At 42.2% G+C, this 141,381-nt stretch overlaps 8 protein-coding genes, 1 long non-coding RNA gene and 1 pseudogene across 11 annotated transcripts; 6 read left to right on the top strand and 4 right to left on the bottom strand.

Moving 5' to 3' along the window:
- Positions 1–8,289: 8,289 nt before the first annotated feature.
- Positions 8,290–13,309, bottom strand: LOC116147668 (uncharacterized). 2 transcript variants are annotated; one of them, XR_004131232.2, is made up of 4 exons: positions 13,059–13,309; positions 11,047–11,117; positions 9,251–9,530; positions 8,290–8,830 (listed from the first exon to the last, which is right to left on the bottom strand). It is a non-coding gene; the product is annotated as an uncharacterized LOC116147668 (long non-coding RNA). The 2 variants fall into 2 exon arrangements; XR_004131231.2 differs by having other exon boundaries at positions 8,290–9,530.
- Positions 13,310–30,506: 17,197 nt separating this feature from the next.
- Positions 30,507–35,501, bottom strand: PSMB9 (proteasome 20S subunit beta 9). Its single transcript, XM_010994583.2, has 6 exons — positions 35,198–35,501; positions 33,285–33,352; positions 32,413–32,544; positions 31,636–31,765; positions 31,249–31,390; positions 30,507–30,687 (listed from the first exon to the last, which is right to left on the bottom strand). The coding sequence occupies exons 1-6, from the start codon at positions 35,255–35,257 to the stop codon at positions 30,560–30,562; spliced, it is 660 nt and encodes a 219-aa protein (XP_010992885.1). The 5' UTR covers positions 35,258–35,501; the 3' UTR covers positions 30,507–30,559.
- Positions 35,502–35,753: 252 nt separating this feature from the next.
- TAP1 (transporter 1, ATP binding cassette subfamily B member) lies at positions 35,754–43,315 on the top strand. The gene is made up of 11 exons (XM_010994582.3): positions 35,754–36,489; positions 36,972–37,086; positions 37,212–37,342; positions 38,228–38,433; positions 38,798–38,995; positions 39,806–39,934; positions 40,084–40,272; positions 40,841–41,014; positions 41,317–41,479; positions 41,777–41,913; positions 42,678–43,315. The coding sequence occupies exons 1-11, from the start codon at positions 35,904–35,906 to the stop codon at positions 42,888–42,890; spliced, it is 2,241 nt and encodes a 746-aa protein (XP_010992884.3). The 5' UTR covers positions 35,754–35,903; the 3' UTR covers positions 42,891–43,315.
- A 1,198-nt stretch (positions 43,316–44,513) lies between these two features.
- PSMB8 (proteasome 20S subunit beta 8) lies at positions 44,514–47,752 on the top strand. The gene is made up of 6 exons (XM_010994584.3): positions 44,514–44,701; positions 45,449–45,596; positions 45,764–45,875; positions 46,322–46,451; positions 46,980–47,184; positions 47,422–47,752. The coding sequence occupies exons 1-6, from the start codon at positions 44,555–44,557 to the stop codon at positions 47,508–47,510; spliced, it is 831 nt and encodes a 276-aa protein (XP_010992886.2). The 5' UTR covers positions 44,514–44,554; the 3' UTR covers positions 47,511–47,752.
- Positions 47,753–49,344: 1,592 nt separating this feature from the next.
- Positions 49,345–59,638, top strand: TAP2 (transporter 2, ATP binding cassette subfamily B member). Its single transcript, XM_010994587.3, has 12 exons — positions 49,345–49,496; positions 49,924–50,424; positions 50,514–50,628; positions 52,661–52,791; positions 53,034–53,239; positions 54,649–54,846; positions 55,001–55,129; positions 56,249–56,437; positions 56,587–56,760; positions 56,944–57,103; positions 57,464–57,600; positions 57,961–59,638. The coding sequence occupies exons 2-12, from the start codon at positions 49,932–49,934 to the stop codon at positions 58,186–58,188; spliced, it is 2,160 nt and encodes a 719-aa protein (XP_010992889.3). The 5' UTR covers positions 49,345–49,496; positions 49,924–49,931; the 3' UTR covers positions 58,189–59,638.
- Positions 59,639–65,670: 6,032 nt separating this feature from the next.
- LOC105101408 (HLA class II histocompatibility antigen, DO beta chain) lies at positions 65,671–72,180 on the top strand. Its single transcript, XM_010994588.3, has 6 exons — positions 65,671–65,835; positions 69,628–69,897; positions 70,355–70,636; positions 71,098–71,208; positions 71,453–71,484; positions 71,656–72,180. The coding sequence occupies exons 1-6, from the start codon at positions 65,745–65,747 to the stop codon at positions 71,689–71,691; spliced, it is 822 nt and encodes a 273-aa protein (XP_010992890.2). The 5' UTR covers positions 65,671–65,744; the 3' UTR covers positions 71,692–72,180.
- Positions 72,181–76,041: 3,861 nt separating this feature from the next.
- Positions 76,042–81,654, top strand: LOC105101436 (HLA class II histocompatibility antigen, DQ beta 1 chain-like; annotated as a pseudogene).
- Positions 81,655–91,798: 10,144 nt separating this feature from the next.
- Positions 91,799–96,059, bottom strand: LOC105101409 (SLA class II histocompatibility antigen, DQ haplotype D alpha chain-like). The gene is made up of 4 exons (XM_010994589.3): positions 95,643–96,059; positions 93,659–93,907; positions 92,662–92,943; positions 91,799–92,415 (listed from the first exon to the last, which is right to left on the bottom strand). Exons 1-4 carry the CDS (start codon positions 95,722–95,724, stop codon positions 92,270–92,272), a joined length of 759 nt encoding a protein of 252 aa, XP_010992891.3. The 5' UTR covers positions 95,725–96,059; the 3' UTR covers positions 91,799–92,269.
- A 3,861-nt stretch (positions 96,060–99,920) lies between these two features.
- LOC105101410 (DLA class II histocompatibility antigen, DR-1 beta chain-like) lies at positions 99,921–113,084 on the bottom strand. 2 transcript variants are annotated; one of them, XM_031434978.2, is made up of 6 exons: positions 112,888–113,084; positions 107,297–107,566; positions 104,797–105,078; positions 103,967–104,077; positions 103,456–103,479; positions 99,921–103,155 (listed from the first exon to the last, which is right to left on the bottom strand). In XM_031434978.2, the coding sequence occupies exons 1-6, from the start codon at positions 112,985–112,987 to the stop codon at positions 103,142–103,144; spliced, it is 801 nt and encodes a 266-aa protein (XP_031290838.2). In that variant the 5' UTR covers positions 112,988–113,084; the 3' UTR covers positions 99,921–103,141. The 2 variants fall into 2 exon arrangements, with proteins under 2 accessions (XP_031290838.2, XP_064332434.1); XM_064476364.1 differs by having other exon boundaries at positions 107,297–107,601; positions 112,888–113,041.
- An 18,713-nt stretch (positions 113,085–131,797) lies between these two features.
- LOC116147669 (boLa class II histocompatibility antigen, DQB*0101 beta chain-like) lies at positions 131,798–139,151 on the top strand. Its single transcript, XM_064476363.1, has 5 exons — positions 131,798–131,981; positions 133,464–133,745; positions 136,811–137,092; positions 137,587–137,697; positions 138,784–139,151. Exons 1-5 carry the CDS (start codon positions 131,876–131,878, stop codon positions 138,795–138,797), a joined length of 795 nt encoding a protein of 264 aa, XP_064332433.1. The 5' UTR covers positions 131,798–131,875; the 3' UTR covers positions 138,798–139,151.
- The last annotated feature ends 2,230 nt before the right edge of the window (positions 139,152–141,381 follow it).

Here is a 141,381-nt window from a genome sequence, read left to right as displayed (position 1 = left end):
TGCTTTTTATCTTTACCCTTCAGAGTCTTCTTATGTTTGTTTTATACATAGTGCCTGGGGTTTTTAGTTGTATTTAGTGGGAAGAATAGGGAAATGTAGGTCTATTTCATCTTCCCAGATAGGTCCATTCCTATCTTCCTTCCTTCCTACAGAAATGTAGGTTTATTCCCACTTCGCAGAAGTCTTTGCTGTAGGTTTTTGAGTACAACTTCCACTAAATTAAGTAGGTTTCCTTTTATTCCTAGTTTTCTGAGTTTTTAAAATAAAAAAATTGTAAACAGATGTTGAAATTTAAAAACAAGTTTTCCAGTATTGATTTATTTCATTATATGTATTCTCCCTCTTAATCTCTTAATACAGTGAATTGTACTGAGAGAGTTTTTTGACGTGAAATATCTTTGCATTCTTGGGATAAATCTTATTTGATCATCCTGTAGTTACATATTAACTGTTGGTTCTATTTAGTTAGTATTTTACTTAAGGTGTTATATTTACTTTTATAAAGCATGGACATAAAATTTGCTTTTCATATATTTCCTTATTTATTTTTGCAGTAAAAATTCTTCTATACACTGAGCTGGGCAGATTTTGTTCTTCATTCTTTTTTTCTGGAACAACATATATATGCTCTTTCCAAAGGCCAGTTTTTGTCTTCATTAATTCTTTTACTGGTTTTAGTTCCCTATTTCATTGTTCTCTTTCCTTATGTTTATCATTTCCTTCCTTCTTTCTTTGGGTTTGTTCTGTTCCTCTTTACCTAACTTTTGAGTTGAATTCTTAGTTCATTTTATTTATTTTTTAAAAAAATTTAGTTTCCTGATAAGTATAGTTAAAGGTAAAAAATGTCCAGAACTAGGACATTTACCTCAAAGTTACATCACAGATGACCAGCATTAGAGTCTTTTGGGGTACTTGATGAAAATGCAGATCTCTGGACACCCCTACACTTGCTAAATCAGAATCCCTGGGGTTGGAGCCTGAGGATTTGCATTGAAGCTCACTTTCTAGGAATTCTTAAGTACACTGAGGTTTAAAAAGCATGAATAAGCTGGTGGGGTTAATTACAAATTAATCTTATGAATGAAAAATTACACCAATGTGAATTAATTGGGGCAACTGGTCATTTCTTTAGTGTGAGGACACTGATGATGACTTTATCTAATACTTTCTAGTTGCCCTATCTTTTTTTTTCCTACTGTCTTTTAGTATTACTTCTACATTTACTTTTTTTGAGGTATAATTGACACATAACATCATATAGATTCAGGTGTACAACATAATGATTCGATATACACTGCAAAGTGATCACCACAATAAGTCAACATCCATCACCATAAATAGTTATGGATTATTTTTTCTATGTTGAGAACTTATAAATTTCACTCTCAGCAACTTTTAAATATGCAATACAATACCTAACTATAGTTATAACAATAGTTGCCATACTGTGCCTTACACCTCCACGACTAATTTATTTTCCAGCTGGAAATTTGTACCTTCTACATTGGACTATCAAAGTTTATTTTCACTAAGTCTTCTTTCTGCTGGTGCAAAGGAAAATGTCTTTGTTTGCCCTTTTAGTAATTAATTAAAGTTATAAATTAGAAGTTTAATTAAAAACTTTTAAGACATCCTTAGCTTTAATAAAAATATTTCCAAGGCATGTTCAAAGAGTGGCCACTAGATTGATGGTTTGAAGAACTAAATTGTATGTCAGTTGAGTTCAATAAATATTTATGAGCACTTATACATACAAGGCCCTTTGAACAAGAGTAAAAGAAGTGAGACACCATCAGTCCCTGGAGGAGCATATACTCTAAATATGCAGACAAAGCTAAACACATATTTGAACTGCAGTGTTCAAACCTAAAAAAAAAAAAAAAGCATAAAGCCCTTTCTATGGTCTAAATGTTTGTGTCCCTCTCTCCCTAAAATTCATAAAGTTGAAGCCCTAATGTGTAATGTGCTGATATTAGGAGATGGAGCCTTCGGGAGGTGCTTAGGTCATGAGGGTGGGGCCCTCGGAAATGTGATTAGTGTTCGTATAAAAGAGACCTTACTGTGCTCCCTCGCCCCTTCGGCCATTCAGGACACAGTAAGGAGGCACCAGCGCTGAACCAGGAAGAGGGCCGTCACCAGACCGAGATCATGCTGGCACCTTGATCTTGGACCTCCCAGCCTCCGGAACAGTGAGAAACAAATTTCTGTTGTTTATAAGCCACCCAGGCTCTGGCATTCTGTTATGGCAGCCCTAATGGACTAAGACAGCTCTCAGGAAAAAACATTTGAGCACTTACATTTGAATGTTTATTTATTTATAAATTACCATAAATTATCCACATGATTATACTCGCTATAACACACATAACTAGAAAAATTTAAAGTTGCCAAACCAATAGAAATAGAAATTCTAATATTTCCTTCCCATACCTCGAAGGATCTTTTGTGCATTTCCTGCAGTGTGCCCACTTCATTTTGGAAACCAGTGCTTTTGAAAACAGTTCATGCCTGTATACAATCAAGCAACAAGTTTTCTGTTACAGACAAAAATTACTTTAGAGAGAAATAAGAGCAAACCTAGAATGCCAGAACTGGGAAATGAACTGAATAAAATTCAGAACAAAATATATTTTAAAAATAGATCAAATAATAAGAAACATGTACTTCGGGATACACTATAGGCTATTATGAGGAAGACACAGAGAACCCAGAACACAAATGAGTAACAGAGGGGGAAGAAAAACAAGACAGAAACTTAAACACTTTCTTTTGGGAAAATGACTTCCTGCCTCCTGTTGAGTCTGTGCTGACACCTACAGGTTACAATTCACCAGTGATTTTACTTCAGGATTGTTTAGCGTATGCTCTTCTATGTCTACTGAAAAAAAATCAAAATAGTTTTTTTTTTTAGCACGTTTTAGCAATAAAGTATTTTTATTTTATTTATTTCTTAAGTATTTTTTTAAAGTATAGTCAGTTACAATGTGTCAATTTCTGGTGTACAACATAATGTCCTAGTCATACATACATATACATATATTTGTTTTCATATTCTTTTTCAAAAATTAATAGTTTATAAATTTAGTTATTTATATATTCACTTATTTCTGTTTGTCAGGGACTCTTGATATTGGAAACATTTCTCTTTATGGCTGTGTAGATTGGCTGTGTTCCTGAAAGTCTTGAATCACATTTTATATATTAATCATTTTTTTAAATGAAAAAATACATGCAAACAATTTAAAATAAGACAGAGAATTCTAGGAAGAATTGTAAACCACTGAATAGAAAATCTTTGCTTAAATAATGACTGTTGAATACAGATTTGCTGCCCACACACAAATGCACGTGTTCAACAAGCTGTCCATGCATGGGCTGCTGGTTAGCACCTCTAAAAATGATGCTGAGGATACAAGAGGGAGAAGAAGACAGAATTCAAGGTCTAGCAACAGCGACAACAAAAATAACAACAATTCGAAAAGCGGTATTTTAAACTGTTCTGTATGAGGAGTGGGTGGCCTCAGTTGAAGGCAGAGAGGAGCTAGAGGCGGCAGCGGAAGGATAATTTAAGTTCCGTCTGTCTCTTCTCACGCCATCCTCCCACTTCCCTTCCCTTCCTGTTCCTTCCTTAAACCACGGTTGTAGGTTTCCATGCAGGGAAGAATCTTAGCGCATGAGGTGAGAGACAGTGTGGCTGGCACGCTTTGGGCATTTAATCCTTTACTTCTCCGGATCCAATCCCCAGGGTTGGTGGATTACAACAACAAAAGGTAAAGGAAATAACCACCTTGAATTCCTCCACTCAGAGATAAGTATTATCAAATTATTTTATTATTATTATTTTAAAAGGTGAGTATTATTCCAGGCCTCTCTCTACATCTAAGTATAATGGGGACTAGATATACAGATAGAAGTAAATAGGATGAAAGATTTTTATTTGAAGTTAATAGAAAAGAATGAAATGACACTAAAAAATTGCTTAAGTTCAAACAAATGTTTCTTCATGCTGATACTAGTTTCTAAGTTATTCTTGAAATTTGAGAAAAATTTATGACAAAAATTAACCTAAATGAAACTCTCATAAATATGTCTCAGCTGATATGTACATAAATAAATGTTCACTGCAGTAGAAACAAATGAAACTAAACTAAAGCAAGAGAAACACAAAAAAGAAAACACAATCTAGAAACCAACCTGAAGTCCACCAGTACTGGAGTAGATTAATTGTAATAAATCGTGATATAGTTATTCAATAGTACACAATGCAGCACTTTTAATGGATGACCTAGAATTACATCTATCAACATGAATAAAACAAACAAAAAAAAAGTTGAACAAATACACATAGATAACATTTCATAAAAATTAAAACTCTATGAAATAATACTTTATAACATTTAAGGAGTCACAAATTTTAGTAAAAGTATTAAAAACAGGCACAATGATAATAAAACTGACTTCATGCTTGGTGACTACATCTGGGAAAGAAGGAAAAATGAAACTGTTCAGGGGCAGTAGAATTATAGTCATGGATTTCTTAAAAGATGTTTGTTATTGTTTTGCAGAGGTGTGGTCAGAGGACCCCTGGGAAAGGGAGATCCCTGAGATTCTTTTAGCAGATCCACAAGGTCAAAGCTATTCATAATACTAAGATGTTACTAGTCTATTTCCCTTTCGTTCCCATGTGGACAGTAGAGTTCACCAAAGGCTACAACAGTATGTGATGACATCATTGCTCTAATAGTTAATGGATTGTGTGCTGCGTATAGTATTTTCTAAGGTAGTGAGTTTAGGATATTAACATCTATATTTTCAGAAATTAACTCAGTTTGTTCTCAGTACTTTTGTTGTGCTCCAACCAGCTCTCTTCAGTTATATCTGCTTTAGTCTCTGTAATTTCATTCTCTTCCAAGAAGTCATTATTTTTAAATCCCAAAGTTTTTCCTGCTTCTATACAGAAACACATCAAGAATTAAGTTTATCTTGTTTGGCAACAATATTAAAATATTTTTCAAAAACATTTTTAATTTTCAAAATTTTATATGAAATGTATTATTTTAGAATGGAATAATGTTTTATTCTAAAATAAAATGTATTTATAATACATTTTCTTGTATTTAAGAATGGATTGTTGGCTTAAAATAGGGAGATGAGAAGATACATCTTTCTCATCTCTTGTCAACGTTGCCTGTGTCTGAAAAAGATGAAACTGACATGTCAGCAAGTTCTCTAATTCATGGAAAGGAAGAATATGTTTCAAAGAAACTGGGCAAAATTGTAAATATAAAAAAATATCAAAAGGTATTTCCTTCAGCTTTATAGATGTTAATAATTTACCTTGTATCTTATGCAATAGAACATTTTCAAAAACTAATATGGTTCCAATTAAGTTGCAGCATCATTTTGGGTCCAATAATTTGGTGTTCAAAAAAAAGGGATTAAGTATTTTCAATGTAGATGTGACAAACTCTTTAAAAACCTTTTACAGGACATTATCATATTGCATTGGCTGGAGTTGCTCATACCATAGCAGACAGACTGGTAAAGCCTTATACAGTTGCATTGCCAGATGCCTGCTAGATGAAAAGTCAGTATAAGAAAAAATGGTACTGCCACCTTCCAATGATACATTAACTTGTCAAATGAAAGATTTAACTGCAAACATAAGGACTGAATCAATACCTTATGTGAAAAATTGTACCTTTGCCTTACAGATGGACTGATGTATAGATAAGTATGGACGTACTGTTTTGCTTGCATTCATTTGGCATCAGCACAAACCAAACACTGAAGATCTTTTATGTGAGTGTTTGAGGACAAACACAGGGTGCTGAAAACATTAACAGTGTTGTATAAACTTTTTTGAATCTCATGGCTTCTCCTGTAAGAACTGTGTTGACATTTATACTGATGGTGGAAAAACAACGGTGGGTTATACAAGTGGTGCTTCAGCATGAATCAAGCTAATGATATCAAACTCTATTAGAAGTCCTTGTATTCTTTTTTTTGTGTGGGGGGAGTGGGTGGGAGGTAATTAGGTTTATTTATTTACTTACTTTTAGAAGGATACTGGGGATTGGACCTAGGATCTTGTGCATGCTAATCAAGCGCTCTACCACTTGGGCTATACCCTCCCCACTGAAGTCATTGTGTTCTTTACTACACACAGTCACTGTTTTTAAACAAGTCTGTTTCACTAGAGAATGTCCTTGATGAAGCAGTAAAAATTATTTTTATTAAATCTCAATTCTTGAGTACATTTTAAGAAATATTCTATGTGATGAAAAGTACCCATAAAGCACTTTTGCTGCATTTTGGAACATGGTGGTTGTCTCCATACTTAAAAAAAATTAAACAAAATTTTTATTACTTTTTTTTTTTTTCTATTATTGTTTGTGGCGGTGGAGGGGTAATTAGGTTTCTTTATTTATTTAAATGGAGGTACTGGGGATTGAACATAAGACCTCACGCATGCTAAGCACACACTTTACCACTGAGCTACACCTTCCGCCCTGCTACTTTCTTCATAGAATAAAAAATTTTTTCACTTGGAAAACCGATAGAAAACTGGTTATTCAGACTTGGGTTTGGCAGACATTTTCTTGAAAAGGAACAAGGTGAGATGGTCACTTCAAGGAAAACAACTGATTGAAACTGTTGCCAATGATAACATTTAGCCTTTCAAGTGAAAATTAGAATTTTGGGAAGCTACTGCGGGATAGTTAAAATTTTTTCTGATGGGATCAACAATACTAATGGTGATTTCTTGATGTTGTATAAAGTGTGTTAACATTTAAAATATCTGCATAATTCAGTGAACTGACATTTTCTAATGACCAATGCATGATGTTACAGAATCATGCATGAGTTTAAAAGATCCTTTCAAAGTGCAAGATAGGCCAGTAGATTTCAATGACTGCCTGTCATTTATTCCTGAACCAGAAACCTTAGACTCACCCTATATTCTTTCTTCTCCTTTGACCCTCTTCATTTTATTTCTCAATAGTTAGTGTAAATTCCACCTCCCAGACAGCCTTCAGCAGATTCACTCATCTTCATTACTACTCCTAATGCTTCCATTTAGAACTTGGGGTAATTTTACTTGTTTCTTAACATTTCTTGATCTTGCTACTGCCCCCTTCCCCTGCTTCTCTGTTTCACTTTATTCTCCAGTAAGCTGATCTGATTATAGCTCTTTATAAAAAACATGCTGATTCATGACTCCATCCTTTACATTCATGTGGTTTCCTTTGTCTAGAATGTCCGCCTCCTTCTGCCTACTTGGAAAACTCCAAGTTCTATCAACATTCCATCCAGGGGTCTCTTTCTCCAGGCAGCTTTTCTGACTTGTATCAATAAGAGTTAATCACTTTATTGCTCTGAGTTACCTTCTCCCCAACCATTGTAGTACTTATTATTCTGTAAAATGTTGGCTTTCTGCAGAATTCTTGTTACAGAATTATATTTTGGTTTGGTGATGTTTACCTATACTGAGCAATGCCATTAGAAACAAGTCTGTGAAACTCTACTGGGTTTCCTAAAGCAATATTGTTGGGAGGTGATTCTTCCAATTACAAGTTTCCTTTTTATAGGGACTTGAGAAAGATATTTCCACTCTTATCATCATATTAGTTATTCTCTGGATATATTTTATTATACAGTACTATTAACACTTTTTTTTGGAGTTGGTTGTCAGACAATTTTAAGCCACAATTGTGGCTCACCTCTAGCAAACCTAAGATTTTGGGATCTATGATAAGCCTCATTTTAGACTCTAGTGTGGTGTCTTGCTTCCTGAGAACTGAAGTCAGGCGTAGTCAGTTTTCCTGTATTGATAGAGAACTGGGAAGGAGTATGAGAACCACTAAGGTGCAGAGCCTGCAGCCTGAGATGGCTGCTGCGTCTGATTTACAGGGCAGTTGTTGCCCTTGGCAGGACAGATAGGTAGGTGGGTGACTCTTGGTGTTTGAGAAGCTTACAGATGTCACATGGTAGTATTTTCTCTTCTACTATATGCTTTATTTTCCCCTTGGAAAGGGGTTGTTGGATAATTTTTAACTTTCCTAAGAGACTGATTACTTCTTCCTCATTGTTTGATACGATGAAAAGTGATGTGCTAATCCCTGCTCTTACAGTATGCTTTTCCCATCTCCCCTTTCATAATCATTTTTCTCCCGCTTTACACAAGAAAGGCATACAGCTTACCTATCCCAAACATAATCCTCGTGCTTTAACCTGGGAATGAAATATTTCTGAGTACTAAAGAAAAGGACCATTCAAAAACCAGTGTCCACGAAGCCTCCTTTAATCACAGTGTTATGTCCTTCTTTGTCATCTATGTATATTTTCGATTAAGGGCAATGACCCTCAGCCATTCTGCCCCACAGAAGACATCTGGCAATATCTGCCAACATTTCTGGTTGTCACAACAGAAGGGCTGGGATTGAGGATCAGTGCTACTGGCATCCAGTGGGGAGAGGTGGGGGGTGCTACAGTGTACATCATACATTGCACAGGACAGTCCCCTACAATGAAGAATTATTCAACTCCAGATGTCAATAATGCCGCAGGTTGAGTAACCTCAAGTTAAGGGAGACACGTGGCTTAAGAAATGAAGGAGTTTTGGCCTATGCTGCAGTATTTCAGATTCAGATGATTCCTTGGTGGAGAAACTGGGACGCTGACAAATTTTCATCTGATGACTTTGATGCTTCCTCTCCTGATAACTGTTAAGACTGAATATTTCTCCTTGGCATTGGCAAGAAATACTGATGGTGGTGGTTTTTTCTTTCATTCAGTGACAAACTCACGGCAAGGTTCTGATCCTTGTCTGTTTCAGGATTAGAATATTTCAATTTTTAAAAATTCTGTAAAGAAATACTAACTCGCTACAAAGCACTAAGTACTAACAAAGACCCACTCACTTGTGTCTCATCTGTACTTCACTTTCTTGTTTTGCATGATTTTGAGGCAGTGAAGGCAAAAATCTCAACATTTATTTCTGACAGATCAACACTACATTTTGGAGTAAAATAAACACACATTGGGAGTACTTTAATAGATTTTTTGTCAAACTTATTCAGACTCATAAGAGAAATATTTTCGTTACCTTTTACCAAATATTATTGGATCGTATAAATACATTTTTCTACTTGGGTTCCAGTTTAGGATGTACTGTTATTTCTCTGCTCACTTATTTACTTTTATCATATACCCACTAGCTTAATTCAGATTAATCTGATGAAAATACCTTGTGGATTCTGCTGTAAGTAATGCACATAGCGATCAGTAATAGAATTTCTGTAAATTTCCACTTATTGGTGATCTAATATCTTCTCTTCATTTTTGTTGTTGATTTCCACCAAGTAGATTAAATTGTGGTCTTTAAAGCAGAAATCCATTTATGAATTAATACAAAACAAAACGTTCCCAAATGCAATCTTGGAGGTAACGCCTTAAACTTTAGAAACCTAGGTTCATTTATTTTGGATTAATTTCTCCCTCTTGGATGTTGGCACATTGTTCTACATCTGTGAAATACAGAATTAGAAAATAAATCATTTTCTACAATGAAATGAAATTATACAAGCACATTAAAGTGTCTCTTTGCCGTATTTTTAAAAAACACTTCCAAATGACATAAAAAATGGAAAAAGGTCTTTATTCAGAACTTACTGAATTTTCATTTTCAATTTTGTGGGTTTGTTTGTTTCTTTCTAACCTCATTGCCACCTAGTTCAAGTTTCACAAACAAGATGCCTCTAAGTGAAAGGCTAACAGGTATAATTTTTAGTTATTTCATAAGAATTTGTAAAGCCTTTTTGGTATTGAGAAAGTGATAGAACCTAAGGTATGTGTAAAAACAGTTTTGAAGAAAACAAAATTGAAAGAAACTCTACATTTGTGTTGTGGGACTATTAAAAATGGTACTTAGTAATAGCTCACTATGTGAGTTTTTGGCATATAACTAAGAAGAAATATTTTTAAATTGAGTGAAGTTGCTATAACAAAATTCTTTCCATTCCCATACTTATTCTGTTCCCACACTTATGTATGTGAACAAAATTCTTTAGTTATTTCATATTAAAATTTATTTTAAGGGAATTCATATAACCGGAATCTGTCCTCACAATAAATAACTTTTATCAACATAAAGTTAGCAAAATAAAGCTCCCATCCATCTCAGTAAGAGACACATTTCCACTTAAATTTTACTTTTTAAAAATTTGTACTTCTTATATTTTTATTTACTAAAATCTGTATTATTCACATTGTTTTGATCAACCATGTAATTGTAATATTATCTTAATCCACCTGACTTTTTAAACCTTTACAAGAAATAAAAAATTCATTTTAAGAAGAAATTTTTTTTGCAAAGAAACATAATAGATGGATTAAGAAAATATTTCCAAGAAGAAAAATACATTCTATTAGGACAAAGCCAGGGTGGGGAACTCAAAAACATTTCTATAGGGGGAGTAAAATGAAGATATGAATTCAAAGGAAAAAGAAGTTATAAAGTAAAAATTCCAACTGTTAAGGAAGGCGTTGTTTGTACATTTTATTTTTTATTTATTTTTATTTAAAAATTAAAAAAATATTTATTCAGGTTTTTTGGGGGAGGAGGTAATTAGACTATTTATTTATTTAAATTTGTTTTTGTAATGGAGGTACTGGGGAATGAACCTAAGTAGTGCTAAGCATGCACTATACCACTGAGCTATATCCTTCCTTACGTCTGTGCATTTTAAAAATTAATGATGGGTGTCAAAACATGGCATTTGGATTTCATTGGACACATGATGGAGTGATTAACAGTTTTATACAAATGTGTTAATATATATAATATTTCAAAATTTATATTATTTGCAATTATTTGAATCCATGCTGAGAATTTCAGGTCAACTTAAACCCTGTGGGAAGAGGCATATGCTATTTCACAATTCTTTTAGGAGAGATGTGAAGGGGAGACCACTGAGTAATTCTTCTCCCTTCCTGTGTTACCCTCATAGGAACATAGACATACAACTGAAGAAGAGAACCTACCTAGGTGTCAGCAGAGGCAGGAAGGAGTGGTCAGTTTTTTTTCCAGTTCTATGCCAGGAAGCCCAGTGAAACTGCGGAAGGAAACAATAAGGCAGAGATGCGCTAGTCTGGAAGCCCCTGGTATTCTGGAAGGCCTGCCCACATCCCGAATTACTAAACCCCAAATCTCCCTTCAGCTCAGTAGACTGTCCTATAACTTTCAGCAACTCTGCCCCACAGCAAAGACCCAGTTTTTCCGTTCCCTTGTACTTTGAACCCCTCTCCCTTAGTTACTTGATGATGAGGATACTGCGCTCTTTCACTACCTGGGAAGAGAACATGACCCGTGTGAAATGTGGGTGGAGGTGGAGGTCATGAGGTCCTGGGGCAAACCAATAATCTTGTATTTGAAGTCATATAAACATGTAAACGCCAGACCCAAGTATAAACATGTAAATGCCCGACCCAAGGTAGAATCTGGAAGCAATGGGTGAAAAGAGGAGTAAGGGCCAGGCATAGGACAATTGCACTCCTGAAGTCTGTCCTTCTGGCGGAAAGAAGTGGCTTTCCTCCAAGGAACCCTACATCTGGGGACCACACCAAGTTTCTTTGACACCAAATTTTCTCCCCATATACATTTGGGGTAGAGACCCCCTTTGACTATTCAATACACCATTTGTAGCACCATTTACACACATACATGCTTACCTAGAGGGGTTTTTTTTTGTTTGTTTTTGATCAAGTCTGGGACCTGTCCCTCACTAGGGACAAACTTGAGAAATGCAAGAAAATTCTTGGTGTGGATCTCTTGGAGGTAAGGAAATCATTGCTCGGGTGCCTGGGTGCCCTTCTGGTCACTCTCCAGGCTTCTGGCTCAGCTTCTCCAGCTCTTACAAACAAGCAGGGGAGATCTGAATGCAGCCCAGGCACTTGGAGTTCAGCCCACAGACTGACCATCCCTTGTAGATACTGGGTACTGCTGAGTTTGCAGTTCTCCATCTCGACTGCTTCTCAGATTGACCACGAGATGTTTCCACCAGCCTCTTGCCTCAGCGCCTCTGACCCAAGCAGCACATGCAAGGAGCTCACTTGTGCTGCCCCCTTCAGTGGTGGCTTCTTGATCACACCTTTTGCCAACCAGGCTGAGACTTGCCTGCCTGAGGTCATACTCCTCTCCATCCTCTACAGCACATTTGCGAGTCACTGTCTCTGCCCTGAGTATGAGTCATGGGGATATCCTGCACCTGCTTAACCATGGGAAGCCCAGAAGTTAAGATGAAGAGGCCACTCCCTTTCTACTCACTCCCTTTCTACTCAAGTTTTTCATCTATATTATCCAACCTCCACTCTAATAACAGGAACATCAAGAAAGACTAGGCCAGCAATTATGTCCATGATGACTATAAGGAGGTAGGAAGATGGCTTTTGAGAAAGGGGAAAAAGATGGCTCATGATTCTCTCTTGGCTGGAAGCCTGGTCCTGCTTAAGGCACTCTGGATGGCTCCTGATTTCCTTGGTCTAAGAATAGATTTCCTTGGTCTGACAAGAGATTTCCTTCCCCGTATACCCCTTCATACCCACTCCCAGGCTGAGAGATGTGATGTGAGGCCAAGAGGATGGTGTCTGAGAGAGAAAACGGCTGTTGCCCAAACTAAGGCCACCTCAGGTTAAACGGAAAGAGTTACACACCCAGACAAACCCGTGAGAACTGAAGGGATAAATGTGCCACCTGCAGTATTCTCCCGGGATCGTCCCCAAAGACCTGGATTCCTTTAATGATTCCGCCAGGACAGAAGCACTCAGAGTACACCTCCCAGAAGTAAAGGGTCTAAAGGTCTGGGCAGATCCCCTCCATCCCTCCCTCGTCAGGGACGAGACTAATTCTCACTGCCTTCCCCCACCTCACTCCAGGACCCCAGGGCCCCACGGAAAGAACACGAGTGGAATCTGGAGGTTCGTATTTCTTCCTCACCACGTCAGCAGGGTAATCCCTGGAGGGGGAGGCGGGGCACAATCACCGTCCCAAATCTCACCCTACGATAGTGTCTCCTGCGCGTTCTTCAGGTATTTGCAGAGCCACCGGATACCCTCTTCCTCCAGGTAGGCGCTCCAGGCCTTTGCACTAGGCATCTCCCATAGAGCCTGGGGTTTCAAACCTCAGCGTCCGTTTCCGTCCAGGCCTTTAAGGCCGGGGTGCAGGCATTTTAACGAGGACTGTCTGAGGCGCGGAGAAGCAGGACTCCCCAGGAGCCCGGCTGACGTACCCAAAACACTGAGTCCAAGGTACACGCCTCCGCGAGTGAGCGGGGAGCGCTCCGGCCCCACCCACCTCAGGGCCTGAAGCTATGATTGGCTCACTGGAACGCCAATCAGAGCTCGGCGGTCTGGGGCGGGAGGAACACAGCCCAACCCTCCTGCTTTCACTGTGCTGGGTTATTATCGGCTCTCCCCTGAGGAAGCCTGGTCCTTGAGGCCCCTTCGTGCGGTCCCGCGGTGACCTGAGATGTCCAGCCCTCAGTCGCCAACCCAGAGGTTCTCCAGGCTTGTCTGCGCTGTTTCTGCTCCCAGGGCTGTGATCCTGGGACTCCGCTTCGCCCTCCTCCAGTCTCAGCTCCCAGGCTCCGTCCTCCCGCCCGCACGGCGCCCCGGCGTTCGGGTCGCGACGCGGCCACCAAGAAATACCCGGACCGAGCGTCCCGGAGCGGCTGCTGTGCCCCGCCACCTGCACCCACTTCTTGGAACTCTGGACCAGGCTTCTTGTAAACTTCTCGCTCCTCACAGCCCCTGAGCGGCTGCTACGCGGCGAATTATTCACCTTCAGGGAGGAAAGGTGTGTAAGGTGCGGGAAGGAGAGAGGTGGACGAGAGAAGGCAGAAAGGGGCAGAGATGGAAGAGGGCGGCCGGCAGAAGGGGGAGGGGGAGCGTTAACTGCGTAAGTTTTTCCTCTCAAGGGTAGTTTCTTTTCTCTGGGTCCACCTCCTTTCTCACCTCAGTTCTCCACTCACCTGCTCACCTCTGCAGCAGGGCCCGTGAAAGGAGCAGGAGGGGGATTTCATTATCAGGTTTTCCAGATGCCACAGCATGAAACAGGAACGTAGAACGTTAAATCCACTCCGGCCGACTTGATAAATGCGAGTCTTAACTAACCCTGGGATCTTCTCCATTGGCAGGTGGAAGAGAGCGACGTTATCTGTCCCTGAACAGAATAATGTGAAATCGCAGGTACCATGGATGTGGCAATATGAGGTCCTGAGAATCCCCAGCACTGGTCTCACTCCTAAGTCCACTTCCAAACCTCATCCACAACCCTGAAAGACTGTATGTGTATGTAAGTATAAATACATAAGTATATATGTTAGTGGAATGGAATAAATAATACCTAAATATATAATATAAATGTATATAATATATATATCTCATATAATTTATAGTAATATATTAAAATGTATTATGTGTGTGTGTGTGTGTATATATATATACACACACACACACCCAAATCTCACCCTGTGTGTGTATGTATATATATACACATATATATGGAATGAAATAGAATACATATATACATACATATATATATGGAATGAAATATATATATATATATATATACATATATATATATGGAATGAAATAGAATACAGTGGAATAGAAAATACCAGCCTGCACTACGGTGGTGAGGGTAACTATAGTTTCATGAACTGTCTCAGTGAAGTATATTTGTGTTTCTGTGTATTAGTAGGTATATATGTATATATAATTAAAAAAAATTTTTGAAAAGCACTGATCCCTCTCCCTGAACTGAACTCCTGGTGCACTTGCTCCCAAAGTAACCCAGACGTTTTCTCCTTTTGAGCTCCCCCGCCAACCTTAGACTCATCTAGAAGGAGGCCCGAGCCAAACAGTGGCCTTCCTTTAGGAAATGGCAAGTGATGGAAAGGGGCCTTGCTTTTTCTTCCTGAAAATAACTGCTGGTTGGGGATTCCATACTGTGATCAACTCATCATTTTTCAGTTACATCAAATCCTTTATTTTAATAATCATGTGCAGAAAAAATTGAATTGATTGTTGATATCCTCCCACAAAAGAAACTTAAGCCTTAGTTAAGTTTACACCAGCAAGTGATTACACCAGCAAGTTGTACCAAACACTTAAGGAAAAAACAATTCTAATCCTACAGAAGTTCTTAGAGAATGTAAAAAAAAAGGATATATCCCCTACTCATTTTAGGAGGCTTGTGTAACCTTTATACTAATAACTTGACAAAGATAGTATAAGAAAGGAAAATTATAAGTCAGTCTCATCCTTGATGCAAAAATCCTAAACACTGTTCAGATGGACTTTCACACAGGGAAGATAAATCTCACACTCAAATAAAAAGAGAAATCATTAACTTCTTGGGAAAGCAGGAGACTGTATAGTACCACTTTCCTTCTAAGGAAAAGAAAGGAGAAAATGTATATATCTGGAAGAGAAAAAAAATCACACAGCTTCCCTGTTTCTTTTTTTAAAAAATTAAAAAAAATTTTTATTGAAGTGTAGTTAATTTACAATGTTAGTTTTAGCAAAGCAATTCAGTTACACATATACATATGTTTATTTTTTCAGATTCTTTTCCATTATAGCTTATTATAAGAAATTGAATATAGTTCCCTGTGCTATACAGTGGGTCCTTGTTGTTTATCTATTTTATATATAGTCATGTGTATCTGTTAATCCCAAACTCATAATTAAAAAAAAAACAAAACCCCTTGGGGTGATGGGTTGTGGATCTCTTACTGAGGATGAGCAACCTATTGAAACCTGTGTTCTGCACCGTGCACTTAAATCTGGGCCAGGTTATTCTCAACTCTCTTCATGGAGATTCTCTCCTTCTCAGCCTCATTTCTCACAAAGAATCACTCACTTTGAATCAGGTGAAATTATAATGCAACCACCTTAGAAAAATGAATGATAGAATGTGTGCTGGAATTAGTTGTTTTTCTTCTACTCCAGTGGTTCTCAAAATGTGGTCTCTGGACCAGCAGCTTCAACATCACCTAGAAATGCATTAAAAATGCAGATTCTTAGGTCTGAACCCAGACCTTCTGAATCAGAAACTCTGGCCATGGGACCCAGGAATCTGCATTTTTAACATGCCCTCCAAGGGATTCTGATGCACTCAAGTTTGGGACTGCCTGCTTGGATTCAACTATTGTACACTCACAGATAAGACTCCATCTGGACCCATACCAGTGACAACTGGAAAAAACCTTTAGAAAAAAATCAACAGCAAAATAAAATCCCATAGTTTTCTTCCTTTCTAATAGCTCTGGGTTTTCAGTACAAATAATTCTTTAATGACAAAGTTTTGAGGTAGCTGGGAAAGATCAGAGGCAGGCAGGCTCCCATTGATGTCCAAATAAAGACTTGTCTTACCTGGTTTTTTAGGATTAAAAACATTTAAAAAATTGTGGGCTCATTTTTAGGCTCAGCACGGAATCACCCTCCTTATGGTTCCATTCTCTCCTTGGTTCAGTCGTTTAACAGTCTCTCACTGTTTGCCTAGTTAAAAGCCCAGTAGAGCCATTTTATTCTCTGAGTATGAGAAGAGAGAAATGCCAATGATTCTTTTTCTGGTTTGACAGAAAAAATTCACAAGTAATTTTGGCTTCCTGCAGATGGAGATGTTAACAATATTATCACTAGAGCACTACATTATTAAGAAAGATGAGTGGTCAGAATTACAAATGTTTTACAGGTTAAGGGGTATTTTATCCAGTCTTGTCCAGAGTCTTTGAGGTCTCGGGATTTGACAAGTTATCCTTGTTAGATATATCATTTACAAAGACAGATTTTTGTTAAAAGATTTGTTCATTGTTCTCCCCAGGTCATGGACAGAAAAGAACGTCTTTTTTTTTTCTTTCTTATATTAGAATTTTGTCACCTGCCTCTCAAGGCTAAGAATTGAAATACCATCATTGGCATTGAGTTAAAAAGTGGGCTGACCCCTTGAGAGAGTCAAATTTATTTGTGCCGTCTTCAATTTGTTTGCTCAATGTCTTGTAGTTTTCAGTGCATTGTTTTCTTTCACCTCCTTGGTTAGATTTATTCCTAGGTACTTTTTTGTTTTTGATGCAATTGTAAATATGACTGTTTTTTAAAATTTTGCTTTCTGATTGTTTGTTATTAGTGTTTAGAAATGTAACAGATTTCTATATACTAATTTTGTATCTTCACTGAATTCATTTATCGGTTCTAATGGTCTTTAGGTGAAGTCTTTCGGGTGTTCTATACGTAGTATAATGTCATCTGCAAATAGTGACAGTTTTACTTCCTCCTTTTCAGTTTGGAAGCCTTTTATTTCCTTTTCTTGACTAATAGCTCTAGCTAGAACTTCCAGCTAGATTGAATAAAAGTGGTGAGAGTAGGCATCCTTGTCTTGTTCTTGATCTCAGAGGAAATGCTTTCAGCTTTTCACCGTATGAGCTATGGGTTTGTCATTTGTGGCCTTTATCATGTCGAGTTATGTTCTATCTATACACACTTTGTTGAAAGCTTTTGTCATAAATGGATGTTGAGTTTTGTCAGATGCTTTTCCTGCATCTATTGAGATGATCATATGACTTTTATCCCTCTTTTGGTCAATGTGGTGTATCACATTGTTTGATTTACAGATGTTAAACCATCCTTGCATCCTGGAACAAATCCCACTTGATTCATCCCTAAACACATCCCTTTAATGTATTTTTGAATTCAGTTTGCTAATATTTTGTTGAAGATTTTTGCATCCATGTTCATCAGGGATATTGCCCTGTAATTTTATTTTCTTTGTGGTGTCTTTGTCTGGTTTTGGTACCATGATGATGCTGGCCTCATAACATGATTTTGGGAGTGTTCCTTCCTCTTCAGTTTTTTTAGGAATAATTTGAGAAAGATACGTAATAACTCTTCTTTAAATGTTTCATAGAATTTACCAGTAAAGCCATCTGGACCTGAACTTTTTTTTTTTTTAACTCCATAAACAATTTCATTGCTAGTAACTGATCTATTCAGATTTTCTATTTCTTCATGATTCAGTCTTGGAAGATTGTATGTTTCTAGGAGTTTATCCATTTCTTCCATGTTGTCTAATTTATTGGCATATAAATGTTCATAATGTTCTCTTGGGTACCTTTATATTTCTGTGGTGCCAGTTGTAATTTCTCCACCTTTCTTATTTATTTGGGCCCTCTCTGATTTTTTCTCTTGAGTCTGGCTAAGTGTTTGTTGATTTTGTTTATCTTTTCAAAGAACCAATTCTTAGTTTCATTAATCTTTTCTATTGTTTTTAAAATCTCTATTTCATTTATTTCTGCTCTGAACTTTATTATTTCCCTTCCTATACTAACTTTGGGCTTTACTTGTTCTTCTTTTTCTGATTCCTTTAGGTGTAACAGTAGGTTGCTTATTTGTGATTTTTCTTGTTTTTTTGGGTTAGACCTGTATCACTATGAACATCCCCCTTAGAACTACTTTTTCTGTGTCCCACAGATTTTGGATAGTTGTGTTTCTGTTCTCATTTGTCTCAAGGTATTTTTGACTTCTTTGATTTCTTCATTGACCCATTGGTTGTTTAGTAGCATGTTGTCTCTGTGTGTGTGTGTGTGTGTTTTGCAGTTTTTCCCTTGTAATTGATTACTAGTTTTATACTGTTGTCCAAAATGATTTCAACCTTCTTAAATTTATTGAGATTTGTTTTGTCACCTAACATGTGATCTATTCTGGAGAATGTTCCATGTGCACTTGAAAAGAATGTGTGTTTAGCTGCTTTTGGAGGGAATGGGCAAAGCAACTGGGCAGACATAAGGGTCATTGACGCAGACGGGTCAGGCATGTTGGTGATTAGGTAAGGATGCTGCAGCCCACTTGCAGTTGTTCCTCCTTCAGAATACACATCCTCTTTTTATCCAGGGAGACTTTAGGAGAGGAATGTGTGCAGATCCAGTGTATATTACTGCAATTTTACTTCACCTAAGGAACAGGAATGTATGTCTTTATTACCGGTGTGTGTATCTCTTCTCAAGGTTCCATCATTCCAACCATAATGCACCCCAATCATTCAATCCCGGTAGAAGTACATTTCAGGCCAGTTTTCAGAAAAGCAGGTTATAGGAGAACATAACCAGAAAAGCATTGTTCAAAAGAGCATATACCTATTTTCTGGTGTTCATGAAGCAGTTAAACCTTAGACTGAACTAGTTAATAAATATTTGTAGCTACAGCTTTTGGTTCTCAGCTTAAGGAATATTTCCTTTTGCCCCTCAGTCTTAGACTAATATTGATTGTGATTCTCTACAACCACCTGAAATTCATTCATTAAAAAGTCTTTTTTCTTATTGTTACAAAATTCCACAGCACATACCTGATATCTTGTTATAAAATATCTTGTAGAAGAGTGGAGGGTAAAAGGTCTCCCTTGTCACTTCCTCCTTCCCATTTAACTGCTTCCCAAAGGTGCACCGTGGCATCTATCCTGCTAGGACATTTCCTGTGCGTTTACATATTCAGGTGTAAGGCAGCAAAAATTCTCAGACAACTAGGATTGTTTTGTCTTTCTGCTCTAAAGACAGATAAGGCATTTCCCCTTCATGCCTTGGGTGAACACAGCAAAGCTATGAAGATCAAAAGGTTAAGCTCTTGAATTTAAAATTTACCTTTGGAAACCATGGTAGAAGCAAGATGAACAAAAGGCCTCGATTAGTAAATATCTGAAGTCAATGCTTGTGCTGTAAGTGACAGATTTGGGAAGGACTCTGGATGACGTTAGACCCAGTTTTCTTGCCTGGAGTTGATAAAGAATCCATGGGTGGAGGAGACAGAGTGTCAGGGACTGCTCTGGAGGCCTTGATCCCTGTAATCCTTTTAAACTATGTCCCAGATGTTTTTGTTTTAGTTTAAATAACTTGAATTTAAAAAACTGATCTACTAAGTTAGGGGACAAAAAAGGACACAGTGTATTTGGTTGTGCTATCCTTGATATAGGACCCATTTGGTTTCTGTTGCTGAAGCCCACAAACTCCACAGCTGAAACTTTTGATCTCATTTTATGGTTTGAAATCAACTTTATTGAGATGTGATTTACATAAAACCAATGGAAACATTTAAAATATTCAGTTTGATGAGTTTTGGCAAAGGTATATATACACTGTGTAACCACCACCCCAATTGATACATAGAACATTTTTCTTATCTCAAAGGGTCTCCTTTTGCCCTTTTTTCAGTCAGTCCTCCTACCTTTTTGCATTCCCCTCTCTAAACACTTGCTAATTTGATGTCTAACACCGTAAATTGATTTTGAAAAAAAAAAAAGAATATTTTCCTCATCCTCAGACTCATTTTCTGGGAAGCAAACCTAAATGTAAATGTATACATTTAATCTAATTAAATAATCATAGGACATGCTTTTATTTTTTTTAAAGTATTGGCTCTTGTAAACTTTAGACAATGCTGTAAATCATTTAACTTGGTTACTCCACTTACTCTCTTGGTAAAAATTTAAAATTTCTCCTCTGGAAAGCTAAGATCAATAGTGATTATGTTCAACTATGAAGTTTCAACCTAAATGATTTTATAACTTTGGACTAATTTAAATTGAGTGAATTAGTAGGTGAATTTTGAATACCGGCAAAATTCTTAAAAGAAAAAAATAATTCATAGAAACAAAGAAAAAAATTCTGAACTACCAAGCAGTTTTATGTATATACTTTTGTCCATACTTATTTTTTACAAAACTCAATTTAAGTGGTAAACTTAATGTGGTACACTCATTAGTGTATTGAACGAATAAGATTAAATATATTTTTAAAGCTGAAGTTGAACTTTTAAAACAATATTGTCATCTAACTATACATTTCTGTATATTTTAGACATATATAATGATTAATTAAAATTAATAAGCAAAAAAAGGAGAAGACTTGTTCAAAATTGGTCTTGGAATATTCATTGTGCTCTTGAAGAGAGGTAGAAAAGGGTTTTTTTCCCCTTGAGTGTAATCAGCTCAGCCAGCAGCAATTTCTTATCAGAATACTCTTACTTAATATCTGGATAAATTTGAGTGCTTTCTGCTGACATTGTCATGTTCTTAAATCATTTTAAAAGCAAATAACCAAAACTGTTTGAATTATGAGAGACCAAAAGCTTCTTGTAATTATTATGGTACCTTCTTCATATGTATTTAAAAATGGTTTATTGTCACTCTGGTTATTGGGACGGCGAAAGCTGTAACAATTGCTCACTCTCAAGTACCTGTCCACTTATATTAATTAAGTGGTCAGTTTCCTCTGGAAATTCTTTTTTGTTGCCTTTGTGAAGCCTAAACTCTGAATTGAAAATATGAAAGCTGTCAAGCTATCTTTTACTTAAAAAAGAAAAAAACCAAAAAAACCCCAAAACCTTTTCCCATTAGGTAGCAACAACTACCCATTTGACCACTAGGTAGCGCCAAAGGCTTAATCTTTCATCATAAAATTAAGGTGGCCAGAAGTAATTAGGTACATTTGGCATGCTTTGTATACTTTAAATTAATTCTGTGCTATCAAAAGAGTTACTCTATGTATCGAATCCACAATGCGGAGAAAGCTGACAAAAAAAAAAAAAAAACAGGAGCTCAACCTTTCCTTAATGAATCTTGTCCAAGTAAAAATATTGTTAATGTGTGTTTTAATGACTATGTTTCAGAAAGGGTAAAAGCATATTCTTGTTCATATTCCAAGCCTGGCATGGTGATTTGAATTTATTTATTTTAGAGGAGATTTTGTTTCTGGGTTTAAAATACCCTTGTCAAATGGCAGGAATTCTAATCTGCACTTTTCAGACTGGATTAGAAGTCCTGGAGAGTTGCCAGTGCTCCTCACCGTCTAGAGTGTGTACTTACCTTCAGAGTAAGGGGTAGTCAGTCTTAGTGAAATTGTGAGCTCTCTAGATTCTAATCCTTCTATTCTGATATTGTCGGTTACTGTGATAAATTAAACAGTGCCATCGGTCTTGTTACAAACCGATGTTTTCTCATGCTTGCCTGAAACTCTCTGCTATAAGCTGTCATCGAAAATTAGATCTTCTGAGAGAAATAACAGAAAAGGACAATTTCAGAGGCCCCGTGGAAATGACTATCAGGTTTTCTTGATTCTTGGATTGCAGAGAGTAGAGTTATGAGAACAAACTTACCAGTTTAAGCTGACATTGCCACCTCTTGACACTTGTCAAACTGTACCAGGGGACTTAAAAATTGGCATTTATAGGGCTGTTTCAGTACAGGAGCAGATGAAATCATTAATGTAGTCTACCGGCCGCAGATGAATGGAACAAGTAATAAGACTGAATCAAACTCTTAACCAATATGTAATTATAGTGATTTAATTATAGTTGTTTTAGGATATTATTTTAAATGTTCCATTTTCTGATGAGCATATGAGCAAACCAGTTTACTTTCTTATCTAGCTATAATCCTCAACTTTAGCCTATGCTTGTGGAAACTGAAACCAAATGTTTTTTTGAATGGTGTCTTGTTCCAATAGAACCTCAGAATTCAGGAAAAAATATCCTATGGTAATTCTTAATACAGACTACAGAGTATAAAAACTCAAGAAAAATTAAATGTGGTGACCCTATTAATTGGAATTTTGACCCGGGCTTTTATAATTTTTAAGTTTAGAAAAATCTCAGCTATCCTTTGTTAAAGGACATGGAGTCAAATCTTGTGAGTACCACACCTCTATAGACGATGACATATTTTTGTAGACAGCATCACTGGTGGAATATATGATTCTATAGAAATATATATATATATATATATATATATATATATATATATAAATATATATATAAATAATATGGATTCCATAGGAATATATGATTCTAATGAATACCTGGTGTGTAGTTCTTCCCTGCAAACACTATGTGGAGTACTTTTATGGGTTGCTTTATGTTTTTATGACAACGTAGTGATATGCAGTGGTTCATATCCCCAAATTTGGAATCCTGAGCATGCCAGAGATGTCACATTTAAAGGAACATCTCATTTAATTGGGTATGACAAGTCACTAATAAGAGGAAAGACTGCAGTTTGTATTCGGAAACAAAGTCTGCAAAACCCTCTTAGCACACCGGCTCTAGTTTACTAAGTCCCCATCTGACAGGTGGGAAGGGATGTTAACTTCTGACAAGCCAGGATCACTGTGAACTTCAGGTATCTCAGAGAAAATGGGATTTCATCCACAGTTAAAAGCTCTATAAGCAGAGCTTTGAGAACATGGGTTGGGGAAGGGTTCTTGGAATCAGTGAACTGATGAGTGGTAATAAAATTATTTTTGGTTATCACAGGAGTAATTAAAACTATGACCTTATGGGCTAAAGCATTTCAGAAGATGTGAACTCTCTAGTCTTAATATCATAAGATATTTGTTTTGTTAACTACACAAGGAGCTTCACGTCTTTATCCTAAAACAGGCCAAACAAAAGAGCTTGTCAAATGAAAGATACTGAGTTAGAATGTTTCTGGAAAATCTTATTTGGTTAATCCTGTACCTTGGGGGTAGAAATTGTGCAGGAAAAATGTTCCAAAAGTTGGGAATAAGGAAAAACTTTGCTTTCTTGATTATTTAACATCATACTTGAACATTTTCTCATAATCCTGCCTGATCAAAATTCGAGTGTTTTAGGAGTTGTAACTTGATTAAAAAGAACTCTGCTGGCCCTGTACTATTAGAGGTTAATCTGTAGAAAGCTGATAAGGAATGTTGGCTTTGCTTTTACTCTGGTAAAGAAGATAACTCCAAGGTTATGGTTTTATTGCTTTGTAGTGCATTAACCATTCTGTATCTCTAACACCGCAATTTTTTCTGACTATGTAAATCTTTGTTTTGCAAATACTCTTTGAATCCAGTCTCTGGTAGTCTTCCTGATTCCTCATTCATGAGTTTGGTAACACTTGGAAAAGTCTAACAAATACATTTCTCTCAGAATTAGGCTTTTGGAGTGGAAATGCTGGAACAACATATGAGAGGCTCATTATAAACAGATAAAACACACTCCCCAGAACAAGTCTGATAAGCCACTTCACTGTTGCTTCTAGGTGTTGCTCTTTGCTCTGTCGTTGGGGGCGGGACTTCACTGCACTCATCACTGAAGACACTTCTAAGCCACTTCCGTTGCAGGAACTTCACCTTTTTTTTTTTTTTTAAACCACTGCTTCTTCTAAAGCCAATTGCTTTTTCTGTCACCTTTGCCAGTGAAATGAACACAGGGTGGATCCCCATTACCTTCCGTTGCTCAGTTTTGAAGTCTCAGGTGCATGAATTTGATTGGTGGGACTTAGGTCCCGTACTGGTGCCCTAGTGTCAAAGCGGGCTGGGGGGAGCGGGTTTTCTAAATTGTATTGTGGGGAGGCAGGACTAATAAGGTAGGGAAAATTTTTTACAGTATTCTTAAGGTTCGAATCTGATGGGACACATAACCAGACTCCTTACATGAAATGTGAGGTGCTGTGTGGAGTGGCTGCCGTGAGTAAGGGCTTTGGTTCATGGGCTACACCAGTGGCTGTATTTTTTAAAACTGAAATATAGTCAGTTACAATGTGTCAGTTTCTGGTGTACAGCATAATGTTTCAGTACATATGCATACACATATTTGTTTTCACATTCTTATATCAGTGGTTCTTAAAGTCCTGTTAACCCATGGACTCACAAGAAATAATAACATGACTGTTTTTGTTTTAAGCCACAAAGTTTAGGGGTGGTTTGCTCCACAACAATAGAAAACTAAAACAAATATTGTGTATTTTTGCATGTGTCTGGCTTCTTCCCTCAGTATTATTTCTATGAGATTTATCCATGTTGTTGCATCAGTAATTCATTAATATGTTTTACTTATACAGTATTCTAATGTATCAATATACTACATTTTATTTATCTCTTTACTGTTGAGGGACTGTTTTGGTAAGCCATTTGAGAAAATTTTTGGACATTATGACACTTTACCTTGAAATAGATTGGCCTGTGTATTTTAAGAACGAGGACATTTCTCAACATGACCATCGTAACATCATCACCTCCAAGATACTTAACATTGACATACTATTATCAAATATACCATCTGTATTCAAATTTCCCCTATTGTCCCAATAATTCCCAATAGTAAATGTTTGTATTTTAAGCTGTTACGTTACAGTGTCATTTGTTACACAGCAATAGGTAACTAATGCAGGGGTATGACACAACAATAGATAACTAATCCAGTTATCTTCTTCCAGCAAAGATGTTTTGGGGGATACGGTGATTTTCGCTTCTCAGATTTCTCTATGTCTGCTCATATGTCCCCATTTCATATCTCAGGGCTCAAATCCATCCCAACCAGTGGCCTTACCTTAGTGGGGTTAAGCAATTAATTGCTCTACAACTTCACAACCTTTATCATCAAACCCTAGGTTTGGCTCCCATCTGTATCTGTGCTGGGTTACAGAAGAAAAGGTATCCTTTAAAACTGCCTAGGATGTTTTTCACTTGATTAGGTGTCACAGAATTCTGTCTACAATGCCACACCAGTTTATATTTCCACAAGCAGAGCAGGAGGCTTCCTTCACCCCTGTTTCCTCACTAACATTTGTCATTATCTAACTGTCTAATGTTTTTCAGTCTATTAGTTATGAATTAATGTATACATTTGTTTTCCTGTGATTATTGTTGACCTTATCTCTTCAAATGCTTGTTACCTTTTTGTTTTTCTCTTCTGTAAAGTCCACGTCTGTGTCCTTGGTGCATTTTTCTTTAGGAGTTGCCACATTTTTGTTGTTGATTTGCAGCAGTTCATTGTATATTCTCAATAATATCCCTGGTTGGTTTTAGACAATGTAAATATCCTCTCTTATTCTGTTACTTGTTTATTAGAGTTGTCCTTTATCTCTGTTTATTAAAAAAAACCTTCAGTTTTGACATAATGAAATAATAAAATATTTCTCAGTATGATTTTGGGGGTTTTATATAAAGAAATCCTTCCCTGTCCCTGGTCACAAAGATAATTTTTATGTTTTGTTTTATTACAGTTAAAGTTTCACATTTTTCTTTTGTGGCTTCACCTCACCTTAGTCTATTGTATGTGCCATTAGATCAGGATCTAGCTTTGTTTTTCTTTTTATATTGAGAGCCATTTTTTTTCTAATAATACGTATTAAATATTCCATAATGTCCCCATTATTTTATAGCAGAAATTTTATTCTATATTAGGTTCCTGTATATGTATGAGTTTGTCTCTCAGTGATTTCCATACCTCAGTTTGGAATTCTGCTCCCTTATTAACTTATTAAAAGAAAAACAAAACTGCTGGATTCTTAGCATGTCTTTTTAATAATTATAGTTCCCTAGACTGTCTTAATGTTTCCAAAGACAAGTTTCCCCTTTATATTGTTCTTTCTTAAAGGCTTACTTAGCTATCTAAGGGCCTTTATTCTGTCATATATATTTTAGAGTAAATTTATAAATTTCCTTGAAAAGATCAAATGGAGCTTCAATTAGGATTATATTCAATTTAAAGATTAAATTGGGGGCAACTGGATATCTTTAAAAGATTGTGATCCTAGCTGAGAATGCAAAATGACTCTGCATTATTTCAAATCATATTCAATGACTTTTTTAGAATTTTACATTTTCTACAATTTCTTAATTAAGTTAATCAGTAGATACTTTATCGTTTTTTGGCTTTTGTACATGATTTCTGATTTTTTATTGGTTTTTCTGGTGTAGGGAAATGCTATGCATTTTTGTAAGTTGTTCTTATGGCTAAAAATCTTGAAAAAGTCTTTTGTTATTTTAGTAATTTGCTGCTTCTGTTGTTTATCATTTCTAAGTAAATGATCCTATGATCTGAAAATAATAGTTTTATCCAGTCCTCTCATTCCTCTTTCTTCCTTACGCATTAGCCTGGATTCAGAGCTAGCAATTATAGTGAGCTTTCTTGTCTTGGACACCTAAAACTTTTCCTTATGTATACTGCTTGTTATAGATTTTTAAGAATATAACCTTTACCAAGATAAGAAAAGTCTTATTTGATTCCTGGTTCCTTAACTGTTTTTCAAAAATCATAAATGTATATTTAACTATATAAAATGCCTCTTCTTAATTGATTGAGAAAAGCAGATGATTTTTCCTCTTTAGTCTATGAGTATGGTGAATTATAATAGTGTATTTTGTTATATTGAAGCATCCTTGCTTCTAAGAATTTCCCATATGCTCTTGGTGAATTATTATTTTAATACCATGAAATTCAATTCATAAAATAATAATTTATTTTTTCCCACTATGTTCAAGGTGAAATGGGCCTATTATTTTCTTTCCTTGAATTTCCTATACATCAGTTTGGAATCAAGATTATGCTGTCCTGATAAAATTAGCTGAGCAGCTTTTAATCTTTTAATCTATTCTGGAATAAAATACCTACCATAAGAGTTGCATGTCCCTTGAATGTTTGCTGGAACTCACCTGCAGAACTATCTGGGCAGTTAAAAAAATTAATTTTACCAGAAGCCATTGGCAACTTTTTCCATTTCTTCATATTTACTGGTATAGTCAAGTTTTCTATTTCTCCTTGTGCTACTTTTGGTAGATTAAATTTTTCTACGAATTTGCCTATCTCTACCTAGGTTTTCAAATCCATTAGCGTATACTTACTCATAATACCCTTTATTATGTCTCATATCTCTGTTGTATCTGTAGCTATCCCCCTTTTTTTCATTCTGTATCTTGTTTATTCACTTTTCCTTCCCTTTATTCATGATCAGTCTTGCTTTAAGTCTGAACATCTTACAAAATTTTTTTTTAAGAAGCAGCTTTTGGTTTTGTGAATCGTCACTACGTAAGTTTCTGTTCTCTATTAAATTGCTTTCTCTTCTTATCTTTGTAATTTCCTAACTTCTTGTTTCTTTAGGTTTGCTCAAATGCTCTTTTTTACAAATTTTTAGGAGAATTTTAGAGTCATTTATTTTTAACTTCTTTGCCCTAATAAATGTATTTGAAGCTGTAAAATTCTGAATAGTATTCTGCCCTACAAAATTTGCTGTTTATCACTTTTATTACCTAGTTCTAAATGAGTAAATTTCCTTTATGACTACCTTTTAAATCCATGTTATTTATCAACATTTTCTTAGTTTGCAAGCCATGAGAATTTTAGGTGTCCTTTTGTTTTCAAGTTCTAATCTAATACAGTATGGCTGCAAAATGTAGTTTCAAAGATATTACATTTTTGGAGTTTGATAGAGCATTCTTTATGGCATAATGCATATTCCATTTCAGTAAATGTCCTGTGTGACTTGAAAAATTATATATATATACACACACGTTTGTATATTGTTGTTTTTGAACGATTCATTTTTAAATGAATCTTTTGCATCTTGTACCTGATTTCATCTCCTGTTTTGCTTTTACTACCCTGTAGCTCAGAGCCAGTTGTTCTTTTATCCATCTATAGCTGGCTGATAAACACGTGTCCTGTTAAACTGGCTCTCCAGGGGGAAAAAACCAAAAAGTTCTGACATTGCTGGTTTCTGTAGTATAAATACTCCCACAATGGTCAATGTCAAGCGACCCCTGCCGTTCACAATTCCTGACTATTTTACAATCTGTTCTTGTTAGGCTGTTCAGGACAGGTCCAGTGCATCACTTTTCTTTTTTAAAAAAAGATATTCATGTTGTATATTAGTTTTACCCCTTGGCTTCACTTATTTCTTAACTTCATTTTGTCTTTGCTCTAATTTCTTCTTCCCCTCCTATTCCTCCTCCTTCTTTTTAAATTGTGTCTGTCCCATACACTGCTACAACCTTTTTTGGAACGAGGGGCATAAGGACACAATTGTTTGGCCAATAAAGAAAAAGATGGCCACCTACTTTCAAAAGGTTTAAATCTTAATTCGGTCCTCACAGCCTTTGCTGCGCGGTTTTGGGTGAGCCGCGCAACTGTGCGGCTCAGGGGTGTTCACACCTAGAGTTAGGGGGGCCCCTTCTCCAGGGCTCTCGTCTGGGAGAGTCCCCTTCACGCTCCTGCCCACAAGGGCTCCTTCTCTCAGTGCCTCTGGCCAGAATGATGGTGTTTTCCTGGGAGACTCAGCTCGGCAGTGCAGCTCTGCCACCGAGGCCTGACTTCAGGGCAGAACCACAAGAGGAAAAAAAATTGAACCCACCCTCCCCCCAGAGCATTGCCTTTCCAAGTTTTGACTCCCTGCACTCTCTACCTGCTTTTGTTTATTTTTCAGAGTCATTTAGTACTTTCTTTTGTCTACTTTGCAGAGTTTCTAGTTGTGATCAGCAGGAGAGATAAGCTCTTAATCTATTACATATAACTTCAAAGTAAATTAAATAGCATGTCTAGAAAGAACTGAAGGTGCTAGTAATTGTAGGTTATTTTTCTCCAAACCAAATACACACTCCCAAGGACATGGGAGTGTTTTAAGGTACTTTGAATTTGTATGTTTGGCCTGAAATCTAGAAAGAAAAGCAGACAGAAACTTCCTGGGTAGCCTACTAGTATTTCTGTTAAATATACCTCTAACTGCTCACTTGTGAGCAAAATGGCATTGAATGTCAAAGCTGTAAACCACCGTAGAAGTCACTCAGCCCTTTTTTTGACAGAAGAGAAAATGAGGGCTCTGAGAAGGGGAATGTGTCCTGTCACTCAGGAAGAGCACGGCAGAGACAGGACTGGAGCTCGCGTGTTTGATACAATTACTCAGGCATCTAGCAACAACTTCCTACGTGCCAAATAATGGACTGGACTAATTACTGCAGATTTCAAAGAGCAGCAGATATATGAAGCTTGAGGAAATGGAGAGTTTTATGTAGCGGTAGAGGAAGGGCATATGGTAAACAAAATCCTGCATCTCAGCTTTTGAACTTGCCTTGACTTAATCCTTCTAAGCCTCCATCTCTCCTTACATGGAAGAAATAGTCGTACCTACATAAGGTTTTTGGTTTGGGTTCTAAGAGGTAAAGTTTGAAAGCATTTAGCTAATGCCTCGTTCAGTAAATGTAGCTTTTTTGGTTATCGCTATTATTCTTTGAAAGTCACAAGTGCCCCCCGCCCCAATATTTAGTATTTATCATGTATTGGTCTCTAATGTGAGTGAATGCATTATGAAAGGAATTTTTGCATGTGACTTTGCTGGTGCTCTAAGCTGATTCTCATGTGTGTAGCTGTCTTAGCTACCTATCAGTCTTAGCCTTGAAGGAATGAATCCCAGCTTTTCACTTGCAGCTTCATCCCTTGGGCACCAGAATGGGAATTTGTATTGTTTCTAATGTTTCAGAATCCCTCAGAACATGATGTACAGGGCTCTTCCTGTTCTAGTATACTCCCTCCCATCCTCACTCTTACCTGTGGGAAAGATGTTTAGATCGGGGGACAAAAGAATAAAAAGGGTGTGCTAACATCTGGGAGGGAAGCCCCCTTCCCCAGCGTCATCTCCCTGAGCACCCATGGACCATACCAGGTTCTGGCCCCAGAAAGTTTATTACAAAGTAAACAAGGGAAGTCTGAGGAAGATTCACTCGTCATAGAATTTCGGCAGCTCATTGCCCAAGATCACTCGATGGTCCACACCAGCAGCTGTAATGGTGACCAGGTAGATGACACCCCCACTAGAGCCATCCCGGTTCATGGCCAGAGCAATAGCTGCAGAGGGTTTCAAGTTGGAGAGAGGAAGAGAGAATAGCTTAGCTTCAAACATCTTTTCTTTCCCTCCTGTTCATACGCTTACTACCACTTTCAGACTTCAAAACCCATCTCCCAGAGACGCACATTTGGTGGTGTACTGGTAAACAACTCAAAAAAAAAAAAAGGTCTTCATATGTAGCATCTCCTGATGTCCATGGTCTCAATCATCCCACCATCATTGATTTCAAGTTATAAATAGATAAACACACAGCTCACAAATCCTTGAATCTTTAACAATTGGCTCTTATGAGCTGGTCCAAGCCAGCTCCCGCACACCACTGGTTCTTGGGGTCACCATATATCTTAGTTTGGTGTGCTCATAACAATCCTGGTTTATGCCGTTTGTCCTGAAGTCCCATCTAGTTTAGCATTTGTCCTGCCCCCTTTCACTCTCCAAAGTGTCCCGGTTTAGACATTTAATTAAATGGTCACCTGTGTGTTCCTCTTCCTGTTCCTCGTGCTCTACTCCCTTCCCATGTTAACCACCGCCGCAGGGACCCTTCCTCTTGCTTTAGTTACCGTTCGTGGTGAAGCGTCTGCACTCCTCAGGGGACATGCCTGGTTTATACGCTGCATCCACATAACCGTAGATATAGGTGCTGCCCGAGCCACCAATGGCAAAGGGCTGTCGAATCAGCATTCCTCCCATGGTTCCGTATACCTGGGGGAGGCATCCTCAGGTCAGACCACAGAAGCATCAGTCCTCTACTTGCCACTGAGACAAGCAGGTGGTCTCCACACTCTGCAGCTGAGCCCCAGCACCTCATACACTTATCCACTGAGGCTGTACTATGATTTTGGAGGCCGTGTCTTTGGAACTCATTGCTGGAATGACATATGACCTCCATGTCCCTCTACAGGGAAGTGGGGAACCGCAAGGGAGGGAGGACATTGGGAGACACCCACCTGGCCCCCTTCACGTTGGTCCCAGCCAGCTACCATGAGATGTGCGGACAGGTCCTCCCGGTATTTATAGGTGATATTCCTTACCACGTTTGCAGCAGCCAGAACAAGTGGAGGTTCTTCCAGTTCCATCCTAAAGGAAGTGTCAGGAAGAGGTGTCAGCATAATTTCCTGCAGTTCCACTCTCTTGCGCCATTACCATGATCCCTGCCAAGTGACACCTGAAACCTAGAGCTGCAATAATTCAAACTCCAGCTCCACTCTCACGTGTACAGGGGAACCAGAGTCTCACGTCACCAGCTGGTAAGAAGATTTCAGTTGTTTGCCTCCTTTACTCTGTCCACCACCACTGCCACCCACCCCCACCATGACATAAGTCTCCTGGCCGCAGGCATCTTGCCCATGTGGGTAAAAGCAGATGACCTTGATTTCTCACATCATCACTGCCTGATATTATCGTGGGCCACACTGTCATTTTCTTCCTCATGATTTAGACTCAGATAGTGATTTGCAGTTTTCAAACTGCTTTCACGTATACCATTTGATTCTCAAAAGAACCATCTGGCAAGGTGGGCGGGTACTATTAATTATTGCCACTTTCTAGGTGCAGAAACCAGCTTCGAGAGATTCAAGTGCCAGCTCAAAGCTAATAAAAGCAGGAGCCAAAACAAGAATTTTTCATTTTCCAACTGTAGGGCTCCTGGGATGTGACACTATATAGGGGTTCACCGGTTGGGGGAACTCTAGCCAGGGTGGACTGAGGACCCCAAAGCTTCGTACCCATGGAGCTCCAGCTGGTAGGCGGCCGTGTCAGCTATGGCCTGGGCATCAGCAGCTGAGCCAGAGAGAGCACAGTAGATACGCTGGTGCAGGGGCGACAGCTTGTCAAACACTCGGTTTACCACCGCCTGTCTGTCAAGGAGTCAACAGTCATCAACATTAGATTCGCCAAATTTTTTGATGTTACTCTTTCAGTGTGTCTCAGATTTATTGGACATAAGAACAGCTTCGGAGCACATGAAATTTAATGCCTGGATTAAAGCAGGAAGCAATCATCTCAAACAAATGAAACACTGCAAATAATTATCAAAATTAGACTTATTTTTTGGGCTTAGATTTTTATAGTAAAATAAAAAATACTCAGTGAAGACCAATCTTCCACTTAATAATTTTTCTTTGCTATTAGCAATCTTAAGGAATTTATGTGATCTATGGAACATAAAATGAGTAATATTGATCTAATCCTATGTATTTATTTTGTATGTAAGGAAACTGGCTGGGAGGGAGAAAGACAAAATTAGTTCAGTACTCTATGGATGAGAAACCAGAAATCTACTTGGCAGAACCAACTTTTCTACCTCTAAACATAGATGGAAGGAGGGGCCCTGAAATCTTTATCTCCTAAGCCCTTTTCAGACCCTATTCCCTTATTCCCTGGGACCGGCCACATTCACATTCAGGCCTCAGATTCTCCTCCATGAATTCAGAGATCCAAACACCCACCCAGCATCTTAATAGAGAGGCCTTACTGAAAGTTTAACTCAGTTTCTCCAAAGCTCCAGTTTACCAGTCTCTTCATGAGTGGTTAAGGAAAATGTGCATTTGGGGCCATTAGTTTCCTTCCAAAGGTACACACCGTCACTGGTACTTACCCTGCCGACACCCGGGAATCAGATCCCACCACCACGCCCCCGTCAAACTCTACTGCCATGATGGTTGTCTGCAGAGACACAGAGGACAGAGAGTCAGAGCTGGAAGAGCCTTGATCCTTTCATGTTACAGATGAGGAAACATTCTCAGAGAGAAGTGACTGACTCAAGGTTTTATGGTAATTTAGGCCAGAGCTGACTCCCAGAATTGTCCCCCCCCCCTTTATCTTTCCACTTTCTCTATTGTCTCTCCCGGCTGCAAGGGAATGTCAGAGCCTGGCCATGGTATCAGGCAGAAAGAATGGCATCTCTAAGCCCCAACCTGACTAAGTGGTATCCTTTCCACTGTAAAGAGAGAGGTGGGATGAGGCTCTTGGACGTATAAGTGCTCCCTCTGAGTGAAGGGTTCAAGGGGGCACTTCCAAGCACCAGTGAGGCAGCTGCACAGTGAGTTACCTCTGCATGTGCTTGTTGTATGTACAGATGTGCTGCAGACCCTCCAGCGGCAAGTTACTGTGGCCTTGGGAAACAAGCTCAAGCTTTCTTTCTTTTTTTTTTTTTAGCCCAGAATCATCCACCCCCACCTCCTTACTCAGAAGTGAGCTCTTTCAGTTTACTGAACAATGGAAAACATCTTGGGGGTCAGCAGTTAGCAGGACCACGTGTCAAGGAAGGAGGGAAGCAGCAAGAATCATGAGAGATGGCTTAAAATAAAGGTTTCATTTAAGGATTTCTGATCAAGAGGTAAAGAGCTATCTCAGTAGCCAGGGAAAGAGATCTGTACTGAGAGGATTTGAGGAGCTTGAGCTGACTTTTCCAGATCAATAAAAGGAATTAGGGAAAAGAATTAAGGAAGAGTGAAGGAGAAAAAAGCTACACTTTTTACTTCTGTTGAGCTGGAAAGAACCTTAAAGATCCTTGGTTCCAATGAAGAAACTGAGTCATAGAGAAAGCAAGTGACTTGTCCAAGGCCACACAGGACTAAAACCCAGGTCTAACTCCCAGGCTTTGTTTGGACTTCCACTTCTTCCTTCCCACTACTTGTTCGGTGGTGAGGGGAGATTTGGCTTCACTGCTGTACTTCTCACCACTCCCTAAGTTACCCTGGCCTCCAGGGATCTTGGTCTGACTGTTCATTTTGACATACTGATTTGTCATGAACAGCCAGCTAGAGAACAGGGGACACCCCATCCTAGAGGGTGTTCATTTATAACAAAGCTGCCCTGGAGCTATGAGTGGTGGCACTAGTTTGAGAGCGGAAGCCAGCCAGCCTTGGGCTGCTATCTGCCCCAGGTGCCCAACCTGAGCAAAAGTCCCCCGGCAGGCACGTGGAGGTGGGCAGGGAAGACACGGGGAAGGGAGCCTGGCAGCACCTGGGCCAAGCCTTCCTGGGCCGAGCTGGGGAAGGGCACCACCAGCTCACATGGAACCCCCATAATCAGTGCTGAGGCTCTGAGTTACCTAGGGGGTAGTTCATCAGAGGTCTGTGTGATTTGTCCCTCCTCAATCAGTGTCCACAGTTCCCCTCTGTCTAGTGCTGTCCTACTTCACCCAGGGTACCTGTTCCTTCTCTCCGTGCACCTTCTCCAACCCCCTCCCTTGGTTTAACCAGCCCCTCTCTCTAGTCCAGAGTGAAAGCGAAAGCGCCTTAGAGCAGCTTCCCTTTAAGGCTTCTAGCTAAGAGCCAGAGCACCCCTTTCTCCACCAGCCTTGCGGGCCCAGTCCCTTCGTGGACCCCTAGACGATCCCCTTCAGAATAGAGACACCCGTATTCATTTCGGGGTGCACTCACTGGCTGCTACGAGCTATCTCCTCAATCTTGTTAGTCTCCAAATTCACTCCGTGGCGCTTTCAGGGTCCCCCTGTCGCTCCACCTCCTCCACCCCTCTGCTAACCCTCATGCCCAGACTCATTACCCCAGTGTGGACTTCTCCGGCCCGAGGTAAATCCCCGGTACGTGCTCCGGCCAGCAGCATCCCGGCGCCACGCTCCTCGCTGCCTGGGGCGCTGGTTTCCGACCTGGGACAGCGCGCTGTGCTCTGCCTGCAGCCCCGCCCCTTCGTTACGCCCGCCAGGGGGCGCCTGGGTCCTCTCTGTGAGCCTTGGCACCCGGGCGCTAACCTGTACGGGGCAGATCTGCCCGGAGACAAATGACGGAAGAGCCCCGCCCAGAGGCTGGGGTAAGAAAGTCCTGACAGGGAGATCCGCTAGAGGAGGCGAGGAAAGGAGGAGATGGAGCATTGGGGCTACTCCTCCAAACCTCAGATCTAATGGCGGAGATGGAGCACCGGGGCTGCTGCCCCAAACCTCAGATCTGACTTCAACGCCCTCTCCCAAAATAGCTCGGGCCGGCCGCCTTCAGAAATGGGCGGATCGAGTGAGCCAGCAGCCGCTTTCGCTTTCCCTTTCCCCTAAACCGCTCTCTTCTAGGAGCTCCAGCAGGCTCAGCCGGTTCCCGGGACTTTCCGAGAGCCCGCCCCGGCCCGCCCCTTCTCCCTTCCCGCGCCGCCGGCCCGGGCGCCCGCTCTGCACGGACTCCAACAGCATCCGAAGACTTCGGCCCAGCGGGGACAGCGGAGAGTCCCAGGCCCAGGGCCGACCTCGAACTGCGCCAGCGAGCCAATGGCCGGCTCGGGGTCCCCCGCACTCTGCGGGTGTCTCTGCCTCTCCCGAGCTTCCCTCGCCTGGCTTGGGACCACGCTGCTGCTTCTCGTCGACTGGGTGCTGCTCCGGCCGGCCCTGCCCCAGTTGTCCTCCCTGCTGGTGCCTCCTGAGTTGCCGCTGCTCCGGGTCTGGGTGGTGGGCCTGAGCCGCTGGGCTGTGCTGTGGCTCGGGGCCCGCGGGGTCCTCAGGACAGCGATTGGCTTTCAGGAAGAAAAAGCAACAGTCCAAGGATGGCTGGCTGCTTTGGAGCCACTGGCGGCGGCGCTGGCCTTGGCCCTGCCGGGACTTGCCTCGTTCCGTCAGCTGAGATCAGGGGACGCAGACAGCACCCAGCTCCTGCACTGGGGAAGTCGCCTCAACGCCTTCGCCCTCAGCTACACAGCAGCACTGCCCGCGGCTGCCCTGTGGCATAAACCCAGGAACCTTTCGGAACAAAAAGGTCACGGGGGTTCTGGAGTGGCGGTGAGGCGGCTTCTGGGCTGCCTGGGCTCAGAGATACGCTGCCTCCCGCTCATTCTAATCCTGGTGCTCCTCTCCAGTCTTGGTAAGGGGGCTTTCGGGGGAGAGGGACGGGGGCTAGAGGACTGGGTAGGAACCGAGAAATGGTCAGTGAGGTAGACTGGTGTGAATTCTCAGAAATGTGGATCAGGGGAAGGCGACCCAGCTCAGATCTTATGAAGACCACTCCAGCAGAGAGGAAAGAGCTCTGGACTGGGTGGGGCTCAGGCGTCCTGGACTCCAGTGCTGCCCTAGGCGTAGCATCACTGGCCATCTGGGGCAATGCCTTTCCCTTGGGGCAGCTCGTCCTGTTACCTTCTGAATTAAGCTTCTAAGGTCTGATGGGTGGGGCCACAGGGCTGTGAGTTCTGAGGTGGCCCATTCAGGTGCAGAGTGTGTCCTTGGTGTCCTCTTTCTGCCACTGCCCTCCAGGATGACGGGGAAGGGTGGGCTGGGGTGAGCTTGGATAGAGCTCACCTGCTTAGACTTGATATTTCTGACTGATCCATCTCTCCTCTCCCTCCCCAGGGGAGATGGCTGTGCCATTCTTCACGGGCCGTCTCACTGACTGGATTCTAGAAGACCAGGCAGGCGCTGCCTTCATTCAAAACATAACTCTCATGTCCATCCTCACCATAGCCAGGTCTGGGGGCTGAAGTTGTAAGGCTGGGAATGGGGCAACTCCGAAAAAGAGGGAGTTGGAAGTTGGGGCTGCCATCCAAAGGGGGTCCCCTGAATGCCTGACCCTCCTTCTCTGTCTCTCTCTAGTGCAGTGCTAGAGTTTGTGGGCGATGCACTCTACAACAGCACCATGGGCCGCGTGCACAGCCACTTACAGGGAGAGGTGTTTCGGGCCGTCCTGCGCCAGGAAACTGAGTTTTTTCAAAAGAACCAAACAGGTTTCTCATGAAACGCCTTTCATTATCCACCCACTTACTGATTATATCCTCACATATCCTCTTTTACTTATAACCTTGATCTCTCTCTCACATAAACATTGTTTCTTATTCTTGACATACCTCAAGAGCAAAATATACTCTTTATCTTCAGAAAAGCCTGGTGCTGCCATCCGAGATTTTTCCATAAACGTATCCCTAAATGTGCATTTAGAGAGACATGGCAGAATTTCATACCTGGAGATTTTGAGATCACAGAGTCCAACTGCCTCATTTGACAGAGAAGAAAACTGAGGCCTAGACCCTAAATGCCAACACTTGCATGGACACATACGTGTGGATAGAGATGAACCTGGGGACAGAACCCATCTCGTGATTCCCAATCCAGTGCTCGCTATAGATTCCTGCACTGCTGTCTTGCAGCGCCTCCATGCTTCTCCAGCTGTGTGACTTGAGCAGCTTAAGTTCTTTCTGCCTATATGCGTGGGATATACAAGTTCTTCAGAGAACAGAAATCTGTCAGAGAAATGGAAATTCATATGACATCAATAACTTTAATTAGGTTTATGTATTTATTTATTTAATGGAGGCACTGGGGATTGAACCCAGGATCTTGTGCATACTAAGCACGCACTCTACTACTGAGCTATACCCTTCCCACCCATCAATTTCTTTTACGGTTAAAATGAAGGTCTTGGCCATGCTTTTCCTCTCCGACACTTACTCTCCTTGCGTTGAGATTGCAAACCTCCCTCTATACCATTGACCTTGTTTTCCTAACCTTCTTAGAGCACTATGTTGACCCCTAGCACCCTGGCTCATTGCTGGTCTCTCCCATCACTCTGAGCTTCCTATTCACTCCACTCTCTTCCCTCCAACCCTTGGCAGGTGCCATCACATCTCGGGTGACAGAGGACACGTCCACCGTGAGTGAGTCTCTGAGTTCAGACCTGAGCCTCGTGCTGTGGTACTTCGTGAGGGGATTGTGTCTCTTGGGGCTTATGCTCTGGGCGTCACCATTCCTCACCATAGTCACCCTGGCCATCCTGCCACTGCTTTTCATTCTGCCTAAGAAGCTGGGAAAATGGCACAAGGTATGCCCAGGGAGTTGCCTCAACCTAACTGACCCTTATCTTCCCACTGATTCTCCATCTTTATGGGACTCCTTGTCTCGGGAAGTCCACGTTTCCAGATTGCTTAGTGTTGACCTTCACATTCTCTGTCTTTTCTTCTTCATCTGCCTACAATCAGTCTTTGAGAATATGATCACCAGTCTCAAGAATATGACCCCCAATGACCCTTCTGAGTCATTTTCCTTTTCTGTGTATCTCTTTAGTATCCAGGAGATATAGCCTTGTCCCTCTCTGTTCTCTCCTGTCCCTCTGCTGGGGGTACAGGTACTAGTGTCCCTTATGGTTTGGCAACCCTGTGTGACACCTCTTGCCCATGTCTTCACAGGAGCTGGCAGTGCAGGTGCAGGAAGCTCTGGCAAAGTCCAGCGAGGTGGCCATTGAGGTTCTGTCAGCAATGTTTACAGTCCGGAGCTTTGCCAACGAAGAGGGTGAGGCCCAGAAGTTCAGGCAAAAGCTGCAGGAAATGAAGACACTCAACCAGAAGGAGGCCCTGGCCTATGCGGTCGATCTCTGGATCACCAGTGTGAGCACCTGGAGATGAATGCCTGTTACCTTGTTCCCGAGATGCCTCAACGCCATTCCCTTATCCATGATTCTGCTCCACATTCTTCCAACTGAGCAGCGACTGGTTCAGTGTATACAGCCTAGCGACTGGAGGCTCAATTACCCTACTCAGTGTTCCTAACCCCCTCCCTCTTTTTAGGCATGCTCGATGGCTTCCTTCAAAATCTGTCCAACCTGCATTTTAGGGAAATCCATGTCTCCCAGTCCTAGGGCCTCTGTCTCACAGGGAAAGCTCAGGGACCTAGAAATTCCTGCACCTGGCCCGCTTCATGCCGGGACTGTGTGGATGGTGCTAGTGAGAGCCATTCGAATAGCAGGAACGAAGGATGAGGAGCACCCGTGATGTAACTGAAAGAGAACTAGAGCAGCAGTCAGAGTTCCTGGCTTGATGCTGCCGTCTGCTAGCTCTGTGACCATGGGCTAGTAACTTATCTTCTCTGAGAACGTTCTCTCATTTTAAAAACTAGGAGTTATACAACCTTACTTACAGTGTTCTGATGTGAATATTAGATGACCTTACGGTCATGAAAGCCTTTTATGAAGAGCCAAACACTCCCCAAACAAGGCGATAAGGGTGATGGTGATGATGATGACTACGACTTCCATCCCGTGTAATTGAGTGAGGTGCCGCGGGATCGCTGTGGTTCATTCCTCCTGCGGTTCCTGGGGGAAAGGGACTGTATATCTCCTTCATGTGAGTGATTCTGGCTCTCAGCAGCCCCTCCAGATTTTTCTACCACAGTCCCTTTCCTCTGTGGTCTCTCCATAGATCTCAGGGATGCTGCTGAAGGTGGGAATCCTGTATTTCGGCGGGCAGCTGGTGACAAGTGGGGCTGTGAGCAGTGGGCACCTTGTCACATTTGTTCTCTACCAGATCCAGTTTACCATAGCTGTTCAGGTGAGGTCCTTCCACTCTCACTCCCCAGGGCTTTTCTTTCTGCTGTCCCATTGCCATCCGAGTCACTTTCCTTCTACTCTTTGCCCTTCTCACATGGCAAGCAGATTAGATCCCATCCCCCGCCTCACTGTTCATAACATCTCCTCCAGGTACTGCTGTCCACCTACCCCAGGGTACAGAAGGCTGTGGGCTCCTCAGAGGAAATATTTGAATACCTGGACCGGATCCCTCGCTGCCCAACAAGTGGTGTATTGACTTCCTTAAACCTCGGGGGCGTTGTCCAGTTCCAGGATGTCTCCTTCGCCTACCCTAACCGTCCGGATGTCCCGGTGCTGCAGGTACAACCTGCCAATCCCCGCTTTCCACCAGCCTCACTCTCAGCTCTCCGGTCTTAAACTTTCCTCCTGCCTGCAGCCTACTTAACACCAGGTGTAGATAGAGCCTTCCTCACCTTCCGAGGCAGAGATGAGCATCATCTGTTCCATGAAACTGCATGAACTGAAGAGACAGTTTAGATTTCCAAGGAGAATAGGAGAGGAGGCTCTCATGGCTTAAGGAATTGCTGAAGCAAAATCTGCACCTCCAGTCTTCCATCTTTTCTTCTTCTTTCCCTTTGCGGTTTGGAATGTGATTTTTTCTCATGGTATCTTATGTCAAGTGGGTGGCAGAGTAGGGCTTAGCCTAGGCCTTTGTCTTTGTCTCATCTTCCATCTCTACTCCGTGGGGAGGTGTCATCTCTGAGGAACCGAAGTCTGTACATGTGGGAGGGTGGGAGTTGCTGTTTTCCCGTTTTCCTCCTTTCTTCTCTGGGCTAAGACATCGACAAGACAATGTAACATGACGACGGTCTCCAGGTTAGGGGCCTCACTTGGTCTGCCTCTTATTGTATGATTCTCTGGCCTCCAGGGGCTGACATTCACCCTACGTCCTGGTGAGGTGATGGCACTGGTGGGGCCCAATGGGTCTGGGAAGAGCACGGTGGCTGCCCTGCTGCAGAATCTGTACCAGCCCACCAGGGGGCAGGTGCTGCTGGACGGGAAGCCCCTTCCCCAATATGAGCACTGCTACCTGCACAGACAGGTGAGCAAGAAGGTGGCATGCGGGAGGGCAGGGAGCCTCAAGTAAGAAGAGCCTTCTCATTGAGGGTTCTGAAAGGGGCGTTCGGGAGCCATAGGAGACCTTGGGTGGAGGTAGGGGTGTGGTCAGGAGAGAAGCTGTATAATTTTGTGGTGTGCTCACAATAAAGATTTTCAACCTTCAATCTCTAGATGACCACACACCTGTGTTCCTTGTTCTATGACTTTTTTTTATTGAAGTGGAGTCAATTTACAATGTTGTGTTAATTTCCATTGTACTGTGACTCTTCATCACATTTGTCCCAGGTGGCTGCAGTGGGACAGGAGCCCCAGCTATTTGGAAGAAGTTTTCAAGAAAATATTGCCTATGGCCTGATCCAGAAGCCAACTATGGAGGAAATCACAGCTGTTGCAAAGGAGTCTGGAGCCCACAGTTTCATCTCTGAACTCCCTCACGGCTACAACACAGGTGCCCTCTTCACTCATAATATCACCCAGACATCTTCACCTTTGCTGAAACCCCAGTAGTCATGCCTTTATTCATCAGTCCCTGCCACCCCACTGACATCAGTTTGAAATTATAAGATCTTGTTCCTATGGCTTTTCCATCCTCATATCCTTAGAATTCCTTCACCTTCCCAGAACCTTCCCTATCCTGCTGCATCCCTCAGTCCTTGATGTGTGTGCATGTGTGTGTGCACGTGTGTGCGAGCACGTGGGTGCACATGTGGTTATCCAGCTCTGACCTTGGCATTTGTCCCTGCAGAGGTAGGTGAGGCTGGGAGCCAGCTATCAGGGGGTCAGCAGCAGGCAGTGGCCTTGGCTCGAGCACTGATCCGGAAACCACACGTACTCATCCTGGATGATGCGACCAGTGCCCTAGATGCAAGCAGCCAGGCACGGGTGAGAGAGTCATCTTCTTAACGCCTGTAACTCAACCAATCCTTCTTCCTTCACTCATCCTTCATTATTATACTAACATCATAATCATCCTAACCAGTCCTTGCAATTCTCAGTTCCCACCAGCTTATCCCCAAGATGCCTAGAATTAGTTAAAGAGTCTACAGACTCCAAATCTGTGAAGCCAAACATGAGGAAAAGACAGTCCTAATAATGCTAATATTAATTGCACTTTGACTAGGTGCCAGACATGCTAGTAGGCCCTCTACATGTGCTCTCTCACTCGTTTATTCATCACCAATGCTTGTGAGCTGGGTGATGTTATCCGCATTCAGCAGATGATAAAATGGAGGCTAAGAGGGGTTGAATAATCTGCTCAGTGTCATTCAGCTGCTGAATAGCAGAGCCTGAACTCCCATTCAAGTCTGCCTGATTTGAATGCTCATGCTTTTTACTACTAGGTTATATTTCCTTAAAAGAGAATATCAAAATTAGGGAAGAGCCTATTCAATACTCTTCACTCATTTCTCACGGGTTTCACCATAGGATGGTGACTTTTATTCCACTGTTGTCACTTCATGTAAACAGTGCCTAACAAATCAAAGGTTTGGCAGGGAAGCACTCAGAATGAGCATCTTCAGTCTCCTTGGGGTTTTTGACACAGGGGGCAGTCAGCCTGGCGAGGTCTGTCCCTGCTCTGGAAACACAGGTGTCTCCCTGAGCTGGGAGTGGTCCCCAGCTCTGAAAGAGTCTCTGTATTTTCTCAGGTGGAGCAGCTCCTGTATGAAAGCCCTGAGCGGTACTCTCGGTCTGTGCTTTTCATCACCCAGCGCCTCAGCTCTGTGCAGAAGGCTGACCACATCCTCTTTCTTGAAGGAGGCACCATCATTGAGGCGGGAACCCACCAGCAGCTCATGGAGAATAAGGGACGCTATTGTACCATGGTGCAGGCTCCTGGTGGGTCTGGTGCTCCGGAATGAAAGACTTCTCAGACCTGCACACTCCATCTCCCTCCCTTTTTACCTTCTCTCTATAGTGGAGAGTTTGAGAACAAAGCAAGGTCTTACTAGAGCTGCAGAGGAGGCAGCTGCTTCTAGGAGGGGTGAGGTTCTAAAACGTAACCCCCAGGTGATGCCTGAAATTTTGCTCTGAGTGTTACGCTCCTCCAAAATCCTCTTGATAATGCAGATTTCCTGGAAGAGACTAAGGTTTATAATAATGCCTTCGTGTAATTAGGGTTTGGAGCCAGGGTTGGTGTGACTAGCACCCTTAGAATGAGGATAATATTTAGAATACACAGAAAGGGAAGATCGGCTGCTTTCCAGTCTGACCGGAGGCATATGCTGGCCAATAAATACCCTGTGGATTCTTGATATTTATAATAAAATTGGTGTTTTCTACTGTGGTTTCTTGTGTTTTCGGTAGACCAAATGGCTCACCGACTTTTGCGGTGCACTTTTTATAAGCCAGGTCTCTCCCACTTTCAGCATCCTCACAGCCCTGAGTGTGCCATCTTCTCCCTCAAGTTTTCAATTTCCTTTGGTTGCCCTCTCCACTTCCCCATCCCCCTACACCCGCCCCCAGGAATGAGCCAGACTGGGGGCTACCTCGCCCTCCAAGGTACCGGCAGCTGCCGGGCCTCACAGCCCCCAGGTGGAAGACCGAGGGCGAGAGCGGCTAGAGGAGGTGCCAGTGCGCCAGCGGGGGAGCTCACACGTCACCCCTCCCCACCCCGGTCCTTTCCAGCCGGGCCTACTCGGCTCTGAAGTGGCACCTGCGAGGGTGATCTCAGTGAAGTGGCGGCGATGGTGGTAGGTGGGTGGGAGGGGGTGTGGCGGGAGTGATCTAGTAAAACCTCTATCATTCAGACAGGGCCATGGTAGTGTGACGTCAACAGTTGCTGGGCAGATTAGACCAACACAGGTTGCAAGGAGAGGTGGGGTTTCGAGGAGTTGAACTCCGAAGTGCTCGTTCAAGCAAGAATTACGCGAGGAGGTGCGGGCAGAAAGGGCAGTACGTGTGGGAGGCTACCAGTTAGGGAGACCATTGAACCGGGAGCGGCCCTAAGGAGGACCAGGTCGAAAGATTCAGAGGCCGCACCCTCTCTTTCGTGCTCCCTTCCCCCACGCTGCGGGTGTATTCTGTTTCCCGGCGCCCCAGGACCCGTCCTCAAGATTACTTACCCGCATGTACTCCTATCCCTCCCCTGCTTTTATAAAATGATGCTCCTATGAACACCCCTCCCCCATTCCCGATTTGAAACTGCTCCCGGGTTCTTGCTGACTTCCACCTTTCTGGTTGATGATAGGACCCCTACCCACCGGGTAACTGTTCCCGGAGGATGCCCCAGCCTGTCGGTGTCTCTTACTGAAATCTCATCGCCCAAGGGGCTTTCGAAGCCGCTCGCGCTCTTTCTTCCTTTCTTCTGACAGTTTATCACCCATTGTTTCTCTAAATTTCATGAAGGCGGAGCAGAGAAACCTGTCCCCAACATAATATTCCTGATCCCCAGACTCCCACTGTTCGCTTCTCGGAAAGGGCAGGGGGATGTGGAAAAAAATTCTGGTTCCCTCCCCTTGAGGCTTCGGGCTTTCGCTTTCACTTCCCCCTGTGAGCACCGACCGATCTCCGGTGCTAGGCGATCATGGCGCTGCTGGATGTGTGCGGAGCCACCCGAGGGCAGCTGGAGGACTGGGCTGTCCCCGCCGCGGGGAGCCGGCATCGCTCGGACCCTGGTCACTACAGTTTCTCTATGCGATCTCCAGAGCTCGCCCTCCCACGGGGAATGCAGGTCAGGGCTGTAAGAAAATCCTGTGGGACGCGGACAGGAGGGCGCAGAGCAATGGAGGGTCTGTCTTGGGACCGTCCAGAGGCTGCGAAATGCGAGGGGATGGGCGAGGGGGATCCGTTAGCCTAAGAGCCATGTCCAGGGTCCAGGGCCCAGAGCCAGCGAAGAGGCCACGTGGGACCGGCCGCCTGAGGGTAGGAAGTACAGATTAGGGCAAAGAGTTAGAGGTGAGATGGGGACTCCCATCGAGAGACAAGCGCTTTCCTGCCCATTCTCCATCACACACAAATCATGTTTTTCTCCTGGGGCTGTGTCTTGGAAAACCTGTGGACTTTAGCGGTTAGCCTGGCTTCGGCCACTCACTGTTGTGTGCCTTGGATCGAGTCTCTTTGTCTAGGTCTTGGGCTTCTTTTCTGTAAAATGGGGATACTATTAATAAAAAGTGTTTCCTGAGGGTTAAATGACCTATGCATGGAAAAACATTACAGTCACCCTGAAAATTGTTAGTTATGGTAACATTTATTTCCTTTCATTTCTATTGTGCTGGAAAATGGAAAAAGCTGGTGTCACGGCCTCTTCTTTTCCTTCTCCCAAGCCATTTCCTTGTAGAGCGGGCTTACTGTTTCATGTATTGAGGGTCGGAGAATGTCTGTGTATCTCCTCACTCCCACACTCTCTAAACTACTTTCCTGAAGCCACTAAGTTCAGAAGTTTTCATTGGTCCTTTCTCTGCTTTTTCTGTCTCATTAGCCCACTGAGTTCTTCCAGTCCCTGGGTGGGAACGGAGGAAGGAACGTTCAGATTGAGATGGCTCATGGCACCACCACCCTCGCCTTCAAGTTCCAGCATGGGGTGATTGTGGCCGTGGATTCTCGGGCCTCGGCTGGGAATTACATAAGTGAGTGTGTGTTTCAGCAGGTGCAGTCTGGGGAGGGCTGGGGAGCTGAGTCCTCCTTTCAGCAGTAGACCAATATCTGCATCTAAGTGGGAGTGGATATTGATCTAGGATGCACAGGGAGAGCTGTGGGGTCATTCCTCCTCTCCCCAAACTCTGTCTTCTTCTAGGCGACTTTATGGTGAACAAGGTGATTGAGATTAACCCTTACCTGCTTGGCACCATGTCTGGCTGTGCAGCGGACTGTCAGTACTGGGAGCGTCTGCTAGCCAAGGAGTGCAGGTAGGCAAGGCCTCTTATCTCCCTTCTAAGCCTAGTGATCAATCCTGGATCCTGGATCGTCCAGATCACTGCTCCTCACCCTTTCCCTCCGTGCTAACAGAGCATCTTAGTGCTAACATAGTGTTTCACAAAACAGCCTTTTGGTGATTCAAAACCTTCTCCCAAATCTCAGCTTGTGCTCCTGTCAGTAAGCCAGATAACCTGTCAGTTATTTAGCACTGACATCATCGACTCTGGTGGGATCATATCACTTACAAGGATTTCTTTATGTAGTTTGGATCCTTTAAATTCCAGATCTTTCCCTGATCCTTAGATCCTACAAAACCATTCCTTTCAAATGCTTATCTCTGCAATCATTTTTTTGCCCATCAAATGGGCTGCTCAGAGGGCTAGCCCTCTCCTGTCACCTCTAAGTCCTCTCCCCCACCCGCCCTGTCCTCACCCAGGCTGTACTATCTGCGGAATGGGGAGCGGATCTCAGTGTCAGCAGCCTCCAAACTGCTCTCCAACATGATGTGCCAGTACCGGGGCATGGGCCTCTCCATGGGCAGTATGATCTGTGGCTGGGACAAGAAGGTGAGTCCTCTCCATCCTCTGTATCATCCCCCACCCTCCACCCCCCACCCCACGTGGATGAGAGAGCAGTTTCCCCACTAGACACGCCCACTCCCTCACCTACAAGGTATGCAGTACATAGAACACTGGGTTATAGAGTTGCTCCATTGAGGTAGGGTACGGCTCAGTGGTAGAGCACGTGCTTAGTGTATATGAAGCCCTGGATTCAATCCCCAGTATCTCCATTAAAAAAAAGAAAGGAAGAAAGAAAAAGAAATAAAGGAAAATTGTTCCAGCACATCCACTGGCAATTTCTATGTCCAGATGTGGACCATTAGTTTCATAAGCTTGTCTCTGTGGATAAAATAGCTAATTCCAAGTTTGTTTTTCCTGTTTCCCCCCCTAAACTTCTACGATTGCTATTCCAGTTCAAAAGCCCCTGTGGTCATTCTTATTGTTTTATCTACTTCTCATGGCTCATACTTGAACCTGTGCGTTACCAACAACTTCCTCTCCAATTCCAACCTGGAACCTTCTTGCTCCCTTTAGGGACCTGGACTCTACTATGTGAATGAAAATGGGACACGGCTCTCAGGAAGTATATTCTCCACTGGTAGCGGGAACACCTATGCCTATGGGGTCATGGACAGCGGCTATCTGCCCAATCTCAGCATCGAAGAGGCCTATGACCTGGGCCGAAGGGCTATCGTTCATGCCACCCACCGCGACAGCTATTCTGGAGGTGTTGTCAACAGTAAGAGACCAATGGCCCCCTACCATGCCTCTGGGTGGGGAAGGGAGATTTGAGACCGGGAGACCTAGGGGAGGCAGAGTGGCAGGGGATGGGTTTTCAGAGCCAGAGGAAGGGCACTGAAGTCCCAGTAATAAAGGCTTTGAGAGTCGGTGTTGCTGTTGTGGCCTTCAACACAACATCATTAACAGGAATTCTGAAGGGAAAGCTGACGCTAGGTTCTTTCTCGTTTGCCCGCAGTGTACCACATGAAGGAAGATGGCTGGGTGAAAGCGGAAAGTACGGATGTCAGTGACCTGATGCATCAGTACCGGGAGGCCAGTCAGTGATGGTGGCGGCAGCTGGGCAAGCCTCTGGAGAAGCCTGGTCAACTTAGGGACCTGGGCCAGTTTCCACCCCAGGAGAAAGAGGGGCCTACTCTGACTGAGCCCAGAGATAGAGAACCAACGAGGGCCACTGGGAGGTGCAAGGCAGAGTTTACCTTTTGTGTGTTCTCTGTCTCAACTAGCATTCCCCCACCCCAACCTCCTGGGTGCCCCACTAAGCACAATAAAGAGGTAACGGTTATAAATGCCTCTGTGTTGTGGCTGAGTGGCGTTGGGGCTGTGGTTGTTGGAAGGAGTGGGCTGGAAATAAAGACAGACTTTTTCTGAGAAGAGAGACTCAAACCCCTGCCTAAGAAATGGGGCCTCACCCAAAATCTCTCCTGGGTTTTCCTTCCACGCTCACCTCTCCAGGACCTCAGGAAGGCTCAACACGGTCTGTGAACAGTTCTGTGCAGTTTAATTTAGGTTAGAGCCCTTTCTATGGGAACACAGCCTGGAGACGCCTGTATAATCAGTTGTTAATGGTTATTTGGGAGTAGGGCACTTAGAAACACTGTTTTTGACTTTGTAGAGTAGGATGGAAAAGCTTCTGGTTCCCATGTGTGCAGTAATTGTAAACACGGTCCCATTTACCTCAAATAACACTGGGGAGAGATTGGATATTAAAGGTAAAGACAGACACTAGGGCTTCAATTTCATGATGTGTCACACTCAATTGAAAGATGACAAGACCAGGATTGAAGTGGAAGAGGAGATAAGGAGGGCCCGCTGAAGTGGTAATGTGAGGAAAAAGTGACCCGGATAGAAAGGTGAGAGACGTAATGAGATTTTCCGAATCACGCTGGGACCGCTGGAGGGAGCAGGGTGCTACACCCTCTCTAAGGAGAGGCAGTCAAAAGAAGAGCTTGTGAGTAGGAAGCCGCTGAGTGTGGAGCTTTTCTCCTTAGAGATCCTTAAGGTTCCAGAGTGGACAGGGTTGGAGAAATTTTAGTAAGCCCCTAACTTCTAATCTCCCACTTCCCACTTTCAATTTGAAGTGACTCATTGGTAGTCATACCGGTAACATTTCAAAAGGGTGGACTGGAATCCAAGCAGTCCTCCCTCGAGGGGTATTCTGAGTCTGGGAGGTAGTTTCAACCTGAAGAGTTGTTTCTGGAGGAAACCAATCTGCACGGTCCACGGAGAGACTCTGGGTTAGGCAGGACCCATGCAAACCTGATTACCTCACTAATCAGTGTTAAAATAGGCCAAGAAACAAAATTCACTCCCCTCATACGAGGAAGGTGCTCCCAACGTAATTTGGACCACAAATTTAGAGTTACCTGAATACATTTTCTGCTCAAGGAGCTGTGTTGAGAAAGACAAATGCAGACATGGGGTGAGGGCCTTCTCAGCTCATAATCTATTAAGAGGAAACGCATGTAGGTCCTGGTGAGAGCGACTGGGCCTTCCACTTAGAAGTCCTGAGTACTTCTCACTCGGAATATGGCTCCCTCTCCGCGCTCCCCACAAGATGCTACAACTGGAGCTTGGATGGGGGAAGAGGGCCAATTCCAAAATAGGTTCAGAGCTGAGGCAGTAAGAATTTGAGGTAAGAAAATCCATTGGTTCTCCAATTACAGAGCATCCTAAACTGTGAAACAGCTTCACTTTACTTAGAGGCAATTTAAAAAATCGCAATAGTTTCCTATGACAGAGTAGCTATTGCTGATGGTGGGAGACCAACCTCGCCCTGGCCAGGGGAGCAGGAGTCGGGCGTCTGTCGGGAGGTCTGCGGGGGTCGCGCGCCCCCTGCTGGCCGCCGGGCCCAGAACAAGGCCCCGGGTAGGGAAGCGAAAGCGAAAGCGAAAGCGGAGGGAGGCGCTGCCTGGGAGAGCCTCGCCAGCCCGCAGAGGGGAAACCAAGCTGAGACCGCGCGCGGCATTTCAGAGCTCAGCCCCAGCGCTTAGAGGAAAGACCCCCCAGAGCTGCAGCCCAGGAGCGCCGCTGGTGAGTTCGTGCGGGTGGAAACCTGGAGCGCTGACACGGACGCAGCCCAGCCACCGCCCACTCTGCGCCCCCCCCGCTTCCTGTCCCTCTGGACCTCGGGAAGCAGAGGAGCAGGGCACCGACCGCCCGGCCCTTTGGAACTCGGGGCGGCTGGTGGGAGCGGGGTGTGGGGGAGGGGGCCCTGGCAACTTTTTTTAAAGGATGAGGCTGCAGATGTGTCAGGCTTCCCAGCTCCCTCCGTCAGGCCGAATGCCTTGGGTCCTAGGAGGGAGGTACTGGTGAGCACGGGGTACTCAGGGCATCTTTCGGGGCGGCATTGGGTAAACAAACTGAGAAGCCGGTGGATGCGTTGGGCAGAGTGGGAGTGGGGAGGACAGAGACAAGGGCTGGGACCCCAACTCTGTAATTTCTCACTTTCTACCCACAGATTTCGCCATGCGGCTCTCTGACCTGAGACCCTGGGCTTCCCTGCTGCTGGCGGACTCGGCCTTACTCTGGCTACTGCGGGGGCCTCTGGGGGCCCTGCTTCCCCCAGGGCTTCTAGGCCTGTGGCTGGAGGGCGCCTTGCGACTTGGAGGGCTTTGGTGGCTGCTAAGGCTGGGGGGGCTGCTGGGATTTGTGGGAGCACTGCTGCCCCCCTTCTGCCTGGTGACCCCCCTGTTTCTCTCCCTGAGGGCCCTCGTCCCAGGGGCCTTGAGTGCTCCCCCGGCCAGAGTGGCTTCGGCCTCTTGGAGCTGGCTGCTGCTGGGCTCCGGGGCTGCAGGACTGAGCTGGGCGGTGTGGGCTGTGTTGGGTGCCCCAGGACCCCAGGAGAGGGAGCGGGACCAGGAGAACAACAGAGCCTTTATGTGGAGGTTGCTGCAGCTCTCCAGGCCAGACCTGCCTCTCCTGGCTGCCGCCTTCTTCTTCCTGGTCCTTGCCGTGTTGGGTGAGTCAGGAGAGGGCGCTGTGAGCTGGAGGTGGGAAAAGGCCCTTGGCACCAGCACTTTCATCTGCTGTCCTTCCTGCCTCTTGCAGGTGAGACATTAATCCCTTACTATTCTGGTCGTGTGATTGACATCCTGGGAGGTGATTTTGACCCGGATGCCTTTGTCAGTGCCATCTTTTTCATGTGTCTCTTCTCTGTTGGCAGGTAGGTGATGGGCGGTTTGTGGGGCCTCAGTTTTTATGGAGGCCCTCACTTTCCCAACTCTGTTTTCAGACCCTTTGGTGCACAAAACACAAAATACTTAAACTAAAATCTGCATATATTTATTTATTCACTGTTTTATTTCTTACATCCACTCATTTATTCCTTCATTCACCACGTAGCTCCAACACCCTCAAAGTTTATATTACGTTATTAAAGTTACAGGTATGAGTGAATATAGTACAAAAGGTGTTTATGTGTCAAATGGAATGTCTCTGAGTTGCCTCTCAACGTGTTTATCTCCATGAAACTCCATTTCTCTTTTCTGTCTCCTACCTCTCACTGTGTTTGTTTCCACAGTTATCCTGTTGTCAGGGTGGACATGTTTCTTCTTCCTGATTCTTCTTCCCTAACTCATCTTGTCAGCCCTGGAAGGTCTTACTCTGCGGCTTGTCACCTTTCTTTCCAATGTCTTTACACTTTTCCACTTGGTTTACTTTCCCCTCCTTTTTCAGACGTACCCAGGAGTCCGCTGTCTACAAACAAACAAATGAACTAATTGCTTGATAGGGCAGGGACTAGGATAAGGTGAGCGAGGCACCTAGGGTGCAAAATGTAAGGAGGTGCCCATTCTCAGGCTAGCAAGAACCTCACTGCCTTACCCCAACCCCAGCGGGCTGCTTGATACTGCTCCTTTGTTATGGTCATCCTTCATTTGGAATCCCTCAAAAACCAATTCTCCATTATTCCATACTTGCTACTCTTTGCTGACACTAATCACTTAAAAGTGAACTTCTTACTGATCAAGCTACTGCTTAAAAAAAAAAAAATCAGCACTCAGTTCTCTTTGTGTCTCTGTAGCATTTGGCATCTGAACAATCTCTTACAATTGATCTATTTCTTCCATTAGCTTTTATGAACTCCCTTCCTGCTTCCCAGTGGTGAACTGTCCTCTTCTGGATCCTTAATTATGGACTTTCCTCATGACTCAGTTCTTTGATCATTAAGAGCATTTGCCCTGTTGAGCTAACCCAGCTCATCTCTGCAGGTGATTCCCAGATCCAAGTTTCCATGCCCAGCTCCAGCCTTGTCATCTACTGGCCTCCATGACATTCCCATTGGATAACCCATTGTTATCTCAGACTCCATCTTCCCAGAGCTCTACCTGCACCCCACTCCCTTGTGATCTCCTTGAAAGTGGCTCCCCTTTCTTATTCCCATCATGAACCCATTAGTATCCAAGGCTCCAAGCACCAGCATGGTCCATGCCTTTCTCATGTTCAGACACTAGCCCTGTGTTGTCCACAATCAAAATGTTTTCCTGTGGCTCCTTTCTCTCCATTCTCACTGTGGTCACCAAAGGCCAAACTCTCTTCATTCTAGGTCTGACTATCCCAACAGCCTTCTAAATGCAGTCACTAGATTTGTGTTAGAAGCCCATGTTTTGTAAAATTCCTGTTTCTCTGTTTTCACATTTTCCGCTTAAGTTTTACTGTAAATATTTGCTTGGTCTAATGGGAATTCTCCAGCCCCAAGGACAATAAAGAGGGGGAATAAGATGATCGCAGGGCTTTGGAGAGTGGGAGGGCAGAGGGTTCATTGCTGCTGTTCCCACAAGGAAGTATGTGGGAGGAGGGAGAAGGACACTAGGGGCAGGCAGGAAAGGGACCAAGACGGAGGGGGAGGCTGGAGGGATAGATAACACTGAGGGAGGTCTGGTCAGAAGCAAGTCATAGTCTATTCCTCTTCACAACATCTTTCCATTTCTGTCGTACTGTTCCCTTGTGTCTAATGCAGAGTGAGCTCCATAAATACTGGTGAATCTGTTCATGCTATGATTTTGTTCCCATAACTAACTCACCATGTCCTCCCTTTATTCCTGCCTGGTGTCTCTCCCTCTCTCTTATTTGTTTTCTCTTCTGCTCTCATGGTATACTTCCTGCAACTTTGTATTTCTTTTCATTCTGTGCTTTCTCCTTGCTTCTCCCCTTCCTCTCTCTTCTGCATCTCTCTCTCCTTCATCCTCTCCCCGCAGCTCACTGTCTGCTGGCTGCCGAGGAAGCGCCTTCACCCTCACCATGTCCAGAATCAACCTGCGGATCCGGGAGCAGCTTTTCTCCTCCCTCTTGCGCCAGGACCTCACTTTCTTCCAGGAGACTAAGACAGGTGGGGCCTGGAGTCCAGATCTGGGGTTCTCCTTGGCGTTCCTTGCCCCTCAGCTGCCCTCCACCTGCACCCAGCCTGTCCGGCCTGCATCGCTGGCAGGGCACTTGCATTTTCTCTCTTTGGGGACGATGTAGTGAGGCAGCCTCCATCTGACTCTCTGCAAGTGAGGAGGGGACTGTGCGACCCACGAGGGGGTTCTACATTACAACACACAGTTTCCTCACCTGCTCTGTCCTTCCCAGGGGAGCTGAATTCGCGGCTGAGCTCGGATACCAAACTGATGAGTTGCTGGCTTCCTCTTAATGCCAATGTGTTTCTGCGAAGCCTGGTGAAAGTTCTGGGACTGTACGGCTTCATGCTCAGCCTGTCTCCTCGACTCACCCTCCTCTCTCTGCTCGAGCTGCCTCTCACAATAGCGGCTGAGAAGGTGTACAATGCCCGCCGTCAGGTGGGTGTGGATGTTAGGGGGCCCCTGGGGAAGAATAAAGCTCCCCTACAGGCCTTCTCTTCACAGCCCTTAAGTAGCAGCTCTGATTTTAGAAGGTCCACCTGCCCCTGGGACTTTATGCAGATATGTGTCTGTGTGTGTGTGAGTATGAGAGAGAGATAGAGAGAGAGAGAGTACCGTTTTACATTCCTACCAGCAGTACACAAGGGTTTCAGTTTCTCCACATCCTTGTCAATAGAAGATTTGTTATCTTCTGTTCCTTTTTATAGTTTTTAAATTATATCCCCAGTGCTTATTTATCTTATAAGTGGAAGTTTGTACCTTTTGACCACCTTCTTCCAATTCTCCCAACTCCTACCCTTGCCTCTGGCAAATGCAAATTTGATTTCTTCTTTGAGTTTTATGTTTTTTGCTTTGTTTTGTTTGTTTAGATTTCCACATATAAATGAATCATACAGTTTTTGTCTTTTCCTGTCTGACATATTTCACTTAGCATAATGGTCTCAAGGTCCATGTTGTTGCAAGTGGCAAGATTTCCTTCTTTTATGGCTGAATAATATTCCATCATATATTCATACCACTTTAAAAAATAATAGCCATCCTAATGATTGAGCTGATCTCTCATATGGTTTTGATTTGCTTTTCCTGATTGATTAGTGATGTTGAGCATCTTTTCATGTGTTTGTTGACAAGTTTAGTATCTTTTTTGGAGAAATATCTATTCAAGTCCTTTGCTCATTTTTAAATCGGGTTGTTTTTAATTGTTGAGTTGTAGGAATTCTTTATATATTCTGGGTATTAACCTTTTAACTCATACATGATTCGCAGATGTTTTCTCCTGTTCTGTGATTTTCCTTCTCACTCTGTTGATAGAATCCTTTGATGCACAAAAGTTTTTAATTTTGATGAGGTCCAATTTATCTGTTTTTTTTTTTTTCTTTTGTTGTATGTGCTTTTGGTGTCACATCCAGGAAATCATTTCTGGTCTAGTCTCATGAATCTTTCCCCCCATGTTTTCTTCTCAGAGTTTGATGGTTTTAGCTCTCGTGTTTAGGCATTTGATCCATTTTGAGTTACATCTCCACCGTCTGTTAACTAGCTGTGTCTCCTTGGGAAAACCACCTCTATTTCTTCATTCAGACACTGGGGGTGGTGTGAGTCACCTCAAATGATGGTTAAAAAAAATAGCACATATCCTACACTACCTCATACTGAGAGCTCAGTCGTGTTTTGTTCGCTGCCTCCTTGACTTTCATGATCCCTTCTGGAAAGAAGTGTAGGAAAGAGGGAAAGAGGAGAGTTTGACATTTCCCGGTGGTTTGGGGGAGCATCCCAAGGGCTAGAGTGAGACATGGGTCTGCTGTCTTCTGCCGAGTCAACCCCTTCCGTCCCCTGCTCCACTTCTGCAGGCAGTGCTTCAGGAGATCCAGGATGCAGTGGCGAAAGCAGGGCAGGTGGTGCGGGAGGCAGTTGGAGGGCTTCAGACCGTGCGCAGTTTTGGGGCCGAGGAGCAAGAAGTCTGTCGCTATAAGGAGGCCCTTGAACGATGCAAGCATCTGTGGTGGCGACGAGACCTGGAACGGGCCCTCTACCTGCTCTTAAGGAGGGTGAGAAGGCTGAGTGGCTGGGGGAAGGGGCCAGGGAGGGGGCAGGTTGGTCCTGATCCTACAGCTGGTCCTGGGGTCCCTGCTGCTCTGTGTTGTAGGAACAGGGAGGACAAAGAATGAAAGTTCTCAGGTTCCCCTTTCTTCTCCCTTCCAGACGCTGCACTTGGCAATGCAGGTGCTCTTGCTGAACTGTGGGCTGCAGCAGATCCTGGCCGGGGACCTCACCCGGGGCGGGCTGCTCTCCTTTCTGCTCTACCAGGAGGACGTGGGCTCCTATATGCATGTGAGTCAGGACCTGTGCATGCTCTCTTTCCCCTTTGGCTTCTGTTTATTTCCCTTAAAAAAAAAAACCAAGCCAAAATAACCCCAATTCATTTGTTGTGGAGAATCTGAAACATAGCCATATATAATATATAATGAACCCGCAGGTACCCAGCATCTGTTTTAACAATTATAACTGATGGCCAGCCTTGTTTCATCTGTATCCTCACCCACTTAACCCCCAACCCATATTATTTTGAAGCAAATCCAGATATGGTTTCATCTGTAAATATATATCTCTAAATATAAACATTAAAAAATATGTAACTGCAAAGCCATTATCACACCTGAAAAATTAATAATAATTTCTAAAGTTCATCAAATGCAGTCAGCAGTCAAATTTTCACGTCTCATATAAGTAATAAGAGTGCATATATTACATCTGTCTCTTCCTGTCTCTCATCTACATCTGTGGTGGCTTCATCCAATAATGCTCAGAGCCAAGATCCATTCAGTGACTGGGGGTAGCAAACGGTGACAGCCGTCGTTCCTTCATTTATTAGCTGGGAGACTTCTCTCAAGGGAGGTGCCTCCTCCTCCTCTGCTGTTTGGTTACTCAGTGGGACAGTTTGATTAGGAAAGGCAGAATGAGCATTTAGTTCTTTCCCTGTATTTACCAGTTTTCAAAAATAGTTTCTGCATCTTGGGCTTTATTTTAGAGTTTTCGTAGAGATTTGTTAAGTGTCTTTTGTGGGGAGAGTGCGTGAGGCACTCTGGGGGCCACAAAGATGAGGTGGGCACAGCACCGACTTTAAGGGGTTCCCTGTCTAATCAGGCCAGACCAGCTGTGTGCGTAACACAGAGCAGTAACTGGAAAGGTCTGGGGTGCAAGTCACGGTGTTGAGGGGAGTATGGACGTCTCGGTCCTTTATATCCTTTGTGTTACAAGTTGGAATAATAGGATATTGGTGCTGCTTTTAAATTCCATCAGATCACACATTTAAAGGTAGAGAATCTTTTTTTGGATAAGGGGAGAGGCATGGCTGGAGTGCAGAGTGGCAGAGGGCGCATGAGGAGTTGAGAAATTGCTTTCTGGTGGAGCTATGTATGATTAGCTGACCCCTGCCCTCCTGTTTTGCAGACCGTGGTATACATGTTTGGGGATATGCTGAGCAACGTGGGGGCTGCAGAGAAGGTTTTCTACTACCTGGACAGAAAGCCAAACCTGCCTCCCCCTGGGACACTGGCCCCGCCCACTCTGCAGGGGCTGGTGGAATTCCAAGACGTCTCCTTTGCATATCCCAGTCACCCCAACCAACCAGTGCTCAAGGTGCCTGACAGGCCCCAGGGAGGGAACCTGGGCCCCTGGCTCCTGTGTGACCAGGCATCATGGCTTGTAGATGATTTGCCTCTGATAGAAAGAATGGGGTGAGGGGACAGAGAAGAGGCAGGCTCCTAACTCTTTTCTGGCTTTTCTAGGGTCTGACGTTCACCCTACGTCCTGGTCAGATGACCGCACTGGTGGGGCCCAATGGGTCTGGGAAGAGCACGGTGGCTGCCCTGCTGCAGAACCTGTACCAGCCCACTGGGGGGCAGGTGCTGCTGGACGGGGTGCCCATCTCCCAGTATGAACACCACTACCTGCACCAGCAGGTGGGTGGGGAGGAAGACGAGGGATAGGAGATTGGAGAGGAAGGATGTGCAGAGAGGGCACGGGAGAGGGGTCAGGCGGAGACACGCAAGGACTCGGTTCTGGGGCAGGTAGGCGGGGAGGAAAGGAGGGCCCCTGCTGTGGGGGTTTCCACACAGTCCTCTGCTCCCATCCCCTCGGCACAGGTGGTTTTGGTTGGGCAGGAGCCTGTGCTGTTCTCGGGTTCCGTGAGGGACAACATTGCTTACGGGCTGAAGAGCTGCAGTGATGATAAGGTGATGGCTGCTGCCCAGGCTGCCAGAGCAGATGAGTTCATAAAAGAAATGGAGCATGGACTCTCTACAGGTACCTCAGTCAAAGGACAGACGAGCTTATTCTTGGGGCCGGGGCTGTGTCACTGTAACTCAGTGTTTGCTGTTGCCTCTTCTCACCTCCCATCTCCCTTTCCTTCCCCAACCTCCTGAGTCCTTTAGCCATCTGTCCTGATCCGGAGTCTTTGTTCCCGGAGAGCAGGGCAGAAGTGATGCTCCCTGGACATGGCCAGCCCCAGAGGTCTCCCCGCTGGCCACCTCCCTCCCTCCACCAGGCACTCATCCTCCTAACTGGTTTCTGTGGAAACACCAGTTGTGCCCTGGTCCCTGCCTATGGGGAGGACATTGTCATGGTCACCAGTGTTTGAGGAAAGGCATTTCTCATTTTCTTCAGATGTTGGGGAGAAAGGGAGCCAGTTGGCTGTGGGACAGAAGCAACGTCTGGCCATTGCCCGGGCCCTCGTGCGGGACCCACAGGTCCTTATCCTGGATGAAGCCACCAGTGCCTTGGACGTGGAGTGTGAGCAGGCCGTGAGTACTGGCTGGGAGGGGCGGGGACGGCGGGACCTGAGGGTCAGCCTGTGCAGAACTGGGCAGTGGAGGATGAACGGGCCACTAGTGGGAAGAGTATCTGTGCCTTCTTAGGGTGGGGATGGAATGGAGACTCCCGTGGTGTGGGGACGCCCTGATTCCTCCACAGCCCTCTCCTCATCCTCCAGCTGTGGCAGCCCAGCTGAGAGAGCAGAGCAGCGCAGAGCTTCCTCTCCTGCTCTTTCCTGTCGTCTCTCATTTCCTGCCATCTTGACCCTCAGCCACCAGAGATGGTGCCCAGCGGGGATGCGGTGCCCATCCCTTTCTTATCTTTCTGAGGTTGTGATCCTCCCCGTTCAGCTGCAGGACTGGAGGTCCCGCGGGGACCGCACGGTGCTGGTGATCGCTCACCGGCTGCAGACGGTTCAGAGCGCCGACCAGATCCTGGTGCTGAGGCAGGGGGAGCTGCAGGAGCACGGCCGGCTCCCGGAGGGGCAGGACCTCTGCTCCCTGGTGCAGCAGAGCTGGAGGACTGAGAGCCCGGAGACACTGGACCCTTCTCGTGACCATCTGAGTGACCCCGAGTAGCTCCTGCTTTGAGTTTCCCTGGGGGAGCTCCCCTGGGGAGCTGTTTTTGGAGCTGGGGTCACAATGGAGATTTAGGCCACGGGTACTTTTGCCAGGAATCTTGTTTCCTTGATGAACAGTTTTGCCTGGTGCTGAGTAGTGTATTGTGGCGTAATAAATATATTTTACGTATTTTCCCTTATTATACAGATAGCACACATTTATATAGAAAATGAAGACAATACAGAAAAGTAGGAAGGAGAAAAGTAAAACTGCCCACTGTTTCATTTCCCAGAGAAAACCACGGTTACTATTTTGCTGTCTGTCTTATCAGTCTTTTAATTGTTGTTTGAGATACATATTAACCAGTATGACATAAATATTCATGAAGTTGCCTTTCTGTATCTTTCCCCATTCGCATCAGGGTCTGATATTTTGAGGGGAGCTAAGGTGTGGAGGGGCAGAGCGCAGTTCCCTAATTAACAGTATTAATAAAACATTGATAATAGCTACTACTTACAGTTTTAATATGAGCAGGAGCTACGCTAAGCGTTTTTCATGTATTCTCATTTAATCCTTATCGTCAACCCTTTGAGACTGGTTATTGTTATCCCCATTTTATGGATGAGAGAACTTGAGTCTCAAAGAGATGAAATAACTCTCCCAAGGTTACACAGTGGTGGAGTTGGAATCTGAATCCAGTGCTGACCCCAGAGTCCACACCCTTGACCCATAAATTACATTGCATCTTGTGTCATGATCTACCTTGTAATCAGGTCAAGTAAAACTCTTTTACCTGAAGCTCTGAATAGCTCTGAATCCATCACCTTCTCCCGAGGCCCAGTGTTATCACTTTCATTTGGAGCCTTTGATGATCTCATCTCCAAAGGGGTTTCCCGATTCTTGGTTCCCCTGTTCCAGCCAGTCTTCACAAAGTCGTTCTTCTTTCTGGAAGACACATTGGATGATGTCACTTCTATAAAATCCTTCCAGCGTCTTCACCCCTTTCTGCTCAGATCTTCCTCAGAGACACGTTTTCTAGCCCATTTGTCTTCCCGTTTCTTGCTGGATTAAGCTCCATCCACAGCAAACCTCCTGCCCTGCTGAGGCCTTTGTCCTCTGCATGTCGTGTTTCCTGGGACTCCCTGAACCACACTCTTGGATTTACCCTGGTTCTTTAAGATTCACCTCAGGATGTAGGTCTTCCAGGAAGCCTTCCCTTATCTTCTCAGTCTGGAAAAAGTGCCTTTTCCATGTGCTCCTGTCGCTCTGCTCCTGGGATTTCCCTCTTTCACAGTCCTTGTTCCTCTCTCCACCCGCCACCGTGGACCTCGGTCCTTCCACCAGGCCGGGAGCTCCGGGACTGAGGGGAGGCTATGTATCTCATTAAGCTTTATATCTACACCTGGCACAGGACTCGATTCATAATGGACAATAAATACATGTTTGTTGAATAAACGAATAAATCTCCTTCCTCCGCAGTCCTCATTCTCAATCCTCCCTACACGTGTAATTCACTGAAAATCCAAAGCTGTACATATTACTGGTTGCTGGAAGGGTTTTACATTTGAAGTTTCCTATTCTAGGAAACTGAAACTTTCTCTTTCCTGGAAGTAGCAGGTACTTTCCAGGCTGGCAATGAACTAGCCAGGACTTTTGTTGGATTTTTTTTTTTTTCTGCCTGGCAACTGTTGGGAGCAGGGTGAGGCCAGAAAAGGGAGTTTCCTATGCAAATAAATCTTTGCCTCATTCATCCTGCTGCTGCCCTATGGCTCCACACCTGTTTATCTCTCAAATTTCACTGAGGGTGAAATGCATTGGAAGAGGGAGAAGCCTGGCCTGACTCCTTCCCCTCCCCACCAAATGTCCCTCCTTTACTTGTAAATTAGGAATAATAATCTCTGTATCTCCCAACCTTACGGAAACTATAGTCCTCATGGGAGAAGACCTGTTAAAATTCTATGATAGCCTCAGTACAATTACACCCACAGACTCATAATACTCTAAACTTGGAAGATATCTTAAACATAGTGTAGCTGGCAAATCTTATTTTACAGAGAGGGAAAGTGGCCTGAAATCACACAGCTAATCAGTGACAGCTGGGATGGGCAGTGTAGGGAGATGCGGCAGACCTTAGGATTTTAAGAGGCCATCAAAGTTTGTTGTATCATGGGAACTCCTGGGTAAGCCTTATTTCAGGAATGAAGAAAAATGTTCCCTGACAGAGTCGTCTACAAATCCCACAGGTGTGGTCTGCCCTGTAACCACAGATGAGTGACTCTGGTTGGTCCAGAGTTCTAGTTCTTTTCACTCTCCTCTCCTGCTGCCCACCGCCATTTGTCTTCTGCCCATTAATTTCCCCCTCTCCTTGTCACTTACCTTCAGTGTCTTTCCCACTCAGTCCTGTGCTACTCTTTCCAAAGGAGATATGAATGGAGAGGAAGAACCTTAGGAAACTCTCATAGATTACTTTGGAGCCACAAACAGCTTCCCACCCCATCTGCCCTGCCCAGTGTGGGAATGGCATTGAACTTCAAGTCCTTTATGCCCCAGCCGCGTGGGCCAGCCACATGCCTTCCACGCGGCAGTCGGGACTCAAGAGGAGGAAATGTGGAAGTGCCAGAATTTGGGAGGAAAAGGACTGGGGAATGAGGAAGATTCCGTTTTGGGTGCTCAGTGAAAGGAGCATCCATTTACTTGAGTCTGATGCCATCTGCTGGTCCTAAGAAATGCTGAGAATAAGAACGTTTATGAGTTGTAATAATTCAGTATCAGCAAACATCGTTCACTGAGTGCTGTCTGTGTGCTACCGCTGTGCTAAGGGCCAGCCAGATATTGTCTTACTTTATCCTTAAGATAATCCAACGTAATGAGTATTACTATCCCAGTTCTAAGAATGAGAAAACGGAGATTAGAAACACTAACTTGCCTGGGTCTCAGAGCTAGGTACAGGTGGACTTGGCCCAACTTTACAACAAATCTCCTCAAAAGAGTCCCCTATACTCCCTGTATCCACTTACCCTTGCACTATTCTCTTTTTTAAAGATAGAATTCATGTGGATAGGCAATACGTCAATGTGGTTTAAAATTCAAAAGGCACAAAATGGTATACAGAGGAAAGTCTCACTCCCGCTCTTCCCCATGGTTTGTCAATAGCCCTTGCGTTATCTTTATCCTTCCAGAGAAACTTATATATATGCTTAAGCGTATGCATGGGTATATATTCTCACTCCCTATTTTCACAAATAGCAGCTCCCTAAGTTCCCTGTTCTGAACTTTACTTTTTAAACTTTAGAAATATATGATCATAGTGTATTCTGTTTTACAGAAGTACCATATTTCATTTAGCTTGTCTCCTTTTATTGACGGGTAGTTAGGTGATTGGAAGTCTTTTGCTATTATAAGCAATCTTGTATAGACATTTTATACACATATATGAGATATTTGGCATATAACTAAAGCAGTGTTCAGAGGAGAATTCAAGATCTTAATTACTTATATCAATGAAAGGAAGGAATGAAACCAAGTGAATTAAGTGAAAAGGAAACAAAATTAAGCAAATGAAAGCAGGGGTAGAAAGTAAGGATAAAAGTAGAAATTAAAGAGTTAGAAAACTGAAAAACAGTAGAATGCATAAATTCAGAACCTTTAAAATTTTTCAGGAAAATAAATAAACTACTGGCAAACCTTATCAAAAAAATAGAAAAGTTGCAAATAAAGAAAATAAAAAATGACAAAGACAAACTAATATAGGAACAGAGGCAAAGTCAGAAGAGACTGTTTCATTCAATTTTATGAAAATAAATTAGAAAATTTGGATTAATAGAATAATTCTCTTGAAAAATATGACATACCCAGAACAACCATTATAGAGTTAGAGTATCTACATAGAATTATTTACAAAGGAGGAAATAGAGAAATTTATCAACGAAAAGCTCCAGGTCCAGATATTTAAGGGAATGTAATAAAATTTTTAAAGAAAATAAAAGATAATTCCAATCCTAATTAAATGGCTAAAACAGATTTGTATGGAAACACAGGACTCCAAATAGCCAGAACAATCTTGAAAAAGAAGAGCAAAAGGCAAAAAGACAACAAATAACAAGTGAAGGTGAGGATGTGGAGAAAGGGGAAACCCTCATGCCCTGTTGGTGGGGATGTAAGTTAGTGCAGCCACCATGGAAAACAATATGAAGATTCCTCAAAAATTTAAACATAGAATATTATATGATCCAGCAATTTCACTTTTGGGTATTTTTCCAAAGAAAACAAAAATTGAAAAGCTATATGGACCCCTATGTTTATTGCAGTGTTTACAGTAGCCAAATATGGAAACAACATAAGTATCTACTGATAGGTGAATGAATAAAGAAGATGTGGTGTATGTATATACACAATGGAATAATACTCAGCTATGAAAAAGAAATAAAATCGTACCATTAGCGACAACATGGATGGACCTAGTGGGTATCATGCCAAGAGAAATAAGATAGAGAAAGACAACACTGTATGATTTCACATATATGTGGAATCTAAAAAACAAATGAGCAAGCAGTCACAAAGCAGAAAGACTCATAGATACAAAGAACAAACAGGTGGTTGCCAAAGGGGATGGGGGTAGGGGGAATGAGTGAAGTAGATGAGGGGGATTCAGAGGTACAAATCTCCAGTTACAAAATAAATGAGTCACAGGAATGAAATGTACAGTGTGGGGAATATAGTCGATAATAATGTAGTAATTTTGTGTGGTGACAGATGGTAAAGACTTACCACGGTGATTTATTTGTATGTACAGAAATATTGAATCATTATGTTGTACACTTGAAACTAACATAGTGTTGTAGGTTATTATATTTCAATAAAAAATAATAAAGTCACCAAAATAACAATTGAAGAGCTGTTTTAATTGTCAGGTAAATTGGGGAATGATTTTTTTTTAACACCGTCAATAAACGACCATGTACACCACATCCAACGCCTCTTACTTCCTTGAGAATGGGGAGGGAAAGAGGAAGAGGGATGCAAAATATGAGTTTGAGGGAAAAAATCACAGAAAACCCTGTATCTATATTAGGTGGGCTCTTGGTTGAAAGTCAGACAGGAGGAGAAAAATTCAAATGCCCCACCTTATTTTTTGAAATGCATACAAGTAGAACACAGAAGCAAAAACGTGGGAGAAAGGAACCAGGGCACAACCTCTCCCTTTATTAGTTGTCTCCCCAGAAATGTGTAGTTTCTCTGACAAGCCCGAGAAGCCCAGATCCTTCCACCACAGACATTGGCACTAAGCCCAGAAAATGACTCAGCAAAGCTTCTAACTGGACCAATCAGATGCTTCAATTTATTTACGATGTATCAGAGGCCATTGACAAGGGAGATTCACAGGTTGTGGGTTATTTATTTCCCTTCTTGGTTGATCCTGCTGTCTCTTCCTACAGGTAGTCTGTATGCCATTCCTTGCTTGTGACATATGAGACCACTAATTTCTTTTTAAGAGACAGGGAAGGAGGTATGTCCTGGCACCAAAGTTATAGTAAAATTCTTAAGCTATTTTGACGTTTTGTGCATCTTATCATTACAGGGATGTTAAAGGTGTAGAAATAAAGTTTTCTGGGTACCTGAATAAGGAATGTAGTGCAATGGAAATAGCACAGCCTATGGACTTAGTAGTAAGAATGACCTCTGGCTCGTTCTTACCTTGCTTGGGTTCTCAGGCTTCATAGCAGCTCACCATAAACTCTCTACTGGAGTATCAGGGGTTTGACCAGCTAATAATAGATTGAGCCTTTGATTTACAATTTACTATTACATTTATGGGTAGAGCTGCCCTGAGGGCATTTCAGCATATTTGGTAATGCATAACTCAAATAATTCTGCCTCTCCCGGTCAACTGCCATCATAATCCCACCTTACATACCCATTAAAGACTGTGTTCCCTTAGGGAAGTGAAGAAGAAAAAAAAATTCTATTGTACCCTTCTCCCACTCAATGAAGTAGTGTGTCTATATATATTTATGGTGTGGCTAATCAGTAATTTTAAAGGAATTCCAGATAAACTTTTGGTCTCAAAGTTTATCTCCTCTCTATTGTTCACACACACTGGATATTCTGAATTATGAATTTCTTTGTTGGCTACTTGTATCAACTATCAACTTTATCAACTTCATCATGAACTCTCTATAGACTGTTAGAATTTTCTCTTCTTGTGTGCCCAAGCATTACAAAGTTGATTTTATCCTTCCTGACATTACAGTGGATTGTTTCCCTGTCACTTCACCCAGGTTTTACATTTCTTGAAGATGAGAAACATATCTGTTTCATCTTGCACAATCCGTGATATTGGCCATGGAGCGCTACGCTAAATAAATCAGAATGTATGTACAGACCACTTTGATCTTGCTTGCCTCAGTTACCAAATACATATTTTTCCATTTCCTTTTTAGCAGAAGATCTTGCTTTGTTCTAAACTGAGTTCGTTGAAGCCACACAACTTGAACTTCCTCATTCCCCTCTTTCTCACCCCAAACCTTCCTGACTTCACTCTCGTATCTGAAAAAGGGTTTCTCTTTTCATTGCTATGTCTGACAATCTCTTTGTTTTTTTGGATTCCAGTAATCATTCTGGGGGCAATTTCTCCTTTCTTCTCCTTTTTATCTTCAACTTCTCCTAAGACTTTCACTTGACTCAGAAGCTTGTGAAGGTCTTTCCCAGCTTAAAAGCAGTTTCCCCTTAGTGTTGCTTTTCTCTCAAGGGAGAGCCTCTTCTTTTCTCCTGTTTTCACTGCCCAGATTCCTGAAAGCCTGCTTACACCTGCTGCCTTCATTTTTTCATTTCAATTCACTCTTTACTCTTCTGAAATACAGCTTCTACCTTTAACACTCTAAGTTCCATTGAAGGTTATTGGTGCCTCACTAATTATAAAACACAGTAACGCTTTCTTCTATCTTATCCTTTTGAACATTTTTTGCAGCATTTTATTTTTTTGAGAATTCTCTCTCTAGGATTTTTTTTCCCTTCTCTTTGTTTACAGGAAATCCTCCTCTCCAGGTAATTCTCAATCTCGATTTCTTCTGATAATCCCGTCACTAATTCCTCTTAAGGCCTGTGCTTCTGAATGCTGTCTGTGTTCTTTGCTTACACGCCCTCCATTGGCAATGTCAACCCCACATAGGAAGGGAGACCTACTGGTCAGAACAGACCAGGGACAGTGTTCAGTGAGGACAGCAGGATGTGTGATACACGATCTGCCTAGTTCTTCTAAGACCACATACCTTCTAGGGCTGTTTTTTCTTTTTTTCCCCAGCCTAGTTTCCATTTGCCTAAGCTGCTGTCAGTGATTCTGCAGGTAAATGATTTTTGAGTGGTGTAACACAACTTTATGAAAGTGTTCTGCCCAGCACCTAATGACACCGAGCTCCTCTATCTTAATTGGTTATCAGTGTGAGGAGCTTCCAATCCTGGGGAGACCAGAAAGGTATCTCTATGCTTAATGAATATTTTTGACTGAGTTGGATGTAGGCAAGCCCCATTCTGAAGAGGCTGACGATTTTTCTGTCTCATTGTTTGTTTCTTCCAGAATGAGTTCTAGATGGGTTCCCTGGGTGGTGGCTTTGTCAGTGAATGTAATCTGGCTGGATTCCTCCATGATTCAAGGCAGAGATTCTCCAGGTAAGAGCACAGTGATTTTTTTCAGCCGTATACTCAATAATTGGGGTGGGGGAAGTATGCCTTTTCCTATAGGTCCAGGCTACAGTCCAGACAGTGGCTTCTGGCTTGAAAGAAAGTACTCTTACCTTTGACAGAAAGGTATTCTTATGTATATATTTGTATGACTGGGACATTAGCTGTACACCAGAAACTGATACATTGTAACTGGCTATACTTCAATTAAAAAAAAAAGAAAAAATGTTCTTTTCCTCTTTACCACACACAATGGATTGTGGGTAAAGACACTTCCTGTCTCAGAACCATGGATGCAAGGAGTAGGGAGGCAAGAAAAAGGGAAACATATCACCTTGCTTAGGGCCCTTTCTGTATCAGTGTCACTATGGGGAACTGCAAGGATGGAGGCAGTCTGAGAATCGCTGCTATTCTTCTTTTTTTATTGAAGCCGAGTTGATGTATAATACTGTGTTAGTTTCTGGTGTACAGCATAGTGATTCAGTTATACACATTATATAGATTCCTTTTCATCATAGGTTATTACAAGATATTGAAAACAGTTCCCTGTGCCATACAGTAGGACCTTGATGTTTATCTATTTTATATATAGTAGTTTTGTATCTGCAAATCCCAAAGTCCCAGTTTATCTCTCCTTTCCCTTTCCCCTTTGGTAACTATAAGTTTTTCTATGTCTGTAAGTCAGTTTCTGTTCTGTAAATAATTTCATATGTGTCATTGTTTTAGGTTCCACATATAAGTTATATCATATGAAATTTGTCTTTCTCTGTCTGACTTACTTCACTTACTATGACAATCTTTAGGATCATCCATGTGGCTGCAAATGGCATTATTTCATTCTTTTTTATGGCTGAGTAGTGTTTCACGGTGTATGTACATACTATAACTTCTTTATCCAATCATCTGTTGATGGACATTTAGGTTGCTTCCATGTCTTGGCTATTGTAAATAGTGCTGCTCTGAACATTGGGATGCATGTACCTTTTCAAATTAGTTTTCTCCGGATATATGCCCAGGATTGGGATTGCTGGATCATATAGTAAGTCTATTTTTAGTTTTTTAAGGACTCCCCATTTTGTCTTCCATAGTGGCCACACCAAACTACATTCCCACTAACAGTGTAGGAGGGTTCCCTTTCTCCACACCCTCTCCTAGCTGCTACTTTTAAGCCAGGAGTTTGATGATTGTGACTGTTTTTGTATTCATCCAAATGGGGTATTTGTGGACAAAAGAACTTGGAAACAAAGGTTGCTTCATGTGACATTTTTAAGCATCTATCATATGATCAGGGTGTACTAAGCAATTTTGAGAAATAAGAGAAGTTGAATGTATTATCCCCATCCTCAGTTTACCAGGTACTTGTAATTTACTGCTGTTATTTTTCTAGCTGAGGAGTTAAGCTATGCAAACACGAAGCAGTGTTATGTTATGAAAACATATGTAGCAGAAAAAACAGGATATAATGTGCTCAAAACAGAACCCCTTTGAATGTCAAAGTCTCATTAAACACAAAAGAGGAACAAACTTAGGGGTGGAGAGGGTGGGTGGGAGCAAATCACTATTCTTAGACAACAGAAACCTCTCTGAGCTTATGATGTTCATTAAACAAGACACACACACACACAATCAGTAAGATCTTAAATCTTATATAGCTATGACTAAAAAATAATTTTTTTTCTGATTTAGATTGTAAGACGACATAGAAAATTGGAGGTTCGAGCCTCATCTGAAATTAGCTGTTTTGTTAGAGATGAGTGTGGTTGACCCAGGAAGGCTGCTGCCATCCTTACACTCAGTTCAAGTTTCCCCTGAACTTACAAATGAAAGCAAATCTTACTCAAGATCAGTAAAATTAGCCTTTAAGTCTCAACTTCAGTGGCATTTCTTCAGGGAGATCTTTCCTGATCAACCTGCAATCTCAGCCCATTTGAATTGCCTTTTATTATTGTTGTTCTCAAATGCATAGAATGGCGTTGATCACGTAATCATGGATCGGAACAAGAACTTCCTCTTTTCTCCATTCTTACCCCCTCCCTTCCAAAGATATCCATTCTAATGTGTCTGGTATGTCTTCAAGTATGAGGATGGCTTTAAAAAGATGTACAATTGTTTTCCTGTGTGTATTTTAAAAGTTTAATAAGTGTCATTGTGCACTGAATCACATTCTGCTTCTTTTCTTACTTAACACCATGCTTTTGAGCTCTACCTCGGCGGTGCCGCGTCTTTATTGATGGGGAAACAGGTCAGGGAGGGTAAGTGTCCGTTTCTACATAAAACTACTAGATATAGAACTAAAACTTGAATCAACTGAGACCTGAGCCAGGGCCATTTATCAGTTTGGCTCTTCAAAGTTTCCAGATCTTCAAATCTAAGACAGCTGTCCCTTTCTTAGTGTGTTTGGGCTGCTCTGACAAATGCCGCAGACTGGCTGGCTTATCGACAAGAGAAATTCCCCAAAGTTCTGGTGGCTGGAAGTCCCAGATGAAGGCTCCATCCAGCATGGTCAGGTCTGGTGAAGGCGCCTTCTCTCCGTGTCCTCACGTGGTGGGAGGGGCTAGGGATCTCTCTAGAGCATCTTTTATAACAGCGCTAATCTCATTCATCAGGGCTTCACCCTCCTGACCTAAGCACTTCCCCAAAACACCACTGACTAATACCATCACCTTTGGGCATTGGGATTTCAACATATGAATTTTAGGGAGGACACAAACATTCAGACCATAGTACACTAAATCATACTTTTTCCTATCTATGAAGATTGATTAAGTAGCTTTGGAAAATTAAATTGTTTTGGAGAACATGAGCCAATTAGAAACGAGGTATGTTGCACAAAAGTTAATACAGAGCTCAAACTAGTTGCTGTCAACAATAGTAAGATACTTTGAAAGTGGAAAATCATAATGGAGAATGAAGTTGGATATTTTTATTCCCTCTTCAATGGAAGTGTTTCATATAAAATCCCCCAGAGAAGGTTTAAGTTAACCTTATATTTCCTATCAGCATGTTACTGCAACCACTAGAACTACAGGTATGGTGCCGATGATGATGATGATGATGATGATGATGATGATAAAAGACATTTTCAAGCCATGAATTAATATTATTTTACCCAATATTGATAGAGGTAATGAGGTCATTACTTTAGTGGAGCCAACAGAGGGGATGAGGTCTCTGAGTAATTGTGGGAAGGAAAAGGTCCAGAAGAAAATTCTCGGAGAAAACCCATAGTGAGGGGAAGGTGGAGGGGAGTTTATTTCACATCTGCTAAGAACCTCCTCTGCATGTCTTTGCTCGGCCTCCGCCACTGCTTCAATTTACTCTTGAAGGAAGTACAGAATAAATCTGCTAAGGGCAAGAATACCAAAGAATTACTCCATATGGGGATGGATATTTTGACTTAATAATGGGAATTAAAACCTTGAGCTTGTGAAAGCTTGGCTTGGAGGAACTTAGCGCAGTGCCTGGCAAAACACAGTCTATAAATATTTGTCCAATGAGTGAATGAATGAATGAGTACTTGTTGAAGGAACGTTTGTCTCTTGACTCACTTTGAGTTGCCTCTTTGGGTTACATGTCTCCTGTTTGGCTGGCCTGGTAGGTTGGGCCTCACGCTTCTTTGCCAAGAGGAACCGGGGTGGGGCCCAAGGGAGCAGAGGCTACTCTGGCCGATTTACTGGAGTCAAAGCTTTCCTCTCAAATCCATGTGGTCTGGCATAATTTACCAGGCATTGATTTCCTAACAGTAGGGCCTGGTTCATAGTCTCTCTTTTTGTTTCCCAGAGGATTTTGTGATTCAGGCAAAGGCTGACTGTTACTTCACCAATGGGACAGAAAAGGTGCAGTTTGTGGTCAGATTCATCTTTAACTTGGAGGAGTATGCACGTTTCGACAGCGATGTGGGAATGTTTGTGGCCCTGACGGAGCTGGGGCGGCCTGACGCTGAGCTGTGGAACAATCGGTCGGACATCCTAGAGAGGAGCAGGGCTTCTGTGGATCTGGTCTGCAGACGGAACTACGAGCTGGGAGCACCCTTCACTGTAGGGAGAAGAGGTGAGCTGAAACGTGGGGTCTGCTGGGGTTCAATAATCTCCCCCACGAGAACTTGACCATGGCTCTTCCTCCTGTACTAGGCAGTTTCCTGCTTCAGGATAATGGGTTAGGATCAGTAGGTGGGTGGGGGTTCTGTGTATATGTTCTGTCCCCAGTTGTGACTTACTCATTATCCTCAGGTTACTGTGGTCGTGGTCTCAGATCCCCAGCTCTCAGGGACTAATGTGCTCTCAAATACAAGGGGTAATCGTGGGAGTGTCTGATAAAGCCTAAATCCTACTTGGGGACACTCATATATTCAGTGTCTGAGTCTTCAAGGATGAGATTTCCCCAAATTTCCAGTTTCCCCTTGGGTCATCTGGGAAAGAGATTAGGGGCAGAGATAGTACCTATAAAAACCCTCTGTTGGCTTTGTGATTTTTCCTTCACAATGTCTCATTCTTCTCTCCCTTCCTAGTGCAACCAGAGGTGACAGTGTATCCGGAGAGGACCCCATCCCTGCAGCACCACAGTCTGTTACTTTGCTCTGTGACAGGCTTCTATCCAGGGGACATCACGATCAGGTGGTTCCGGAATGGGCGGGAGGAGAGAGAGGGGGTCATGCCCACTGGCCTCATCAGGAACGGGGACTGGACCTTTCAGACAATGGTGATGCTGGAAACGATTCCGGAACTTGGAGATGTCTACACCTGCCTGGTTGATCATCCCAGCGTGCTGAGCCCTGTTTCTGTGGAGTGGAGTGAGAATCAGCTTCTTGTACTTTCTGGGCTAGACTTGGGTCAATCTGACTCAACACGGGGCCTGTGTCTCCTCTGGGTTCTTCTTGGTCACACACACGAGTTCTTCTTGCCCCTGATCTGAGGGAGTCATACAAACTGGGGTCATTGGGTTGGGGTGGGCGAAACCATGGCAGTTATCTATCCTTTTATCTCCTAAGAAATAAGGTGGTCTAATCACGTCGTCACTCGCTTCCAGCTTTGAGAACTCATATCCTCTGACACTTTGGTCTTGGCACTTAGGAGGAGTTCTTAAGGGCGATCAGTAATAGAAATTCCATGGGTACAAACCTTGGCTCCATTTCTAAATGCATTCCTTCTCCAGATAGCATTAGATTTGGTGTCCAGCACAGGCTTTGGGATTTCAGGAAGGCACACCAAATATTGGGAGCTTTTGGCTAACTTTAAGACCTGTTTCCCATAGGAGCTCAGTCTGAATATTCCTGGGGAAAGATGCTAAGTGGAGTTGCAGCCTTCCTGGTTGGACTCATCTTCCTTCTGGTGGGGATCACTGTCCACGTCAGGGCCCGGAAAGGTAATGAGCTCTGACGAGTACTCACCCCCTGCCCCGTGGCTTCCCCCACTGCCCACTTTTCCCAGCGTCTAAGATGCAAGGCAGGGAGGGCTGACTGTGCTTCTCAGGGATGACTGGGGTAGTCCTTTCTGAAGCCAGAAACATTCTAGGGGGCAAGTGGAGATGGAGTTCTGGTACCGCCAGGATGGTCACAACACTGGGTCCTAATTGGGGCATCCTATTTCTTCCTTCCTTTTTATTCCAGGATATGTGGAGACTCAGTTGTCTGGTGATAAGGTAATGTCTCCTTCCTTATCTTTGGGTGCAAATCACTCACCCATCCTTTGGCCAGAGGGAGGGTCATGTCATGGGGATAAGATGTAAGTGGCTGTGCCTGGGTGCTCTGCTTGCTGAGTCCCTGCACTGGGAGGGTGGGGGCCTCACGAGACTTTGTCGCTGTCCCTGCAGGTCTCAGGAGCAGTTTGTCCAGAACAGCCACACTAAGGTCCTAACTGAAGCTTCTCCCCCTGGAGCTGGAAGCAGGACCAAGTGGTCTGGGTCCCGGACTAAGTAGAGGACATTTATGAGGTCAAAGTTCTGGATGATTTTTTCCTGTGAGGTCTTGGAGGAGCCCTGAACAGATTCTAGAATTCTGTGTTCTGAGACCAGCATCCCTAACCCTTCTTCCCTTCTTTCTCCTGCATGTCTGTGTCCTTAGTCCCCATTTCCAAGGACAGTGTCCAGAAATTCCCCTGAGACCTAGCTCCTTCCAGTTCAAAACGGTTTACTTTTCTGTGGTCCAGCCCCAACCCCGTAGCTGTCATCTCTGTCTTTCTCTCTTCCAACTGCCGTCTCCACAGACTTCAGAAGACAAATGCTCAGATAGTCACTGCTTTCTTTTCGTTGTTTTTGGCCTTTTTTCCTTTAAAATAAAATTGAGATACAGGTAACCACATAAAATGTATAACTCAATAAATTATTTTTTTGCAAGTTGATATGTATTTACGTGGAAAAACACTCACAACATACTAATAAGTGAAAAAGACTACAACACACTATGCATAGCATACACAACATCAACTTATCTTTGGAAACATATATATGTTTATGAGTATATGTTTAGAAAAAAACTTGGAAGGATGTACTTCAAAAGTTCCGTAGCACTTATCTTTAGGCAATGGGTGAATTTTACTTTCTCCTTTTTTCTCCCCCAATGAGTTATTTAAGGCGAAATCCCTATAATCAACACTCAGTTTAAGAAACAGAACTTCCAGCCACGGCGGAAGTCTCCGTGGGCTGCAGACCAGTCAAGCCCCTCACCTTCTAAAAGCAGTCACTTTATGGCTGCTACGGCGACCACCTCGGAGTGTTTCTTCATAGTTTGTTCATTCAAGTGTGAATTCTTGGACACCGTAGGTGTAATTTTTTTTAATGTCTCTTTTATTTTACAGGTTTCTCCTCCATCCCTTTCTTTTTCTTATGGTTAATATGTTGAAAAGCCTGTGCCATTTGACCTGCAGTTTTCCACAGTCTGGATTTTGCCGATTGCCGACACCTGTTGCAGTTTGACGTGTCCCTCTGTCCTCTGCATGTCCTACAAATTGGCACCCGGATGCAGAGGCTGGGTCAGACTTAGGTTTCATTCCCTCTGGAAAGTCTATTGGTGGTGGTGTCGTCTCACCACGAGGCACATAATGTCCAGTTGTCTCTCATTTTATGTTGTTAATAACCTCAGATGCTTTTGCCTGAGTCCTTTAATTCGCTGGGAATTGCAGAATGAGAATGTGCTAATTCTATAATTCCTTCTTCATGTATATGCTTTATTACTTCTCTAAAGAGGCACTTCCCTTTGTTTACTAGTGGTTGCCCAGTGATACTCTGGAAAGAAGGATCAATGTTGAATTCTTTCCCTTTATTTACTAGTTTTCAGGTTAATGTATTTCCTCCCCAACTGTTATCCAAAAGTGAGCAATTAGGTTTTACTTTTAATTTTTTTGTAGTATCAAAAAGTCAAGGATCTAAATGCATTTGATGGATTTTAACTCATTGAAATCTTTTGTCCATGTTGAAGTTCAAATGTATAATCTTTGGTCAAGAGAAACTTGTTCGAGTGACTGCTGAGTTTGTTTGACACAAGTCTTTTGATAGTTTCTTTGTTATCCGGTATGACAAAATGCTCCAGGTTCATCCTGTACATTTCCTGTCCAAATATGGAATCAGCCATTTTTGGTATCGATTAATTGCAGGCATATTATTTCTAAAAGAGTAAGATCTATGGAGTGTCTCTGGCAGTAAAGATTTTGCCCAGAATTTGGCCTGAAGTTGCGTTTCTGCCACCTTGCTCCATCAGAAAGTCTTCTCTTCGTTTTCACCATTGTCCTTGGGAGGTGTGGAGACCTCTTAGGGTTGAGCCCCAGAGTATGCTTTGGAGAGGAAGGTAAGGTAGGAGAGGCAGTCATAGGTCTTGCATGGTGGTGGTGGTGGTGGGTAGGGAGGGGAAAATTGGAGGGCAGAAAGATCTCATCTAGGGCATCCTCAGTAAACCAGAGATGAGCTGAAAGAAGACTATAGAGTTTCATGTCAAAGTGACGGACATGGTCACAATGCTAGGTTAAATAAAATTCCAGTTGGAAAAAGTTAAGAAATTTAGCAATCTTAAACTTGAGTATGCGTTTGTTTTGCAACGCTGGGTCATTACTCCGAGGATGTGATGTGGCACTTCTACCACCAGACGGCGATCGAGACCGGAATTTAAGTTGGTTTTCTCCACTTCGTCCGTGGAGGGAATCCCGGTGGAAACCTGACGTTTTCTAAGGGGCTTTCCCCACGTAGCCTTCGCATCTCTTTTTTTTTTTCTTACATTACCTCGGTCTACAAGGCTCTGAAAGGAACAATGGGGGGGATCTCCCTCCCTCAGCGAAGAGAGAAGAGGTGGTGAGAAGCTTTCCTGCCCAGCCACGGAAGATCCCTGCTTCTGTTTCCTCACTGCCGGTCTCCCCTCCTCAAACCCCACCTTGCTTAGGCTACCGTTCTTAATTACCACCTTTACTGAGGAAGTCTGCAGCTGCAGTGACAGGGACCCAGGTGAAAGACAAATTAAAATTTAATACTCTATACAATGATCTTATGGACACCACCCAAAATCTGGTTAATTAAAACTTAAGAGTCAACAAGAAGCAAGTCCATTTGGCAAATTGGCTATACTGTGACCTCAGGGCACTGGCCACCTGCCCAATTGCCATGAGGTGTCTCAGGCCACAGGCACATGAAAAGATGTTCAACACCATTAATTATTGAGGAAATGCCAATCAAAACCACAATGAGCTAGCATGTCATGTCTGTTAGAATGGCTGTGCTCAAAAAGACAGGTAGGTGTGAGCAAGGATGTGGAGAAAAGGGGACCCTCCTACACTGTTGGGGGCAAGCAAATTAGTGCAGCTGCTGTGGAGAATAGTACAGAGATTCTTCAAAACATTAAGAATAAAACTGCCTTATAGTTCAGCCACTCCACTTTAGGGTATTTATCCACAGATTACAAAAAAGCTAATTCAAAAAGATACATGCACCCCAATGTTCATTGCAGCACTATTTATAACAGCCAACATAAGGAAACAATCTAAGTGGATGAATGGATGAATGGATAAAGAAATGTGGTGTATATGTGTACACACAGCACATGCACAATGGACTACTACTCAGCCATAAAAAAGGATGAAATCTTGTCATTTGTGACTGTATGGATGAACCTTGAAGGTATTGAGCATAGTGAAATAAGTCAGACAGAGAAACACAAATAAAGTAGGATTTCACTCATATGTGAAATATAAAAAAATAAACATACAACAAAACCAAATGAAAACGAACACATAGATACAAAAAGCAAATTGGTGTTTACCAGTGGGGATGGGGAGAGGGCAAAATGAGTAAAGGGAGTCAATTGTAAGGTGAGAGATGGAAAGTAGACTTTTGTTGGTGAGCATGTTGTGGTGTATACAGAAGTTGATAGATAATGTTGTACATGTGAAACTTACATAATGTTATAAACCAGTGTTACCCACAGAGAACTATATTCAATGGCTTAGATTAACTTGTAATGAAAAAGAATATGAAAAAGAATATGTATATGTATATATATATGTATAACTGAATCACTATGCTGTACACCAGAAACTAATACAACATTGTAAATCAGAAAATAAAAATAAAAATTAAAAACTCCAATGTTACCTCAAAAAAAAAAAAAAAGACTGAAGCTAACAGAGATTATGTAATTGATGGTTATAAAGTTTATAATTTTTTTGTGATACAAGTACATTTTTCTCAAAATCTGTTGCTTTTTACATTGTATCCTGTGGTGTCTCATACTGGCCAAGTCAAGGAAGGTAATGAACAGCTTTTAGACGATTATTTTCTCTCCCAGAGAATATCACTCCATTTCCTTCCACCTCCCTACTATCAAACCCAAAATATAAGAACCAGATAAATTAGATAAATGTCCCAGTAAGAAATACTGCACATCACTTTCTTCTTCTGGTTCCTTAAACCTCCAAACATCTTTTCAGCCTATCACCCAGTTCAGTGATATTTGGCGATGACATAGTGTTGGGCACCATGTAGGTGGTCCATGAATAATTTTTGAATCGAGAACTTTCCTTAAAGGTGTTTACCCAGAGACAAATGAGAGCCTAAGTTATTGGATTGATTGGCTTTTTCCCTAGGTACTGACCAATCCTAACATTCATAGAAGGTTTCCTCATTTTCATTGTCTGCAAAGTGAAACATCAGGTGAATTGGCTGCAGCTGTGGGGACTGCTGATGCTTTTGCTAAATCGTTCCTGTTTCCAGGGTGGAAGGATGAGGGTGACCATTTCCAGGAACCCTTGGACGGCGGCTGGTATTGTGATGGTTGTTTTCATGGTGCTGAGGACTTCCATGGCTCACGGCAGAGGTGCTCCAAGTAAGTGCTAGACAGCTTCTCTTCAGAGATCCCAGATCTGGGAACTAATTTCCTGGACTTTGGGGCTTAGAGTGGGGTGTGTTGCCCTCTGAAAAAATCCCAGGTAGACTTTGGAAGGGCTCCTATCACAGTCCGGATTTCTCCTCCACAGGAAATAGAATTTTGCTAGATTCCTGTTTTCAATCTCTGCAGTTGGAGGGAGACTAGCTTCTCCTGTGGGAAAGACATTGGGATCTCAGAGTTGGAAGAAAAAGAGGAAGTCCATTTCTATACCAGGTGCAAGACAAAATGGGATGCATTAAAGCACCTCAGAGAGTGAGTTAAAAGGATTTACTACCCTAGGGACTTTCTGGGGCAAGTGGTATTCACGTGCTATCGGACAGAGGGTTGGAGAAATTCAAGATAGCCTTGACCGCTGCAGCTTCACTATCCGAAGAGTGTGAGCATGGGTTCACGGAGATAACTTTGGAGGATGTGAGAGGAAAAGTGGGATGAGGATAGGCAGTGACTGCCACTAGCTCTGAGTTTATATACAAACTTGGGACAGTGTTGATGGTGACTAGGGCTATGAGAATGATGAAAAACCAAGGGAATTGATATTTATTTTATACTCACAAATTCCCAAATCTTGTAGTAATATCATTACACAAACTACCTCACTTAATCTTTCTAAAAGACACACATGCACACACGACTCTAGGCAAGTATTATTATTTGACAATTTGTTTACACTGGTTATTTTGAAACATAACATTGTACAGACATTGGTTAAACCATATATGTAAAATTTAACAAAAGTTATAAAGAAATATCCAAATAAACAATAACCAGGTCAAAAATGACTATTATGAGCACCACCAAAGACTCACATATGTTTCTTCCCAATTACACCCTCTTCTTCTTCCCAGAAGTAAGCACTATTATCACCCTTGTAATCTTAATATTATTGCTTTTTGTTATGGTTTTAACATATATGAACATATCCTTAATCAATATAGATTAGTATTTCCCCCTTTAAATGTTCTATAAATGCTATATTCCATCTCACTTCTTTTGCTCAGTATTATGTTTGAGAAGATCTGTCATGGTCTTTCATGTAGCGGTTGTCCATCCATTTTCATCGTTGTGCATAGTTTTCATTTGATGAGTGTACAACAATGTACTTACCCATTCTAATGTGCACTTTTGTATTACTACCATTTTAAAAAAAATGTATTCTGGAGCATACGAACCTGCAACTTTTTTAGACTAGAATACATACTCAGACTGGAATTGGAGTGTCAAACGTTTATGCCTATCTTCAGCTTTACAACGGAATGCCCAAGTGTCATTCAAATTAATTATCTCTCCATGTGCTCTCAGAAGTGGCTGATAAAGGAACCCAATTCCTGGCACTTTTGTATTTTAGACTTTCGTGTGTTTGGCCGCTTGGTGGGTATGGAGTGGTAGTTCACTGTGTTTCACCTTGCACTTCTCTCATTACCAACGAGACGAGCAATTCTGCATGTTTATCGCCCACTGGTGTTTACTCTTTACTGATGTACCTAAGTCTTTTCTTATTTGTTTTTAAAAGATACAAAAATATTATGAACCAAGCCCATGGTCAGTACATGCTTTGCAGATACTTGTTTGCAGTTTGCAGCTTGTCTTTTTAACTCTCTAATGATATCTTTTGATGAGCAGTTGTTAATTTGCATGAAGTTGAATTAATCAATCTTTTCTCTTTATGGTTAGTGCTTTTAATGATTTGTTTAAGAAGTACTTTATACTTCCAAAGTCATTCTCTAATTTCATCTTCTAATGCATTGGTAGGACTGCATTTCAGACTCAGGGCTTTAACTCATCCAGGTTTAGTTTGTAAAGGGTGTGAGGAATGTGTCCAACTTCCCCTCCCCCACCACGGCTACCCGTTTATCACAACACCATTTATTAACAAAAGCATTGTTTCCCCACTGATCTGAAGCACCCCCTTGGTCATAAATTTAGTGTATGGAGATTATTTTGGGATACATTATGCCACCTGTTTATTTTTCTACGTTTGTGCCAATAATGTAGCGTGTAACTACCATAGTTTTATTTGCTATCTTGACATCCAAGAGAGCAATTTTTTTCACTGTGTTTACTTCTTCAAGAGTAGTTTGACTAATTTTTGCTTCTTGTACTTGTATTAAGTTTTAGAATCAGCTTATAAAGTTTTAAATAATTAAAAAACTAACAATTTTAAATTCACTTGGGTGAATTGTCATCTTTATAATATTGTCTTAAATTCATGCACAAGATGTATCTTTTTTTTTAGGAGTATTTTAATGTATCTCCTAAAATTTAGTACCTTTCCTTTATGAAGTCTTAATATCCTTTGTAGGATTTACTCCTAGAGACTCATAATTTTTCATGCTGTCAGTAATGGTATAATTAAAATGTATTTAGAATTTGTTTCTTGTCTACAGAATGTTTGAAAGTGAATCTTTATTCCAGTTACTTTTTGAACTCTCTATTGCTTTAAATTCCTTTAGCAGTAGATAATTTTGGATTTTCTTCATTCACAGATTTATCATATGCAAATACTGACAGTTTTATTCCTTCATTACCAACCATCGTTCCATTATTTTTCTTGCTTTACATTCGATTTTCTTTAATGTTCACTGCAGGATTTGAGACAGTGAAATTCCCTAAATCCTTCCTGGGGATACAGTTCTGAGGGCTGAGAGCAGATTTTATTCAGTCACTTAGCTGCACTGGTGTTTTCCTTCCCTTTTTCATGCCTCCCCTCACTAAGCATTTGGTTGGTGGGAATGCAAGGCTGAACTAAATCTATTGCCGCTGGGGTCTCTCGCAGAGAACTTTGTGTACCAGTTTAAAAGCATGTGCTACTTCACCAATGGGACGGAGCACGTGAAGCTGGTGGTCAGACAAATCTACAACAAGGAAGAGATCCTGCACTTTGACAGCGACCTGGACGAGTTTGTGGCTGTATCAGAGCTAGGGTGGTAGTGGGCTAAGATTTGGAACAGCCAGAAGGACTTCCTGGCGGTGTTTCAGGCCCACGTGGACACGCTGTGCAGGCACGACTACCAGGGGACTTCTGGCTTCACCAGTCAGCGGAGAGGTGAGTTTGGGATGGGCGGGATGGACTTCACCTGGATCCTACTGGGAAGGCCCCAAGAAAGGGATCTTCTGTGGTTTCCTAGGATCTTGGTGGGACTGGAAGGGGTTTCAAGTTCCCAGGGAAAAAACGTTGGAGCACCTGGCTGGACAGAGATGGGAGGATGTGAAAATCTAAGCAGGACAAACCCTGCACTGGGGGCAGCCGCTGGCATCCTCGGCGCTCTGAACGTCAATCTTTCACAGGTCGCAAGATTTATCATATGTGGCGGGGCTTCTGAGTCCCTCACACCACATGGACTCCATAACGTTCTATGACATCTAATTCTTGTTTGACTCCTTAGTTCTTCCTCTTGCAGAAGTGGTTCTTTCTCCTTGAAATGCTCTCCTTTTCTCCACCTTCTCTTTCTTTTTCTATTAAGTTCTCTCACCCTTTTAGTTCCATCCTTAAGAGCAATGCTTCTGTAAGCATAACTGAGGCAGGGGGGTGGAGCTTGAACTGGTCCCCCAACTGTGTGCATAGCACACTTTGCACGTGTGTATACACACATGAATATGTATATATGCATATTTTAAAAGTTATCCAGTCAGAAATAAGTTGTGGTATATTTATACAATGGAATACTACTCAGTCATAAAAAAGAATAAGATAATGCCATTTGCAGCAACATGGATGGACCTGGAGATTGTCATTCTAAGTGAAGTAAGTCAGACAGAGATATCATATGATATCACTCATATGTGGAATCTAAAAAAAAAAGACACAAATGAACTTATTTTCAAAACAGAAACAGAATCACAGACATAGAAATCAAATTTAAGTTTACCAGAGGGGAAAGGTGGGTGGGAAGGGATAAATCAGGAGTTCAAGATTTGCAGATACTAACTGCTATATATAAAATAAACAACAAGTTTCTACTGTATAGTGCAGGAAACTATATTTGATATCTCACAGTGACCTATAAGGAAAAAGAATATGAAAAGGAATATATGTGTGTATACATATGACTGAAACATCATGCTGTACACTAGAAATTGATACAATATTGTAAGCTGACTATACTTCTATTAAAAAATGGAACCCCCCCAAATCCCCAAAACCAAAACCAGAGATATCCAGTCTGTGTTACAAAGAGCTTTCGCATAAATTATCTTGTTCAAGAAACCAGTGAGCACGAAATAAAGATATTCTTTTCCTGAAAAGTGGGCTAACCAATTAGCTAATTAAACCCAGAGCTAGGAGTCCAACAGACGACTATTTAATACCTGTGATCTTCTCTACTTTAGAATCAAAGGAGAGGTTTCAGGCGCTTTGCTGCCTTACTGTCTAATTTTGTCTCTTTTCCCTCCTAGTGGAGCCTATAGTGACTGTCTCCCCAGCCAGGACAGAGGCTCTAAACCACCATAATCTGCTGGTCTGTTCGGTGACAAATTTCTACCCTCGCCAAGTTAAAGTCAGATGGTTCCGGAATGGACAGGAGTAGACAGCCTGAGTTGTGTTTACACCTCTTATTCAGAATGGGGACTGGACCTACCAGATCCTCGTGATGCTAGAAATAATACCACGGCGTGGCGATATCTACACTTGCCATGTGGGGCACCCCAGCCTCCGGAGTCCCATCACAGTAGAATGGCGTAAGGGCTACATCATAGGCACCACGGACTCAGCAGAAAACACAAAGTGCAGGGAGAACTCTGGGTCTGGTGGGGGGGATCTCTCCTTATTTATGCTGTGTCCTGCATACCTCATAATCTCCTCTCCTGCACGACTCCCTGATGGAATTTCTGAGCTGGAAGTCATGGAGGACTAGCTCCCATGATTTCACGTCAAAAGGCACATGTTGAACAGTGATCTCATTTTTTCCCAAGATATGATGGTGCTCCCCTCACACGACCTGACTCCCCAGGCTGCATTTAGCCTTGGCCGTGCACCTTCTGAAATTCTGAAATTCTGGGCTTTGACATCAAGGCTGGTGTTTGAAGATGGTCTGTAGCAGTTGTAGATGGACATACCTTGTGAGGAGCTAACATCCCCCTCACCATCCACCTGCACTGTCCCCTTGGGGTCTTTGCATGCTCTCCCCCCTCCATCGCTCGCCCACTTTGATCTCTGAGCTCCTCTGTCTCTTATAATCAGGGCTGGTCTCTAGGTTTCCAGACGAGAACACTGTGGGGCATGAGGACAGACACTGACACACAGGCTTTACTTCCCAGGGGCACAGTCTGAATCTGCCCAGAGCCAGCTGCTGAGTGGAGTTGGGGGTTTTGTGCTGGGTCTGCTCTTCTTAGGTTTTGGCCTAATCGATCACTTTTGGAATAAGAAAGGTAAGGCACCTTGGGAGAAAACGGGGAAGGCTGGTGCAGGGCTGAGGCATTCTGTTGTAAATTTTCCTACCTGACCCCACAAAGGAACTGAGCTGAGGATGGTAGTAGATTTGCAGAAATTAGGGAGACTTCAGAGACCTCCTTTTCTTGGGTCAGGTTTGCTTCGTCACAGACGTGAGAGGTGGGGGGTTATCCTTAGAGAAGCTCTCATGTTGTCCTTACTTTCGTGGGCGATTATTAACATGGGCTTTCCTGCTCTGAGCTTCTTTCCTTAGACTCAGAGTCTCTCTTTATCTTCCTGTGGGGGCCAGCTCACTGACTTCCGGGTGATCTTACTTTGTGGCAGTTGAATCCTCACTGTACGTGGGTGGGCGAGGAGGAAATAAGCTGCCCCCTCATTTCCTTTTGGAGGCTGAGATAGAGAGAGAGAGAGATGGAATTTTCCCACTACCCGGGCTGATGAGTTTTTCTTCCTCTTCTCTTCCCATTCTTGCCGATGACAGACTATCCTGAGGCTCTGCCACAGGTAGTATTCCTACTCTTCCCGCCCAGGACTGCGACACAAACACTACAGGAAAGGAGCTGAGTGGGTTTATCAGACCCTCGAATGTGCTTCTGTTATTTTGTCCCTGCTTCATGTCACATTCATTCATGTGAGCTGGGGCAGGGGAAATGTCTGGAACATTCTGTGCAGTCTCTGCAGGAAACTTCAGAGATTGTCCCCTAGAATAAGACCCAACCATTCAGCGAGGTTTGAATGATGCCCCAGACTCCAAAATTATAGAAAGTAGTCTCGAGCTAGCTGGTAGGGGAGCTGACAGTAGTCACAGTCCTATCCGGGGAGTCCATGACCTGTGCTCCACAGAAGCATTTCCTTACGCTCCCCTGCCTTCCACACGCCCCTTCGAGCTGCAGATTTGTGTTCACTTTAGCAGAGTGTCGTCTTTGCTCATGTCCAGCGAGGTAATGGGGAGCGGATGTTACACAGGGTTAACCTTCGGGTTCTGGTGCTGCAGACGGCGCCGCGGGAGGGCAGGGGCTGAGTCTTCTTCAGGGACTGGTGTGACTTACGACTCTTCTCTCTCCTGCAGGGATCGTGCACTGACCCCAAACGTTCTTCTTCCTGGGATTTGTCCCCTCTTTTCCTTGATTTTGTCCTGCTGTTCTTGTCCGTGGTTCCCAGCCTCCCTTCTCTCGGCCCCCCCCCCCCCCCCGCCAGCTGTCACCCATCGAGATCTGGCTTCCACAGTGCCTGGGAGGCAGATCCTCCTTTAGTTTCTGTCTTTCCTTAGTGGAGGGACTGGGGATTGAACCCAGGACCTCATGCATGCTGAGCAGGCGCTTTACCACGTGAGCTACACCCTCCCCCTTAGTTTCTGTCTTTTCTGAATTTCTGCCTGTGCCCCTGCTTCCCTGCCTCGCGTAGTTGACGTGCTGTTCTTCATGTTGCCTGCTGTGTCTGTCTGAACCATAAATACTCCCACGGGCACTTCTGACTGTGTTCTCTTCAGGAAGACTGCCCATGAATTAAATATCAAACTCTCTTATCTTTCAGTAAAATACTTTTCAAAGTTAAATAGATTTGTGACTCACTTGTGTTCCTAATTCTTACTGAGTATAAAGGTGGTGGTAATGGGGAAACACTGACAAAGAAAAGGTCAGATTCTCAAGTTCAGTTATGTCCCACAGAAGGTCATATCCCGGCAAGGAGACTAGAAAAACATGGGTTGAGGTGCATATCAAAGGAAAAACTTCATTCAGTCCAGATTCTTGCATCTTCCTGTACATAGAAACATGCTAAATTCATTAACTTGAGATATTTTTTCTTGTTTTGCAAATTTACTTTAAATATTTCACATTAAATGAAATTTAACCATAGTCATTACAGAGCATTATCACAGTAGTACAAAGAACTTTTAAAATAAAAGACAAAAGAATACAACTTTCAATAAGTTAAATGCCACTTTACTGTGTAAACAAAAATAAAATAAAACCCAGGTGCTAAAAAGATACATATTCAGAGGTAAAAAACATACAAAAACACTTAAACGATATAATCCACAATTAGATTACACAAAATTTCACAATCCTGTTAAAATCAAAACCATATGGGATGTTTGTTTTTTCTTTAATTAACAGTAATATTTGATGTTCCCACTACCTGGTTTTTGTTGTTAAAATCTCCTGTATATCCTGGCTCCTCCCTTATCTCTTCGGAGCAGCCCCTCAGAGCAATCTCACAGGCTGTCTTCCCAGCTTAAGTCCTCAGCAAGTCTGCTGAATAAAAGATGTCTCAACTTTTAGGTTGTGTATGTTTTTTCCCAGTTGACATCACTATAGTGCCTGGTATACAGTAAGTGCTCACTAAATACTTGCTGGCTGGCTACATGAAGATCTCTGTTTCAGGGGTTCATCTGTTTCTGGAATCTTTTCTATTTTCTTCGATGTATCTTTTGTACTCCTGTGCTAATACCACACTTTTAATTACCATAATTTTATAATTGGCTTTGATGTCTGGGTGATGTCCTATGTCACCTGCCACAGTCTGCACCAGTAACAAGGACACGCAGCATGCTGCCTCTCTACATCATGAAGTAAGTTTTCAGACAGGAAAATAACTCCAAATTCTGCCACCAATACAAACAAACAAACAAAAACATCACCCAAAACCCAAAGCACCTCCACATAAGCGTCTTTTCAGGAGAGGAAAAATCTAAGCATGTCCACGCTTCCCCAGAATGTGGCTGATTCGCCAAAGCTAGATGACATCCAAGATTATCCAGAAATGTACTTTTACAGTTTCACATTGTCTACAGTACAGGACAAAAGCACTAGAAGACGGTGAGAGGTAAATTGCATGCCAATCACCACATATGGGAACAGGGAATCCTTACAAATTCTCCTTCATTTCTATTAGTAGCACAAGTAATTTCCAGATCAAATCCTCTGCAAAGGGAATTAGGGAGGATGGTATTGTTCCACCACAGACAATGTGCAGATGAATCACTTTTAGGTCCAATAGACCTTTTCTACTTAATATAACTACCACAAATTCTATTCCATCTTGTGCCCCAAACTCACAGCAAATTAATTTATATGTGATTCTCAATGAGAAATAATTGATTTGTCTGTCTCTTATGCACTATTTTAAGATATTTTTATGGCTTGCTTTTTTCAGTGAATGATGACTTGTCTGAGAACAGTCTTATAATTTCCTCTTCATCTTGTGAACCACAGGCTTTGGTTTCACTGGAGAGAAGCCAGCATTACCACATTTTCCCTTTCGGTCTGCTGTGGCCAGGGTGTTTTCCAGAAAAGCACAGAGAAATCCAAATAAGTCTTCTACAGAGTGTCTTTCCCGACTGCTTTATCCACTCCAAACATGACGTTCTCCCGCTCCCAGTAACTCAGCCACACTAGCTGGCTGTGTGTCCCTCACACCTGTGAGGTTGATCCCACCTTAGTGATTCGCACTCCTGTTCTCAATGCCTGGAGTGGTTTGCTTTGGATTTTGAATGACGGCCTCGTTCCTGTCATTCAAATCTCAGTTCAAATAGTGTTTTCTTAGAATGGCCATTTCTGATCACTCAGCCTAAAGTAGTTCCTTCAAATCACTCCCAGTTACTTTTTTTTTTTTAAACACAGAGCTGTCATTACTATATGATAAACCTTATACCTTTATTTGTTTTCTTTGATAGGAGGAACCTTGTCTTACAAAACACTATCTCCCTAGCCTGGAATATTACCCGGCCTATATTAGATAATAATATAGATAATAATGCTTATATAAATTAAATTCCACCTGTTAAGCCAACCAGTCTGGGGTATTATGTCATGGTGGCCTGAGTGGACTACTCCATTTCAATCAGCTGACTCTGAATCCATAATCATATATAAAATGACAATAAATACACATGCTAAATAAGCAACTATTTCTCTTTCAAGTTCTGTCTCTTCTTTGCAACACCATCATGCTCTCATTTCAAATTGTACGTCAGACTTACTCCAGTTGCTAACAGGGATCATAACTCTACACACAGCCATGGCTTAGCACCAACCGTGTTTGATCTTAGCACTAGTCATCCTCTACTTAGCACCCCAGCTGCCCTTTGAGTCAATCACTCCTACATGAGTTGCCTCCATAACAAAGGTAAGCATTATGTAATTAACCCGGCTCCCCGGCCCCAAACACACACACACACACACACACACACACACACACACACATACACACTTCTTGGTTTCACAAACACAATCCAAAACTTTCTCCTTTCATGGTTGAAAGTTTGGTACAATAAAAATAAGTAGTTTCACTCAACCTTCTGTTAACCCCAAATATCAAAGTTATATTCTTGGCCTCCAACAGAGAACAGAGATTTTAACATTGCGGAGTGGGGTTTTCACTGCATGGAGAAGTACTCTGTATGACACTGTAACATAAAAGGGAGAGGGTGGAGGGATCTGTATGACTATAAATCGTCCACATTTTACTCGAAGTGGTGAAATAAAGCTCTAAATAGGAATGCAAATTAAATCCAATAAATACCACTGCACATACACAAATGGCTAAGTTAAAAAAAAAAAACTGGTATTATCTGATGTCAAGGTGTGTTACAACCCAAATCTCACATTTTGTTCTTGAGAGTGTAAAATAGTACAATCAGATTTTTTTAAGTCTGGCTATTTCTTATAAAGATAGACTTGCCCTATGACACAATACTGCTTCTAAGTTTTTGCCTGAAGAAATGTAAACATACGTCTACAAAATGACTTGTTAAAAATATTTTGAGCAGCATTATTTATACTAGTCTCGAACAGGAAATAACTAAAAAATCTATCAACGAAATAACAGATCAACAAATTCCATATTTTCACAGAGTAAAAAGGAACAATTCGCTCATACAGGCAACAACACGGATGAATCTCACAAGCGTCATGTTGGGGAAAGAAGTTAGACCCAAAAGGGCACGCGCAGTGTGATTTCCTGTATATGAAGTTCTGAAAGTGCAGCTGGACGGCCGGAATCTGTGATGGTAACAATCATAGCGCGGTGCCCTTAGGGGGAGACGGACGGGACGCTGACAAGGGGTTTACCGGGCCTGTATCACCAGAAAAACTGAGGAGATTGTGACCAGTACGCTACTATCAGCCACCACACTGGAAAACTGCCATGTTACCACTTTCCAGATCTGAGCCCGTTCTCGACCCCAAATTCACTGCCTGAAGGGGAGACCAGGCCCACTTGGAGAAGTGCCCTCCAACATAAAACCACCAGGAAGGACCGTTTGCTAGAGTAATTGTGTACCAGGTAAAGGAAACGTTTTGAAGGCTGCTGGGTACTAGGTGCGAACGGCACTGGCACCAGGTGATGTGAAAGGGGCCATTCCCACCAGGTGAGAACGAGAGCTTATGGGGCCCAGACAGCAGAGCAAGTTCTGGCCTCAGTTGCCTCCCAGGGGATCCAGTGGGCCACAGACAGACTTTTGGTTGTTTACCCAGACTCAAGCCATAGGTTTTTAGAGTGTGGGGTATGTCGGGACAGCATCTTGAAGGTAAGAGGGGCACCTTGTTCTCCCTACAGTACTTGGGGGATCCCTTTGGACCCTGGAGGCAGCATATTCTATTTTATGCTCGGGAGCACTGCTCTGACCCATTTATAGACGACGTGTTTGGGCCAAGAGCAAGAGAGGGTTTTCAGCACATCCAGCCTGTGATGCGAGCTTCCCCGCTGCGCAGCCCACGTGCCTGGCACAGCCGGCGGAGCCCGCGTTGTCCGTGGTCGGCTGTGGATGCGCGAGGAGTCTCCGTCAAGTCCCAAGAGGAGTGGCGGTGTGAATCCCTGCGCTTCCCTGGAGAAAGCCATGACTGACAAGGCACGGCAAGTAAGGTCTCAGTCTTCTAAGTGATGAAAGCATGTGCCACCCCATCAAGAAAACGAGTTAGCCGAGTTGAAGTCCTGACATAGTGCGAGGGGAAGCTAAAACGGGAGGTGACGAATGTCAGTTGCAGCCTTGGGGCCAGCAGGAGCTGGCACTTAAGCCATGAGGCCTCTTTGTTATGCCTTTTGTGGTACTTGGAATCACCCACAAGGTTAAAGAGTCAGCGACACAGTGGACTTAATGAGGGCTGCAGTCGGGTCTTAGCAGTGCAAGGGGCGGACTCTGGCACCCATGTCACGACGCTGTGACCCAACTCTGGTTTTAGTCGCAGCTGCAGTAGAAAATTAGGAGAAAATTCAGACTCATCTGGCACTGACAGTGTCCTCCCTCAAGCATATCTTTTCTTGCCACGCAGAGCTGTCTCCAATGTTAATGGAGGACACTTGGGCTCTGTTCAAGTGTAGCCCGAAGACTTATAGGGGAATTAATGCCCCAGAGGCAACCCTCAACCAATGGGGAGTAGGAGAGCGTAGATAAATGTTTAACACTCTTGTGCTTCAGGCAAACGTTTATGGAAGGTATTGTGTTTGCTAAGCCGGATGTTTCTCAGTGACATGGAGTCTCCGTTGTCCACGGCAGTGATCTCAGTAACACATGTGTCTTTTGTTTTTCTTCCTCCTTTCCTCTTTCACTGTTCCTGTTTCATCACTCTTGTTCCCTAGGCCACCTCCCAGTTAAACCATCTGTACCCAAGCCCTTAGACTTGGCTTTTAGGGGAACCTGATTTAAAACAAATGACTTATGCATTCTTGTCAAAAGCCAGTTAAATGTAAAAAAAATATATATATTATATATATAATATATATATATATAATATATATATATTCTTGGTGAAACATGAGAAACACAGCATATAATATATATATATTATATATATATATATTATATATATTATATGTATATGTTGTGCTTTTCATGTTTCACCAAGGATGTGGACCTATAGTTGTTTATCTCAGACCACACTTCATTTTTTTCTAATTACAATTTCTCATCTCAAAACCAGTAACAGATTTCCAGGGAGATTTATTTCTCTGTAAATTTAGAAAGACAATAAATTAATCTACTAGTTTTTGATTATGAGATTCTTAAAATCCATTGCTCCATCTTGCTTATCCAACAGCCACGAGCCCCCTTTGTATTGTTAACAGAACCCTGCAACTGAGTCTAGCAGCGTAGCAGTTAACCACCCACTCTTCCTGTATGCCTCTGTCAGTACATGCAAACTCTTCCTTTCACAATTTTACAACATATTAGGAACGTTATATGTTTAGATCCAGATAATTCTTTCCCTTTTTTCCCTTGCAATATAAAATTCAAGAGGAAGTGGTTCTGATGAAGCGCCCTCCAACTACAGGTCAACATTTACCCTTTTGTCAGTGCACATCTGCATGAGTGAAATCTGAGTCAAACAAAGGTCTTCTGCAGGACGCAAAAGCCTCATTTATTATTTTTAATTTTTTGTTTTGCCACTTTCAGTAACTGGCTGTACCAATGATTCCCTCCCCCCCCCCCTTTTGTAAGGGTTTTTACTTTTCCATGAAGTGCTTACCGCTTCCCTATTGTCTTACTTTGTGATGGACCCATGAAGCTACCACTTCTAGTTTCAGGTTATTTCCTAAACTTGGCACCTGTCACTTGCCTTCAAACATCACTGGTGATGTTCTTTTTGAAGCTTTGTCACTAGAAGACCTTTTCCAAGAAGGAGTCTCACCATTCTACAGAAGATGTTTGCTATTTTTCTATATTCCATCCAACAATATATGCCTCATGTAAGCTTTTTATCTTGACCTGAGTCTGGGGGTCCTTTAATGAGGGCGAGATGGGCGAGAATCACCATGATCCTTCCAACAATCATTTTTCTCATAGATCCATATCCTTGGAGGGCATTGAATCTTAAATTGCTATTCGTTTAAAAGCTCTTCACTTCTCTTAAGTGTAAGCATGTCACTTACCTTAAAGTATTCATTTCCCAAGTAAATTGGATTTATATTTCCTGAACTGGATTTGTATCTAGGAAAGCTGCATACATGATTCTCTAGCTCATGACCTGAAAACAATGTTTCATAATCTGGGATTTAATCATAGCATTTCTCTCAGAGTGACAAGTAACTTCTGTAGAAAGAGTTTCATAAACGTGTGTGCAGAATTTAATCAATAATTAACTACACGGGTTATAAAACAGAAAACAGCCACCCTCCCAGAAGCATTTTGTGTGCACCCTCTAATTACCAATTATTACTAATTATCTAATTATCCTTTCCCTTAAGAAGAAAATACTACTCTGAATTTGTGAAAATTATTTTCTTATTTTTTAATGTATGCATGGCTTTGAATTTTTTATAAAAACAAAATAATTCTATTTATTGTTTTTTTTGATAAATATTTTGTGAGATTCACCATTTTTGCACACCCATTAGAATGGTTATTATCAAAAACTCAGAAAATAATAAGTGCTGGTGTGGATGTAGAAACTGGAAACCATATGCATTACTGTTAGGAATATAAAATGGTGCAGCCACTGTGGAGAACAGTATGGTGGTCCCTCAAAAAGTTAAACATGAAATCACCATATGATCTAGCAATTGGAGATATCGATCTATATCTGTATCTATATCTAACTGTTATCTCCAAAGAATTGAAAGCAGAGACTCAAACAGCGGTGTCCATAGAAACATTATTCTCAACAGCTAACAGTAGAAAAACTCAAATGTACATTGATGGACAACTAGATAAACAAAATGGGGTGTACGTACACAATGGGATATTAGTCAATCTTAAAAAGGAAGGAAATAATAACACATGCTGTAACACGGGTGAATCTCGAAGACGTTATGCTAATTAAAATAAGCCAGGCACAAAAGGGCAAATAGTGTCTTATTACACTTATATGAGATACATTGAAATTTACAGAGGTAAAAAGTAAGTTGATGGTTACTAGGGGCTGGAGGAAGAATGGAAATAGAAAGTTATTACTCAGTGGGTGCAGGGTTTCAGTTTGGGATGACACAAAAGTTCTGGAGCTGGATGTGGTGATGATTGCACAACAGTGTGAATGCTCTTAATGCCACTGACCTGTACGCTTGAAATGGTTAAAATGGTAAATTTTATGTTATGCCTATTCTACCACAATGAAATAAGAAGGAAGGAAAGACAGAGAGGGCAAGAAAGAAGAAAGGTATGAATGCCTAATGGGAGACTAGCTAGTTTAAGCAAAAAGAATGCTCAGCATGGACTAAACTTGGTTCCCAGAGTTTGGACATTGAGACTGGAGTTTCAAGTCCAGGAAATACGAGTTATACTCGTAGTTAACATATATTTGGGGCTCACTGTCTACCAACAATTAAACTTAATGTTTTATATGTATCACCTCGTGGGTCCTCTCAACAGCCCATTTTGTGATTACTAATGGATTATATTGTATGCAAATTTGAAATACTGTGATGTTAATACTTTATTGAAATCTCAATTAACTTACAAAGTCTCATACAACTAAAGACAACCCAAATTTAAATGTTGTCAAAAACATAATTTATGAGCTTGTGCACGGAGTGAATTTATGTTGTATTTATGCTACTGACAAACGGTGGTGCCTACAGGGGAGTGAGGTTACCTCTGCTGTGGGCCCTTTTATCCAGTCCACGACCTCCATCTCTCCCTTCTCACTGATATTAACCCACATAAAAGAAAAGTGGGGGGCACTTTCTAAGACACAGACAGTGTTATCTCATTCTGTTGTTCTTGCTTCTAACTTGTGTCTCATCCTAACCTGGAGAGTTTCCATCTCTTCAGGGGATGAAAATGGGGAGGATATTGCTCACATTATTCTGCATTTTGGACAAATCCAATATTTATGGTGGCATTTTTCTGACTTTGTGTCCTCAAAATATAATTTTTGTGTTTAAAGTACAGATTGAGACTTCAATTTTAAAATTAAAAACCTGAACATTGTCTCTCCCCTTTTTTTGCATTTTACATAGAAAAACACTAAACCGAGGGGAGAAAGTATACACTCTCTTCACTGATACTTAAATGGGTAATGAGAGAGCAAAAAGGAAGTACAGGGAGGGGGAAAAAAACCCCACATTTATTATGTAACAATATCATTTTGACACTTTGGCTGTGAGTATTAACATGACTTGAGAAACAAGTTAAACAGAGCTGAGATTTCTGCTAACATTACAACACAAGTGTTCCCATTCTTATCAATGATCCAAAATAACCCTAGAAAAAAGACAGAGAAAATGTACGCTCCAAGCAAAGAAAGAGATTTATTTATTTTTTTTGGCACAGATATTGGATTAGCGTGACCAAGAACTAGATGGCTGGGTAGAATGGTCCAGGTCTGCCTGTGAAACGTAGGTGATGAACTGAAGACTAAGCTGGAAGAATTCATAAGGGTCAGTGGTCTTTGAAGGAAAATCTCTCCATAAATTCCACTCAAACAGGGAAACAGGGATGTGGATGAGGTGGAACAGGGAGCACGTGTAAGTTATATATCAAGGCCAAACAGGGAACTAGAGTCTGAACCATTCCTCTCTTTTCTTGTAAAGGCTGATTACCCGAAACAGCAACCAGCATGAAATTGACAGGCCCTGTGCTCCCGGCCCAAGGTCAACCCACCTCCAATTTGCCCACAATTATTCAAACACATTTATGTATCCTGGATGCCAATTTTCCACCATTGCCTTCACCACCTGTGGTAACGTCTTTCCAGATCTTATGCATCTGATTCTTACCTTCCAGTTTTCCAGACCACGAGTCACGTGGCCCTTCGGTGTCTGGAGGGACCACCTAAGTGCCGGCCTCGGACAGTGCCCACCACGATGCCCACGAGGCCCATGGCCAACCCCAGGGCGCAGACCACAGTCTCTGTCAGCTCTGACACAGGGGTCGGAATCTCAAGCTCTGTGAAAAAAGAAACAGGGTAAGAGGACACGGTATGTAGGGCTACTGTGTGTGAATGAGGGTGCGTGTGTCTGGAAATGCACGGGGCTCCTGGGCTTTGGAAGAAGAGTAAAGTCAATTATTAGAAAACGCTGCAATTGTGGGAAATGAAGTGGCTGCCCTTGGGGTTATGGCCTATAAGGCAAGGCTGTGTGGATTCCGCGCCACATCAGAGGGGGCACAAACAACGATGAGATTTAAACATACCCCAGTGCTTGACGAGCGGCACGTCCAGGCCCCAGGGCTCCACCCTGCAGTCATAGAAATCGTCAGCAGAGGGAAGAAAAGTGAGGTAACTGAACTTGCGGAAGGAGTGGTCGCTCTTGGGGTAGAATGTGGTCTGGGTGATACCTTCTGCAGCGAAGCGTCCATTGCGAAACCAAGTGATGTTGATCACGGGGGGAAAGACGTTGTCCACGTGACAGATGAGGGTGTTGGGAATTCCCGGGATCACGGAAGACTTGGGAAACACGGCCACTTCAGGGATTTCTACAATGAAGACCAAAGACGGATTTAAATGTCTGTCAACTGTGCCTTGAGTTTTTGAATCAGTTTGGGGAGCCCACCCACACACAGCTCCCCAACTGCTAGTGAGCTATTTCCCATGTCCTTTTAGGCTCACTTTACAGCAAGCAACCACCTCCATTTATTTTTACCTGTTTCTTAGATCATATATTTACTATTATTATTATTATTATTATTATTATTATTATTATTATTATTATTTTACTGGCAGGACTGTCCAAAACTTCTAGCTTTTCCATCTTCTAAATGAGGAAGATGAATGTTATCTATGGTGACTTCAGAAGGGGTGCTGCCATCTTCGTCCACAGATGCTGAACTGTCCTCTGAACTGTACTGTGAATGTTCTTCTGATCTGTCCTCTTCTTTTGAATCACTGTGAAGCTTAGAACATTTTCCTGTCATTGGGGATCCACTGGGCACAGTGTGTGCATCTGTGTTTGCTACTTAGGCCACGAGGCTGGGCACATCCTCTTGCAGGAACAAAAGAAGTGTCTCATGGAACTTCGGGGAGGGAGATTTATATAGATGTCTACAGATGGGAACTGGGTATTTGCTAGGAAATGAAATAGGAAGGTGGAGGAATTTAGAGTGTAATGGGAAGAGCAGCTACCCTGGGGAAGAAAGAGAGACCTGGAATGTGAGGGAGAGTCGGTGAAGAGGCAGAACTGTAGACCCTTACCATTGGTGGCAGGTGTAAAGTTGGAATTTTTTATCAAGATGTCCAAATTTCTTTTTGACATAACAATGTTTCTCAGGGCACTCTGAGTTTCAAACTTGGTAAGATTGTTAAACTCAGGCAGCCGCCAGACAACTTCCCTTTTTTCCAGGTCCACGTAGAATAGCTCATCGCCATCAAATTCAAACGTAAACTGGCCAAAGGCGTCGTATGTCTGGTAGACATTTGTGCCGTAAGTGCCCATGTGGTCAGCTGAGGCGGGGCCGTTCCAGAGCAGGAAGGTAAGAACAGGAAGGTAGGATAGAGCAGGAGGGGAAAGAACTTTATTAAACACGGAAGCATAAGAAACTGTATTCCAAGTAGTGTAGATTCATATTTGGCATGGTCTGATATCAGTTCCCATTTCTGTCTTTTCTATCTTAGGATTATTGAGAGGTAAGTGTTAAATATTATCTCTTAAAATTTTTCCGTGTATATTGTCTTTCCCATGATAATGTATACTCCAAGAGGCACTGAGATGCTCTGTCTTGTTCACTTTGTACTTCCACTGTCCAGTAGGTTTCATGGTGCATGGTAAGAGTTCAATCATAATTGTTAAATAAATGAATAAATAATGAATAGATAATTTTAATTCTTAAGCTCATGTCTAATCACCTAATCTCTTAATTTTCATAGCATTTATCTCTTTCTTAGCACATTATGGAATTTAGTTACTTATAAAATCTGTTTTTTTAAAAAAATTATCTGTCTCTTATTGCAAGAACATCAGTTTCTTACGGATAGAAACCTTGTTTTATGCCAAGCACCCAGAGGAGTGCTTGATACCTCACTAAATATTTGTTGACTTAATGAATCACGATTGGGAAAGGTTTTGAAGATTCTATCATATTCCACGTCTCTTCTATTTTCCTTGGCTTGGCTTTTTCACTTCAGGTTTCAATAACTGTTGTCAGTGCCCATGACATAGCAGGACAAAGGTCTGGACAGGAGACTGAGATGTGGTAGAATAAAGCCACAGATCCAGAAGGTGCTGTGAATAGGGAAGGGAGGGGCAGAGGGGCAAAAGAACCATCGTTAGTCTGTTTTTATCCTCTCTTTAGAGTTTTACTGGCTGGAGGTGACAGGACTGGTAGTTTGGGTTGACAAGCTGAGACTAACCTATTGTAAGATCCTAGGTTTTCCACCATACATTATGCACAGTTCTGAAACTGATAAACAAAAGTGAGTTACATTTATAATAGTCATGCTATATCTTGGCATTATATAGTTCTTTGTTATTTAAGATACACATCTGCATCCTTATTTTGATTATGTGTTCTTTAGAACGATGAGTCAATCAATTATTTTTCCATATGAGAAAAATGAAGATCAATGTAGTGAGCTGACTCCCTCAATGTCATTCAGCTAATTAATTATATTTCTCTAATTGCAACCATCTTCAGTAAAATTCATCCTCCTCACCTCCCGAGCCCAAACCTGGAAAATATAAATTATGTTGGAAACCAAAAAAAAATGACCTGCTATTTTATATGTGGTGCAGAAAATTTATGGACTTGAGTACCCTAAGAAATCGGGTAGACAAAATTAGTAATAGCTTTCAAAAAGTGTAGAGTGGGTTAGGAGGAGTAGGGTCATAAGTTGCTGTTAAGAGAAGCAATGTGTTTGGAGAAATAGCTCTAACATTAGGACATACCATAATTAACGCCGTGACAACCTTCAGGGTGTGTTAGTTGCTTCTGATATTAGAAAGAGGAAAAGGCCTTTGCTGAGCACTGCAATGGCATGGGGATGTCATGAAATTTAATCTATGAACTAAGCATGGAGTTTTAGGGCTCGGGTTTTGGCTTGGAGGGAAAATAAACATCAGAATTCAGATTCAGGGGAATTGGGGTTTCACAGACTACTTACTGTGATTCCACACCTCATTCACTGCTGTCTCCACTCTCCTTGGCAATTCTAAATCCACACCCCTCCACCGTGCACTCACCTACGATGTCTTCACCTCCACCGGGGCTCATCATGGCGGCCAGAGTGATGGCCCCTAGAATCAGGGCCTTCTTCATGGACATCCTCCTCCAAGGGTCTCCTCAGGAGTGGCTGTTCTGAGTGGAGCTGTGATGTGAACTTGCAAGGAAGGAGATCTAAAGAGGAGAACTAGCAGAGGAAACCAGGCAGGAGTAGGCCACAAGGCCTAACCCTGCTGTATCATGCTTCAGCCCATCAGAGAAATTCCCTGAGCTGACACCTCAGTTGCCAGTTGAAGTGTTTTTATGAAGAGACCTGGAAGAAGCCTGGAAAATTCCTTTGCTTTGAATTATCTAAGGGCACAGGTTCACAATGGAACAGAAGGAACATTTTCATGGCATAGAATGAGCGGGAGGAGAGTAACAGAAAGCTCTGTTCATTCTGACAGAATGTACGTGTGTGTGAGGAGGGCCGTGGAGTAGCCTCCCTCTCTCCCTCCCTCCTCCCCTCCCTCCCTCCCTCCCTTCCTTTCTTCCTTCCTTTGTTCCTTCCTCCCTTCCTTCCTTTCGTCTTACTGTAAATGATATTGTATTTTTAATTTTGCTTCGTTTCTTCATTGCCATATATAGAAATACAAATTGATTTTTTGATTGTTTTTGAAATCTGCAATTTTGATGAACTCCCTTATTAGTTCCAGGAGGGTTTTTGGGGGGAATTCCTTGGGATTTTTTATATAGACCATCATATCAAATGAGGATAGGTATAAATTTATTTCACTTATTTCTGATCTGCATGTGTTCTGACCACCTCCCATTCATCCTGTTGATGAAGAAGAACTCCCCAACCCTAACTAGTATGCGATGGGTGAACACACTACACCCCAAATGGTCAGATGAGATTGATAGCAATTTCTCACATAAACTCACAGCCTGAGGGAGGAGGGCACTGCCCGTGTAGGGCAACATGGAGGTTGCACTCAGAAACAGAGTCAATAAGCAGCGGCTATGAGAGGCAGCCTTTGTAGTGACAAGAGAATGGGGTCACTGCCGGACTTCACAGGAGGATGTTACTATTTGAATAGTTCCATACGCTGGCAGCGGCCTGAAACCTTAGACCGAGAATCAGGTCCAGTGCAGCTGTTCAGGCTGATAGGGGAAGTTGCTGCGTGGAGGAAAAAATCTGGTGAAAGCAGGGGAACTCATGGTTAGGACTTTGGGCCCTTTGAGGCTTGACGATTTCATAACAGCACAGATTTGAGATCATGCAGTAAGGCAGGCCATTTGTTTCCCTTTCTTGTTTGAGTTTTCCAGCTGGGGCTTCCAATACTGTGTTAACTGAAAGTAGGAGAAAAGGCATATGACCAGGGGGCTAGAATCATAAAATATTATTTGACAGAGCTCAACCTCTGCTCTTCACTTAAAAAAAAATCTAGTAATTAAAGAACTAGTATTCAAAAGGAATTTTCTCAGTTTAAGAAAGTCTGCACACATCAAACTCAATGGTGAAAATATTTAACATTTTCTTCTTGACTCTATCTTGACTCTATATCAGAAGTGGTAGACAAGGAAAAGTGGCAAGAAAAAGAAACAAAAGGTTTAAAGGTAGCAACGGAAGTAAAATGATTTACTATTGATGTGATCACGTACTTTGAAAATAGAAATAGTAGACTAGCTAATAGATTCAGTAAGTAAGTTTAACAGTATTGGGGGATGAAAGGGCAATATACAGAAAGCCAATTCTATTCTACTCTACCAGAAACAAAGAAAAATCAAAACTGAGAAAATTATACCTTTCAGAGTAGCACCCCAAAATATCGAATATCTAGGAATAAATCTAGCAAGATATGAACAAGACTTGTATACTGAAAACTACAGAACTTCATGGGGAGAAATCAATGAACCTTCATAATTGATGAGCATGTGCAGATTAGAGATAGTAAGAGTAAATATTTCTAATGTCAGTTTTCTCCAAGTTAATCTACATTCAATTAAATTTTCATTGAAGATCAAGGCAAGGATTTTTGTTCACTTGCTCGATCGTTTATTTTGCTTTGTTTCTTCTGCTTTTTTTTTTCTTGGTGTGTATGTGTGTGAGAAGGCTTCAAAGTAAATTTAAAATTCATATGCAAATTTATAGTCTTAGAATCACCTAGGAAATTTTCAAAAATAAGAACAAAACTGGAAGAAAACAAGATAACAAAAGCCTTATTCATTTGCATTGTGTGGTATTGGCTATATTAGTTAACACGTTGTGGTGTATTAATCTACATAGTGTGATATTAGCTGGAGTAAACACAGACAGGAAGACAGAATAAAATAGAAATTCTAGAATCAGATCCCCTCTCAAATAAAATGCTCTGGCCTATCGTGGCACCGCAGAGCCATAGGAGAAAGATGGAATTTTCAATAAATGTTACCAGGTGGTTTGAAGGTCCCTTTGGGAAAATTTACTGTGACACTTACTCTAATCATTAATAAAATCGATTTCAGATAGATTGAAAGTAGTTGGTAGAATTTAACATTGAAGCAAATTGGGACTTGAATTTCCTTTGAGGGATGAAATTATTATAATTTTTTTAATCAGATGTGAGACTATACAGATTGTTAATTTTTTGAGGCCACTTTGGTAAATCGTATGGGGTAGATTAAAATGGGTACAAAGTACTTGCCATTCACCTCATGAATACATAGATTGTGTTTCCCATTCCCTTTAACCTGGGCTGACCCTATACTCACTTAGACCATTAGAATGTGGTGAAAATGATGCCACACAAGTTCTGAGGCCAGGCTTAAAGAAGCCTGGTAGCTTTTCCTTTCATCTCTTGGGAGCCCTCAGCAAGGTCGGGCTCTGGTGAGGACTGCCAGCAACTCGGTGTTTCCCCACGTGGTGGAAAGGGACGAACTCTGACCTCTTTGGCCCTGTGTAAGTGCACTAATCCCAGCCATGCGGGCTCCACCTTCGGGACCTCACCGCCTCCCATAGGCCCCGCCTCCTAATGCCATCACACTAGGGCTTAGTCTCCATATACACCTCTTGTAGAGATGCAAGCATTCAGAACATAGCAGATACATGGATGTGGATTTTATTGCTGTCAATCATGTAACATTTGCATTTATAATTTTAATAGATACTTCCAAGCTGCCACTCACTCATGACGCTACTAATAACACGTGAGAAAATCCTTTCCATGGAATCTTCCAAATCCTTGATTTAAAAACCAGACTATTTTATTTGCCACTTTTGGGGAGCAATATTACATCACATTATTTGAATTTATATTTTCTTCTGATTATTGGTGTGTTTGAGTACACATTTTATGTTTATTGGCCTCTGATATATTCTTTTCTGTAAATAGTCTACATCTTTGCCCAATTTTCTGTTGTGTATTTTTCCTCATGTATTTATTGATTTGTTGGCAATTTTACATAATAAGAAAGTTAACCCAGTGTCTTGTATGTTGCAAAGTTTTCCTGAGTTTTACATATTTCTTTAAAATTTATTTTATCCATGCAAATAAATTTTTAATTTTTATTGAGATACATATTTTTCTTTATGTCTTCCCGATTTTGTGTCTTGCTTAGGAAGACTCTTTTTCTTTTAAAAAAGTGTATTTTAACAGGTTTCTTGAGGTATAATTTACTTACCACAAATTCATTCTTTGTACGTGTAAAATGTAATGTTTTTTAGTAAATTTATAGATTTTTTTTTACATTTTTTATTGAAGTAACATTAGTTTATAACACTATATAAGTTTTATGTTAAAACCTTACATTTCTACTTTTGTACACACTAGAGCATGCTCACTGCCAAAATTTTAGTTTCCATTCGTCTTCAGTCGATCCCTTTTACTCCTTTCATCTTCCTCCCACATCTGAGTATTTATCCAAAGACTACGAAGAGACTAACTCGAAAGGATATATGCCTCACCATGCGTTTAGCGCAGCACTGTTTACAGTAGCCAAGATATGGAAACAACCTAAGTGCCCATCAACAGATGACCAGGTAAAAAAAGATGTGGTATGTGGTAGAGATAAACACATACATACAATGGAATACAGTTGGACATAAAGAAGATGAAGTCCTGACATTTGCAACTACATGGATGGACCTTGAGGGTATGATGCTAAGTGAAATAAGTCTGATGGAGGAAGATAAATACTGTACGATTTTACTCACATGGAATGCAAAAAATAAATAAAACAAATGAACAAAATAATGCTCAGATACAGAGAACAGAGTAGTGGTTCTTTTGATTGGTTAATTCAATCTGTTTTCATTTAGGGTGATTATTGATAGACAAGACATAGTCCAGCCATTCTGTCTTTTGTTTTCTTTTTTTTTTTTTTTGTATCTCCCATGTTTTTGTTTTCCTTGTGTTTCTGTCTGCCATTTTAGTTTGGTGGTTTTATAGGATGTTTTCCTCAGTTTCCCCTTTTTTAATTCTTCATGTCTCTGCTCTAGGTTTGTTTTGTAGTTACCAGGAGGTGGGTATAAAACGTCTCATAGGTAAAATAGTCTTTTTCTCCTGCTGATAGCATCTTATCTTCATTTTCCTATATGGCTTCTGTACTTTTTCTCTTCCTTTTTTGTGCTTCTGTTGTTTGAAATTATCCCATTTTATGTTATATTTGTTTCCAAACTGAAGTAGCTATAGTTATGACTGATTAACTGATTGGCCTTTCAACCTCCAAGCACTCTCTCCCAGAAGTCAAGGGGGTGGGTCTGAAAGTTCCAACCCTCTGATCACATGTTTCGGTCTCCTGAAAACCAGCCCCCACCCTTAAGTGGGGTCCAAGTGTCACCTCATTAATATAATGAGACATCTTTGTTTTCTCCTTAGTTATGAAATTCCAAGGGTTTTAGGAGCTCTGTGCCAGGAATGGGGACAAAGACCAAATATATATTTCATTTTATAAACCACAATATCACACGCTGGAAAAAATTAAGTTGCATTTTGTATAGTTAAAAATTTCTTAAGATGGTAGAATCTTATGTAAAATATTCTTACCACAATAAAGGCAGGGGAACACAGGGAAACATTTGGAGGTGATGGATATGTTTATTTCCTTGATTGTGGTTGAGTCATATGCATATGTTCAAACTCTTCAAATTTTATACATTAATTAAGTGTAGTTTTTGTATATGAATTATATCTCAATAGGGCCTGGGAGAAAAGAGCACATGAGAAGAAATAGGTCCCTTTTGCTGCCTTCGGAAGTTGTTGTGAGAATACAACGTCCCAACGGCTGCAGGTGCCCTACCCCCACCTCAGGAAAGCTGACATGCTAAGAAGAGGAGGGGATGAGACAAGGTCCTGGGGCCACGGGTGACGCCACTGGACAGCTAAACTGACAAACTCTGGAGACGCCCTACCTGGGGTCCATCTGCTATGCAAAATAATACGTAAAAAATTAAAGTCAGATTGACTGGATTTTTTCTGCTACTAGTGAGAGAAAACATCTTCATTGAACTATTCCTACCATACATTTTAATTCTCCCTTATAATATCACACCAGGCTTCAAATAAAAGGAGAGAAATCATTTCATCTCAGAAGATAAAGCAAGAGTAAAGTTGTAACTCTGGGATCAAACAAAACTTATCTCCACTGTATGCATATTGCAGACATGACTATCACCTTATTCAATTCCGATAGCACGATGACTTGTTTAGCACAAATAATATATGATGCAATTAAGATATTCAAAAAATAAGCTGAATATGCTTAAAGGTAGAATAATAGTCTCTGACAGTGAACGAATTGTGTTCAAATGACAAACACTTCAGAATAAACTTTTAATCACCTCTCAGGACTGCCTTCTATTTGAAACTGACTCTTCAAATGGAACAAAACAGCAGAATCCTCCATTTGCTTAGCCAATTTAGTCACCTTTCTGTGAAACCCATCCAACTACTTTATAATTTATATTGCATAAATTACTTCTAATATAATAATTTACTTATATTACTGAAGCCTTTGGAATTTAGAATTATATACTGATTTACTAGTTGCCAAATGTTTCATATGAGGGTCAAAGATTTCTTTGATTTGCTTCTCTAGTTTGCTTTCCATCACATACGTTTTGTCAAGTTTGTTTCAATTCTGATTGCCCGTTCTCAGTTTTCATGTATTGCCTTCTTAATCTTTTGGATTAAATTTTTATTACATAAACTATCTGAATGTTCCTCAATTTAAGATGATTAAATAAGATATATTCAGAGAAGTCAAGCTTTCACTCTGTTCCTTACAACCTCTTTTCTCACTGTCCTATAAGCAACCATTTTTACAAACCTTCCATCCTTTCCACATATACAGGTCAGTAGAATAGAAGAGGACAGAATAGAGTGGGTATAGCTATACATTCCTATTCTCCTCCTCTATTTTATTAAACAAGATGTTGTATACTATACACACTCTCCTGTACCTTGCTCCAAATATATTTTGGAGATTATTCCACAGCAGGGTATAGAGAGCTTCTCATCTCTCCCACCCCTCAGCAGCAGGGTCCTTCATTATTTAGATCAGTGTAGTCACACATTCGCTTTTTTTTTCTCAGCCTTTTCTCTGATTTCTGCTAAAGTAAGATCCACACCGGATTCTCCTGTAATGGAGTTTGTGACACCACCTGGGGGTGGGGCTCAGAAATGCATCTTTTCCACTACAGTGGCTTTGTGCTGACAGCTTCTGAGAGCACTGACGACATCCCAAGACAAAGAGTCAGCATGCTGCTGATTCAAGAGATGGGAAAAAAGACTGAGGTGTTGAAGGCTACCCTTAATTAACAAAAGGGAAGTTCTTGAAGGACTCAGGTTTAGATATTTTCTTTAAAAAAAAAAATCAGGGGAAAAGAGACCCCAAAATGTGATTGAAGGCATCACATCCTGACAAGTTACCTGTATTTCTTATAGCGGTTGTTCTTTCCTGTATTCCATGGTGTGAAGGGGCCTGTGTGTTTGTCTTTGACGATGCAAAGCCTGCCTTTCAGTCAGAGCTTTCTGCTAGCCCAGGGAAACATGCCTAAATACAGAATGCAGAAAACCTAAGCAAAAATAGGGAATGAAGCAAAGAAACCTTCCAGATCACATGTGACCAAAATTCAGGAACATAAGTGAAAATGATTTTTGTTTTGTGATGCAATTCTCCCTTCCCCTTTTCCCTTCTCCTTCTTGTCATTGAAGCTGTATGAAGTAGATGATTTCACTCTCTGTGTATTTGAGAAAATACATACAAAGCAATGTGGGCAGCAGGTGAGCTCAGATGCACAGAAAGCAGCCAGGGTAAACAGAGAGGCTGGGGAGAGAATGGAGATAAGGCGCTGCAATCAGTGCTGGCGCTTCCAGGTCAAGGGCAGGCTGAGGAAGCCATCAAGAAGGACACTTGCTGCAGGGTCACTGAACCAGGAGCAAACCAGATCCCGAGAAAGTCTTATCTTTGTGGAAGAATAAGAACTAAGCTGGAAACTTTTTGATGCTTTGAAGAAGCTGGGACAGAAAGTTCTTGCCTGAGGGTCATCATCTTCCCTTCAGCTCAGGAGTCCTGCAGGAGACAAAAGACAGTGTTGTTTCCATACCCAACTCTACAAGCAGCCTTTTCACCCCCATCTCTCAGGGCCTCATGTTAAAGCACTGCAGTAAGGAGGGGAAATAATTCTTACATCTCCCTGAACTAAAGTGACTTTAGAGCGCAAGCCTCTTACCAACTGGTGAAAAGCTTTACTGCAAACTGCCTGAGTAGAATTCAAAGTCTTTCTCATTTTCTCTGTCTCCTATCTTGTCATCTCTACCATCAGTTCTCAGAGATCAAATCTATCTCCAAAAGAAGATTAGAGGGCGTTACCTGTTGGCTGAAGTCCAAGGTGTCCTGGGAAAGAGAAGGGAGGATATATACTTAGAAGATATGGAGGCAAGTCTGTCCTCAGATACAATGTTCCCAGCACCTGACCCCTACCCAAGACTTCTGAAACACCACAGCCCACATCACAGGATGCCAGGGCAGAGAGGAGAGCAGACACTGAGAGAATGTGAGCCATGAAGTTCCTGTGACACAAATCCAGTGTAACGTGATCAGCCCTCCTGTCCTTCCCTTCATTTGTTCCAGGATCTCTGCTTGGGATCTCCGTGCGTGTTAATGCTTCATTTATCTCTACAGACCATTACCTCTTATGCTTCACCCATGAGTAACCATGGACTGTGGATTTCTGGATTTCTAAGAAACGTGAGGTTGACTAGGTAAAGGGAGGCTTTATGCAGGGTCATTGATATACAGACAACTAACTGAGCAAAGCCATATAAATTTTTTTCCCTCTAAATAGTCTACAGGGAGTCTTAGCTGCCAACAGGTTCCTTACCTTCCTGGTTCCTGAAGTAGACGAACAGCCCCACCCCAAGGAAGAGCAGACCCAGAACGAAGCCCCCGATTCCACACAGCATCTTGCCTTGTGAAGACTCATTCTGTGCCCCTGAGAAAAGAAGCTAGATTTAGTGATTTTTACCTCAAATCCAGCCTCTCTAATTGAGACTCTGAGATTGAGAGCTTTGAGAATGGGGGAAGAGGGCTGCCCTGGAAGAGCTAGAAATTAAAATCCACACTGAATAGCTACAAGGTTAAGGCACTGAACTAATTTAAATACCACAGCCCTGACATGAGGCCACACGACTGCAACATCTGATGAATGAGGAGCCTGGAACTGAATGATGCTAAGAAGCTTGTCTAGGGCGACAGAGCTAATAAAAGGCAGAGCCGAGACAGGACTCCCCTCATGCCTAGAAGGCCCCTACACTGGAGAGGATGTACCTTCCCAGATCACAGTGAACTCAGAGCAGCAGTGGCAGAAGCACAAGTCCAGCCTGAGGCAGGTACCCATGGCCAAGGGGTGACCATGACCTGTGACATAACAGGAGGCTCAAAACAGAGACACCTCTTCCCTGCGTGTCAGGCAGAATTGCCTCCCCAGGGGGGCATAGGTATTTGTAGAAACTACCCCAGGGTATCTGTAAACTATCAGAGGATTTCTATCACAGGCTACCACGGGGCTCCCCCAGGAACTTGTGCTGAAGGAGAGGAGAACGTGGAGCAAATGAGCACATGGTGCGGGGAGAGGAGGAACCTGACACTCAGGAGGAGGCAAGTCCCTCCTTGCGGGGGGAGAGGAACACATGAGGTCACAAAGCTTCTCACTCCATTCCACTGTGACAGAGCGCGTCCGGCTGGGGTGCTCCACTCGGCAGGTGTAGACCTCCCCACTCTGAGGAACCACTTCAAGCATCACCATGGTCTGGAAGGTCCAGTCTCCATTAGGGATCAGGCCTGTGGAGACCACCCCAGCCTCCTCTTCCTGGCCGTTCCGGAACCACCTGACTTCAATGTGGCCTGGATAGAAGCCCGTCACAGAGCAGACCAGGAGGCTGTGGTGCTGCAGGGGCTGGGGCTTCGCAGGATACACGGTCACTGTGGGCTCCACTAGGAGAGAAGTGGTAAACGGAATAGTGAGGAAGATAGAATGAGTGTCCCGACCAGACTGCAGCCTTGGGCAGGCCAAGCTGGCCATGCGGCTGAAGAGGAGCCAGGGTCATGAGTCTTGAATTTAATCCATAAAGCAGGGGCCTGTTAGATTTTAGAGATGTTGGGAAAACTGAATTTTTCCTCCATAACTTGAAATAGTTATTTATTGTTGAATTAAAGTACTTACAAATTTTGCAAGACATGTGGTGTATTAATTAAAAGCACAATTTCTGGAGCTAGGCTACCTGGACCTACTTCTAACTGATCAATCCTGGGAAAGTTTTAAAATTCCTCTGTTCCTCTGCCTTCTCACCTATAAAGGAGGATAGTGAGCCTAATTTACCTCTCAGAGTCAAATAAGGGTCAATGGACCTAACATATATAAAGAAATGGCTGGAACTTAGCCTTTGATATATGTTAGTGACTTACTGAATTTATTAACTATGAGAGAAGATATGATTCAAAGTATAAAGATAAATTAGAGAACAGAAGTGAGATAGACGGAGATACTGAGTGTGAAATGCTGGTTATGCTGCCTTGAGGCACTCACACCTTAGAACAGCACAAAACTGGTTCTTCCCCTGAGAAGCAGAAATACACGGAGGTCATTCTCTAACCCTGTGAGTTGCGTCTCAAGAAAAAAATGAGTCTTGCAGAGGAAAAGGAAGAAGGGAATTCAATCTTTTAAAAAGTTTTTATGGCTTTATATTCAACTGATCAATCTCTTTCCTTTTCAAAAAAAGTCACATCTATTTTTGGAATTGTTATCATTTTATACTTATCTCTCCTTCTAAACTGACATTTGAGATCAAGGCAGGGTCTGGGACTCGTAACATCTGGGACAGACTCTGACACTGTCAGGACCTCAGTAAATATAATTATTTTAAAAGGAGAAATGGGGGACACATTTGTACAGGACTACAAAATAGTAGATTTAAGATCGAGGGTAAATCATTAGTAATTTTGCAGTTTATATTTCATTAAGCAAAAAATTTTAAATTCTTAACACAGGAAACATTAAACAGAATCTAATAGAAATCTCAAACTGGAAAAAATGTTGAATCAAATATCAGCAAAGTGTTAATAATCTTACTGCATACAGGACCATGAAGCTACTGAGAAAAACACTTTGAACCCCAGTCATAATGGATTAATAGGCAGTGCTTAGAGCAGCAGTTACAATTGGCACAGAAATGTGTAAAAAAAAGAACTGTAGAAATAAAAGAAATATAAGTTAAAAATAATAAGATATAAATTTCCAACTAAGTGGCAATATTGAAAACAAAATCTAACAAAGGGGAATTCGAGATAAATTATTTACAACTATACAAAGGGTTAGCATGTAATTACTTAAGTACTATTAGCATCATAAAAATAGTAACATCAGTTTGTTAATGCTAAGTAACAAAAATCTACCTTCACTATCATTTCAAATATGTAAAAATATACACAAAGAAAGCAAAAAAGTAGCCGGAAATTTAGACTTAAAAGTAGTCTCAGAAAGATCAGAGGGGCCTGGGCTGTTCCTCTCCACTATCCCCCTAGAAATTAGTCTCCCCAACAAATTTCATTCTTAGTGAAATGTTGGTACACACAAACACAGGTATGTTTATTTTAACGGATTTCAAGAGAAAGGGTGTGTGTGCCAAGAGCAGTTTGCGACTCTTCTCACATTCTCCCAATCCTTTTACACTACTCCCTCCCCTGTCCTAAACCTTCCCCTGAGTCACTGACACCTTGAAGCCCCTTCCTGCATCTCTAACCACCTTCCTTCCCCTCTTCCCCGTCAGGGTTTCCTCCTCCCACCTACTTCTCCCACGCCGCGGGAGGATGCCGGGAGCCTCCCTCCTGCATCCTTCCCCCCGGTTCCCCCTCCCTCACGGTCCTCTCAGACCCTCTGCTCACTGCCTCCCGCCCCCAACTCTCTCTCCTTCCCCGTCTCCCTTCTCACAATCACACAAGACAAAATCACACACCTGCTCTCTGACAACACCCTCTCACATGTACCCTTGTGACTCCTGTAACTTGTACTTGTCCACAGTCCTACATACACGGCCCGGACTCAGCCTCTGTCTTTGTCTCTGTTTCTTTGTCACACACACGCACACGCGCGCACACAGGCACACACACGCACAGGCGCGCGCAGCCCGCCCCGCGCCGCCCGCCCCGCGCTCACCGCGCCGCCGCACCGTGCCGCTCTCAAAAAACTCGTAGTTCTGCCTGCAGAACGTGTCCACCGCGGCCCGCGCCCGCCCCAGCGCGTCCTTCCGGCGGTTCCAGCGCTCCGCGGCCCGCCGCCCCAGCGCGGCCACCGCCCGGTACTCCCCCACGTCGCTGTCGAAGCGCACCAGCTCCTCCCGGTTGTAGATGTATCTGTCCAGGAACCGCACCTGCTCCGTCCCGTTGGAGAAATGACACTCGGACTTACTCTGCACCATGAAAAGTGCTGTGGGGACAGGAATGGTCTTGTCACTCGGGTTCCTGGAAAAAGAATGAAGGCGACGCCCACCAATGCGGGGCGCACAGGCGCAGGTGCGAGCACCAGGCCCGCAGCCCCCACCCCGCACCAGCCGTCACTGGCTCCACTAGCACCCCAGCTTCTAGCACCCCAGCTTCCAGCACCCCTTGGGTTTGCCTTTCATCTGCCAGCTGCGGAGGGAGGACATGCTGGGCGGAGGAGAACCCTGTGCTCCTGAGCCATTTGGGATCCACTTGGCTTCCATGGTTGGCTGGAGACCTCCAAGTGTGAACTGGACCAGGATTTGCCCCATCACCACCTCCTCCTAGGAGCCTCCCCCAGGAAGACACCAACCCCTCTGTCTTCTCTTCCCACAGATCTTCCTCGAACATATCCCACCTCCTTCATTCTGTAAACATTTGGTTAATGCTGTCCTTGTGCCATACCTATGCTGCCCCCTGTGAATCCAGAGAAGGGAAAACAGACATCTCCTGTTTACCTGTGGAGCTTAAAATTTAGTGAAAGTGGTGGACAAAAGCCAAACACACAAGAATTTATACAGGAGTGAGAAATGCCAGGATAAAAGTATAGAGTTCTCTAACAGAATGATAGGATGACCTCAGGTATGTTCGGGAGCTAGAGAAGTGGTCTGTGAAGACATTAAACGTGTAACATAAAAGGTTAAGGTAGAGGAAGAGTGTGTGTGTGTGTATGTTTGGGGGAAAAGGGAGACATTTTAGGTAAAGGTAATACTGTCAATTATGGAGCAGCTGAGAATTACATAGAAAACTTTACTAATATAATATCTGTTGAAAATCTTCATCCTCTGTGGAACTTACATTTTTAAGGAATCCGGTCCCAGTGAAGAGTTATTTTTCCAACAAAATAAATTTGCTCAGGACCAGAGTTTACTGATTCCTTTGCCCTGGCAATCAGTCACTGTGATACTGCGATTTATCATAAGAAACATATGTCTGTTCTTCGTCCCCATTTCTGCCACAGATCTAAAACCCTAGAAATTTCCTAAATGATGAAGTCAATAAAGAAGTCTTTTATGTTGATTACGTGTCTTTTGGATCCTACTTAAGGAGGTGTACTGGCTTCCAGGAGAATCAACCATATGAGTAGAGGGTTGGAACTTTCAGTCCCAGTCCCCTCACCTCCAGGGAGGGGAGAGGGGCTGGAGATTGAGGTCAGTCACCAGTGGCCGATGATTTAATCAGTTATGCCTATGTAATAAAGCATCCTAAAAAACTGATAGGGTCCAGAGAACTTCTCGGTTGGTGAATACATGGAGATGGAAGAGAATAGTGCACTTAGGGAGCATGGAAACACTCCATGTGGATCCATATGCAGTTTTTCAAGTAATAGATGCAAAATAAATGTAAATTTCTCCTGTATCTTGGATTTAGCAGCCCTTGCATCTCTCCTCATCCCATCCTAAGGAGCACTGGTATGTATGAACATCTGAAATTTTACGTTTTACCCAGTCTGACCACTATTCACTAATATTCACTCTAGAATCAGAAGAACTGAATTGAACATGAACTCTTTTATTTGGGCCATTTTTAAATACATGAGCCTTTTTCTTCATCTCTAAAACAGTTATAATAATAGCCTATTCCTCACAGGATTAAATGTAAACTTAAATAATGACTCTTCCTAGTGCTGATCACATAAGAAGTCCTCAATAAATACAGTACCATTTTGAATGCAAGCTCACAAGACCTTTTATTCCTTAACTTCCTATAGCAAGTAATACCTTCATCATGATTTGGCAGTTGTCTTCTATTCACTTTATCACTTTATTACCATTTTGAACACATAAGACTCATTGGTTTAGGTGTAATAATGGCGTATACATCAACTAATTCAAAACGAGTACGTAGAAGAGAGGTACTTTCTCCCCAGTACTCAGATTTAGACTATATGATCTGGGTGCTAGCACTATGTGACACTGGGTAAATTACTTAAACTTTTTGAATTTTAGAATCCATAGATATACATGTTTTAATTGCTACAGATGTATTAGGATAGATATGAGAATTATATATGGAGCTTTATAGGCTTGCTACTTAGTAACTGCGACATATTTTGATGCTCCATGCCGATAGATATCAGATTGTTCTGTTCATCACTCCATCCTCGTCACCTGGGTAATAACTGGTGTATCTAGGTCACTGGTAGATATTGGCTGTATGAATCAGTGGCTTTTTGCATAGCCAGGCACCACTGCATTCAAGGGCACTCTAGTGCTTCCTTGCTGATGAACGAACACGTCTGGTTCTCAAGTCCTCCCAGCGTCCCTTCAGGCTCTTGCATTCTTAGACTTTATGTTCAGCTGACTCCCCAGCCCCAGGGCACAGTCTTCCTTGAAGTTAATGACTCGAAAAACGTCATCGTAATCCATCCTTCATTTCTTCAGCTCCCTTTCTCTCTTCAAAAGGTCCAATCCCGTTCCTGTCTAGTGTGTTTCACTGACTGCAAATGTCAAGACCCCCAAGCCCAGTGCCCGCTTCTCTGTCCTGCTCTCACTTCACCCACCTCTTGGTCGTACTCACCACAACTCACTTTCTCCCTCCTTGAACAATCTACTTTCTGTGACTCCCATGCATCACATTCTCTTGGTTTTCCTCAGCATCACTGGTATCCTTGTCTAGTCCGCCTTGCTAACTCCCTGACTTTTGGCCCTCAGGGCTTGCCTTTTGCCTTCTTCTTGTCTTCTACACACACTCTCTTTCTCTGTGCAACCCCCTCTACTTTCTTGGATTTTGACAGAGTACATGTGTCAATGACCCAGACATACAGACCTCCAGGTCTGGCCTCCCCTTGGATTCCAAGGCACGTGTAGTCAACTGGCCTCTCGACACTCCATTTCAATGTTGAAAATCAGTTAAATAAACCTTTATTCTTAACTACCCACTTTAAATTATTTCCTTCCACAGTCTTCCTGATCTCAATAAACAGCACCACCATCCACTCAGTTATCATGCAAGACAAAATCCTGAAGGATGAGCTTGGTTTTCTATCCTCCAGCCCCCACCATTTAATTCACTAATGAGTCACACACCAGTCTACCCCAAATCTGTTCACTTCCTCTCTCCCACAGTCTGTGTCACTACCCTACTCAATGAAGCCACAAACCCTTCTGCCCTGGGAAATTTCATCATGTTTCTAAGTGGTGTCCCTGACTCTACTTGTGAACCTCTGGAATCCAGTCTGCATGCAGTAGCTAGGATTATTTTAAAAAAATAAACAAACTGACTCTCCTTATAACCTCTCAGTAGCTTCACATATCTCTATAAATAACAGTCAAAGTTCTCACCAATGCCATCAGGGCCTAACATGACTGGCTCCTGACTTCCTCTCTGAACTTGTCTTACACAGTACCCAACCTGCTTGCTCTGCTCCAGTCACTCTAGCCTCCTTTCTGTCCCTTAAACACAGCAAACATCTCCCCACACTTCAGCCTTTCCGTGCGCCCTCTCCCTGGAACACTTGTCCCTTACATCCTTCACATGTCTGGCTTCTCCTCATCATTGTCTCAGTTAACCGTCACCTTCACAGGGAGAGCTCCCTAGACACTTGAACTGAAGTCAGGTGAATCCAGTTCTCTCTGTTCCACACCCCTGGAGGTTTTTTTTTTGTTTTTTTGTTTTTTTTCAGGGAGCTTATTACTGAATGAAATGTTTTTTCTTGTTAAATTTGTATTGAGTCGTTATCTTCCTCCCCTGTCATTAGGTAAGTTCCTTGACAGTAGAGGATGTTCCTATGTTATTCAAATAGAATTTTCTGAGCCTAGAACAGAGCCCAGTACATGACAGTTGCTCAAAAAAGTATTTGTTATCTAAATGAATAAACCCAGGGTTCTGGGGATTGATCTTTGTGGGGATCCTGAAAAGCAAGAAGGGGCTCCAGCTCCAACACACTTTTATTCTGACGACACATTACATCCCTCCTACTTCCTGTGAGAAATTCAGGTCAGCTTTCTCTTTCCTCTTTTACTGCCTGGGAGAAACATTCACAGGTAAAGACAAGGTGATTTTAAGAGACAGGGAAAATTTCATTAGGTTTCATCTCATCCAATGGATCTGTGCAAACTTTGGGGATTTTCAGTAATGGTGATGACATAGTTGGGGAAAGAATAGGGAAAAACTAGAAGGAGAGATAGTAAGAGATGGCTAGTTACAGAAACCAGATGGCACAGTGAATCAACCTAGAAGGAGAGATAGTAAGAGATGGCTAGTTACAGAAACCAGATGGCCCAGTGAATCAACCTATATAATGTGGGGCCACGACTCGGAGAAGCCGGTGAGTTCCCTTGACTTGCTTGCTGCCTTTCAGCCAGATGGGATGGAAACCTTCACAATCTCTGTATCTTGCTCAGGATGTATTGTTTGAACCATATGAAATTGCTGATATTTGACTGTTTCTGGCGTACAAAAATATAATTGCATGTAACTTATTCTATACTAGCTGAATCTCTTCTTGTGGGTTCAGACCAGCGAAAGGGGAGATAGAGGAGAAACTGATAGTGTACGAAGGTTCAAAATAGAGTCATAATAAGCACCAGGCTGTGTCCGGTTGTCAGTTCTTATGAGTTCTTTAAGGCATCATAGAACACCCTGTAGCTACTTCTTACCTAGAGGATCATTCCAAGTACTAAAGGTCCCTGCTTTAGCTCCAGGGTGCTTTCCACGGGAGAAGGAGAGAGAAAACTAACACCATCTTCTGTCAGAGAACCTCCAGTGCAGGGATGCAGGCCTTATAAACATTGAGGTTTATGGAAAAAAGAAAAAGAGATAGTGGGGAGGTCTCTTGCTACATTCTCACATATTAGGGAGAGGTACCAACATCACAGATCCTGTTGAAGACATAATACAGGATCTGCTAGGAGAGATCTTTCTAGTTCCTTTTGAGTCCCCATCAAATTTTCAGAGAAACTTCCCTTTTTCCCTGCATAACTCAAGATAGTAAAGGGAAAAACTGATGGGAATTATTTTGAAATTGCTATTTCTAAATCCTCTCAAAACACTGAGGGAATGGGATGCAAGGCTGGGGAATTTTTATTAGAAGAGAGCTGAGAAGAAATAGGCTATATACAGATGGAGGGACCTTATGCAGTTCCCATAAAGTGGGCAAGTATCCAGGCTCCTTTTGTTTGTGCAAGGAATTAAGGATCCATAAGATAAAGTGGTCACTGAAGAAAATGCCAGTTTTGTAAGGGACATGGTCTGGACACAAGGACAAAGTTACCTCCCCTCCTCCCACCATCTCACTACAGCTCACCAGCCAAGGTGTGCACTTACTTGGGGTGTCCCCAGCCCAAGCCAGGGGAGGACTCAGCACCATCAGCATCACTGTCAGAACTGCTGTCCGGGAGCCTCTGGGGAACCACAGACACACCATGCAGGAGAACAGAAGAGGGTGGGTGCAGGGAGCAGGCAAGTCCCACTCAGTGAGGATTAGGACCCACAGCTCAAATACCACCAGCCAGGGAACTCATTTCTTTGTTCCTGGATTGGGTGACCTTAGATTAGAACCAATCAGCATCATGTATGAACAGCATCATCGGCTGCTGGTCAGATATTCAGTACCGAGTTCCTCTTCGAAACTCAGATTTCCTTCATTAGAAGGACTGTTTTACTTTAGTGCTTTAAAGGTTTGATCCAGTCATGTTTCTGACATTTTAATTGGGACCCTATGGTGAGCGAGCTCTGTGCTGGTCAGGGATGGTCACTCAAGTTTTTCAGGGTTGCCTCCTGATGTTGCCACCGAGTTTAGTGGCGCCTCCAGGAAACATATAGAGAAAAGGGCTTATAGGAGGTGATCTATGTGGAACGGAAGGACTTAAAAGTATTTTGTGGAGCACGTAGCCTAACAATGTGGTGGTGTCAATGTCCAAATCAAATTACGTGGGGAGCTGAGAGACTGATAAGACTCAAATCAGTCTTTGGCACAGCAACTCTGCTTTAGAATAGTCGATATTTTATGTGAAAAAGTGATCAATCCCTTACTCTTGGTTCTCATTTTGATTTCCTCATTTCATTGGGGGTATATCCTGTCACGTACTGGCTGGGAAGGGCAAGGATGGAGGGGAACTGAGGGTCAGCCTGTGCAGAACCCAGCAGTGGAGGAGGAACTAGTGGAAAGAGTATCTGTGCCTTCTTAGGGTGGGGATGGAATGGAGACTCCTGTGGTGTGGGGACACCCCAATTCCTCCACAGCCCCCTCCTCATCCTCCAGCTGCGGCAGCCCGGCTGAGAGAGCAGAGCAGCGCAGAACTTCCTCTCCTGCTCTTTCCTGTCGTCTCTCATTTCCTGCCATCTTTACCCTCAGCCACCAGAGATGGTGCCCAGCGGGGATGCGGTGCCCATCCCTTTCTTATCTTTCTGAGGTTGTGATCCTCCCCCTTCAGCTGCAGGACTGGAGGTCCCGCGGGGACCGCACGGTGCTGGTGATCGCTCACCGGCTGCAGACGGTTCAGAGCGCCGACCAGATCCTGGTGCTGAGGCAGGGGGAGCTGCAGGAGCACGGCCGGCTCCTGGAGGGGCAGGACCTCTGCTCCCTGGTGCAGCAGAGCCGGAGGACTGAGAGCCCGGAGACACTGGACCCTTCTCGTGACCATCTGAGTGACCCCGAGTAGCTCCTGCTTTGAGTTTCCCTGGGGGAGCTCCCCTGGGGAGCTGTTTTTGGAGCTGGGGTCACAATGGAGATTTAGACCATGGGTACTTTTGTCAGGGCCGTCGGGGAGGGGTTGCTGTCTGTATCCAGGAACCTTGTTTCCTTGATGAACAGTTTTGCCTGGTGCTGAATAGTGTACTGTGGCATAATGAACATATTTTACATATTTTTCCTTATTATACAGATAGCACACATTTATATAGACAATGAAGACAATACAGAAAAGTAAGGAGAAAAGTAAAACTGCCCACTGTTTCATTTCCCAGAGAAAACCATGGTTACTATTTTGCTGTCCTATCAGTCTTTTAATTGTTGTTTGAGATACATATTAACCAGTATGACATAAATATTCATGAGGTTGCCTTTCTGTATCTTTCCCCATTCGCATCAGGGTCTGATATTTTGAGGGGAGCTAAGGTGTGGAAGGGCAGAGCACAGTTCCCTAATTAACAGTATTAATAAAACATTGATAATAGCTACTACTTAGAGTTTTAACATGAGCAGAAGCTATGCTAAGCGTTTTTCATGTATTCTCATTTAATCCTTATCGTCAACCCTTTGAGACTGGTTATTGTTATCCCCATTTTATGGATGAGAGAACTTGAGTCTCAAAGAGATGAAATATCTCTCCCAAGGTTACACAGTGGTGGAGTTGGAATTTGAATTCATAGCTGACCCCAGAGCCCACACTCTCGACTGATAAATTATATTGCATCTTGTGTCATGATCTACTTTATAATCCAGTCAAGTAAAGCTCTTTTACTCCTTGCTCCAAATAGCTCTGAAACCAGTATGTGATTCACTCCATTACACAAAAGCCACATCTACTCATCTTTTTGAGACCATCACTCCTCTGTGTTGGCCCTCGCTGAGATGTTTGAAAGGATTGGTGAGGCACACCTTTAATCTCTTAGCAAGGGCTGTGTGACTCCTCTAACTGTTTGATCTTTCTGAAGGGTCTGACACAGTGGTACCACAGTGATGTCACTGATATAGTGACACAAGCAAAAGGCAAAGTATGTACACTGGCATCCTTAAGGAAGAGAAGAAATGGTTTCATTTTAAACTGCTTTCATTCTTAAAGGTAATGAGGGGGCATCTTCAAGGCAAGTGAAGAACTACTGAACAATTATCCATTAGACTGTTCAGGTAATGGTCCTTTTGTCATAAAAAAACAGAGGTATGGGGAAGAGAGAGCAAAGAAAAACTGGACGCCTGTTATGTGACTATCCCAAGTCACATAGAATTGAGAAAAACATATTGAGGAAGTTCTGTATAGCAACCTTTAATTGCTGTGTTAACAGGTGTAGAAGAGAATGTAATGAAAGAAATAATAGAAGATGTTTTCTGAGCTAAGGGAAGACTTTAGTCTTTGGATGGATGAGATTCATGTAGTTTAAAGGCATCAAGCAGGAATAATGAAAATATACAAATAGTAGTTACATATGTAATGATGAAATGTTTTTGACTATAGGATCAGAAACAAAAACAATGATAATTTAAAAATTGCTCTCAACACTTCCAGAAAGGAAATAAACAAGCTAACTAACATATAGCTCATACATAAAAGGACAGGAACCAGGCAGGAAACAGACTTCTCTGAAATAGCAGAAGCCAGAAAACAAAGGGAAACAAAGGAGGCTAGCTTAACATGAAAGGTTGGGTGTTGCAGGAAAGGCAGTGTAAGAGAGGAGATGGATAGAAGACAAGGGAGAGAAAAGAAAATCTGAGCAGAAGCCACGAGGTGTACATACTGGGGAAAGGGCTTGCTGAGGAGGGTGTTATTTTAAAACTTGGCCCTGCGTGACACAATTCAATTTTCTCATTGTCACATCCTCAGAGACCTAAAGTACATTAAAAAATTTGGAGTTATATTTTTGTTTTTCTTTTGATGTAAAACTATGCTAAAGCACATCGATTCTACTGGAAGTTCAAGAGCCCTCTTACCATCCTAGGGTATTGACAGCTCCAAGGGCATTAACTGGGCCACACACACCAGCAGATGGAGACATTACACTTTAGAAATTCAAGGCAAGATGTGGCTTTCCCTTCTCCCTTTCACAGACGTGGGCTGGAAGGAGCCAGCATTCCTTCTTAGAGGGTGGGAAACTGGCCAGCTCTTATTTCCCTGGCTATTCTGCCATGTTTCCAAAATATGATGCAATCTGAGATGCGGCTTTGGATGTTTGAGAAGCAAAGAAGCATGAAATGGAGCAGGACATTAAGCCTGCTTTTGCCCGAAGATGGAGTTCACTCTTCAACATGTGCTAACAGGTAAGCGATTGCTGCTATAAAGTTGCATGGTTTACAAGCAAATCATCACTGCCATCACTCTAGTGCAAGGCACTATCATTTTTCACATTGAGTTTTCGTGATCCTCCGCCATTATGTAATGCATTCTTGATGCTTCAGCAAGAGTGGTATTTTATTTTATAATCATAATTAAAAATTGTCAGAAGGATACATGTATATAGTTTAAAAATTAAACAATAGAGATATATTTTAATAAAACAGGGGTCCTTCGTGCCTCCCCTTTACTACAATGGAACAGACACACAAAGAAATCTTATTTTAATGGATGATATTAACATGAATGGACTCAGAATTAGGTCACTTTTTGTGGGGGATGGGGAGTAATCTAAGGATCAATGAATTTATAAGGATTAGAAACATACAAAGTTTGCTTACTGACCAAAATGAAATTAAATTAGAACTCAATGTAAAAATATACTATCAAATCTCTGCAAACTAAAAAACACTTCTTTTGAATAAAACAGGAGTCCATTAACTCTTTTATTATATGATGTCACAGAAGTTTGCAACTCCTAATGATTCCATACCTTTGTTGATATGTTTATTTTATGCTGTATTTTTGCCCTAATTGCAGCTCTGTGCTTCTTGTTAGCCTTCTTAGTGACTTGTCTGCTAGACACAAGTGATGCTGCCTCATGCCTACTCCTCATTGGCTGGAGAGAAAACCATTATACCCTTGAAAACAGAATAAGTGGTAAAAATACAAGAAATCAGGCTACCTATCAATACTGCAACATGAGATCTCTTGGGAAGTACCCCTACCTACACTAAACATGTAAAAATGCTGGAAGATTATCACAGTAAAAAAAAAAAAAATATATATATATATATATATATATATATATATATATATATATATATATAAATCCCAACTGCAGTTGAGTGGAAGATGAAACTTAATATTTCATGGAGATATTAGAAGATATTGGAAGAGGATACATCACACCAAAGAAGCTAGAATTATTTTATGCACATCTGCAGTATTGCACAGGAGCCAGCTCATACACGCTTGCAAGAGCAAACTGTTTCATGAATTATGCAAGTCAGTTGTTAAGGACTGCCATTACTAAAAATTAAGTTATGTAAAGTCAGAATTAATATTAAAAATGAGAAGAATAAATACTAAAAACTCCTCACTCTCTAATTATTTTACTCCACGTTATTATTATATATGCTCTTGAGGTTACTTAACAGCTGTTGCAGGTAAATGTTGAAAATGCTGTACAGGGATCGCTATGATCAGCTTTTCCCACCTCTCCATTCAGTGACGTCAGGTTAGTAACTTGAAATCAACTTGAAAAGTATGGAGCATTTATATTATGGAAATTAGCAAAGGCTATAAATAAAGGTTTGACTTACTGTTTTGTTGATTTGTCTAGATCAGAGGTCAGCAACTTTTTCTTCAAGGGCAGATAGAAAATATATTAGGCTTGCAAGTCATACAGTTCCTGTCACAACCACTTAATTCTTCTATTGTGGTGCTAAAGTTGCTATAGAAAATATTTAAGTAAATGAGTATGGTTATGTTCCAGTAAAGTCTTGCAAACACAGGTACAGGCCCACCGTCTGCAGTTTACAGGCCTTGGTTTCAACTTAAGAAAGTGGCGGAGGCAGAGTAAACTGACAAGGATACCATGCATGTAGTCGCGACATTGTGAATAGCACAGAAACATGAGAAAATGTTCTTCACATACTTTAAAACTATTATCTGATTCGGGCAAGAAGTTGCTCACAACATTGATAAATGAGTGAAGGGCTGACACATCTTTGTGGTTTCATTTTGCTTTACTCCTGAATGTAAGTGAAAACATTTGTCCTGTTGATAAAAATGAGACTAGAAGGACTTAATCTCCTACTTTTGCAAAAATACCAAAGTAATAAATTGACCTAAAAACTAGTCCAGGATCATGAAATTTCTGGGACTACAACAGAAGAAATAGAGCCTCTTGCTGGGGGCATTTATATAAACAGGGGCGTACAAGACCCCCAAAAGAGGGGGAAAAAAAGCCCTAACATAAATGAGATCACAATAAAAAGTACAGACTCAAACAATGAAACATCCAGAATAATCACAAGGAGATGAAGAGATCTTCTGATCAAAGTGGTCCTGAGACTTAAAAATTCGATAAATCCATTTACTCCACAGATGCAGCTCTGATAGGTAAAAGGAAAAAGGAGAAATGAACAAAAAAGGGCTGCAGGTGGGTACATGCTAGAGATAACAAAGGCTAGATGAGGAGTCCCATTCTCCACCTCCACCCAGCTGCACCAGCAGGTCCAGCCTCTCTTGGTCACCTAGAGACAGAGAGTGACCCAACCCAACATTTCTTGACCTTCATCCTTGAGCAGCAAGAGGCATCCCAGGTGGGTTATGTCCCCTCCGTGGCACAGCAAAGAACAAGAGAGACGCAGTTCAGCACTAAGGGGCCTGGAGAGCTGACCAAAGGGCATTCCTTCCTTCCCCGAGGCTGACTGACCCCATCCACCACCTAGGGGCACTGGTTGGCCCCAGGTAGTGCCTCCCACCCCCATGGATGACACCAGGTGGGACTGAATGGAGCCTCAGTGGTACAACATAAATGAAACAGACCAGAACAGCACTATAAGGGCTTTGAAAACAGGATAGTCTTCAGAACCAGAGCCTTAAAATTAGGCCAGGACATGTGTGTTAAGCCCAAAAAGGGCGACTGCCTGCTAAAATAAAATATTTGAACAGGATCCAGCATCTCCTAGCATAATAGCCAGAATGTCCAGGATAAAATAAAATATTGCTTTTGTCATACCAGAATCAGGAAGAAAACACCTTGAATGAGAAAGGACAATCAACTGATCAGAACAATCAAGACAGATCAGATGTTGGAAGTAGCTGACAAGAAATTTAAAGCTTCCATTACAAAATGCTTTCACGAACAATTATAAATTATCTCAAAACAAATGAAAATAATAGAAAATTTAAGTAAAGAAATAGAAGCTATAAAAAAGAACCAAATAGAAATCATAGAACTGAAAAATAAAATAAATGGGCTAAATAGTAGAGTGGAGATGACAGAGAATAGAAATCAGTGAACTTGAGGATAGATTAATGGAATTTACTCAGTTTGAACATAGAAAATGGACTGAAAAATATGAACAGAGACTCTGGGACTTATGTAGTAATAATAAAAGATCTAACATTTTAATCCTAGGAGACCCAGGGAAGAAAAAGAATGCGGGATTGAAAAGTATTCAAAGAAATAATGGCTGAAAACTCCCCCAAATTGGATAAAGACACAATCTTACAGATTCCAGAATCTGAGCAAAACCCAAATAGGATAAACACAAAGACATTCATATCAAGAGACATGGATTATTAAACTTGTGAAACCCAAGGCAAAAAAGTAGAAAATCTTAAAGGCAGCCAGAGAGAAATGGTACATTTTTACAAGGGAACATCAAATTACATGATAGTGGGTTTCTCACCTGAAGCCACAAAGGCCAGACAGAAGTTGCACAATGAGTTTCAAGTGCTGAAAGAAAAGAATTCTCAACCATGAATTATTCTATATCTGGCAAAACTGTCCTGCAGGAATGAAAGGGAAATAAAAACATTTTTAGACAAAGGAAAACTAAGAATATGTTGTTGGTAGCAAATCTATCCTTAAAGAATGGGGAAGGGAAGTTCTCCAAACAGAGAAAAAAAATAGTTTGGAATTTCCAAAAGAAGGGAACAACAAAATGGGTAGAAATGAGTTCTGCCAACATGCAGCCAGCGTGAGAGAAGACCCCAGCCCTCAGATGAGAACTGCAACCCCAGCTTGTGACTTCAGTCTGCTGAGACCTCAAGCAGACAGCCTGTCACACACCTCTGACCTAGAACACTGGGTAATAAACTGGTGTCCTTTGAAAACTGCCAAGCTTGAACTAATCTATGGCAATGGTAGAAAACTAACACAATATCTCTTGCTCATTGTAAGTTTTACATACTGCATCTTAAGCACTTAAAAAAGATGTAGCTGGTGGAATGCTTAATGCTTGATATACATTTCACATATTAATTCTTGTTTTTTTCATATAACTTGTGGTTGTGTTTATGATGACCTTTTTAAGTAGAAATACAAAGTTTAAAAATATTGTCTAACTTAATATTTTTCTCTGTAGTCTCTTTTTGTTATTTAAATCATCATCCTAGCACTTTTTAATAAAATAAATATTCACTTATATATATTTTTTCCATATTTTGAGTTCTTTCTTATTTTACATTTGAACTTTTAATCCATCTCAATACCATCCATGTGTTTGTTTACATATGGTTGCTTTTTACTTTCCAAGTAATAAACTAATTGACCCAATGCCGTGTTCAGTACATTTCCCTCGCTCCATTTAATTAAACTTTTATTATGCACTACTTTCTTAATTTGTCCAAAATGAAGGTGGGGTAACTTGCTCTGCCTTGGAAGGAGTCCCAGTGTAGCACTCTTTTAAAGAGGCAAGAGTAAATTGCTTAACGTATAATTAAAAACAATTCAAACCTTTATTGCAGTCTCTTGAGAAGTATCAAATTTGGATTATATTTCTAACACCAAGAAGCATGATTTAAAGTCCCTTTAAAATATCTTCTCCCCCTAAAATCTCACACTAGATTTCTTCACTCACCGCAGTTTCCTCACCACCACGCTGCTTTTGCTTCCATTCCACCTCTAGGTGCCGTGATGATCAAGAATATCTCAAAAGTCTCTGAGAAGACTTGTCTTCCATCCTCATACCTGACTGACTTGCAATCCCCATTAGCTACTGCCCTTTACCCGGCAAATCAGGACTGACTACAGGGGTGTGGAGTGGGTCCTTCTGTGCCATGGAAAAGTGGAGAACATAACATATAACATAAAAGCTTCTTAGAAATATGTTTCTGTTTCCTAACCCAAAATTTTCTCAAAGGATTAACTGCTTCCTCAAAATACAGTAAATAAATTTCTCAATCTCATTAATCTTAATATAAATTAGGCTCTATTTCTGTGCAATTTTATTCCATCACTGTCCTTTTTTTTGGTAGCAGTATAAACATTTTAACTATTTAGCTTTATAATCATTTGTAAACATCTACAGAGAAACTCACTCTATTTTTCTTATTAATAGCTATGTTTGTACATTTAATATTCTTGAAAAATTAGAAACATTTTGCTAGAAAACTATCTTATTGATGTTTAGATTAAGGCGACACCAAACCTATACCTTTTTTGGGAAAATGACAAAAGCTCTCCTGTTCAAGAACATGACATTTTTACTTATGTATTAAACTACTTTCTGTCCTTAAGTCAACTTCTGTTCTTTCCCTTTATTGCACAAGTGGCTGTAGAGTTTACTGCTTTGATATTTTTGTACATTTGTTGCTCTTATAAATGAGTTGTTTTCTGTACCAGACTTAGTGGCTTAGTCTGCCAGAGACAAGTGACACTGCCTCATATCTGTTTATTAGCTGGAGAGGAAAGTATTTAATGGTTTAACGTAAGCACAACTTCGTGAATTTGTTTAAAGCAACATTCCATATTTGGTTACTCTGAGGTCTAGTAACCACTTTCTACCACCAAAGCAAACTTCCTCTCCTCCAAGAGCCAGGCGTGTGATTCAGAGCAGTTACTTAGTTGTTGTTCCTCTTGTCCTGGGTGTCTGGTCTGCTAGTTTTATCTAACTGAAAACTTTTTTCTCAACTTCTTACAGTAAGTTTTGATTCACAAGCATTTTAGGCTGACTTACAATATAATAATTTCCCACAAGTGTGAAAAATATAGGTAAAAACAATTTTGAAGTAATATCAGTACAAGATAACAAGACAGAGTGGCCAGATTCAAACATAACTTTCAACAAGGTAGTTTCTCTATAAGGTGCTTTTAAAATAATCAGAATCAATTTGATCGATACAGACTTAGGAGGTAATATGTCAATGAAAGGCAAGCCCCATATTCTGACTGAGCACATGAGAAGAAGACAGGTCAGTGAGGAAGAGGCCCTGCTCAGAAGGCTAAGGTAAGGACAGGGCAGGGAGGACTGACGTGGTCTGAAATCTAGACACGTTCTCTAGCTGCTAACTGGGCATCAGCATCAGTTGAATGTTTTACATCTCTGATGATCCTAAGACCAAAAAATGAGAATCATTTCAGTGAAACTTGTCCACAGAAACCATTAAAATGGTTATGTGCTCATTTATTTTTCTTCATGTTTTTCTTGGTTTGTTTTTTAAATTCAACTTATTTGGAACAGCTAATACACACACGTTCATAAGAAAAATTTGGTACAAAGCTGCTTTATAGTAGAAAGTTTACCTCTCTCCCAACCCAAAGAAAGAGCTATCAAGTGTGCCTCTGAGGAGACAGCCATTGTTAGTACTTTTTGTTTATCCTTCCAGAAATATTCTCAATATATTACAGCAAAAACCATCTATCTCCATCTATCATCTGAATAGCTGTCTATTATTAACACAAATCGTAGTATGTTATGCTCTGATTTTTTTCAGTTAACCATTTATCTTTGATGTGTTTTCATATCTGGACATAAATTTATCTGCCTCATTTTGAAAATACTCATCAGTAGTCTGATAGTGATAGACATTCAGGTTGTTTTCTATCTTTGTTCTTTTAAACAGCAGTGCAACGAATAGCTTTATATATTCATTACTTTATATGTGTTCAAGATACATGAAGGATGAATTGTGAGGTGGAATTGTTAGGTCGAAGCTGCATACTTGTAATTTTGATTGATGGTGCCAAATTTTTCTATTTACAACTCATTATCAATCTATGAGAATGTATTATCACACTTCTTGAGGTTTCCCCATTTTATGGGAAAAAATGATGTCCCCATCTTTTTTCTCTTCCTGTGTTAATTAGGGTAGGCCAAACGGCTGTACCAGATAAACCCATGAATGTGCGACAGCTTCAGACACAGTAGAGGTTTACATCTCACTAATGTAGCAACAGGCGGTGGATGCTGAGGATTAGTAACGATCCTCCAGGTAGTGATGCAGGGACCAAGGCTCTCATACTTCAACATGTTGCCTCCCATTTTTTTAGTGAAAATTAACACATCTCAATTTTCCTTAAGAAGAGAGGTCAAGAACGGTGGACAGTTGTGGTCTCCTAGAAGACTAGGGCAAGGTGGTTAGTGAGATTTGCTACAGCGTCCACTGCTATAACTGGCCTTGTGACTGTAAGTAAGCTTCATCATGTGTCTCCTTCACAAACCATTCTTGATTCCCCTCCTCCTATGAATTTAGTCTAGATTAATTTCTGGCTAATTGCAGACACTACCATCTCAGAAGGATCTGTGCTCTAATTTACCCTGCCCTTGTTGGGCTACGATTGTTTTAGTGTCTCTGCCAGTTATTACCACGCATAAAAGTATTAAAAGACCGTCCAGTAAATTCCAGGGTTGCACACATATTCCTCCCTGCCCTTACTGTGTATGAGCAAGCTGTTTCCCATTGTAATTAAGATCAGTTTCTCCATTCGGTACATAAACTCCCTTGTTTGCTTCTTGGTCTGCTGGCTTGAGATGGAGACAGATGGTTTTTGAGATGATTGAAATCTTACTGAGTAACTTTGCAGAAACATTTCTCTTTCAGGAATCAGGGTATCTAAATCGGGAGACCCCAAGTTTACAGGGACAATTAGAATAAATTCCACAACTAGGTTTACCAGTGAGAGGAGCCACTCCTTGGTTCACATCATTCGTTCAAGTTTTATATCACATCTTAGAGGGCAGCGTCCTCCAGCCAACACCATTCAATCATTTTGTTGGACAGATACATCTTGATAATGGGCTATGTATCATAAGCCTATTGCCGTATCTCCTTTGTTAGTAAATGGGTTCTGTGACCCGAGGTTTTATATCAATGAATATGACATATCATAAGTCCTTGGATGGTGATAATTTTGGAGGCACTGTGGGCAAAAATGGCAAACCCATACCTGAAGTATATACCAAGTCTAGGAAGGATAAATCACTTCCCCTCCAAGGTGGAAGGTTTTGATATAGTCCATCTACTACCATTTAGCTTGGTCTTCCCAAGGAATGGTGCCATATTAAGAGCTCAGTGTCATTCTCTATTGTTGGTATATTGGGACTCAGCTATGCCATTAACTAGATCACCTTTGCTGAGTACAGGCCTGTTGAGTGCACATATAATAAAGTTTAAAAAGAAACCTCAAAATGATTGAGCTGTTCTGAAAGTAAATTAACTGCCTGTTACAATAAATAACATTCTTTAAAGAAATATGATAAAAATCAAGTACTTAACAAAATAAAATCTACAATGTTCAGCATCTGGTGAAAATTACCAGACACACCAAGAAAGAGAACAATTAACTATATTGAGGAAAGAAAGAGGTCAGTGAAAAAAAGGAGTAGAAAACAGTGGAATTAGCAGACAAAGATGTTAAAACATCTATGATAAATATACTTAAGGATTTATAGAAATAAAGACACGGTGAGTAGAGAAATAGAAGATATAAAAATAATAAAACATACATCTAGAAATAAAAACAGCATCTGAAATAAAAAATTCTCTCAGTGGATCTATCTCCCTTATCTCATTTCCCCTAAGTAATAAAGACTTAAATCTGCAGGGAGGAAAGCATCACAATTATAGCCTGAAGATACTGGTGGTAACCAACTCTATCTGGGGAGGGGAGTGAGGGAAGAAGTTCTACCCATGGGGAGGGGCAAAAACACTTGTGAAGGTTACTATGATGAGACCCAAGCCCACAGTGCCTGCCTAAGATTGAAGCACAAACATAACATCAGAGAATGACCCCATCCCATATCCCACCACCAAACTAACAAACACTGAGTAAAAGTAATGGATGTAAGTGGGATATTGCTGGGAGAGCTTTAAGAGACAGATTCTCTTTGGGAAGTGGTGCACACACACACACACAAAAGACACAAAGCTAGGTAAGGAGGCAAACACAAGGCATCAACAGACAATTTGAAGACACTGATGCACTGAGGTTGACCATAATAAACACAAACTTTTGTTTATCATTTCAAAGAAGCAGCTTTTAGTTTCACTGATCTTTCTGTGATCTTTCAGTGTATTTTATTTCTGCTCTGATCTTTGTTATTTCCTTCCTTTCAGTAGATTTGAACTTTGTTTATTCTTCTTTTTCAGGTACCCTGAGGTATAAAGCTAGGTTGTTTACTTGAGATTTTTCTTTCTTGAGGTTATGTATTTTTTTTTTACTATGAACTTTCCTTTTAAAACTGCTTCTACTGCATCCCATAAATTTTGGTATGTTTTATTTCCATTTTCATTTATGTCAAAGCTTTTTAAATTTTACTTTTGATTTCCTTATTGACTCACTGGCTGCTCAGTAGCGTATCGTTTAATAGTCACACATATGTGTTTTTTCCTAGTTCTCTTTTTGTAATTGATTTATAGTTTCATACTATTGTGATCAGAAAAGATGCTTGGTATGATTTTAATATTCCTACATTTGTTAAGACTTTTGTGGCCTAACATTTAATCTAACCCGAAGAATGACTCATATGAACTTGAGAAGAATGTGCATTCTGTTGGGTGCAATGTTTTTTATATACTTGTTAAGTCTACCTGTGTAACATATCATTTAAAGCCAATGTTTCATTATTGATTTTCTGTTTGGACAATCTAACCATTGATGGAAGTGGGCTGTTGAAGAACACTACTATTATTTTGTATTGCTATCTATTTCTCTGCTTATGTCTGCTAATATTTGCTTCAAATATTAAGTACTCCTATTTTGGATGCATTAATATTTATAAATGTTATAGCTTCTTATTAGATTGACCCCTTCATTATTATGTAATGCCCTTCTTCATCTTTTATTACAGTCTTTGTTTTAATGTCTAACTTGTTTGATATAGATATAGTTACCCCAGCTTTCTTTTTGATTCCATTTGTATGGAGTATCTTTTTTACCCCTTCACTTGCAGTCTGTGTATGTCCTTACACCTACAGTGTGTGTTGTTCACAGAATATAGATAGGTATTGTCTTTTTATGCATCTGAACTCCATGTCTTTTGATTGGATAATTTAGTCCCTTTACATTTAAAGTAATTATTGATAGATATGTACTTATTCTCATATTGTTAATTATTTTATAGCTGTTTTGTAGTTCTGTTCTTTCTTCTCTTGCTCTCATCCATTGCAGCTGATGACTTTCTGTAATGGTGTAGTTAGATTTTTTTCTTTATGTTTTGTGTATTTACTATAAGTTTTTGCTTTGTAGTTACTATGAGGCTTACATATAACAACTTATAACAGTCTATTAAAATTTGATAACAACTTAAGTTAGAATGTATTCTAAAGCTCTATATTTCTATCTTCCCTAATTTTTATGTTTTTTATGTCACATTTTACATCTTTTTATATCTTGTATCTCAACTAATTATTGTAGCTAGTTATTTTTTTTTTACTACTTTTGTCTTTTGATCTTCATTCTAGCTTTTTGAGTGGTGAATCCACTACCTTTCCTGTATATTTACCTTTACCGTTGAGATTTATATCTTCATGTTTCCTTGTTACTAATTAGCACTCATTGTTTTCAGCTTAAAGAAGTCCCTATACATATTTTCTGTAAGGTCAGTCTAGTTCTGATGAGATTCTTTAGCTTTTGCTTGTCTGGAGAACTCTTTATTTCTCCTTCAGTCCAGACTGACAGCTGCCAGGTAGAGTAATCTTGGTTGGAAGTTTTTTTCTTTCAGTGCTCCACATACATTGTGCTACTCATTCTACAAAGTTTGTGCTGAAAATCTGCTGATAGTCTTATGGGGATTCCGTTGTATGTAACTGTTTTTCTCTTGCTGCTTTTAAGATTCTATCCTTGTCTTTAACTTTTAACATTTTAATTATAACGTGTCTTGGTGTGGATTTTTTTGGACTGATATTATTTAAACTCTCAGCTTCCTGGATCTGGATGTCTATTTCTTTTCCAAGATTAAGGAAGTTTTTAACCATTATTTCTTCAAATAAAATTTCTGTCCCATTCTTGCTCTCTTTTCCTCTGGGACTCCAGGAAGCAAATGTTAGTCCACTTGAGGTTGTCCCCTGAGTCCTTTAAGTTACCTTTACTTGTTTTTCCATTTTTTTTTTCCTTTTAGCTGCTCTGATTAGCCAAGTTGCTCTGGCTTTTCTTTTAAGTTCACTGATCCTTTCTTCTGATTCATCTATTCTGTGTGTTCTCTTTTAATTTTCTTGTATTTTCTATCTCTTTGTTGAAGTTCTCACTGTGTTCTATTCTTCTCCCAAGTTTAGTGAGCATTTTTATGACCAGTACTCTTCATCAAGTGAATGACTTGTGTCCTTTTTACTAAGGTTTTTTTTTTTCTTCTCTCTTGAGGTTGTATCTTGTTATTTTGTTTGGAATTTACTTTTCTATTATTTTGTTCATTTTTCTTGACTCTCCACGTTGGTTTTTATACATTAGATGAAACAGTATTTTCCAGTATTGAAGCACTAGTCTTGTGTAGAACATGAACATTACAGTTATGTCCTCATGTCAAACAGTAAATTTTCAGTTTATATTTATATTGGTACCAAGTCCTTTTAAAAGTTGTATTTTATTTAATCAAGATTTTAGCATTTTAAGGGCTCTTTTGCTAATTTCTCTGAAGGATCAATTTATGAGATTTACCAAATTCAACCAAAACACTTCTCAACAATTTAAAAATATTTATTCCAACTTATATTAAAAGCATTTAAAACAATTTCTGAAATTATCTGTAAAGTATAATTGACCTATTTTCATTTTGTCTCTATAAATGCATTGGTTATAAAGCTTCATGGAAACTGGAGCTGTTTGATGGAAGAAAGATGGAGTGGAGTCCCAGGGAGTGAGAGAATAGGGCCCTTGGGAGGGCAAGAGGGACACAGACACTCAGAGGTCTGTGATTCTCAGCTCTCTAAAACACCTCCAAGCCCTCCAAGCCATCAGATACGAATTTACACAAACCTTAGGAATAAAAAAAAGAAAATGAGTTTAGGGTACATTAATAATCTTGGTAAATTTAGCAAACTGGTCATTGGTACATTGGTTCTCCAGTAAACTGGCTTTTGGTGGGTCAGGTTCATCATCAAATTAACCTGGATCCTTTTTGGATCACAAAAAGTTCTGAAAAGTCCCCTTCACACTGCTTCCAAGGTGGCTTTATGACCAGAGAAGCATGACATAGCACTCCTCTGCTTAAATTCCCTCTAACTTTTCTTCTTATGTTGCAAAAAAATGTGTTACAGCATAGCGTTCTAGCTCGGTGTTACAGCTCAGTTTTGACAGCAACCTGAATCCAGAAGAGAGACCCAGCAGCACTGGAAGAGTTGGACAACTCAAGTTTATTGTACCAGCAGGGCCAAATGATTTAACACTCCAAGGTTTGAACCCCGTCTGTAGGTTTACACAGGCCTTTATAGGCTGCCAGTTTACCTTTGCAACATCATATGCAAATAAAGTATAACAAAAGTTGACCAGCTAGGAACAAGCTTTGTAGAAATAGACCAATCAGGAGTGAGAAAAATAACCAATCAGGAGTGAGGGGAATGGACCAATCAGGAGCGAGAGAAATAACCAATCAGGAGTGAGCTCCATGCAAATGAAGTACTACAAATGGACCAATCAGAAGTTAGGGAAGTGGACCAATCAGAAGTGAGAGTAATAACCAATCAGGAGTGAAGGAAATAACCAATCAGAAGTGAGCTCAGGGAACCAATAGAATTTTGGGGGTAAGTAAGCTGTTTCAGAGGCAAAAAAAGTGAGATAGAGCCTCTGGGCCAGGGAACCGGATGGTGCTGGCAGGAGAGTAGTGGCCCTGCTTTGCGGTCCTGCCGGTCTTTTTATGGGGCTTCCTGCCTCAGTTAAACTGAAGAAAATCCAGGCAACTTTCAGTGGTACTATCATCAAATCTCACGAAGACTAGGATACCTGAATTCCAGCCTCTAATCATACGAAACTACACATGAGTGACCCTATCTTCCCACTCCAAATCTTGCCAAACCTCTGTGTGAATACTCAGATATGTGTCTTTGCCTGGAATGATTATAGCCGTTTAGCTGCTGAGCTGAATTTCCACAAGGAAGTAGTCCACAACTTTATCTTCCACCCTGAGGTTACAGAGGATGTACCATGAGAGTCTCCCTGTAGTAACCCTAACCCATATCAATGACTGTTTCTTGATCCCACTGTCTAGCCACATGGGGTGCACACTGCCCTCATCCTCTACAGAGTCCTCTACAGAGTCCCAGTGGAATAATTCAGGTAAGTCCCGAGAATCAGAATGTTGTTCGTGTTGCCTTTCTCTGAGGCCAGACCAGCAGTGACTGCCCTGAGTAATGCAGCAAGGATATGGACAGTGCAGAGAACTCTAGAAAATGTAGAGAATGCTGCCTGGCTTAGGGGAAGCAGCAAGCAGAAGTCCAAACCAGAGCCTTGAAAATGAGGTTTTAGCCAATCAGAAAAATGATTTTCAGCTGACACTCTTGTTGCTAGGTGAAAAGTCTGCTTGAGGAGGCTTGTGAGACCTGGGCAATCCCCCAGGTCTGGCTCAGATTCCAGGGCACAGCCCCAGAACAGAACGCAGGGGACCTCCTCCTTAAGACAGGAGGGAGGAGATGGGCCGGAATCCTCTTTATTTCAGGGGGCCCCGAGGTGGGGTCTGAGGGATCTGAGTCACCTTCAAAGTCCCTCTCTGACCATTCTTTGTTGTCCCTCCCCCACCCTATTCCAGGTCTGAGTTTGATGTTCCTCTATGCTTCCATCCCACCGTGGAAACCCTCCTTACTCTGGAGTGAGCCCTGTCCCGAGTACTCCACTGTTGGTGGAAGCCCAGTGATGAATTTCCCTGTCTCAGGTGCTCTGGGACTATGCACCTAATTCAGAATATTGAAAAAACTCACTACCTTCATGTGCTGCTAATGGAAACTTCCTGTTGTTGCCTATTTCCGATTTCTTTTTACTTGGCCAACTCCTTATGTTCTGCTTTTAGAGCCTGTCCTCTATTTTGAAAGAAGAACCTAAAATTCAGGAAAGAGAGAGAAGGATGGAGAGATTAGAGGGAGAGATACTTACTGTCATGTTTATTAATGTTTGCTGGGCCCTGTTCTAATTGCTCTACAACCATTTCATACCGCTCCTAGTCATGGGCAAGAGGAGTCTGATGAATAATACGTTTATTTAAAGTAACACACTGATACTTCTGCCACTGGGGGTTTGATGCTTAGGGCTGGCACAGTATACAGTCTGTAACTTAAGCATCTGCTCCCTCATTAACACTAGCTAAGCCCTAGGAAATGCTTCTCCACATCTTTTGTTCTCTGTCCTCAGAAGTAAAGGTGACTGTGTCTGAAGGCTGTTCACATTTGTGGATTGTGCCTTTGCTGACATCAGATGTTTCAGGGAAGATTTAAGCAGCTGAAGAGATTTTTTAAAGAGAAAAGTCAACTTAACGTTCCAAAAACTTTCATTCAAAGAGCGTAAATGCAATAGATTTTAGTGTAATGAGGAATCACTTGCCAGCAGGACTGGTTGTCAAATGTTGTTTGTTTGCTTGTTTTCTTGCTCCATGTATTGACCTGATACTGTCAGTAGTTACACATGGCGGCCGAGGAACGTTTCACAATATTAAACAGGTCATATGACTCTTTACTTTGAATATATGAAACCTAGATATAAAATGCATGAAACATGATTCACATTTTACAAAGAGAAGTCTGAGGCAAAAAGGCTCAGTATTTTGTTGACTCTCATAAAGCACTTCAGTGGTAGAACCAGCTCAAAACCATGTCCTTCAAGAACTCTGATCTACTCACCACAACTCAATGCTCTTGAGAGTGTCTAAGATAATAGAAGTGAACATCTCTGTGACAATAATTTTCTCTCCCTTAAATATAATCCCCACTTTTTTCCCTACAAAAAAATCTCAAGAACAATAGGTTTTAAATAAATATCACAGAGATGTCTACTCTTGAATCATTTTTTTCTTTTCCTTCTTTAAACTCCTAAGTCATTAAATTTTTAGATCTTTTATAACTGAGAGAAAGTCTTCATGTTAAATGTTCATCCAGTGTCATTCAATGAAGACACAGTGCCAGGCATTAGATTGAGAACCTTCATAAAAAATGCCTGCCCAGAGACAGATGAGGCACTTCAGCTCCAGTGCTGATTGGCTCCTTTCCTAGGGACTCTCCAATCCTGCTGTGCGTGGAAGCTTTCATAGGTTTTTAGTCTCTGAAGTGGGTATACCAGATCTATTGGGTGCAAGCTGTGTTGACTACCATTGCTTCTTCCTCTGTTCTCAATTATGTCTGGGAAGGTGGCTCTGCGGATGCCCAGAGGCCTTTGGGCAGCAGCTGTGGTGGTGATGGTGGTGCTGAGTGCCTCAGTGGCTGAGGGCAGAGACTCTCCACGTAAGTGCAGGGCAGCTGCTCCCCGGAGTCACCACTCTGGGGATCAGGCTCTGAGGGGCCCTTGGGCTGGGGTGTGATCTCAGAACATGTTCTTTCATCACACATTTCCTCTCTTTGGGAAAGAGGGAGGGAGAGCTATGTTCCATTCTCATGTCCACCTTCAAATGACAAGGTGAGGACGAACCCCACCCCACAGGCTTCAGCCTGGGAATGTTATGACCGGGAGGAGGAGACAAAGTGTGTATCTACTACAAGTGCCAGGACAAGATGGGTGTGGGCAGTTTTTGTTTTTTTTTTTTTAAGATATGAATTTCTCCAAAGAAGACACAGCAGGATTTGTCCTTTCAGGGTCCCCCAAGACCTTGTCTGGACTAACTACTATGGGATTCTGGGTCAGGGAAGTGTAGGGCAGCCGTGGTCTGTAGTCTTGGTATTTGAGGGAAGGACTCTACATTCCTGACTCTGAGTGGAGGGTTCGTGGAAGCAAACTCTGGTATTTGAGTGAAGCTGACTGGGTGACCACCGACAGAGTCTTAACCTCAAGTTTCACTGATTTATGATCAAATAGTGACTTGAGTGGGATTCAGAGACTTGAGATGAGCGTGGACTGAATTTAGGAGAAAGGAGAATATGAGAAGGAAAATTGTATATATATATAGAGAGAGAGAGAGAGAGACAGAGAGACAGAGAGAGGGAGAAACCAGTCATTTCAAATACAGGATGTATATCTTTATATAAATAGACTCTCAATCTTCCTAACACCCCTATGTGTAGGTATAATGACTTCCTTTTTACACAATTATGATCTTCATACTATGTTAAATAACCTGTCCAAGCTGGTAACTGTCAGTTTCATTGGAATCTAATTTATCTAATTAGAAAGTCTGTGCTCTTTCGGTGAATAAACTGTCCTTTTTGGGGGGAGGTGTCTGTCCCTTCTAACCACACAGGAGTTGGGCGCGGGTGGCAGCAGATCAGGGCCAACCCAGGCGTGGGAAGGAGGGCACTTTGCCGGGTGCTAAGGGAAAGCGCCTGCGAGGACGCGGACCAGCGTAGTCCTACACCTCTTTTGTCGTCCCCTTGAACCCTTGTGCTCATGTGGATACTTGTTTGTCACTGAGGTTCCCAGGAGGTGCAGGGAAAATGAGATTTCCCGCGAGAACCTCTAAGTACAGAGATGGATGGACAATGAACCCGACCGCCGTCTATAGTCGGTTCTCAGGCTCAGCAGGCTCCCAGCGCTGCCCGCAGAGGCGGGTGTCCTCACACCACGGCCACTGTGGAAGCCGTCAGGGGGGGCGGGAGGCCGGCGAAGAGCCGCCTGGAGGGTCCGGGCTGGGAGCTGCGGGCGCGGGGCCGGGCCGGGCGGGAACCGGGGGTGAGCGGCGGCGCCAGGTTTCCCCGACCCGGCGGAGCGGCGGCCGCGTGGGGCTGTGGGCTGCGGCGGGGCCGGGGCCTGACTGACGCGGCGACTCCCCGCAGAGGATTTCACGGTGCTGTTCCTGGGCCAGTGCTACTTCACCAACGGGACGGAGCGGGTGCGGCTCGTGACCAGATACATCTACAACCGGGAGGAGTACGTGCGCTTCGACAGCGACTGGGGGGAGCAGGGCGGGGAGTACCGGCCGGTGACCGAGCTGGGGCGGCCGGACGCCGAGTACTGGAACAGCCAGAAGGACGTCCTGGAGCGGACGCGGGATGAGCTGGACACGGTGTGCAAACACAACTACCAGCTGGATGCCCCCCTCACCCGGCATCAGCGGGGTGAGTGTCGGCCTACGCCCTCCGCAGGCGGCCTCCGCGCGGGGCGGGGACGGGGCGGCCTCCGGGGCGGGACCCCCGGGACCACGGAGGGGACAGCACGGCCGGGGCGTCCTGTGCGGGGTGGTGGGGGGAGACCGAGGGCACAGCAGGGGGACGACGTTGGCTGCCCTGGAACATTCCCGGCAGAGGCGGGCCCTGCCTGCCCGGCGTGGCTCCACCGCCTGTGGGCGTCCTGGGCCGTTCTTCCCACTCAGTCTGCACACCCCCGCCTGCTGCCTAAGGTGTGTTTGCTTCCTGGAAGCCTGACAGCTCAGCCTGGGGCTGCTGCGCAGCTCTGCTCAGGGTGCCCTGCACACGTGGTAACACATTACAGTTGTGAAATAATATAGTTTCACTTTTGCGTTTCAAACCATTATTCATATTAACCCTGGTTTCTCAAGTGGGTATCACTGTCATTAGTCCTGGACCTCTTTCAGGCAAGGGGCTGTCTTAATTATCACCGTGTGTCTGGTACCTGACACACTGGCTGGTAGTATGAACTCTGTAAACCTCTGCCAAATTAATGAATAAATGTACTCGGTTGCTTAGGCTCAAGAGAAAACAGAAAGGTAAACAAAGCCTTAAAGAGTGACTTTATTAATGATTCTTTACTATTTTGCTTAAAGCTGTAAAGTAAGCTCTTACTGACTTGGATCTTAATTTAGAATTTGTGAATGCAAAGTGAGGGTAAAATGTTTACTAAAAATAAAAACAACACTTGAATGGTGTTGTAAGGCAGAGTTTTAATTTCTTAGAAAAGTTCAACAAATGGCATAATAAGGGGTAAACAAGTTGATGCCATTTAATTATTGAATAAAAATTATTTCACATTTCTTTTGATCTAAACTCTGCCTATCCTCTCTTCCCTTTCCCCCTCTCCCCAACATCACCATCCAAGTAAGGGGTACACATTCTGAAAGTTAATTATATCCATTTGATGCGCATCTATTTCTAGACAATTCTCTTACCAAACGCTATCTGTAATATGCTGCTTAATTTCATAACAACCTTGTGTGTTCAGCAGTTAGCATCAACCACTTTATATATGTTAATATGGTACATAATAAACAGTTTAAGTAATTACACTTAGTTATTCACTGTCTTGAAGCCTCCTCCAAATACACAATAATCATCATGTTTTTTACTAAATGTGTGTAGAGTCTAATGGAAGCAAAGCCTTGTTAAAGCTAGTTATGACCAGAAGCAGCAATGAGTCTGTTCCTGTCTATTTTCAATATTAGTGTGATGAAATGATACATTCAAGGGATTGAAAACTCACTGATTAATCCCTAGTCTGACCGCAGTGTTATCTATGCCTGGTCACATAACTTTACACTGTCCTGCTTTCTTCTTCATCCTAATGCCACCGAGTACATACTTATATTTTTGCTATTTCAGTTGTTTCTTGTAAAAATTATTCTAATGTTTCTCTCTTGAACTTATGACCTCCATTTTTACTTCCAGTCTGTTTGAGATGAACAGGTTTTATAAATCCGTAGAGCTGCTCATGCTTTCAGTCAAACTCTGGGAGGGAGAACCTGATCAAGAGTTAAAGCACAAACTGAAAACATGATTCTCTCCAGATCATGGCTCATGAATGCCATGGGCTTGGGGTGGTGAGACTGCCTGCTGACCTCAGCAAGTCCCAGTTATGCTTTATGTTCACCTTCCATTCCATTAGCCCAGGCCAACATCTGCAAGAACATCAGAATATTTTCTATAGAGAACATACATGATAATAATGTCTGATTTCTGAACAAGGCAGTTATTCTTAATAGCAAGGGGTGGGGTAAGTTTGGCAGCTCACTTGAATGTTAAAAGAAAATTAGAGGAAAAAGGAAACTGAGAGTACATGAAGTATTATCAAATAAATATAACAGGTGGGGATGTGTGTCATGTTCAACCAGAAGTAGCAATCTGAGATGATAAAAGAATCAAGGCTTGGGCAAACACGATGTTTTATCAGTGTTATTAGTTTTCAAGTTTCTCTTTCTTTTCTTTCAAAAATTAGAAACTTTTGACATAACTTTTTTTTTTTTTTTTTTGGTCTCTGTTACTAGATTGCAAGTTCTGTGAAGAGAGGGACCATGGTCTGTTGTTTATCTTTGGATTCCTAGTGCTTGTCAAGTTTATATTTGTTGAAGGAATGAATGAATGAATCAACAAATTAATCAAGTAAAGTGTATGTGGCATAAATGAAACAGAGATGAAAGTGTATATATTTAATTATATAAATTTTTGTGGAGAGTTCACCACAGAATGGCATTTGAGCTAAGATTAGGCTAAAAGCTGAGAGAGATGCTTTGTTGACAGGCAGCGTGGAAGAAGTGCTCTTGCTCTTATATTCTGTCTTACAGGGCTGAGCATTATAGAATATAACCTGTTTGAGAAGCATTACTTTGGTATATGTGCTGCTGAAGTGAGCACAAGAGGCATTATTTTGTAGAAAGGATGTGATGGTCACTGTTGTCCTACTTTACTGGAGGTAGAAATGTCTATACTTTCTTAGTTCTCAGCCCATGTTACTATTCCTGGGGCCATGACTAGTGTTGATCATCTCATGGCCAACAGGTAGGAGTCAAAGCCACTGGATTTTCTCTCCTGTAGGGAGCACTGAGGCTAACACAAAGCAGTGTCACTGTCCTAGCATGGGTCACTAGAGCTGATCCTGTTGGTCACCTTCAATAGGTGTGTGTGTGTAAGGGGACAAGTCCAGGTTTTTTATTTTTGCTTAAGAATTTTTATGAATAGTGCCTTGTATAAACATAGCAATTTACAATTTTAAGTGCTTCATTTTTATCAATTAGTATCAACAGAGTAATTCCCATGATGTTTATAATTATCTCTTGAGACTCTGAAAAGTAAACAGGCTAATGTGTTTATTCAGGCTAATAAAGTGGCCCAGCTTGGATTCAAATCCAAGACTTGGAATCCAGGGATCTTTCCACCAGGTACCAGGGAAGGACTTTTCCCCGTGGGGAGATTTTCTACGTGATCTCACATCTCACTATGTCTTTTCCCCTCAGTGGAACCCACAGTGACCATCTCCACATCCAGGACAGAGGCTCTAAACCAGCACAACCTGCTGGTCTGCTTGGTGACAGATTTCTACCCAAGTCAGATCAAAGTTCGGTGGTTCCGGAATGACCAGGAGGAGACAGCCGGCGTCGTGTCCACCCCTCTTATTAGGAATGGGGACTGGACCTACCAGATCCTTGTGATGCTGGAAATGACTCCCCAGCAGGGAGATGTCTACATCTGCCGCGTGGAGCACCCCAGCCTCCAGAGCCCCATCGAGGTGGAGTGGCGTAAGAGACAGTTTGTTTCCTTTCACTGTGGGCCCCACAGGACAGGGGCAGACAGAGCTTCCCCGGTCCATCGCACCTCAGCCCTTGTGCCCGACATCCCTACTGAGCTGGAAATCACAGGAGCCTCTTGTGTTATAGCCAGAGCATCAGAAGAATCCTCTTCTCATTGTCCTTCCAGATATAGGGAGATCACCCTACACGCCATGGCTGCAGAGCCCAGCCCTGATAGCTCTGAAGAACTGACTAGTGACCAGGGTCTTAAGGTCTAAGGTTATGGATGCATCCTTGAGGATCAGGGATCCGCCTTCCCCTTCTCCCACCTGCCCAGTCTGAACGAGGATCTATTGGCTGGTCCCTCCCCTCGGGGTAGTCAGAATGGGGAACCAGGTTCCCCTGGTGCCTCCACCTCCTGTACCTCAGACTGGACTTTAGGCTTCTCAAAGGGACACCTGGGAGGTGGGGACAAGTGCTGACACTCAGGCTCTGCTCCCCAGGGGCACAGTCTGAGTCCGCCCGGAGCAAGATGCTGAGCGGTGTTGGGGGCTTCGTGCTGGGGCTGATCTTCCTCGGGCTGGGCCTTTTCATCCGTCACAGGAGCCAGAAGGGTAAGGAACTCTGGGGAGAGGGGGACGACGGGCTGTGAATGAGACCTCTGTTCAGGGAGGCCTCTGTCTCTAGGTGTGGCTCTTTCCTCCTGAGCCTGAAAGGAAGGAGGCTAGGCTGGTGATGGTGGGAGAAAACGGAACAACGTAGGGAGACGGTGGGGTCTGGTTTTACTGGTTGAAAGGAAGTGTCACCACTTCCACAGAGGCAACAAGTGGAATTTATTCTAGGGCGGCCTTTCATTCCTTCATTGTCTCGCGGGCTCCTTTCTAAAAGCTTCCTCCATTAAGAGGGTCACAGCATTGGCTTCCTTTCAACCTTCTACTGACAGTTTCATTCATTTTGGGGGATTTTATTTTAAGGCAGTGAAGACCTTGTGGGTAGGGAGGAAATATATTTTGAACTAGGTTGCTCATCTCATTTCCCTTTGGGGAGAGTGAGGCACTGGCTGTTTGGGTCATGAGACCTTTTGTAAGACGTCCTGAGCCTCCACCAGCAGCTGCTATATTTCTGCTCTGACTGCGTGGGCTTGGGGGACAGGCAAAGGAGGGCGGGGTGTGAGGTGAGTGTACCTGGGCACAGTGGTCTCCTTCATGGCCTGTTCCCTGCTATGGGATCAAGAGTTAGGGGACAGTTTTCTGTAGGAAGCTCCTAAGAACCAGGCCATAACTTTGGTGGCATCTTTCTGTGAAACTTGGAGCCAGAGCCACATCTTGGGTGCTGGACACCGGGACGATGCCCACTTAGTGCCACATGTTGGTAGCTGCTGCCTGTGTGCTTTTATAAATGACTGAAAGAGGCTACTAGTGGTGGAAAGAAAGTGAGCTATTATCTAGTTTACTAAATAACTGCTGAACTCTTCATATCCCCCAGAAGGATATCAGCTGCTCCCCCGCCTCCCACACATCTGTGTCAGGCTGAAGTGCTGTGTTTTCTTTAAGTGATTTAGCTTTGCATAGAGGTTGGGAGGGGTGATGAAGATCTTCCCTGGATCAGTTTTCTCTGTCTGATGCTGCAGGGGCTGGAGAGGAGCTGAGGGGGCGCGTCCCTCAGGGTGCCGTGTGCTGATCACTTTGTCTCTTCTACAGGACTCCAGCACTGACTCCTGAGAACACTTGGATGGGGATTGGATTTTGCTCTTCTGTAATAGCTGCCTGTTCTTGCCCAGAATTCCCAGCTGTCTGTCAGCTTGTTCCTCTGAGATCAGATTCCTACATAACTCTGACACAGTCCCCAGGTCACCTCTTGTGACCCCTGCCCCAAGGATTTGACTGTGATGCTGCTTATTGCGCTGATCCTGGAGCCTCTGCCTGCGTGCTGCCGACAGCATCTACTCAGACCCCAGGGGTTTTTCTGTTTTCATTCTACCTTCACAGACGGTTCAAGAGAAGCACCTTGAAACCATTACCTGGCTATACAGTATATCATAATTAAAAATGAATATGAGTTAACTATACCCTGAGCCTTCTTTTTTTATTAAGTTTATGCTAATCATAGATTTTTAAATTGAAGTATAATTGATGTATAACATTATATTAGTTTCAGGTGAATAACATGAAGATTTAATATTTGTATATATTGCGAAATGATCCCTACAATAAGTCTAGTTAACTTTGTCATTATACATTGTTATAATTTTTTTTCTTGTAATGAGAATTTTTAAGATCTGCTCTTTTAAAGACCACCTGTCAAGGCTACAGGAAGGAAGACTCCCTTGTGGGGAGGTTAGATAGTTATCTCGTTGTCACACCAACACAGGCTGGGAGCTGACTGAGAAGTAGGCTGCACCCTGGAGTCTGATTCAGCAGCTCTGGGTGGAATCCAGAGGATCTCTGCTGGGAGACCACTGGACCAGATCAGTGGACTCCATAGTGGAGGGAAGAACAAAAAGGCCTCTCCTTCATATTTACATTTTATCTAAAAGTTAAAAAAAGGAAATAAGCTTACTAATATTTGAGTGAACGAATCAGATGGTCTTGTGTCACATAGGATACTGTAGGCAGGGCAGAAGTACTCCACTGCAGGGTCTCTAGCCACGACTGAGGTCTGTATGCTTGTTATCTGGTGCATGGTGGGTGAGACTCCTCATGGATTCCTTAGCATAGCTCCCACAAAGGCATCTTTGTCTGTGGTTGGAGGCCTAATTGTTAAGAGGAGGATATGAATGAGAGACATCTTACTCGGCCTTGTTTCTGATGTCACTAAGTCTGTTCCTATTTCTTGATTAACAACCTGATTTACTAAGTCATATTCTTAATTAGCTTTCAGTAAAACTGTGTGTGGTAGGTACACTTTATAATCTTTCATATCTAACAGTACTTTTAGTCTTTCTTCATGCCTGAGTGTTATTTTGAAAGGTATGCATTGATTAATAGAAAATATATATTTTTCAGAAGTTCCAAGCCTTTCTCATTATCTTAATGATAGAAGTATCTGACAGTTTAACATTGACTGTTTTGTTTGTTTTGTTTTCTCCAGTGGCTTTTTTTTAAAGATCTTTCTTTAACACGTGAGATTCTGAAATTTTAAAAATAATGTAAAAATTTAAAAAATATATGTAGGGATGTCTTTTTTCATTAATTTTGGCTAAATATCTGAAAGTCCTCATTTTATGTAAAGAATTAGGTCTTTTGTATCTGGAAAATTTTCCTTTACTTGTTTTCATAATTTTCCCCCTTCATTTTTCTGTTTCTGTGTCTAGCTCTGTTACTTGATATTGCTGGGCCTATTCTCTGTGTCTTATCTTTTCTACCATATATTACATTTCTTTGTCTTGTTTTTCAGGGAGAAAATTTCAGGGAGGTTTTCTTGATTTAATTTTCAATCTTTCTATTACATTTTTTCAATTTTTTTAGCTCCTCACTGTTACTTTTATAGAGACAGTGTCTTTTCACCGAAGATTTCAATTATAAAGAATTTAAATAACTAGCTTGACCTTACATAAACTTTCTCTTCTAAATCTGTGATAATTTTTATTTTATTTTATTCTCATTTCTTTTTCATACTGCAAGACTTTCTCAAACATTTTGCTCACCCTTCTTAACTTTGTCCTTCACTTACTCTACACCATCTAGTTTTATCTCAGACATTTTTTCAAACCTTCACTAAACTCCATCAGATTATACTAGATTCCCGTGCAATACTCTCATATTACCTTGTTATTTTCCTTTATAAATTCTTCAGAGTTTGTAATCATGTGTTTGTGAAGTTATTTCATATGTGCATATTTCCTCCTATTGGAGTGTAAATTCTTCAAAGACAATGAATATATCTGTTTTCACATTACTTTCATACACTCAGAATGTAGTATGTTATGCATTACAGCACTGCTACTTAATGACCATTTTTTCATTATAGATTGAGTTAATAATTATTAATAAAATTTGGGGCTTGTCCAGCCAATAATAAAATGAGCATCACTTTGCTTTCCTTTGCCATTATTTCTTGTTGCATACACCCTCTTTAGGGTTACATTTCTGAGGGATTCCTGGGTCTAGAACAGGATTTGGATACTCAGGGTTTCCTAACTGTAATAAAAATGAGGAAAACCTTAAAAACCAACGTAACATCAAGCAGAATGCTTCTTCTTTTTTCTTTTTGCTTTCACGGAATACCTAAAAATTCTTTGTATTATGGAAAATTTCAACTAAATACTATAGTAGGGAGAATAGTATCATGTATCAACA

This window comes from Camelus dromedarius, chromosome 19 (assembly GCF_036321535.1).
Source record: "Camelus dromedarius isolate mCamDro1 chromosome 19, mCamDro1.pat, whole genome shotgun sequence".
Taxonomy (NCBI): domain Eukaryota; kingdom Metazoa; phylum Chordata; class Mammalia; order Artiodactyla; family Camelidae; genus Camelus; species Camelus dromedarius.
Note: the sequence above shows the minus strand (reverse complement) of the source record. Positions and strands in the feature narration are given on the sequence as shown.

Excerpts from the sequence above, each read along its gene's own strand:
- PSMB9 (XM_010994583.2), bottom strand. The coding sequence starts at position 35,257 with ATGCTGCTGGCCGGAGCACGTACCGGGGATTTACCTCGGGCCGGAGAA. Across the intron at positions 33,353-35,197 it reads CCGGAGAAGTCCACACTGGG|ACAACCATCATGGCAGTAGA; the intron begins GTAATGAGTCTG and ends GTGTCTCTGCAG. Across the intron at positions 32,545-33,284 it reads GATTCCCGGGTGTCGGCAGG|ACAGGCGGTGGTAAACCGAG; the intron begins GTAAGTACCAGT and ends ACTCCTTGACAG.
- TAP1 (XM_010994582.3), top strand. The coding sequence starts at position 35,904 with ATGGCCGGCTCGGGGTCCCCCGCACTCTGCGGGTGTCTCTGCCTCTCC. Across the intron at positions 36,490-36,971 it reads GGTGCTCCTCTCCAGTCTTG|GGGAGATGGCTGTGCCATTC; the intron begins GTAAGGGGGCTT and ends CTCCCTCCCCAG. Across the intron at positions 38,996-39,805 it reads TCGATCTCTGGATCACCAGT|ATCTCAGGGATGCTGCTGAA; the intron begins GTGAGCACCTGG and ends GTCTCTCCATAG.
- PSMB8 (XM_010994584.3), top strand. The coding sequence starts at position 44,555 with ATGGCGCTGCTGGATGTGTGCGGAGCCACCCGAGGGCAGCTGGAGGAC. Across the intron at positions 44,702-45,448 it reads CCCTCCCACGGGGAATGCAG|CCCACTGAGTTCTTCCAGTC; the intron begins GTCAGGGCTGTA and ends CTGTCTCATTAG. Across the intron at positions 47,185-47,421 it reads TTCTGGAGGTGTTGTCAACA|TGTACCACATGAAGGAAGAT; the intron begins GTAAGAGACCAA and ends GTTTGCCCGCAG.
- TAP2 (XM_010994587.3), top strand. The coding sequence starts at position 49,932 with ATGCGGCTCTCTGACCTGAGACCCTGGGCTTCCCTGCTGCTGGCGGAC. Across the intron at positions 50,629-52,660 it reads TGTCTCTTCTCTGTTGGCAG|CTCACTGTCTGCTGGCTGCC; the intron begins GTAGGTGATGGG and ends CTCTCCCCGCAG. Across the intron at positions 53,240-54,648 it reads TGTACAATGCCCGCCGTCAG|GCAGTGCTTCAGGAGATCCA; the intron begins GTGGGTGTGGAT and ends CCACTTCTGCAG.
- LOC105101408 (XM_010994588.3), top strand. The coding sequence starts at position 65,745 with ATGAGTTCTAGATGGGTTCCCTGGGTGGTGGCTTTGTCAGTGAATGTA. Across the intron at positions 65,836-69,627 it reads TCAAGGCAGAGATTCTCCAG|AGGATTTTGTGATTCAGGCA; the intron begins GTAAGAGCACAG and ends TTTGTTTCCCAG. Across the intron at positions 70,637-71,097 it reads CCCTGTTTCTGTGGAGTGGA|GAGCTCAGTCTGAATATTCC; the intron begins GTGAGAATCAGC and ends TGTTTCCCATAG.
- LOC105101409 (XM_010994589.3), bottom strand. The coding sequence starts at position 95,724 with ATGTCCATGAAGAAGGCCCTGATTCTAGGGGCCATCACTCTGGCCGCC. Across the intron at positions 93,908-95,642 it reads TGGAGGTGAAGACATCGTAG|CTGACCACATGGGCACTTAC; the intron begins GTGAGTGCACGG and ends GCCCCGCCTCAG. Across the intron at positions 92,416-92,661 it reads GCCGCTCGTCAAGCACTGGG|AGCTTGAGATTCCGACCCCT; the intron begins GTATGTTTAAAT and ends CTTTTTTCACAG.
- LOC105101410 (XM_031434978.2), bottom strand. The coding sequence starts at position 112,987 with ATGGTGTGTCTGTGGTTCCCCAGAGGCTCCCGGACAGCAGTTCTGACA. Across the intron at positions 105,079-107,296 it reads CGGCACGGTGCGGCGGCGCG|TGGAGCCCACAGTGACCGTG; the intron begins GTGAGCGCGGGG and ends CTTCTCTCCTAG. Across the intron at positions 104,078-104,796 it reads CTCTGTCACAGTGGAATGGA|GGGCACAGAATGAGTCTTCA; the intron begins GTGAGAAGCTTT and ends TTCTTTTCTCAG.
- LOC116147669 (XM_064476363.1), top strand. The coding sequence starts at position 131,876 with ATGTCTGGGAAGGTGGCTCTGCGGATGCCCAGAGGCCTTTGGGCAGCA. Across the intron at positions 133,746-136,810 it reads CCTCACCCGGCATCAGCGGG|TGGAACCCACAGTGACCATC; the intron begins GTGAGTGTCGGC and ends TTTTCCCCTCAG. Across the intron at positions 137,093-137,586 it reads CCCCATCGAGGTGGAGTGGC|GGGCACAGTCTGAGTCCGCC; the intron begins GTAAGAGACAGT and ends TCTGCTCCCCAG.